This window comes from Danio rerio, chromosome 19 (assembly GCF_049306965.1).
Source record: "Danio rerio strain Tuebingen ecotype United States chromosome 19, GRCz12tu, whole genome shotgun sequence".
Taxonomy (NCBI): domain Eukaryota; kingdom Metazoa; phylum Chordata; class Actinopteri; order Cypriniformes; family Danionidae; genus Danio; species Danio rerio.
Window position 1 is genome coordinate 15,070,781 of NC_133194.1, and position 144,179 is coordinate 15,214,959.

Consider the following 144,179-nt stretch of genomic DNA (forward strand, 5'->3'; position numbering starts at 1 on the left):
CTGCCGCTTGCACGGCTGACAGCATCGTGAGGGTTAAATGAAGGATTATACAGTACCTCTCATGCTTAAAATGTGTAGATTCAGTGGCAAACGCTGTTACCTGCAAAACCCGTCCCACAGACTTTACAGTGAATGGCTTTAGTCATTGTCATAGGGGACTTGAAGCCACTGGAAGTCTTTTTCCACTCTTGGAAAAGTGTAAATGGTGGATTAACATTCAGCACATGATCACTAACAAAATGTGCCATTATTAGTAACTGTAGGTATTTCTATCAGTGTTATTTTCATTCTCTCATCTTCAGTGCTTCACATTTCGCTGTTGTAGCTCCTGTCATCTGACGGCAGAAGGCATTGACAGGGTGATTTATGGCTAATATTAACCAATCACTTGAGTTCAGTTCCAGAGCAGTGAGCCAATAAGAAGAGCACAAACACAGGGCAAGCATTGCAGGCTTTTTTACTTCAGCAAATTTACATAACAACTTTTTTTAATCTGTACCCGAGTGCTGTGTTTGGCGTTTTTAGGTGCAAAGATGCATTCTGCATAAATGTCTCCTATATGTGCGCACGCGGTGAAGATTTTACAGTGAAAACAATGAAAATGTATGCACTACAGTGAACTCCAACCGAACTCTCGTCTCCTCCACCAGCAGTGGGAAAAGCTATTCGAACAACACAGATCACTGTGCCTATTCCTGCCAGAGTCCCGCGGAAAAAAAGTGGTTGACAGGTGGTCATTTGTTTGTAACTTTATTTATTTATGGTTTGGTTATGGGTAAAGACCATGTGGGTCAGGTAGTGAAAACGGTAAGCTACAATTAATTAATTAGTAATTAATATTTAACAACCACCCCCCGTCTACGACGAAGATGGCATCGTCCATCGCAATGTTTCACATTAGACATCGTGCGATGCCAAATTGGTCAACATCGCCCAACCCTACTCTTTAGATACAGCAATTTTCCATCAGTCAAATACTCACACTCTACTTGAAGCCAAGCTGAGGCGTAAAGCTTTCTTCCCGAGTCCAGTAGCCCCTTGGAGATCAACCAGAGCCCGTTTTTGCTCCCTCTCACTTTCAAAGCTCACGAAGCCACAGCACCTACAAACAACAGCAATCAGCAGAAAGCAAACATATGAAGAAGAAAACATCAGAGAAGAGCTTCTTCATAAGTTCTCACTTTGAGTGTCCATTGGCGTCCAAAACAATCTTCCCACTGCAGCAGGACGAAAAATGATAATGAAAGAACTCATATAACATGCCATCGTCCACATCCGGTGTGAGATCCGACACGAAGAGGGAGAATGTAGAGCTGAACGAAACAGCAGAAAGACGAAGTAAAGAGATGAACAATTACTACACTAACAGTAGAGCAGTTCATGAACTCAATGATTTCTTATAAGTATCTAAGAGTGAAAATAAAAAATTTCAAGATTAATCAGGGGTGATTTAATCTATTACATAGCAATTACTATGCTTTGGATTTGCTAATATATATACACATTCAGAACATCTACATAGAAAAAGTCCAAAACGGACTAAAACTTAAAACCTGTGACTCTATGTAGGATTTTTATAATTTAATAACAGTAATAATTCTCATTGTAGCAGGTTTTTAACACTTTTATATCCATTCAAATACAGCCTGTATTTGCTTATTTATATATATATATATATATATATATATATATATATATATAAAATATAGCTTTACTAATTTCTAAAACCCGATAGTAAACTTTATCAAATAAAATGAGTGTAGATAACTCAAAATTTCCTGAAAGTTTATTCTACTCATTTGAAACATTTTGCACTCAGTGTTAAAGGTAATGGGTTAAATACCTCATTATAGGCCCACACAGAATCATAACTAAAACATATTAAGGTTTTAGTTATGATACTCCCAAAATAATTAACAGAAATCCGCAGATTTTTACAAAAATTCTCTGCAGAAATAGCAAAAAACGTCTGCAGATTCCATCTGGCCCAACATTACTTCAACTTAAATGGAGTAAGTTAACAGTACTCATATAGATTAGTTTTTTAACTCAAATAGTTTGTAGCAATCGGTTTTCTCAAATGGTTTGAGTTGCCTTAACTTAATGGGGTTTACAGTACTCAATTGGTTTGAGTTCTCTTCATTTATATAGTTTTACTGTGCTCAAATTGTTTTCTTTACTTAAATGGATTAAGTTCACAGTACTCATTAGGATTAGCTTTTGAACTGAAAGGGTTTGTTGCAATCAGTATCCTTTAACGGTTTCAGTTACCTTAACGTTTTGGGTTTTACAGTGTACTTTCTGTCCACACAGAAGGTTTTTTTGAATACTTGGTTGTTGCAACACTACATCTCGCTAGTTATATGTAAACACATAGTAAAGAACATAGTTATTACTCACCTTTCACCCTGTTTCCCATAATTAGAACGACTCAGCTTGAATCTCTTTGGCTGTAAACGGCATTGAAATGTAAGTTCATGTCTTAAAAGTAAAGTTATTTCATATTTTGCGTATGAATCTGTCACTTCAATAGAGAATATAGTGCATGATTACAGGAGTGGCACCAGGTAAAGGTTTTCCATTCACTTTGCGGAGGCATCTTTCCACTGCTGTATCATCTGCCAGCTCCACAAAGCCATATCCTGCATTTTTCCTTAAGAAATCAAAAACAAACTGAAACTAACCGACAGACAGACGATGGACAGACAGACCGATGATTCCTCACCCTGTTATTTTGTCTCTGATCAGTCTGATTTTCACAACTGTTTCTCCCATTTGAGCAAAAGCTCTGCAGATGAAATCTTCATCCATGTAGGGCTCCAGCTTTCAACACAAACATTACAAACTTACATTATGTTACTGTTTGATCTAAGTGTTCATTTATTTATACTTCATTTACTCTTTCTCCAAAACATACGCACGTCTATCTTTATATCGGGAAGTAATACTCACGTTGCCCATCCAGAGGCTGTTCATGTTTCGTTTGTGTGTCCGAGTTCATTCGAAAGTCTTTGTTAGTTTTCTAAAGTGCTGTTTCTTTAGTAATGTCGAATTGTAAGATTATTAATTTCAAACCCGCGCTTCTCGTACTTTTTCTTTGAGGAAGCAAAAACAGGTTGAGAGACTCGCGGCACGTGCGAGTGTTTAAAAAGTCCTATTGTCCGACAGCGCCACCTACAGCACTGACGCAGCATCAATGGGTTTAACCTTTTAATCAAGTTTTCTTTTTATAAAATTACTCTTTTATTACAGTTTTCAACCTTAACTTGGCAAACCTGAACTTAATAAAATATTGTTTAACTTCTGCTGTGTTGAATATATCGATATAAGAATACATTGAAGCTGTGTTTTATTTAGAATGCTTTACCCTCAACTCAACAGGACTTTGTAAACAAAACCTTTGGCCTGAGAACGTTCTATTATTTATCAGTGAAATAATGGCCATTGGAACACTTAATACTCCATTTCCTCTGCAAATAAACCCCTTCACTAAGATTTAAAATAATAGGTCACCCAAATATTGTAAATTATACACCACTCAGCACTCACCCATGGTTCTAAACCTTTATGAGATTTGTATTCTGTTGAACAAAAATCTTTGACCATAGTAAGAAAAACAAAGAGAACCCAGGTAGCAAAGAATTCTGGCCCAGATTTGGCATAAAGCTGGCACAGCAGGCATTCATCTGCCACACTGTCATACAGCATGTGGGCCAAACATTATCCGGGTTTGGCAGAGGTGGCGCTGTCTTTAAGGCGGTACACAATACTTGGGCCAGATATCAAATGTAGTATTTGGCCCAGATAGTAATAATGAATATGTGGGCCATGTAAGTTTAAATTTTCCCTCATTCAATTCAGAAGAGTGCCCTGGTCACATACATCGAGGTAGATTGATGAACATGGTCTTCTTTTACAGAAAACCCACCCAATTTTAAGATGCATGTCGGATATGGCACATTTTTTTGTTCAATGCATTTTAAGGTTTCCTATGTGTTATCTATGATCTGTTTGCTCCATATTCTTTCTGAAGGTTTCATTTGATTCCACTAGGTGGCAGTGCAGTATTTATTTGCTCTCCATATATATGGGTCATTATCACTATAAAGTGCCTTTGAGAATTCAGAGATTTTTTATTTAAACACATAGTTGTTTATAAATAAACTGCAAGCAGACACACAGTAAAAAAAACTCAAACTGTGTCAACCCTATCATGGACAAATTCAAAGTAGTATATTTTCATTGCAGTGTGATTATAAATTGTCTCTTTTCAGAAAGGTAATGCGCTATAGGTGAACTGGGTAAGCTAAAACTGACCATAGTGTAGGTGTGTGAGTATGTTTCCCGGTGATGGGTTGCCACTGGAAAGGCATCCGCTGCGTAAAACATATGCTGGATAAGTTGGCGGTTCATTCTGCTGTGGCAACCCCTGATCAATAAAGGGACTAAGCCGAAAAGAAAATCAATGCATCTATCCATAAATCCCTACATAAATAAAACAATAATTAAATACACAAATAATTAAATGAGTACATAAATCAACAAATCCCGGCATAAATAAATACATGATTAATAAGTCAATAGTGCAGGCTGATAAATGATGAAATAAATTACACCGCTATCGGGGAATAAGAAAATGCTGAACTGCAATGATTAGAAGATGCTTATACCATCATTGATTGATGTTTTTTTTTTTTTGGCTCTTTCCTCTTTTTTTTTCTTTATATATTTTCCTATTTCTTCAACATTGGTGTACTTTATTTCATTATTTATCAGCCCGCACTATTAATTGTTTCTGTATTCTGAGTTCTTTGAGATAACTTATCACCTGTATCTCAATATCACGGAGGAGCCCCTCAAAAATGAAAATCCTAAAATCGCTAAAGTAAAAGGGGGGTTTTTTTCCCCAGTTTTGGGTGAACTGTCCCTTTAAAAAAGATGATATTCTGTTGGAAAATCTGATCCAAAGAGCAAAAAATAAAAAGAGATCTTTTTATATTACAGCATTGCAGAATCGGGACCTGGCTCGAGGATGATCCTGTAAGTCCATCTATGGCATCTAAAAGATTAAAATCCATGAATGATGAGTAATTAAATAACTTACGCAGCTGCTGGGAAATTGTTGTTCTTTCTTTTACAGCCACGCGAGGGAGACAAATTTCACTATGAGTGAAAATTAAAGGTTCTTTAAATTTAACAGTTCTTTTTTTTTCTTTTTTTTTTTGTTAAACATAAAAGAGGATACGCTATTAAAAACAATCAGGGTTCCACACAGTTCAATAATGTTGTCTCAACCCAAATCGATTAGGTTAACTTAAGTTTAAGTGGATTGAACATAAAACATTTAAGTTGCCCTAAAAAAATCTCAAGAATTGTGTTGTTGCAGCTCATTTAAACAAGCAGTTTAAACAAACACTTTGGAAAATGGCAACAAATGACATCCATACTTGTTCTTCTTATAGAAGTCAATGCCAGTGGTGGAAAGAGTACTAAAAAATCCTACTTAAGTAAATGTACCATTACTTGCCTAAAAATGTAGTGCAAGTACAGTAAAAGTATCTGTTGTAAATATAACTCAAAGTATGAGTACAAAGTAGCCCTTTCAAAAGTACTCAGGAGCAGTGAGTATTTAGCTTTAAAAAGCTGATGCAGCATGTAATCTGTGGATGTGTGTAAACGGAATATTCTGTAGTGCATTTAGTTATTGCCCAGCAGGCACAAAATGTCATAAATATTAGAGACATTAGTGTTAGGTTAGATTTAGGTCGTAACATCAGGTGACCAAATTCAATGTCTAGCCAGCGTCTAAGGACAACGTTATTTTTGATGTCCAATAACAATGTCAAATTATGTTGATATTAGGTTGATTTTAGGTTTTGTCAAGGGACCAAAATTCAATGTCGAGCCAACATCGTAAAAGAACATCATATTGACATCAAGTATTGACATTTATCCGTCAGGTATGGCAACCAAAATCCAACGTCTGATAGACGTCATAGTGGTCCATACAACGTCAAGCTTTAACCTCATTAGACGTTGATATTAGGTTGATTTTAGGTTGAACATTAGACACTGTATGAAATCCCAAGGTTTAAATTCTTAATCACCTGTATCTTAATGGTCTGTCTTTAAAAGTCCGGTGGACGTATCCCCCTGTCCCCCCTGATTGCTACGCCCCTAGGTACAATGTTAATCTGACGTCATGTTGATGTCTTGTGCCTGCTGGGTGTTTAAGGCCATTTCAGTCATCATACAGTAAACATCCGTCTTCTTCTCATTATTGACCTGCATCTAAACAATCTCTGGGTAAAGTGGAGCTAAAATCTACTGAACATCGGCCCTCCAGGACTGTGTTTAGGCATCCTTGGTCTAAACAGTCTCTGGGTCATTGCGTGTAAATATTTTGGACATCTTCTTGGACACTTTTAATGCTTCCAATAAGTTTGCTGCAATTATAAATCGCACATGTCTTCAAGTAGTACATTATGAAGCAAATTACCTTCTATGTGCAATTTGATTGGACAGAAATCACAGGATTAATTTTTCTAATCCCCATAGACAAGAAAAAATTAAGTAGCGACTGCAGGTTGTAGGAAAGTACTGGAGTAAAAGTACCAATACTGCACTAAAAATATCCTCAAGGGAAAGTAAAAGTGCACGTTTTTAATAATACTCAGTCAATTACAATTTAAAAGAAAAACTATTCAATTGCAGTAATTTGAGCTTTTGTAATTTGTTACTTTACACCACTGCTCAATGCTAAGAATCTTCAAAATATATGTTTAACAGAAAAACAAAATGCCTGAGGTTTGGAACTATTTGATGTAAATAGTCAACAAACTTTCATTTTTGAGGTGAACTATGCCTTCAATACTAAAATTATTTTAATATATGGGCTTTTTTTTTTGATCAAACCATACTGTGAATAGTCCTCAATTTTTAAAATAATTCAGTAGCTTTTGGCTATAAACTAACACTGCATGTGCTGCTTTTGACTATTCTTATTATAGATTAAAAAACAACAGACCTGAAGATTCAATCTGGCATATAGTAGGCCCACATTGAAATAGTAAAATATTGGAGACATATTTTCAAATTCTGGTATAATTTTGCATTGGATAAAGCATTTACCATTCACAAATGTGTAATTAAGACAAGTTGAAATTAATCTAATCCTGCTGGCCTGTGTCAGTCGACTCAAGCTTCAGTGAAAGTTCAGAGCTGATAGTGGAGATGAATAATTAACTTCAGCTTGCAGATCATGTGTCAATATCCTCACTGCAGGTTCAGGTCCAAAGATTATGTGCAAAGCACAAGCAAATCAAGCAGAGTCCAACAGTAAAAGAGCCTTCATTCATAGTCAGTCTCCAATGTAGATCAGTGACGTTACCCCAGCTGATATGTCTTCATCCATATACTTTAATATAAGATATTCTTGTTCCCCAGCATGATTTGAGCTATTTTAACTGCTAACTTTATTTTATATCTTGGAAAACTGTTGGCTAACTTATGGTAGGCTATAGGGGCCAAAAGTCTTCAAACCAGGGGTCACCAACCTTTTGGAAACTGAGAGCTACTTCTTGGGTACCGATTAGTGTGAAGGGCTACCAGTTATTAAATAACACTTTTTTCTTAATTTACTTTTAATTATATGTTATTATTAATAATTAATAATATTCATCTATGTGAAGACATTGATCATGTTAATGATTTCTCACAGTAGTTGTCAACATGATTTAACAAATTGGATAAATATCAATATGCGACACTTCATTTGTCTGAAATTGTTTTTAAAGTTTTTTTTAATATATAACTGAAAGTAATTTTCAAATTTACACCAATGCAAGTGTGATTAAAAAAGAATACCTATAAAAATATTGGATGCAGCTTACTCATATGTGGTGCTACAGTGAGCTATTTTTAGAACAGGCCCGCGGGCAACTCATGTGAACCTGGCGGGTTAACTGGTGCCCACAGGCACCATGTAGGTGACTCCTGCTTTAAACAAAACAGATGATATTTTGACCTTATAAGCAAGCACAATAGCCAATGGGACTGCTGCATTTTGTGACTATATTTGCATATGTGACACAAATGTAATTCTACAAAGCTGATACTATTTAGGAGAAATATTTTGACTTCCAAATTAAAATAAAAAAGTAATAAAGTGCAAAAAAATAAATAACATAAACGATGCAACATTAACATTGTCAAACATTTCAAACACTGTCTAACTGTATTTGTTGACACAATAAAAATTTTTGCATTTTGTTTCAGTCTTTTGAACCCAATACCCTTTTACAATTACGTTTAATTCACAGTGAACTTTCTATATTTTGATAGGATTAGCTTGCAGCTAAGTGATGTTTTGTTTATGAGTAGAGCCTTATTCTTGTTTTGTTTTGGTGTTTTTAGTGACGCTATCTCTGTAAACCTAATGTTTTCCTGAACAGCGACTTATCATTCTGAGTGACTTAAAAAAAAATCAATATATTTTTACATATTTTATCACAAGTTTGGTTGTGCTAGTGGATGTGGTTGATTAAAACTAAATTTAATTTTAAACTAAATTTTTTATTAAATTACTGATAATTCTAAAGTGTGTTGTTGGTACGGTTTGAATAAAAGTGTCTGCCAAACAAATAAGCATAAACATATCAGCAATATAAAAAAAAAAAGGAAAATAAGTTTTTTTTTTCTCTTTTATTCAACCCATACATCACAATTTCACCATCTTCTTGGAAGACAACAGCATTTCATTCACTAATTATCGTTCTTTTATTTTGGCCAAAAAGAGCGTTGGTCCAAAAAGCATTCTAGCCAATGAGACTGCTGCATTTTGTGACTGTATTTGCATATGTGACACAAATGTATTTCTACAAAGCATCTGATACTATTTGGGAAAAATATAATAATGTCCAAAATCAAAATCAAAATTGTCTGTATACTTTGAGGCAAGACTCTATCTGATCGCCAACAAACATCTGCATCCGAACAAACTTCTGGCACATGCGAGTTAAATCTTCATTATTATCCAGTGTCTGCCCCATTTTTGTACAAATGTTTTGTACTAATTAAAAATAGAGAGCGCCCGCACACAAGTACTAATTAGCATAATACATACTGTATCTTTTTTTTTTTTTGTTGCCGTCTTCAGTAGTTTGTTGTTCTTGAGACATCACCTTTTCTGACCTTGTGAGCTAATGAAGTGCAAAAAAAAAAAAAAAACATAATTGTATGCAAATGTTTAACATTTCAAACACTGTCTAACTGTATTTGTTGACACAATAAAAATGTTTGCATTTTGTGTCAAACTTTTGGACCCAATGCCATTTTACAATTACATTTGATTTACAGTGAACTTTCTATATTTTGATAGGATTAGCTTGCAGCTAAGTGATGTTTTGTTTATGAGTAGAGACGATATTCTCGTTTTGTTTTGGTGTTTTTAGTGACGCTATCTCTGTAAACCTAATGTTTTCCTAAACAGTGACTTATCATTCTGAGTGACTTAAAACAAATCCATATATTTTTTTACATTTTATCATAAGTTGCGTTGTGCTAGTGGATGTGGTTGATTGAAACAAAATATAATTTTAAACTAAATTCTAAATTAAAATACTGATAATTCTAAAGTGTGTTGTTGCTACGGTTTGAATAAAAGTGTCTGCCAAATAAATAAGCATAAACATATCAGCAATATAAAAATGAAAAAAAATTAGAAAATAAGTTTTTTTTTTTTCACTTTTATTCAACCCATACATCACAATTTCACCATCTTCTTGGAAGACAACAGCATTTCATTCCTTAATTATAGTTGTTTTATTTTGGCCAAAAAGAGCGTTGGTCCAAAAAGCGAAGCACTACAGCACAAAGAGACCACAAGAAATCGTTACACACAATAACAACAGTGGAAGATTCACAATCATTTCATGAGCTGTTTGTGCGTGCGTGTCCCACATCCTCAATCTTGACTGCAGAGAACAACAGTGGCATTGACTGTAAACGTGACTATAGACTAACTGAAAGCAGCAGACATTACAGAAGCCAGATGAACTGAATCAGAAAGATGTGGGACCACGACTCACATCAGGAATTGTAAGACTGTGCGAAGTTTACAGTATAAAGTACCAATATGACCAACGTGAGAATAACTTGCTGGAAATGTCAATGCTACAACCTCCAATTAACTCAATTTACGGCAGTCGATGCTAGATGGAACAGCTATGCCATATAGAGCAATTCGGCTACTAGACGATGCATTTGTGGTCGCAGCTGAAGTACTGAGCTGCCTAAGAGCTCAAGTGAGGGTCCCACTGATGATCACGAAAACACCATTGTTTAGTGCATTACCAGAATGAAATGAGATGAAATTCTGTGGTTACAGCAGGAATGTGTTGGGAGTATTGCAAACTAATTGGGTAAAGCTATTCAACAGATCTTCGTTTACCTTCTTACTTGATATCCTGGTTTTGGTCAACTATGGTTTAACTCTCAAGGAACTTGAAATCTCAAGAGCCAACGTGTTTAGGTTGTGTTTCAATTAAATTGATATATTTAAGACAATTTTTTTCTTGTATTTTCACATTATTTTTATTACAATTTAGCAGAATAATCATTAGAGCTACACACAATGTAAAGTTTGAATGTGTGTGTGTGTGTATGTATATGTGGTTTATAGTTGTTGTATAATTTTATTACACAACAAATACGCATAAGTACACAAATAGTTAAAAATATATAATGAAACGTAGAATTTAAATATATAATAAACTGTTGAAACAATATCTATAGTCACAACAACATAACTGGAGATAATTGTGAAGACATTAACTATTATGAAAATAATTTGGTCTAAGACATGTTATTTTAGACTTTGGAATAAGTCAGGTGCATGTTAAGTTGTGTCAGAGGATCCCGAAAAATGTTTATATGGAAAAATTCACTCGCACAGAAATCTATTGGCACGGTTTAGCGCAATGGAACATTCACCAATCCCTGAAATTCAGGAATGTAGTATGGAAATTGGTCTTGAAGGTCATACAATATAAAGCAGTGTGCTTAAAGCATCCAACACAGCTGGCTCTCATCAAGCTAAAAGTTAGGGCCTGTGTTTTTAAGGTACCGACACATAATATATTCCAGCCAGTGGATACTTAACCATTTCCAAATGATCCATCAATGCTAAAGATGGGAAGGCCATCTACGCAAATTGGCAATTACTGGATACAAAATGATTCTTGCATTTCTTGGACTGTGGATTAGTTCAATCTGGAATAAACATCAGGTTGCTGCCCAGATTAGTTGACCTAAATACTACATATCCGAGCGCTTTGATCCAAACAAGATTAAGACAAATTAGTGGCGTTCAAGCATTAGAATCTAAGAGGACACGAGAGAGGAATAATTAAGATAATCAAAATAAACAACACAAAAGATTAAATGAGTGAGTGTGTGTTTGATTGAGGGTATGTGTGGTGGTCTAGAGTTGAATATGTGCTTTTCTGTTGATTGTTTTTGGCATGTGGCATGGCATTGAGAAAGAGAAGGCAGGCGCCGCCAGCGGAGCAGAGGGTGACAGGCAGGCCTGCCTTTGGGAATGTGGACATGGACCAGTGAAGGGAAGAGGATGTTGATGCTACCAGGTTTGGCTCTCATGCAATCTTCAGAAACTGTTCCACTGTGTCTGCTTCCACTGCCTCAGTAAACATCTCGTAGTTCTGGAAGACAGTCAAACATGCATTGTATGAGTATTGATGCACAGGGCAGAGCGATATTGCAAAAAAAAAAAAAAAATCACGATATTACGTTTAATATCATTCGATATCGATAATTTTTGAACATTTTAAACAATACATTTAGGATTATTAGGATTTTTGATTTATTTAACACCTTTATTTTCATTTACCAACATTACTAAGGGAAATAGTTTTAATAGTCAAAAACAAAAAAAATATTTAAACTAAATATCTGATCTCTTTATAATAAAATAAACATAAGTTTGAAAGAGACTCTTAAACTTGATCAATAAAATTCTACAAAGTGTGTGCAATGGTAAAGTGTAAACGCTGAAAAATCAAAGCAAATTTTAAGGTAGATCAGCATCTGTAAGGTGTAAATAATAAATGATACAGTAAACCTCAAACTCTGTAAACAAAACTAATTATAATAATCAAATCTGAGCTTTCAAGCAAAGGAACTAAGCATCATTATTCAAATACATTTTGCAATACAAATTGTGAAGTTGAATGACTATATTGACCCCCTATGCTAAAAAAAACTCTTGCAGATGGGGTGCTAGTGGCTGGGATGCACAAGAAAACAAAATAGCCTCTCTGGCGACCGCCTTACATCCTTTATTTACAATCTCCTCACTGCTGCTATACAACACAAATTTTCGCATAAAGTGCTCTGAAGTGACAAGCAGGAGCATGTGGATTCCTTTACCATTTTCTATGGCATCTCTTGTAACCAGACAACCGTTTTCACAGAGGATGACAAATGGACAAACCATTGCTGCAGCTCCGATACAGGCTTATTAGAAAAAAGTAAAAAGCACTGTAGTGTTTGGATGTGCTGTGTTTGTCTGAGGTAATTAGTCTACCAGTATATTCCATACAAAATGTGAAGCAGATTGGTTGGTTTACTTGCATAAATCAGCCTGCAATCACCGCATTCAGTATAGTTCAGATGTTTTTGTTTTTTTTAACTAGGTGTACCTGGAAAATGCAAGCGTCATGTGTGCGCCTCCATTGGAAATGACAAACTTACACCCTAAGCTTATTGGCATTCCTTCCAAGGTGTGCGCTCAGCAGCCACATTTTAATAAAACTATATCGCTTTAAACCGAAACTTCACACCGAATCTTTTTTTTTTTTTTTTAATCGTTATTGACGATGGTGTTTGGTCAATAAATATCAATACCAATTTTATCGCCCAGCCCTACGATGCATTTTCTGTTCATAAAAAACATAATAGGTTAAAAGGAAATCAAATGTTGGCTTGTTGTTGAATAGTTTAGTTTATTCCATGCTCTGCAGAAATACTTAATTCTGGCTGGAAGTTGTGCCAAGTCGTTTAATGCACAGGTAGTTCCAGTCAGTTTCCATCACAGTTTGAAATAAATGTGCTTCTCTTAAACATTAGTAGTTACCATAGCAAATCCACGATTTCACATGAGTATTTTTAAAAACGTAGTTTTCCCCGCTTTCGTTTTTTTTTTTTTTTTTTAGAAAATCTTCATCCATATGACAATGCAAAAACTCCCTGTGATGAATGTTAAGGGCACACCGAACCAACAGGCAGAAATAAGGATACTTATGTTGGGTTCACATCAAATTGCAGAAAAGTCAATGCAAACATAAGAACAGAGGGGGGATACCATCCCAGAATACGCAATGCATTTCCTGCAAATGTGCGGAATTCGCCTCATTCGCATCTTCTTCCAGTTATAGTGTATACCCAGCAGAGTTGGCCAATCAGAAGGAAAAAAAAAAAAATCGCATACATGCTGACATCATAAGGCAAACAACTCTGGTTACAGTGTGCTCATGTGGACACTACAACAAAGTTTCAGAAAATATTCACTATGGCCAGATGGTGGGTCTCATTTTACAGGCTGCATCCTTTAAAGGACGCATTAAAATGGTGCTGTGTCAAAGGACACAACTTTTCGCAATCTTTCACAGCCACGAACATCCCAAGATTCATTGTGGGCTTATAACGGCAGGATGTTTTTAAAAGAAAACTCTGACTTACATTAGTTTTTATTTCACTTAAAAAATATAAACATGTTAAAAACTGTTTATATTTTTGAACTGTCTTCAGATGGCATAGTATAAGTTTTAAAAATCCTTTTGAGAAAGTCATTACAAATTTTATTACAGTTTATTAACGGCAGCAGTTATGATTGCTGAGGTGATGATATATGTCATCTGTAGGCTAGATCGTCTCAATTCAAAACACTTTTAAAGTCTGCATCTTTAAGAGTTTTCAGAAGGTTTTGTTTCAGTCACCCGGTACTCTATTTTTGCGTGGACAAACAGTGAAACAGTGCAGAAACAAAAGTGCTGTTTTGAAAATACCCATGTTTGTGTGGACGGGCCTCAGTGAAACAAATAAATGTAGTCAAAAAAATTAAAACTAACCACCATTGATTTTTGTTATAATCCACTTCACTGCACTCTTCATGCATTAGCTCAGGAGTTCCCAAACTTTTCAGCCCGTGAAATAAAAATGCCAGTCACTCGTGACCCCCAATATTATCTGAGAAGCTAAGAAATATATAAACCTTGCACACACATACTAATAGGCCCAAGTTTATTCATCGATTAATTTTGGAGAACGCCACTTGGAGACCATCCTCCATGTTCAGTTGTGGCCTGTATTTCTTTTAAATGCATGTGAGTGCCGTAAAGGTGTCAGAAAGTTTAATCTGAAGCCATAAAATCAATGTGCTGCATCTGATGCTATTGCTGTGTCTTTAATGAAACATAATCACCCCAGGGGTCGCAAAAATAAATAAATAGAAAGGTTGATTTTTTTTATTTGCATGCTTTTTTCATGTTCATTATTAACAAGTTAACTATGATACTATTAACTACTATTTAGTTTTTTAGTATGTTATGAACAAAATATGGTCATTTTGATAGTTTAATAAAATGAATACGATTTTTGGAAATTGCAAAGCTACACCAAGGGAACCACTGAATTAGATGATTGAAACATGTGCATCCAGTCACACTAGTGGTGCTGCAGACCTGATGAGTTTCTATTTGTCAAGCCGTTTTTACAAAATATATACAATGAATAACTGTAATACATGTAGGTCTAACCTTACATTTACAGTGATTTGAAATAAGCTAAATACAGTTTTTCTATATATTAGTATTCAATTACTCAGCTTGTGATGATTCGTAATGTGGTTTTCTCATCACAACTGTTTGTCTGGAAACCAGACAACTGTCAGTGTATAAAAAAGGTACAAAACATGTATTAAGATTTATACTTGTATTTATACTTGATTGGTATTTTAACACTATCAATTAATAAAATATGGTTACTTTTACGCAGTGGTTTATGAATGTATTATAGCATCTATGAAAAAAATAAGCTGCAATTTGGAATGTTTTAAGGGTTAGTAATGGAGATCATTAGTTTAGGAAACTATTAATAAGCCAATTCAAATTAAAAGACACCATTTTGCAAGCTTACCCCACAGTACTGATCTTCATTGAATATCTGAGGTGGGATTGCTGTAGGGTTTCCTGATTTACTCCTCATCTCATCCCGGATCGCACCGCCCACCGAGATGTCAATCAGCTCATATCGGATGCTCTTACTCTCCAAAATACGCATCACTTCTGCCTGCTGAGACTTGACCTGAGAAAAAAAAAGAGGTTGTCAGGGTAAAGCAGTTGATACTTTTACAAGCAAACCACTATAATTATTCAGAAGAGACCAAAAGATACACAAGACGCATAGTATAAATATTAATATATTCAAATATAATATAAAGACAGTAAAACACATTTATTCAATAAAATAACTGACAATCCCACTGGGACATGAAAAAGCATGCTAAAATTAAAATGCATCTTTATAGTACTTCCTAATAAGTCGCATGATTATGTGTGAACATTAATGGGGAAGTTGATTTACTCATGCAGGAAATGTATTATAAATAGTACAACCAAAGCATTCTTATCTCTTTTAGCTACTAAATTAAATCACAGGCTGCATGAATAGTTGCACTTTTGTGCTTTGAACAGCGAGTGGTTTTATTACAAGCAATAAGTTGATGATTAATAATGGAGCAATGTACGATAAAGGTGTATTCAAGAAGCTGGATCACACTTGCAGAAACCATACCTTAATTGGGCACGTTACAAGTTATAACTTAAACATTACCCTGCTTTAAAATGGAAGAAAATAAACTGCTGAAAAAGAGCAAAAACAAGAAGTGCCTGTTGGCAAGCGCATAATTGAAAGAATTAGAGGGTATCGCAACTATTTTAAATGAATACAACTCAAAACTTTTGTAAAATAGAAAAAAAGTGGACAACAATGAATTGTATTAATGTGCATGTGCTTAACTATATGTACATTAGGCATGGGATGGTTTGGAACATTCAAGGTTTTAAAACCCCCAAAATTGTATGTTATACCATTCCTACAGTACATATAAAATACATATATATTTTTTAACACTTCCTTTTTTTTTTCTTTGTTTTTAGGACAACGGTATCTCCACCAGAAAATGTATCCAAATATGCTGTTTTAAATTCAGGGTATATACAGAACTTAACTTAAGTTGAATTTAATAGCTTTTACTACCTTTTTTAATACCTTCAAAAAATGTTAATTTAATAAGTAATATGTTTGCTACAAAACAAACGAAAGATTATAATAAATCATTCAATTCAAGGCTGAAAGCAGTTATCGTCAGTAATTAAATAGAAAAATAATATACACCTAAAGAAAGAATGGACACAAGAAAGGAAGAAAAGTCTCGCTACAATCACTCTTTAAACGTTTTGGTTTTAGTTTATGTCATATTTAATGCTCAGTCTGGTTATGTGCTGATTTTCATTTGTCTGCGTTTGTGGAAAGCAGGCCAGTCAGCCGACCTAATATAGGAGCAGGCAAAGCAGGATTCTCGCGATGACCACTCACGCGATACCGTTCTTTGTCATGAGCCGTAGTTTCAGTTCAGACTCAGTAAAGGCGAGCTTGTTTGGTGATGATGTGTGTAGTGTTAGATTATACATTTAGCGGACATTTGCGCTGAACACGCAGTAAATAACGCATCAAGATTCGGGCAGCTTCTTCAAAAACACTCGATTGATCTCGGCTGGCGGATCAACATTTACCATATAATCTCTGCATTTGCCGCGATCACAAAAGCTCCCTGTCATCTGACAGCGGAAAGCCTTGAGTGGTTGACAGCTAATAAGAACCAATATAGCGCCAATATAATCGTCTTCTTGCAGACGTGGCTATAAGCCTCACGGCTGTTGCCAACTACAGGCATAGGCCAGTCTTAAAATATTGAGTCCTTCAGCCAGAGATCCGAAAACTTGCATTTCCCTATGTTTAATTTTAATTATTGAACGAAAGCGAGCTCGCCTATATGGTTGGCAGCAAGCCAGCCGGGTACCCAGTTTATTTCCTCTCATGACGGCACCCAGGTCCTACTCTCAACATATAAATAAAGCCATACAAAATTTGGAAGTAAGGCCTGCATTTAACACAAATCGAATATTTATCTAAAAATATTGGGCTCGGAAATGTAATAACAAGTAAATAAACGTCATCTGACGAGTTAATACGTTTTAATGCCCATAATTTTGGCAAATTTTATTTACTACCTTCCACAACCCCGCGGACACCCTGAAACTGTAAAGAAATCTGTGTTTTTAAAACAAATGAAGCCAGCAGAAGTCAATAGCTATGTTTTCATCTAACTATTTTTTTTATTTTGGATAAGCGCATAAAAAATTGGTTGATGGAAAAGGTAAGATGCACATACATTTTGAAAATGTGCATAAAAAAACTTGCGCATAACCAAGTAGAATAAACCTTTTATTAGATAAAAAAAGATGAGCATGAATCATGATGGAAACACTTTTACCAAACAAATTCCAGTATGAGCATTTAAAAAGTCATCCGATTTTGTTATAAAAGATCATCTGATGATAAAAATGTCTGTGAATGGACAAACCAGCAGGCTGAGCACATTGTAAAACATTAGTTAACAGTTGTTTTAGTCATTCTAAAACACCTTAGCTGTTTTAGTATTAGTGTTATTATATTATTTTGTGTAATTATGTGCGTCTCGCACCTTCAAATCCCACCAAACGTCCATTGTGTGTCGGCACTTGTATTCTGAGGTGCAAGTAATTTATTAAATAAGGAAAAGATTCACGCAGCTTCTCTTACTGTAGCAAATTCTATTTTTTTTTCTATTGATATTTGGCACCAGTTAATCAGCCAAAGTGACTATTTTGTTCTCTTTGACTCATTGGATGGAAACGCTGCTTTATTTGCACGACTTTTATGATATTTTCCAGTTTTGCGCATTTTTGGATGCAAACATAGCTAATGTTTCATTTAAATTATTTAGCCTGACACGTTTACTGCCTCAACATATACAGTATTAAATGCTTCTAAACATAAAACGTATTGTGTTCTTAGGGAAGAGTTTTTTTTTTTTTTTTTTTTTTACCCAGACATTTTAAAAGAACTCATATTAGAGCAGTAATCACAATACTGTGAAACCGTGATATTTTTTATCCAAGGTTATCATACCGTAAGAATCTTATACCACCCTATGCCTAATGTATATGAATGCAATCAAATTGATTACATTTTGAAATGCAACCATATATAGAAATCTGATCTGTATGGGGAAATATATGAAAATGACATATTTAAGTGCCTAACACACTTGACATACATTTAAATTACACATTTACAAACAATAAATAAATACTCAAAAGCCACTTTTGCAATAATGTGCAATATATTTTGCATACAAGGGGCGTAGCAAACATTTTAAAATGGGGGGGACAGCTGTATGACATAGAAAAGTTTATGTTCATATAACTATTAATCACCGGTTTCTAAATGGTTCGTCTCTAAAAGTGAGGGGGATGTATCCCCCGCACCCTGGTTGTGTATGTTATATACACAGTAGTATACACACAGTAGTTGAAGTCAGAATTATTAGACCCCCTGAATTATTAGCCCCCCCGTTTATGTTTTTCCCTAATTTCTGGTTAACGGAAAGATTTTTTTAACGTAATTCTAAACATCATAGTTTTAATAACTCATTTCTAATAACTGATTTCATTTATCTTTGCCATAATTATAGTAAATAATATTTTACTAGATATTAACAAGGTTAATTAGGTTAACTAGACAGGTTAGGGTAATTAGGCAAGTTATTGTATAATGATGGTTTGTTCTACAGACTATCGGGAAAAAAAATTGGCTTAAACAGGCTAATAATTTTGACCTTGAAATGGTCTTTAAAAAATTTAAACTGCCTTTATTCGAGCCAAAATAAAACAAATAAGACTTTCTCAAGGAGACAAAAATATTTTCAGACATACTGTGAAAATTTCCTTGCCCTGTTAAATATAATTTGACTTCAACTGTATATATGACATACTTTAAATCCAAATATGAATTTGTATGTCATATGCCATATCTCATATTTTAAGGGTTTGACTGCCCATAAACAAATAAAAAAGTACACTAGTATTTAAATGTAATTTGTCATTTAAAAGTACACTTTATAAAATGACTAGTCATGTGATCTAACATGGTACGTTAGCCTCCATAAAGTGCAACCTGCTTCTCCACTTGGAATAAACAATTTTATAACAAAACTAATATTTAACAAAAGTATACTGCTTGTTTCATAACTTTAATAACCCAACTGAAATAGACAGTCATTTTCGACATTTCCAGCTACTCGCTTGATTTGTAGGCCCACGACTATCCAAATGCAATAAGATGAGTCGTAAATCATAACGCACTCTCTTGCTATTGATAACCGATGTGCAGCAATGCATCATGCAGCAGTTCAATCAATCCGATATTACACTTTATGTGGACAGGATTGAAGCCTGACGTTTCTATTAACCCGCCACATCAAATAGACGTTTGTGCAAAACAAATAGTTCACAAAGGCTACATTTCATGCATCATTAGTGAAAGCCAAACTAACTACATTCAACACAGACATGACTTCCGCTCCAAATACAATTGCAGTGCACACCATCATCGAGTCCACAGCATCTCTACGAATCACAAATCAATAAATAACCGCGTTCTGCACTCGCTTAAAACGTCTGAATGCTACAATAACACATTAATTATGAGTTAATGGACGTTCTTTCCATCGCATTAGCGTTTAAATGTGTCTGGATGTGTGTTAACGTAGCTGCTGGGTGTGTCTACAAGCCTATAATCCTCCATTTCATATGCATTTAACTCTGCATTCCTCGGAAGCGTCGCGTACTTTCTAAATCCACACGGTCACAGGTTTATTCTCACCTCTCGAGATGCAGTGACGGTGGTGTAATACAGTTTGATGCTCATAGTGCTGGATGGCGACGTCCCTTTGTGTTTCTGAGGCGATCAGTTCCCGTTCTCTTTTGGTCAACAGTCAGCCGCCGTTTCGCCACTGACACCCGCTTTTCACTCATTTAAAGAGACAGCGCTTCATTTCTGACACAGGGGGAAGAGGATTAAGTGTAGTTCACCCCGCCAAAAAAAAATAAATAAATAATATAAAAAAATTATATATATATATATATATATATATATATATATATATATATATATATATATATATATATATATATATATATATATATCATTATCATTTACTCATCCTCAAGAAATATGAGTCTTTCTTTTATCTGTCGAATTCAATTAGATTATATAAAAAAAATTATATATATATATATATATATATATATATATATATATATATATATATATATATATATATATATATATATATATTTTTATATATATATTTTTATATATATATATATATATATATATATATATATATATATATATATATATATATATATATATATATATATATATATATATAATGACCTTTGAAGGCATGAAACGTGGCGCAGAGGTGCTCTTGATAATTCTGGAGGTCATTAATAATATAATAACATCAATACTGAAATGGTTAAGGCGTTTTAGAATATCAAAAACAACATTTCAGATGTTTTACAGTGTGATCTGTATAACCACAAGATCTCTTATAACAAAATCACATGATTTTTTTAATGCACACACTCAAATTTGTTTGGTAAGTTTTTTCATTGTAGTTTATGCACTTTTTTCTTATCAAATACAAAGTTTATCATACTCAGTTAAGTACATACGTTTTTTATGTTTTACGTTTTTTTTATATATATATATCCAAAATGCGCATAGAAATCGGTGGGTGGAAACATAACAACTGTTCCATGTTTTTGTCATGTGTAGACACTGTGTAGATACCTGTGTAGATATTATGTTTTGATGCAGTCCCAACACTATAAAAGTGGCTTTATATCCTTTTTCCAAACTGCTATCTAAATAATTTTGTCTCATTTGTTTTTGAATTTTGCATGATGTCTAGCTTTTGAGGATCTTTTGGTCTACTTCACTTTAGCTGCGGTCACACTAGAATTTTCGCCCCATAGACTTCTATTCATGTGCATGTAAATGAGGTAATGCAGAAATGTAAGCAACAAGTTTCACAGTTCAATTCATCGCAAAGCTCAAGTTTAGTGAACTCTGTCGTCACTTCATGTGACTTTGTGAGACCAATAGAAGTCAAGAACATGATCTATTACATGGAGCAATCGCTTGCTTAAAAAAAAAAAAAAAAAAAAAAAAAATATATATATATATATATATATATATATATATATATATATATATATATATATATATATATAAATTTATTTATTTATTATAATTTTTTTTACTTTCTGCAGTGCCATCCGACAGAATATCACGTGCTTAAACTCTAGACCCTAGCATGATGCCGCAGTCACACTAGAGTTAGAGTTTGCAAAATTCTGTTGTATGGTGTTGCGAAAAGGGCCGGTATTACAGTTTTTCTAGTTTGCTTTGACCTGGTTAAAGAAACTAGGTTCCACTTCAGTTTCATTTTCTCTATCCCAGCAGAGCAAAAGACCGGTCTTGCAAATGTGTAAACTCTTTCTCATTGGGTATGCTTGCAAAAAGCACATATTGTGTCAAAACATTTAAAATATGAAACAAAAGCTAGTTTTACCTTCAAACAACACAACTTGCAAACAGGTATATGAGCTCTTTCAATTAATCATTACACAATAGACAACAAAATACAAAATATAGAAGTCAGTGCACCACAATTGCTTGTCATTGTAGCCTATTGCCGATGCCATTTGTTGTCTTTCAAACTGTGGCTGAAAACTGAAATACCTAAAAAAAATAAATAAATAAAATAAAATATTTTTTTAAAGCAGAAAAAAGAAAAAAGTAAAAAAATACTGTAAATATTAGAGAAAACACATGTAAACCAATATACAGTCAAATCTATAAGGAGTATAGGACATAGCCACTATTGACCTCCTCAATCCATGCTGGCACAGAACAACACAGACCTTCCACCATTTTTAATGTGAGCAGACTGATTGCTAAGTGCAGGGCCGGAGTGGGACTCTTTTTCAGCCCTGGAGTTTCAAGCCTTAGACCGGCCCACCTCAGTTCACGACTGACTATATTAAAATAAGGTCATTTCCAATTCAGTTTCTAATTACACTATTACGTCTTTTTTTTTTTTTTGAGAAAACAGCTGCTTTAGAACTTTAAATGTTCAAAAACCCTTACAGTGTTATATGTCTTAAGAATAAAACTATAATTTAAAAAAAAAAAAAAAAATACTCAGACAAGAATCAAACCCAGATCGGCGGTGTCGTAATCTAACGTGCTAACCACTGGACCACAACATGTACATAACGGACTGATTCATCTGACTAATATCATCATTAACCTGTAGGCTCGTTATATATAAAAAGAGCAGAGCTGCGGTAAAATAATGAATAAGAAGACTGTAGTCAAGTAAGTAAATAAATTAATTTAAAAAGTGTGACTGCTGAAAGCAGCAGATTCTGGAGCTAGGGACACTGGCCCTCGCGGCCAAAAAACGGACCGGCCCACCGGGAATTCTCCCGGTCCTCCCGATTAGCCAATCCGGTCCTGGCTAAGTGAAGATTTGTGTGAAGGAGTGTCAAACCGGTGCTTCAGTGAATTCATACTGATCTTGGTAGTTTCTAATAGTTAGGAATAGACAGTTTCTGTTTGGTTACCATAGCTAAAACAATGAAGTTTGGACTGCTTGAATGACATCTGTGCTTACTATTTTGAAAAATGGTGGGGAAAATGTGTCAACCCAATGAGAAAGGGTTAACACATTTGCAAGACCTGTCTTCTGCTCTGCTGGGATAGTGATAATGAAAATAAATTGGAGCCTAATTTCTTTAACCAGGTCAAAGCAAACAAGAAAAACTGTAATAGACATTTAAAAAACTGAGTGATTGGTCCATATTTTAAATTTCTGTCCAGAAAGGTCATGTTTTGATCCTCGATTGATTTCACGCAAGCCAAGATCACCAAGCTTGAACTTGAACAACACTGCGAACTGTGAAACTTGTCACACAAGGCCTGGCTGTGGATAGAGAAATTAAAGGTGTGATAAACTAGAGTTGTTTTACAGTTTTTTTTTTTTTTTTTCTATTGGTTTGGCTCATTTCTTGAAACAGGAATTACATTCTCAAAACAACATGACAAACCTCCAAACCACTTGCCAATTGTTCACAACAGACTTGATTTTCTCATTCATTTCATCAAATTGCTAGTACATCTTTGCAAATGATTAATTACAGGGACATTTACCACAATTTCCAAGTGAATAGATCTAGTTGATCTAAACTGATTGTTGATTCTCAGTGTAATATTTGTTCGCTCCAAAATAGGTCAGCGTCATTTCATGGTATATGTCTTACACAATAGTCTGTTCAATTGTCAAAATTAGTCAAGACCATAATACCATGAACACCATACAGTAGGTGAATCCTTGGAACATTTGATTACAATTTATAACAGCTATTTATTCTTTTTGCTCTGATATATGGAAGTTACTTTGTGTTTGGTTGATCATTACAATAATAAAAAAGGAGTTATTATTTCATTGGCAGTATGAGTGCAATGTGTGACGTAAAAACTTTGAGGCTACTCTTAACCCTAAAATCCTATTTCTTTTTGTTCAGTTTTATACACAATTGTATTCTGTTAGCTAGACAAACAGTAAAGTAACCATTGTCAATAAAGGACTGGGCTAAGACTGTAAGGTGGACATGAGGGATATTTTAGTGGTCCTTTGCCATAATGACAAAACATCTAAACATTTTTTGCTTGCAGTGCTTGCATAATGCTAAAAGGACGAAGCTTTTGGGGGGCACTGAGTGTTTAAATGAGAAGGAAATTTAGTTTTGACACATGAGTGAACTGTTTTGGGAAAGGGATGAGCTTTTGCAAGTGAGCTATAGTGTTGTGCTAAACTTTAACACTGTTTTGCCAAATGATCTTAGCATTTTCAGAATGTACTTTCTGTTTCAAGAAATGAGTCAAACCAATGAAGAAAACGGTAAAATGTGAGTTTCTTTACTGAAAATAACGCACTGTTAATCCTACAACAATTATACAATGACCCAAATACCCAAAAAAACTGTGGTGGAGGAATTTCCTCTCTCAGATAAAGTTTATCAGAGTTTTGTCAGTGGAGAATTTTGCTCAGAGCCCTTCATCAGAACGTTTTCCAGGAAACTGTCAACGGTTTCCTGCTGGGACACATGGGACATTCATGTTCTGCCTGTTTTCTGACCTTTTCTCATTTGTGCTAGCAAAACTATTTATGAAGCTGACCAATGATTGATCATTCCAAAGAAAACACAAGAGGGCAGTGTAGCGTTGCTTAATGTGTTTAATCAAACCACATGACCGCCGTCTCCAAACAAGGTGGCCTTTCTTTCACAGAACTTTCTAGCTGTGTTATTTGTTGGGACATTGTGAAATTTGGAGTACATTTGGACAGAAAAGATGATGACTTAACTGTAAATTGTTTACTCATTTCACTTAAATTCTTCATCCACAAATGCAAAACTTTGAAAACAGCTCCTCGATTGTGTTTAAAAAGGAGTTTGCCACCTGAAGAAGCTTTAAAAAGAATGAAGGGTGAGAAGGCTAAACAATTGTATGATTTGTTTCTTGCAGGGGCGGACTGGGACTAAAAATCAGCCCTGGCACTGTAGCCACATCAGCAAACAATATCAAACCGACACAGCCCCACCCTCGGACACGCACATTCAATACTTTTATTGGTGTACAGATGGTAAAATAATATAAGCAGTAACATATTTAATATATATTTAATAGATATTTATTTTGTGTTTGGACTTGTGAGGAAAACCGGGAGCAAACCCACATGAACATGCAAACTCCACACAGAAACACCAAATGACCCAGCCGAGGCTCGAACCATTGACCTTTTTGCAGTGAGGCTACCCATTGTGCTGCCCCTTTTTGAGACTATTTCAGTAAATTTTATGCATTTGGCAGCGTCTGATTTTAAAGCAATTTTTAAGTTTCTCTGAACTTTTTGGCACAGCCTTTCCTTTTTTTTACGATCCATCTCTGACAATAAGCTTGTGTTGCACCTAATGTTTGTTTGACATTCTTGCCAGATTTTGATTACTGTATGTCCGCGTAACCTCTGATTGGGTCGGCCCATCTCGAAACCAGCTGGCCATTGCCGATTTTGCCAATGCTTAACATTTATTATTATTACTATTATCATCATCATCATTATCATCATCATCATAATATTCACATCTAGCAAGAAACAAAAACTGCCTGTATGTAAAAGCAATACTTAAAAGAATTAATAAAAAATAGCATACCGGCCCACATTTAAAAAAAATGGTCCAGCCCTTCTGGCATTTGCCAGAATTCCCAGATGGGCAGTCCGCCCCTGGTTTCTAGAATATGGTTTTATTTAACCCCTTACAGAGTTTCTGTTTGTTGTCTGCACGGTATGTTGTTCTTTTTTTGTTAAGTTATTTTGTACATTTAAAAAAAATTTGTCTTAATTTTATGGTTTTATTTTTGATTCACTGTATATCTGACATGTCTCAGTCAGTTTGTGCATGATTATGTTTGGATTGAGTTTGGCCTAAATTGTTGTTTTTGAAAGGTAAAAAAAAAAACTTTCTAGCCGTGTAGAGTTTAGAGCAGGGGTCACCCAACTTGCTCCTGGAGGGCCGGTGTCCAGCAGATTTTAGCTCCAACCCTAATCAAACACACCTGAAGAAGCGAATCAAGGTCTTACTAGGTAAACTTGAAACACCCAGGCAGGTGTGTTCAGGCAAGTTGGAGTTAAACCCTGCAGGGACACCGACCCTCCAGGATTGAGACTGGTGACCCCTGCTTTAAAACTGCAAGACACAGATGAAAGCAGAACTTGTGAAAGAAATCAAATGTTGTGCAACATAGGATACGACTGTTGTTTCACAATGCATATATTTTTAAATTAACAGCAAACGTGTGCACATGTACAAGGATAAAACCCAGAGAAAAACAGATGCACGAGCTTGCATACCTTTTACATATTCTCTGCCAGGATATTTGTCATGTTTATGGACATTTCCTACACCCAGAACTTCGAAATGCATCGTGTTTACTTATCTTGGACGTATAATGCCATATGCCTTTTACTTCCTTTTTTTAGGGCTCCAAAAGTAGAAGTTTCATATATCCAGCTTGCACCATTTAGGAAGTAAACAGCGACCAGCATTATGCTTTTAGAAATATGTTGTTTTTTTGTTTTTACAGCAACCATCATTATGTTTTTTTTTTACACAAAGATTAACAGACAAGATCGGATTTGCATGAAATTTAACCTGAATGTGCAATTTCATGCAAATCCTAACTTGAATGTTAATTTATGTGTCCAATAAAGTTCATGAGACTCTAAAATCATGTGCTCTTGTTAACTTGCCCTAAGATAAACACAAGCTGTGAGAAATTTAAGGCAAATAGAAATGCGAATACAGAGAAATACAAGAAATATAAGTTAGCGTTCATCTAACAAATGCTAGTTCGCCTGTAATCTGAGAAAATAACTTGATTTACCAAAATTGTGCACTTGTTGGAGCAAATTGTGGTTCTAGTAAAGTTTCATGAATATATGATTGTGCTGCTTTATTACAGTTGTGTATTTTTGTCATGCGTTATTCATTCATTCATTTTCATTTTGGCTTAGTCCCTTTATTAATCAGAGGTCGCCACAGCAAAATGAACCACCAACTTATCCAGTATATTTTAGGCAGCGGATGCCCTTCCAGTTGCAGCCTATCACTGGGAAACACCCATACACTCTCATTCACACATATACACTATAAAAAATTTAGCTTAACCAATTCACCTATAGTGCATGTCTTTGGAGTTGTGGGGGAAACCGGAGCACCCGGAGGAAACTCACATGGGTAGAACATGCAAACTCACAGAAATGCCAACTGAATCAGCCGAGGCTAAAAACCAGCGACCTTCTTGCTGTGAGGCGACAGGGATATCCACTATGCCACCGCACCACCTGTCGCAGGTCAAATAAATACAATTATGTTTGTTTTTCACCAAACACTTGTGCCATACGGTATGTCAATTGGGATGACTGTTTGTTAGTTCTGTGTCTTATTTAAAATGCTTATAGACATAGTTCACAAATTACTCACAATCAAGTGGTTCCAAGCCTTTATGAGTTTTTGAACACAACAAAAAATGTTTTACAGAATTTTGTAATGATAATCATTGACATTTATAGTAGAAAAAAACTACTATGAGAATCAATGGCTATTAGTTTGGAAAATTCTTAAAAATATATATATTCTTTTGTGTTCATCCGAAAAAAAAGAAACTCAAAGAGATGTGGAACACACTGATAACAATTTGCTGTAGAACCGACAGTAATTTTCCAGCAGACACACAATGTCATAACACATTAATATTAGGTTAGATTTAGGTCTTCGACATCTAAGGACAATGTTATATTGACGTCCAGTGATGACGTCAAATGACATTGATATTTGGTTGATTTTATGTTATGTTGGAAATTGACCAAAAGTCGTCCAATATCTGATGTCGAGCCAACATCTTAAACCACAATCACATTGACATCAAATACAGGCGTCTATTTTTCAGGTATGGCAACCAAAATCCAACGTCTGATAGATGTCATATTGGAAATGTCCACACAATGTCAAGTTGTAACATCATTAGACGTTGATAATTTGCTGTTTTTAGGTTGGGTTGGAAAGTGAACAAAGTCGTCCAACACCTGACGTCGAGCCAACATCTTAACACAATATCATACTGACATCAAATATTGGCGTTTATTTCTAAGGTATGACAACCAAAATCCAACATCTGCCAGACGTCATATTGAGAATGTCCACACAACGTCAAGCTGTAACATTATTAGACGTATTTTGTTGTTAGGTTGCATTGGAAAGTAACCAAAAAGCAATGTTGGACATTAACGTCAGCCTGACGTTGGGTTAACCTGATTTTCATTTCCAAACAAAATGCAACATCCCCACGACGTTGGGGTTGTCAATCTGACATCATGTTGATGTCCTGTGCCTGCTGGGTTACTGGCAGCAGTTTTCCAGTAAATTACTATAAACCAATTACAGCAAAAATACTGTATTTACACTGCCATTTAACTTGCTCTATATAAAATATACAGTAAGTTTGCAACTTGCAACTTTAAGTACTGTAACATACTGCATAACAGTCCTACAGTAAAACAGTTCTCATTACAGTTAAATACTGTGTAATTTGCAAAAACAAAAACAGTCCAAGTAAAAAGAGAGAAAATAATGAAAGAGTTTTTGTTTGCCATTAAAATGTATACTTTTTGGGTTCAAAAAAGAAAGAAAGAAGAGGTGTGTGAAAACAATGAATTTTATTTTTGATGTAAACTAACCCAACATTGTGTAAAGCAACTGTGAAGAAATACATTATTTTAACAATATCACATTGGGCTTTTCTAAAAGTGCAGGGATTCCCCAGTAATTCAATTATTTTTTAAAACATTTGTATGTTCATGTTTTCTTTTCTTTGCAGCTGTAGGCACTACTCATAATATTATATCAGTGCTTCAATTTAGAATCCCAATTGGGAAACTCACTTGCGGTGTCGCCCTTTTACATAAGCATAAGCAGAGCAACACCAAGGAGGATATTTGGAAACGATTAGAAATGCTGACATGTTAAACGCATAAATGTGTTTCTGTATTGCATTTCCCTGTACTATCCTGAAAAAGAAAAGAAGCTTATACTGTACAAGCACTGGTTTGTTCTAGTTAAGTGCAATAATATAATACAACAGATAAGTGCAATAAAGAAAATCAGTGTACTGGTCATTCAAAGTATAATCTCCACAATACTGTGCTCCTGTTTGTTATCTCCTATAGATACGCATGATCCAAATCAATGAGGTTCAAGGACAGAGATACAGAAATTTAAATAAGTTATCATTTTTTACACTGCCTGATAACCAATTTGATGAATGTTGTGTTCATTTCAGCATTTACCAAATCTTCAATTTAGAATTGACATTTTGTAATTGACACAAGTAAAAGTACATCAATATTCTATAGAAATAATCAAATAACAAATAATAGTGATTTTATATACACAGAATCATATTAATTTGCAAGTGTCTACAGTTTCAGAATGTCTTTCTCTTTGAAATTATTGAGATTATTTTGTTAAATATTTGTGAAACCTACTTTCTTAAAACAGTGTTTCTCAACCACGTTCCTGGAGGACCACCAGCTCTGCATATTTTCCATGTCTCCTTAACCAAACACACCTGATTCAGATCATCAGCTCATTAGAGACTCAAAGACCTGTTAATGGGTGTGACGGACAAAGGAGACATACAAAACATGCAGTGATGATGGTCCTCCAGGAACGTGGTTGAGAAACACCGGCTTAAAACATAATGATTTAAAATGACAATTAATTCTATTATTAGAGATTCAAAGTGATACACTTTTAATACATGGTACATTTTAATACATCATTAGATAATTCTTGTTTTAAACATGCCTTAAACCATTGTTACACCGAATGGCATTAGTGGCTGTTTTTGTAAGTCATGGTAAAAACTACACTTTAAAAATGATGTGAGCCTGAACATTGTTTGAATCCAAATTATAGATTTTTTAATGCAAAAAATCACTGGAATATTATCAGATAATATTCCATAAAGATATTTTTACATTTCTAACCATAAATATATATATTTAAAAAAAGGCTTATTTTAAATTAATATTGCGCATTTTGTGCACCCTCAGATAGCGTAAGATACCTCAGATACGTGGATATCTAAGCCAAATATAGTCCGATCCTAACAAAGTCCAATGACAAAACGTGAATCATTAAGTATTAAACAAAAGAAACTTAAATATTTAAGTTATGCAAGCTGTTTTAAGTCAGTGTAATGTAATTTAAGCTTAAGTTTAAATTAATTCCACTTAAATTTTAACCGTGTGTTGTCATTCATTTACAGTGTATAGTCATTCATTTTTGTTAAGAAAATAATAATAATTTACATCTTATTACTTTTTTTAATACTGCATGTTGGCTGCATTATAGTTTACTGGCTGGTGACAATTTCTCAAAAAATAAGACAATAAATGATTATTTTTTTTCTGTAATTATTTTCTTACCCTCATGTTAAGCTGAAACTCTATGAAAGCTTTCTTTTGTGGAAAATGAGTGGTCACCACAATTATTTGATCACCAACATTCTTAAAACCATATACTGCTGAAGCCAAAATTATTAGCCCCCCTTTGATTTTTTTACATTTTATTTTAAATATTTAATAAATCATGTTTAACATTTAATATTTTTTCTTCAGGTGAAAGTCTTATTTGTTTTATGAAGGAATTGTGTTGGTCCAACTAGTTAAGGGATTTGTAATTCCTAGCATGCTTTGCTTGGAATTGAATTAAGTGAGGGAAATGTTGACAATAAAAGTAATCCTAAGTGTTTAAAGTTAATAAACACTTCAGTTTGTTGCTTTGCTCAATGAGCAATAACTATCCTAAATTTAGTTCCGAGATTAGTCTCAATATACGTAACTCATGAAATATGCTTTGAAATAGCTCTTAGTTCATTTAGGATAACTTCAAATAAAACTAAGACACTTTGAAATGTACGACACATAATAGACATACATGATATTATCAGACTTTGAGGTTAAATTAAATCAAAATACAAATTATTTAAACTTTTATGTGATGAAATCATGTTGGACAAACTCAGTTGCATTTAATTGTGTAACTAATTTTTAGTTGGGGGTAAACAAATTTATTAGATCCTGATTGAGGATTGAGGAAATTCTGCCCTCAATTATATTGAGTTCCTCCAATGGGTTACTTTTTTGAGTGCAGGTTTACAACAGAATGAAAAAAAAAAAAAAGTTCTCTTTCCAATAAACTATCCCTTTAAACAAAAGCCCTGAATTCAAAATACTTTCAAGAATAGTAATAGCAAAGACGATGACCAGTTTGAATACTAAGAATATGCTCAAAGTTCAGTGCTTTAACAGCATGTCTGTAAAACAATATCGCTATAACCTGATCCCTAACCATAACACTGTAACTGAATCGTTGATAGGAATGTTATTCCAAGACCAACAAGATTATTGATCTAGAAACATGCAGAATCACTGTTATCTAAAGACTACGTGGTCCTAAATAAACCTAAATGCCCACAACTGTAACACTCAGTGACCAAAGGTTGATCATCCATCATTGCACTGCTGAATATATTACTCTTTCCTTTGCTTTTCGGTATTGCTGACTGCTCTTTTTACTTTTGCAAGTATATAAAAAGCTATTAGAGTAGACATGACAAGGGTCAAAATAAACAGCAAGACGAAGAAGGATGCCTCTCCGTTGGTATGCAGAGTCACGTAGACGTCTCTGCGGTTGAGGTAGTCCAAATATGAAGCTTGAATCTGGCAGACTGTACATAAAAATATCAGAACGTGAAATACTTGATGACCCTGACCTAAAAAGTCACAGTGACCCGGAAACCAGCTCTGGGGAATAGGATGAGTGAAGAAAAACGCGCTGGACAGAAAGAATGCCACCTGGCCAAAGTGAAAAAGCAGAGCAGGACTGCTTCTGAAATCTCCTGTCACCCAGAACGGATACCAGATGACCAAACGATGGAACACAGGACTGGTGTCCCATTCATATGCTAAGGCTGAAGGAACTATTTGGCCTACTTTACGTACCCATGGATGATGGGTGTAATTGCAATACGTCCCATAACAGCAGCCGAAGCAAGACAGACAACACAAAAAGCTAGCAATAGGCATGAAACATCCTCGCACGCTTTCATGCCAACTTTCCTCAATAGCATAGTAGTAGTGCACCACTGCGCTTCCGTATTGATACAGCGCAACACCAACATAATCGAGGAAAAAAAAAGCATAATGGTGGAACACTGATTTGGCTGCCAACAGGTGAGCCACAGTGCTAAAACCCATGTAAGCCATTGATGTCAAGAGAAGGATAAGAAGTGGCCAGGAATGAGCATCATTTATGAAATCTACAGTCTCAGCTAATTGGACAGCTCTCAAAAGCACCACTAGTGCTCCCAGTAGGTGCGTCCAAACATTTATGGATTCGTTGTGCCATTGGAAGAGCGACAGGAAGTAGTAGCGCCACTTCTGGTGGACTGCGCGGTAGCCAGAGTGAATGTAGTGTTTGCGGAAAAAACAAGGTGCCTCTTTGTCGCTCAAGGTCTTGGGCATTGATGATATGGTCTCGGAGAGCATCTGAGGAATTTGCATCATCTTCTGCAGGTTAAAGAATAACCGGCCAATCTTTTTCATAAATTTTGTAGTCACGGTGATCTCTTGAAGTTTGCATGCAAGTTAATCCAGGCCTAAACTGAGGACAGGCTTGTATGTCTGGGAAATCAATAAAAATGTCATATGTGAGTTAGGATTTGTTTACATCTGGTGTTAAGATTTGTGGATCTGGTTACAATTAGATGACAGTAAACAGGAGCTGAAAGCTAAAATTATATATTATTATTTTCCACTTGTCCAAATCTGTTTGATTTTCTTTATTTTGTTGAACACAAAAGACTAAAGAATGTTGCAAAAAAAAAAAAAAAAAGCAGCCATTGACTTCTGTATTTTTTGTTTTAACCTCCTAGGGCTTAGTGGCCACATACGTGGACAGCAAATTTTAGCTCTTAATATTTAAAATACTTTGAATGTTTATATTTTGTTACAGACAGACAGTGTCATCATGCAACTGTTTGGCAGCATATGAGATGTCCCAAACACTATTTTTAACTGTCTAAAATGACAGTCAAAAAATGTCCAATTTTTTTTTCTATGTTAAATTTGCATTATAAAACAGTCAGGAAAAAGTGTTTTATGTAAATTCGGACCACGAGTCCACATATATGGAAATCATTTTTCTCTAAAAGTACATCATATCAAAAGATGATACTCAGGTTTTTATTCTAATTAGGTTCCAATAAGCCCAAATAGCAAAGAGAATTAAAAAATGCATGTAAAAAACACCTTGGGGCTTAAGAGGTTAAATATGATTGCCAACGGTTGCTGGTTTGAAACATCCTTCAGAATATCATTTTGTGTGTTCAGCAGAAGAAAGGAATTAATAAGTTTAAAACTACATGAGTGTGAGTAAATAGTGAGGACATTTTTGGATGAACTTTTCCTTTATAAACACAATTGATTTGACTGTTTTGTAGGTCTAAATGTTCAGTGGCTAAAAAAATATTCAATTATTCGCCTAAAGTGAGCTAAAAACATTACAGGACATTTTGTTGAAGCATACTAGCCAGACAGAACTTAAACTTTGCCATCGGAGAGAAATCCTTTTAAGGAATCCAAAACGTATTTAAAAGTGGACAGGTGTAAATGTGAAAAAACAACAACAACAACATTCTAATACAGGGGTGGGCAACTCGATCCTGGAGGGCCGGTGTCCTGCACAGTTTAGCTCCAACTCTAATCAAACACACCTGCTTATAGATTTCTAGTGATCTTGAAGACACTGATTAGTTTGTTCAGTTGTTTTTGACTAGTGTTGGAACAAAACTCTCCCCTCGAGGATCAAGTTTGCCCATCTCTGTTCTAATACCTGGTGTTAACCAGTGTTGGGGAAAAAAGTAATATATTACAATCACTTCAAGTCACTTTAGTCACTTAAAAAAAAACAAAAAACCAAACTACATGTGTTAGTTACTTTTTAAGGACCCAATGTGAAAATATACGTGCTTTATTATTTCATTGTAATTTGCTTTTTTTTGGTACTTTTTTTAAAGAGATAAAGTAGACAAAAAATTGTAATATATTACTTTTTACCCAACACTGTGTTAACAGGGCTATAGTGAATCTTTTTTTTTTTTTTACAAAGAAGTTATACTTTGTTTAAATGACCACCAAATATTTCATTCACTCATTTTACTTCAGCCTAATACCTTATTTATCAGGGGTCACCACAGTGGAATGCACTGCCAACTATTCTGTCATATGTTTTTCATAGTGGATGCCCTACTAGCCGCAACCCTGTACAGGGAAACACCCATACATTCTCATTTACACACACACTCTTACACTATGGCCAATTTAGTTTACCCAATTCACCTACACCACATGTCTTTGGACTTGTGGGGAAAACCGGAGCACCCGGAGTAAACAAATGCCAACATGACAGAAACGCTTAACCAGCCGAGGCTTAAACCAGCCACCTTCTTGCTGTGAGGTGATTGTGCTACCCACTACGCCGCATGCAGCCAGATTGTGAACTATTTCTAAATAGTTAATTTTGAATATTTTTTCTGATCTTTTCAATGGAGAAAAAATATGTATGATTTAAAGAGATAGCTAACCCAATAATGAAGATTTACTCATCACTTACACACACTTATATGGTTTCATACATTTATATTTATGTCATAAAAGAAGATATTAAGAAAATGTGAAAAGGTCCAATAACTAAATGACAACATTTGTCAGTTTTGGGTGAAATATCCCTTTAATATATTACTAAAATACAGTCATTCTGTCATTTTTGTTACACATTAGGTATCTTAAGCTAACAACGAACTTTTGATATGCGAGTTCACAATACTTAATGCACTTTATGAATGGTATTGTTATTACACCCAGTGACTTTTGCAGCTCTTCGCTTTTTGCTGAGAAAAATCACAAAATGGACTTCAAAACTTTAAGTTTGCATTAATGGATTATTATGCACTTTACTGCAAGATATGAAACAAGTATATGAAACATGGCATGACTCTAGAGACACACAAGAGGTGGTTAATAACGTTTCAGTACTGATGGAAATCATATGGAGTTCTATAAAAAACTTTTGTAATAAAAAACATGTTAATCTAGAGACACACAAGAGGTGGTTAATAAAGTTTCAGTACTGATGGAAATCATATGGAGTTCTATAAAAAAAAAACTTTTGTAATAAAAAACATATTAATCCTTAATTCATGTGTAAACGGCTGATAGTGCTGTAACAAGCGGCGTTACATAATTGACTTTCAATATCCTAAATTACAGTCAAATAAAGAGCCAAATTGGCTCAAACAAGAGCTCATCATCAGATGTCATAACAGTGTAAAAGATGCACCACTTGCTATAGTTTCTATATCTAACCACAATATGAAAAAGCTCGTTTATACCTGTGTGGCGAGCTCCTCAAATCTGACAGCCACAGTAACGTTAAGTTAGTTCCGAGTTGAAACTGGATACTCTGTGACGATTGTTTTCTCCCTCGACTGTTTTTCTGTAGTCACGCCTCTTGAAGGATGCGATAAGAAAGCTGTCGAAGAACTTCAGCGTATCGTCGTGTTGCAGAGGTAATTTCGCTGGTAGCCTACTTTTGTTTCGATACTAATGCTTAATAAGGTTCACAAAGAAAATAAAGCAAACAAAGACGATAATTAGAAATGCCAAATACGATTGTTAGCCTCGATTGTCGTTTCTAGCTAGGTTAGCATGCATGACATATAATAACTATAATCTTAATTTAGAGGCGTTATTCGGGTTTTTGTGCTCTTAGTATAAATCACCTTCCGCCAGGCTAAGAACGTTTTCAACATGTTGGCGTTAACGTTCTGGCAAATAGTTCCCTCAAAGAGATTTGTTTATATTAGCTTATTTGCTTGTCTCAAAATATATAATTCATAAAGCCTTTTATATGTAAAAGTTCAACGTTCTTCATGTAAGTTGTCTGCTGATCTGTTTGTTGTTTTATGTAGTATTTATTTGCAGAAATCTCCTTCTCACACTTACACAGCTGTGAATGTTCTGAACATATATGGCAATGTAACGTAGAGATTCCCTTAAATGGATGTTACAATTAAAAAAAAAATCCGCGTTTTTATATTATCGATTATTTTTGCGAATGTTTGACGTTTTTTTTTAATGTACTGTTGATTGATTTGTGGGTTTATTGTAATAAAATAGTTTTATTATATCGACTATTACACATGTTCTGCAAATAAAACGCTGAGTGAACAGCAGCTGTAAACAGTCTTGCCATGGTTAAATTAAGGCAAACTTTTTTTTTGGTAGTATGGCAAAATAGGCTACGTGTTTTTTGTAATTGTGTGAGTTTTTTTTTTTTGTGGTAAAATTAACATTTTTAATTTTAATTTACAGTCTATGGGTAAAACCATGGTACATTTTCTTTTCGGTTTAGTTCCTTTATTAATCTGGATTCCTGTAGGCTATTTTTGTAAGGGGATTATGACCTGCCAACATATCCAGCATATGTTTTGCACAGTGGATGCCCTTCCAGCTGCAACCCATCCATACTGGGAAACATCCATACACACATCCCTAAATCCATACAAAATGGACTGTTTGGCAGCATATGAAATGTCCCAAACACTATTTTCAACTGTCCAAAATGATAGTCAGAACGTGTTTAAAATTTTCCATGTTGATATGCATTAAATAGTCAGAAAAAAATATTTTATGTAAATTCAGACCACAAATCCATGTAAATGGACATAATTTTTCTCTAAAAGTACATGATATCAAAAGATGATACTTAGGTTTTTATCCTTATGAGGTTCTAATAAGCTCAAATAGCAAAGAGAAATAAAACATGTGTAAAAAAACACCTGGGGTTAAATATGATTATAATATACATACACACTCATACACTACAGCCAATTTAGCTTGCCCAATTCACCTCTATCGCATGTCTCTATGGGGGAAACTGGAGAACCCGCAGGAAACCCATGCGAACACAGTGAGAACATGTCAACTCCACACAGAAATGCTCACTGACCCAACCAAGGCTCGAACCAGCAACCTTCTTTCTGTGAGGCAGTTGTGCTGCCCACTGCTCAACCGAAATGCCCTCATTTTTATTAGGTAAAAACATTAGTCATCCATAATGTTTTCATAATGAGCATGGAAAATGTTTCCTAAACATTCACCAAACCAAAAATATAAACATTTAAATAATGTTTTGTCACAAATGTGCCTCATTTGACTGAAATCTTTCAGTTCTAACATTTTACCTGTAATATTGTAGCAACTTTAGGCCCCTTAAAATATAGTCAGTGTTTTATATGTGCAATATTGACTTCAAATCATGATCTTCAAAAAAAAATAATTAGTTGATACAGCAATGCATTGACTGATATAAAGTTTATGATCATGTAATGACTGTCATGATGTGAAAAGTCTGATTAAGTTGTTCAGATTTTTATACATCTATTCTAAAAAAGGCTAATTGTTGTTTGTGAGTTTGAATCATACGCTGAACAAGTGTGACATTAAGGTGCATTTGTGGTCAATATGTTGTTGGTGGTAGAAAGGGTTGTTTCAGAAATGATACATTATTCCTGGTGATGAATAAGGTTGATATGGACTGTCTGTAATTATTGATTTATTTGTAAATATCATTCATTTGTTCTAAATTAGGGGCAATGCGGTGGCGAAGTGGGTATCGCTTTCACCTCACAGCAAGAAGGTCACTGGTTGAAGCCTCGGCTGGGTCAGTTGGCATTTCTGTTTGCATGTTCTCCCCGTGTTCGCATGGGTTTCCTCCAGGTGCTCGGTTTTCCCCACAAGTCCAAAGACATGCGGTACAGGTGAATTGGGTTGGCTAAATTGTCCATAGTGTATGTGTGTGAATGAGAATGTGTGGGTGTTTGCCAGTGATGGGTTGCGGCTGGAATGGCATCCGCTGTGTAAAAAATATGCTGGATAATTTGGAAGTTTATTCTACAGTTGCAACCCCAGGAAAATAAAGGGACTAAGCCGAAATGAAAATGAATGAATCGTCTAATTTACATGTTACAGGATGTATTTTTTGTATTGTATATTATTTAATAACAGGGATCGCACACGCACTGACACAAGCTTGTTTTGTTTCTTTTACTTTTGGATTTCATCTAAAATGTCTTAATTTGTGTTTCGAAGATGAACGAAAGTCTCGGGGGTGTGGAAAAACATGAGGGTGTACAATTATTAACAGAATTACATATTATTGAAGCTATAGGCCTATGAGTCAAATATGGTAAATTTGTAAATATCTGTTCCTGGCAAATCAGCAGAGCATGAGAAAGATTGTTTTGAAGTGGGCACACAGCTAAACACAATAAACACATTGATTTTGTGCTCATGTGAAGTGAATGCATTACATGACAACAAACTGAACCTAAAACAGCTCTTAGATTTGTTTTTCAAAAAATTACTGGAGCTGGAGAGTCCTTTAAACAATCTTAAACACTATTTATGTGATGGGCAACAAGCCATGCGTTGATTCAATTTAAGCCGTTTCTGATACCTTCTTAAAGGAACTTTTATATAGGAACCAAACCTCGCATATGATTAAAATAAGCAGGCATAAATTTATCAGAAGATGTGACCAAAACATAACTGCTGGTGTGACTGTTAACCCTTTAACCACAAGAACTATGGTAACTTCAATGACTGTGATTACAATATAAAAGTTGGGTGGCACATAGTGGTTTGAATTGTTGCCTCATAACAAGAAGGTTGCTGGTTCGAGTCCTGGCTGGACCAGTAGGCGTTTCTGTGTGGAGTTTGCCTGTTCTTCACATATTCCCTTAAGCTTAAGGGTGCTCTGCTTTCCCAGACACGCAGTATAGGTGAATTGGATAAGCAAAATTGGCCGTACACTCTCAAAAATTAAGGTAGGAGAGCTGTCACTAGGTTGGTACTTTTTCAAAAGGTCCATTTTAATATTTCAAGGGTACCTATTGGTACCTAAAAAGAACAAAAGTGTTCCTCTTAAAATATCTAATATATACATTTGAGGTACCAAGATGGACCCTTTAAGTACAAATGTGTACATTTTGAAAATGTACCACCCCAGTGACAGCTCTCATACCTTTATTTCTGAGAGTTTTTTGTATGAGTGTGTGTGAATGTGAGAGTGTATGAGTGTTTCTCAGTACTGAGTTGCAGCTGGAATGGCATCCGCTGCGTAAAACATATGCCAGAATAGTTGGCGGTTCATTCAGCTGTGGCAATTCTTGACAAATAAGGGACAAAGCTGAAGGAAAATTAATGAATGAATGTTCATTAATTAATATAAATTAAAGACTAAGCTGAATGAAAATAAATTCATTCAAAAGTCTTGTAATAGCCCACTGAGTGCGCTAAACAGGGTTAATGTGAAATCATCCAGAATCCAGGCATTTTGTCATTTTTCTGTGAGCTTCTGCTATTTTGGAAAAGCTCGATCCCAACATTAATCCTTGACACCATAATCATGACAGATTTTCATACATTTCCTTCTGATAAAATGAATATATAAATGGACAAATCTATTAAATCAGGCACTAATGAGATTCTAAAGCTGGGTAATCTGGTTTGGCAATGGTAATAAGGTCACACAGACCTTTATCGATAAGGGCCAAGGAGAAAACTAATAATGATACCATGATACCATGGCTCCAAAATACTGCCGGTGCTACTGTAGTTCGTAAATGGTAGTATCGTCATTAACAGTCTATCTACAATACATAATGTTGCATGTGGAAAAGTCACTAAAATGCTCACGCTTTTGTGCAACAATAGACCATTTTATTTGAATAGTCTGTGGAGCTCTTTAAGGTTGCAAACTAGAATTCACACATCTTATCGTAGCCTATTTAATGTTTTCTAACGCTTCAGTTCGAAGTGAATAGATTCAGTTCTGATTCAGTTTAATTCTCCTGTCAATATGATTTAGTAGCTGCAATAACTGCGACAATCTCTTAAAAAGAGCCACTCACAAAGTTACATTTTAAATTCATTTATTCATTCATTCATTTTCTTGTCGGCTTAGTCCCTTTATTAATCCGGGGTCGCCACAGCGGAATGAACCGCCAATTTATCCAGCAATTTTTTGTGCAGCGGATGCCCTTCCAGCCGCAACCCATCTCTGGGAAACATCCACACACACATTCACACACTACGGACAATTTAGCCTACCCAATTTACCTGTAACCACATGTCTTTGGACTGTGGGGGAAACCAGAACACCTGGAGGAAAACACGCAAACTCCACACAGAAACGCCAACTGAGCCAAGGTTCGAACCAGCAACCCAGCAACCTTCTTGCTTTGAGGCGACAGCACTATCTACTGCGCCACTGCCTCGTCCACATTTTAAATTACTTACCTGATAAGACTGAAAAAAAACAACAACAAAAAACCAATAGATACTGGAAACATTGAAACTGAATTTTTGATTACTTCATAAAGTTTAATTTGGTTGGAAAAATGATCTTTTTGTATCTTTATTTTATCTTTTTATCTTTATTTTAATGTATTTTTTGTTGGTTAGTTATCTACAAAATAAACAAAAAGACCGAATACATTTTAGGTAAAGTAACATGCAAATACTTTTTTAATAATAAGGGAATCGTTAATTCAATTCAAGTAGGCCTATTATAACATAAATATATTGTATTTCTGACAATTTTCTTTATTTCATGGATTTGAGTTATTGGAGAATCGCAATATGCAAAATGTCAATCAACGAACTGTGTTTGTAACGACAGAACTTGCAACATTAGTTGGCTAACGATGGTTTTTGGAAACACACACCAGTAGGTGTCACGTAAAAGAACATACAGTATCAGCCAGCATGCGACAAAAAAGCAGCAGTCAGTGAAATTCAAAAAAAATTTTTTAAACAGCAAATTAGTTTTTTTTTTCACATTTGTAAAGTTTGTTCGGTTTCTCACCTTTATACAGTTATATGGCACTACCTATGACACAATCTCCATAGAACTTTGCTCACTTATGTTGTTATGTTGTGCGCGCTAATACATCTTGGAGTTTTTTTTTTTTTTTTTAATGTTGGGGTTTTGAGCATTTGTATACATTTTTGCCCATGGAGCCTTTTCACAAGACGTTTAACGGTCACCATAATCTTAAATCCTTGAAAGTTTTTAATATTTTGATTAAAATAATGTATGAACATTTATATACAGTATGTATGTATTATATAATCTTTGCGTCAAATTACAAAAAACGAATTACTGCTTCTAATTAGTGTAATGAATTAGTGTTTCTGTAATGCACAGTCTATCGGGCTGAAAGTAAATCTGACATTACTCTCTCTTCTGTCTGCCATTATGAGTTTCACACAGATTTTTTTCTAAAAGTCTTGATAACACCATTGAGGAGTTTTTTTTTATTAGTTAAGCAAATAGGATTGTAAAAAAAAAATATTTGTTGTACTCTCTGATTCACTGTACTTTAAGCTTACCCGATGACGCCTGAGAAACCTGGAAATGTGGAAAAAGGTTTAATGGTATATGTTTACCCTGGCCAATTTTTGTCTTGCAGATCTTTAGGATGCTGATTTGAACATGCACAACCAGTTGCATTCTGATCAGGCCTCCATTAAACCTTGTCTAAAAGTGTTTCAAACTTGATTGACCAATGGTAGCCATACAGTACCTTTCAATACAGAAGTGGTCCCTTGAATAAAGAAAATGATGTTAATTTTGAACGCTAAAAGTTTTATTGTTAAACTTTTTTCTTCTCTTTTTTTGTTCCTGCTGTAGCTTCCCCAAGTGGCTAGACTGCACATTTTCTTGTGCGAGTTCATACATGACTGTAACAAGTTCAATGAAAATATCTTTTTTTTTTTTCAAAAGATTTTAGCAAAAGTTATAGTTAAATTTTTGAGAAAAAAAAAATAAAGATCTTCCCAATTAGATGTTTTCAGCATCCCATTATTAACATCATTCAAAATAACCTGGTTTGGTTTTGATCGGGTGATCAACCTAGAAGACTAGTGGATTTAGTGTGTATTTACAGATACCCATAATTGGACGTCAGTTAAAAAAATATTTTCTTTTCTTTCTACTTAGGCTGGATGGAGCCACAGATCTGATTTGTACACTGCTCACCTCATCTATGAGATCACCAGCAAGTCGTATCACAGAGATTGACACCGGGAAGAAATCTTCAGACTTGAATCTGTTGTTTGCAGAACTAGTTACCCCTTATTGCAAAATTGAGAGAATCAGGTGAGCTGATCCAGAAGCAATTATGTGTGGTTAAAAAGGGACTTTGAACTGAACTGATGTTCATTCCTCCTGCTTAGAAAAAAGGTACAAACGCGGTCACTGGGGCAACTTTTCAAAAGGTGTTTATTGGTAACTAAAATTAATTACTATTTATGGTTTTGTATGTATTAGTATTCCTTTTGAAAAAGTACTCCCTTGGTAACAGTTTTGTATAGTTAATATATAGCAGCTGTAAAACTTACATCATTTAATGTTGTTTGCTGAGTAATGCTGAAGTAGATCTAACAAGTGTCACTTATGAAATGCTACATCAGAATTAGCACGATAAACAACATTGTATTCATGTCAACTTTCTGTAAATATTAGGGTGTCTTACTTCTGGCATCATTTCCTTACAGTTATTTCTGGCTGTTCAATAAACCTTACATTTTGTGGCTTGGTAATGCATACTATTTATTATTTTAACATATTTTCCTAATTATGAACACACCAATAATTGTACTGTTTACTGTACATTGTTATTTTCATTATTTCCCTCACACATTTACAGAAAACAGTTTAAATAGTCCGAGCTAGTATACAGTTAAAGTCAGAATTATTAGCCCCCTGTATTATTATATATATTATAAAATATTATTATTATATTATTATTTATTTTTTTCCCTAATTTCTGTTTAACAGAGAGAAGATTTTTTTCCACACACTTAAACATAATAGTTTTAATAATTCATTTCTAACAACTGATTCATTTTATGTTTGCCATGATGACAGTAAATAATATTTGACTAGATATTTTTCAATACACTTCTATACAGCTTAAAGTGACATTTAAAGGCTTAACTAGGTTAATTAGGTTAACTAGGCAGGTTAGGGTAATTAGGTAAGTTATTGTTTAACGATGGTTTGTTCTGTAGACCACTGAACAAAAAAATTGCTTAAAGGGGCTAATCATTTTTTACCTTAAAATGGTGTTTAAAAAATTAAACTGCTTTTATTCTAGCCGAAATAAAACAATTAAGACTTCTTCTGGAAGAAAAAAATATTATCAGACATACTGTGGAAATTTCCTTGCTCTGTTAAACATCGTTAAATATTTTAAAATATTTTATATATTTAAAAAAGTTAAAAAAAATTAACGGGGAGCTAATAATTTTGGCTTCAACTGTAATTTTTTTTGGTTACACAACATGCACTGATACATCACATGTAAACTGTTCTCTCATATATATATATATATATATATTAGGGATGTGCGGAGCAGCCGGTATTTGTATTTGTATTTGTATTTGTTGAGGGGGGAAAAGTATTTGTATTTGTATTTGTATTCGAGTAAAATTCAAAATGGCGCAAAAATATATATTTTTTCTATTACACTTCTAATTTACGTTATAGTGAAAGTATTGTTTAATTATACCAATTATATAAATTATAGATATGCACTATTGGCTGTTGTTTTTGAACATGTGACAAGAAATGTCATTGAAAAGAAAATAACATAGAAGCCATTATTTCATCCATGGTTAAACCTACAACTAATAAAATACCATTGTGAATATTATGAAACCCACCACCACCGTTCTTGTTAAAGGACACTGAATAGACAGAATAAAAACAAATAATACTTCAAAAAACTGTTCTTCTTCTGAAAGAACTTCTTTCCAATGCACAGAATTCCAAAAACTAATATTAACTAAATAAATCTAAATAAAACCCTGCCTGGGGAATCTGGCAGAACAAAAGTATTCTATATAATACTAAAAGATACAGCCCTGCTATTATCATCTGCCAGCCACAAAACAGACACAAAGTTTGTTTGTTTGTTTATTTAGAGATATCTGCAAATATTTTTCAATGGAAGTCAATGGAGGAATATGACTAGTCTATCATAATATATTTGCAGATATTTCCAATCTGACTAGTCGAATTATAATTATGACAAGTCAAAATATAATTAGAGATATCTCTAAATATATTTATGGATAGTCTGAACAAGGTTTAAATGCTAAAACGGCTTGCCATACGCTTTCACCCAGTAGCACAGTGGAGAGTTCTCTAGTTATATCCTTTCAGTCGTTTGTTATGCATTGACATGCAGTCAAATATTTCGCCAAACAGTCCTTAGGGATGCGGTGACACGCAGTCAGATATTTTACCGGACAGATCCGCCACTTTAGGCGCGCATAAACAATCATAAAGCTCTCGTGCTGCAGGAATGAGGAGGTCTGCTGAAGGTGCAGCTGTCGTGCAGTGAGAGGTTTGCGTCTTTAATAAACTACGGCAGTTTGCGATCACTGAACAGTAAGATTGATTAATAAATCCATATGAAACAACCCCTTAAAAGTCACGTCTTGCTTTCAGTTTCGGGCTTTGGCGCGATTTGCACTGAGCGTGTGTCTCTCTCTCTCTCTCTCTCTCTCTCTCTCTCTCTCTCTCTCACTCTCTCTCTCTCTCTCTCTCTCCCTCTCTCTCTCTCACTCACTCACTCACTCACGCGGGCATGCACTGTGGTCTCACGAGGAGACGCTGCTTTTTGATATAGTGTTTTTCTTGCTCCCGAATACAAATAATTTTTCAAGTATTTGTTCGAATCAAGTATTCGTAAAAACACGCTATTCGTGCCTTTCCGAATACCGTATTCGGGTTCGGCTCCACCCTTAATATATATATATATATATATATATATATATATAGAAGATATGTGCTTGGGTAGGTGCAAAAATAATCTTAAGAAACAGTTTCACCTCCAAGTCCCACGTCAGGGTATATTTAAGCAGAGTCTTAAAATGTCTAAAATCTCAAAAGCTACAATTTAGGCCTTAAAAAGTCTTCAATCTACTGTAATATTGTGTTGTAGGTCTTAAATCTTTTTTAACGGGTCTTTATTTTCCCTTCTTCATGTATAGCTGCCCATTCTGGCCATTAACAATCAACAAACAATTCCAATCTCAATAAAACTTTAACTTTTTATTTAAAAATAGCATTTATTTACTGCTGAGGATACTGACCTGACCTATATATTTTTTATTATTAAATTATTATTCTTGTAAACTGAATTGACAGTTATGTTCTATTCTTGGGTTTTAAGGTTTGTGAATGGGTATATTTAAAAATAACTAAATTATTATTATTATTATTGTGTTATTAAATGTATTAAATTTTGATATTTTTTGAAAGGGCTAATGAAAATATTTTCTAACTGAGATAATCGAAAAAATTCTTTACATTTAGCCGTGTATAAGTCTAAAATTTCATTCATAATGGTCTTAAAATGTCTTTAAAAGTCTTACATTTAACTGTGTTGAGCTTAGAAAATAAGTCAGTGTTTTGTTCTGATTATCCTGTTTTTCAGTGGTCTTTAACATGATAACCAAGAAACAATGGTGTTTGGGGCTCACCATATGTCATTTCCCTGTACTGAACTTTTATCATTGAACTGTGCTATATCCCTTTTTTCATTCTATGTCAAATTTAAATGTCAAAAGAGGTGTACATTTCTGTCTTCTGAGGAGACAGCAGTTGAGCTTTGTTCTTGTCAGAAACAGAAAAAAGCAATGAATTCAGCAATGATAATAATCAGCAATAATTATATAATTATGAGCTGCGTGTTTTCATTATCTCTTTACCAACCTCTAAACCATGCAGAAAATAACCTGAGTACAAGTCATTTAATACCCAGAGGTGCTGTAATATATCTCTTTAATACCTCTCCACTTTTGGGGGGGATTTAACAATGAGATTACAGAAATTAATGCAAGCCATGTATTTGTTCTGTCTGCTTTATATTGCATTTCAGATTAAGCAGTTGAAAATATTATCTAAACCTTACAGACAGTATGGACAACCCCGAAGAGCAACTCGACATGGAAAGTCTACGTCAATGTTAGTGTGATTTCTTTTTCCTATTATGTCTTTTCAGATATTACCTCTTACGTGGTGTATAATGTATAATCGTTTATGAATGTAAATGGTGTGTAAAGTTTCATAGATCAAAGTGATTATTAAATGGAGTTGTCTCCCAAAAGAAAGAACAGATTTTGAACTGTCTGAATCGAGTCATCTGTGAATTTAATTCATACTGTACAAGCCTATCGGTTTAGCTGAATTATTGTTTCTGTCCATTTATGTATTCGTTGGCTGCTAGTGAACAGCTCCTCCTTTTTTAACAGTTCCAAGTCTTTAGTTGAGGCCTAAATCACGTCTTAAAGATGAAAGAGTTGTTTTGAGTTGTCAACATTTTTGAAAAGATGCTGTTTTCTGTGCTGCAAAAGTAAATCTACTTTTCATCCATTTTAAATAAATGAAGATTCTGACTCGGTTTGATTGGGTAATACCAATAACATTGAAACGGTTCTTATGACCATGTATGCATGTGCTGTGGCTAAAATTCAAATATGAGTATTTGGTTTCTAGCACACACTGTAAGGGAACAATCACAACAAACTGAGCCATCTGACCAATCAAAAAGGTTTACTGGAAGAACAAATCTTCAAAAGAATAATTTAAAAAAAGGATATTTAAAAGGTATAGTTCACCCCAAAAATGACTATTACCTTACTTTTACTCTCTCTGGTGTAGTTTTAAACTTTTATAAGATTCTGTTGAATGCAAAAGAACGTATTTTGAAGAATGCTGACAGAGAAAAAGAAAGCAATACTGTGGGTGCCATTAACCAGATATTCATCAAACTACCAGAAGAAACTCAATGGAAGATGAGTAATTGTATAATATGTTTTTTTTTTTTTTTCCCAAATAACAACCGATTAAACTAATAACACAAACTCATAGAATAATCACTCACCAGCCACTTTATTAGGTACACCTTACTAGTAACTGGTTGGACCCCCTTTTGCATTCAGAACTGCCTTAATCTTTTATGGCATAGATTTAACAAGAAACTGGAAATATTCCTCAGAGATTTTGGTCCATGCAGATTTGTTGGCTGCACATTCATCTAATCTGTTGTTCCATCACATCCTAAAGATGCTCTATTAGATTGAGATCTGATGACTGTGGAAGGGCATTTGAGTACAGTGGACTCATTGTCATGTTCAAGAAACCAGTCTGAGATGATTACCAGTCCGGTTATCCTGCTGGAAGTAGCCATTAGAAGATAGGTTCATTGTGGTCATAAAGGGATGGACATAGGCAGCAACAATACTGTTGTAGGCTGTGGCATTGACACAATGCTTAATTGGTACTAAGAAGGCCAAAGTGTGCCAAGAAAATATCCCCCACACCATTACACCACCACCACCAGCAGCCTGAACTGTTGATACAAGGCAGAGATGCTCTTCTGCATACCTCCGTTCAGTTGTAACAAAACGTTATTTCAGTTTCTGTTGCCTTTCTATCAGATCAACCCTTGGCATTAACAAGGCATTTGTGCCCACAGAACTGTCGCTCTCTGGATATTGTACTTTTTAGACTTTTTTTACTTTTTTATTATCTGTACCCTAGAGATCCTTAGAGATGTTTGTGCGTGGAAAATCCCAGTACATCAGCAGATTCTGAAATACTCAGAGCAGCCCGTCTGGCACCAACAACCATGCCACGTTTAAAGTCACTTAAATCACCTTTCTTCCCCATTCTGATGCTCGATCTGAACTGCAGCAGATCGTCTTGACCATTTCTACATGACTAAATGCATTGAGTCGCTGCAATGTGATAGGCGGATAAGAAATTTACATTAATGAGCAGTTGGAGGTGTACCTTATAAAGTGGCCGGTGAGTGTATATGATTATGGCAGCCTGCAGTTCTTTACTATTTGGCACCACCTTGTGACTGAATAATACTAAAAATAAAAATGGTTAGTGTAGACCACATCCAGCCATTTGAAACATTTTTCTTTTTGAAAGATTTCGATTTAACAAAAAATCTGGTAAATTATTACAGCTCAGGTAAAAAATTTTTTTTTAACTGTTTAGTTTTGTAACAAATAGCTGTGTAATAAGCAGCATAATGTACATCTATTAAGGCCTTGTTCAGCAATTCACTTGTTAAGTCAAATTTTGTGTAACTTAAATTTTTTTTGTTGAAGCCTGATTATATATGAACTATATAAAATATTAAATTAATAACTTTTTTATTTTATTTAAATTTTGACATTATTTGACGACTTTTTCTCAGACATTAATCCTTATGCCTGGTTCACACAGCGCGTCAGCGTCAACACTTTCTGTTAACTTTGAACTGGTGACATCAAGTGTTGTTGAACTGAATTGTGAATCCGATGGTGCCATGTCAGCTGCGTTGCTCACTGCAAAAGTTTGGAATTTCTCAACTTTTCAAGTGTTAATTATATATAATAATTAAGGTAAATGGAGAATAAATTTAAAATGGAGGAAAAACGTATTATTGGGGTGGGCAATCACCTGTTTCTTTATGACCAATCTTTATATATAAATATACAGTGCATCCGGAAAGTATTCATAGTGCATGTTACAACCTTATTCCAAAATGGACTAAATATATTTCTTTCCTCAAAATTCTACACACAATACTTCATAATGACAATGTGAAAAAAATTTTTTTTTTTAAATTGTTGCAAATTTATTAAATCTAAAAAACCCGAAAAATCACATGTACAGAAGTATTCACAGCCTTGGCAGTGAAGCTCTAAATTGAGCTCAGGTACATTCTGTTTCCACTGATCATTCTTGACATGCTTCAGCAGCCTAATTGGAGTTCACCTGTGGTAAATTCAGTTGATTGGACCTGATTTGAAAAAGGCATACACCTGTCTATATAAGGTCACAGGGTTGACAGTGCATGTCAAAGCACAAACCAAGCATGAAGACAAAGGAATTGTCTAAAGACCTCTGAGGCAGGATTGTCTCGAGGCACAAGGCTGGAAAAAGTTACATAAACATTTCTACTGTTCTGAAGGTTCCAGTGAGCACAGTGGACTCACATGCGTAAGTGGAAGATGTTTGGAACCACCAGGACTCTTTCCTAGAGCTGGCCGGCCATCTAAGCTGAGTGATCAGGGGAGAAGCAAGACAATGACTCAAAGCACACTGCTAAAATATCAATGGAGGGGCTTCACAACAACTCGGTAAATGTCCTCGAGTGGCCCAGCCAGAGCCCAGACCTAAATTCTGTTGAACATATCTGGAGAGATCTGAAAATGGCTGTACACCGTCGCTTCCCATCCAACCTGATAGAGCTTGAAAAGTACTGCTAAGAGGAATTGGCAAAAATTCTCAGAGACAGATGTGCCAATCTTGTGGCATCATATTAAAAAAGACTTGAGGCTTTAATTGCTGCTGAACAACAAAGTATTGTGTGTAAAATTTTGAGGAAATAAATAAATTTAATCCATTTTGGAATAAGGCTGTAACATAACAAAATGTGGAGAGTGAAGTGCTATGAATACTCTTCTGATGCACTATATATACTGTGATTCACACCGAAGTGACCAGGCCTAGGAAAAAGTGGCAGAGGTGCCTTCCGTCATCGTTGATGCTAACTGTGTGTGAATTGGGCATTACTTATGAGATGTTTAATTTTGACCTTGGACTTAGTTTTGAGTCGACCTTGGATTCATTTAAATATTGCAGGTCTATTGTAATATGTATTTAATCTAATATATTGTAAATCTTCAAAATACTGGCGTGTTAACTGAATTTAGGTTAAACTCAATACTGACAAAATAAATTCTGTAGCCGTAATACTTTTAACTCCTCTTCTTAGATGCATGCAAGATGACTTGGAATCCAAACACGGCTTCTTTAGATGTGAGGTTGAAAGACGAAGCTTATGCGGAACCCCGCAGAAAACATAAACCCGCCCCACACCACCCAGAGAGGTTTCAAGTTCCAGCCCAAATCATGAGTCGGGAGGGACTGAGCAGCCGTCATTTCTTCCAGGTGGAGTGGTTCGGCAGGTGGGCTACCATAGGAATGGCCTATAAACACATCAGTAGAAAGGGAAGTGTAGAAGCTTGTACCATTGGATGTAATGAAAACTCCTGGGGTATTTTCACAAGCGCTCCCTATCCCATCTGTAAAGCTCTTCATGGAGGGCTAGAGACAATTCTGCCTGACTCCTCGCCCTTCAGAGTCGGGGTCTATTTGGACTGGCCAGCAGGAATACTGTCCTTTTACAACACCACAAACAATGAGGCCAAACTAATCCACACGTTCCATGCAAAGTTTACTAGTCCTCTCTTTCTGCTTGTCAGCATAAGTGCTGGAGTTCAGGTGCTTCCAGACAAACCTCCTCCTGTCTGTTTTCATGAGCACGACCCCTGGGGTATAATGATGGTCGAAGTGGCATGCAGCGGCTGTAGGGATTCAAAGAAGGAATCAAAGGTGGTTCCTTCTAGATCATTTAAATGTGCAATTGTTTAAATGTTAAAATTGTTGTATTTTCAAATGAAAAGCCAAAATATTAGATATCTAGTAAATGAAGTAAACCTAAATAAAACTACAATTAAATAGGCTAATAATAACCAATATGTTTTACTATATTTTATATTGTGATTTTTTGCTAAATTGTAGGCTATTACAACAGCAGAGATTTCCAAATATCATCATAATTATAATATTTAATAAATATTAACAAATATAGTTTTATAACATCAGTATTGTTGCCTTTGATTTAATCAGATACTTGTAGGTGAGTAAGATTCTGGTTATATTTTGAACACCAAATAATAAATAAACCTTTAAAGCCTCAGGATTTGGAGGCAAAATCTAAAGTGTGCACATATGGTATGCAGTACACCTTAGGCTTAAAAGGTCTAGCTACTTTTAAAGTGCAAATTGTGCTAAGCTAACATATTTACATGTTTTTTTTTTTTTTTTTTTTTTTTTTTTTTTTTTTTTTCTTCCTTTTATTGACCTCAATAACAAACATACAAAATTCAACAATTTACACAAAAGAACACAATGACAATAACAGATCAGGATAAACAATATAAACTTTAAAAAATTAAATTAAAAAAAAAAAAAAAAAAAAAAAGGGAGAAAAAATAAATAAATAAATAAAATTAAACATACATAACACAAATACAGCAAGAGGAAAGGAGGACTTATGTAACCGTGCTGTTTCCAAAATATTTATCATAAAGAGCTAAAAATCTATCACTTTTCTTATTATTAACTAATCTAAGAGATTTAATAAAAACATCAATTTCTATTAAAAAATGTGAAAAAGAAGGCTGCGAACAGGAGAATTTTTGTTTATGGATAAAATATTTTCCATACAAAATAAAAAAGTCAATAATGTAATTCTCTGATATATCAGCCCCACCTCCATAAAAACAAACGACATCCTGAAGATGAAAGGGTCTGGAAGAAGCAATGTGGTTACCTATATGGAGATATAAGTTTTTCCAAAAGTTTTTTGTACTTTCACATTGAAAAAATATGTGAATCAGCGTTTCGTCTTCACTCTTACAAAATGTGCATAAACTGTCAATCTCCAAATACTTTGCCAAAGTACCGTTTACTGGGTATATTTTATGAAGAATTTTGAAATGAACCTCTTTTGTTTTATTGGAAATGCAGTACTTATGAGGTAATAGCCAGGCTTTTTTCCAGTCTGTTGTGTCAAGGAAGGATGCCCAGTAAAATTTGCCTTTAGGAACATTATATTTTTTATTTTGAAAAATTTGTCAAATATATTTATTATTACATTTGTTGTCAAATAGACTAATTCCATTTAAAATCAGCTCTGGTTCTTTAATAACATTTTCATTAAACATTAAATGAGATTTTATAAGTTGAATTAGGCCTAACGGAATTGCTTTTTGCACAGCATTAAATTCTTTAAAAGGTAATGGAAAATTATTATTAGACATAAATTGTTCATAAGACAAAAAGTTGCCGGACTTATCAAAAATTGAGAGAATTCCAATTATATTTCGGTTAAACCATGTAGATAGAAAAATAGATTTATTTCTAATTCTAATATCAGAGTTGTTCCATAAAAAGCATTTATGTGGTGAGAAATTGTGGGAATAACACAATTTCCAGGAAAGAAGGACCTGCTGGTGAAATTTTGACAGTGCAATTGGCAATTTATTTGGTAGATAATTACATTTTAAAATAAAAGGAAGACCTCCAATTTTTGTGAAAATAGAGTTTGGAATAAAAAACCATATAGAGTTGGGGTCTTTTAAGCATCTTTTAATCCAATTTATTCTAAAAGTGTTTACTATGTCCTCAAAGTCAATCACTTCAAGTCCGCCCTCTTTTCTACTATTTGCTAGAACTGTTTTCTTAAGTTTATGGGATTTATTTTTCCAAATAAAGTTTAAAAATATTTTGTTAACTTCTTTAGCTGTAGGGATATTAACAGAGAGAGAAAGTGAGGGGTATACCAAACGAGACAAACCTTCTGCTTTAGTCAAAAGAACCCTCCCATAAAGGGAAAGGTCTCTTTGTAGCCAAAGATTAAAAATGCTTTGAGTTTTTTTAAGTCTACCAGAAAAGTTAAGCTGTTGTCTAGTGGCAAAATTTTTTGTTAAATAAATACCCAGATACTTTACAGTCTCTTTTACCAAAATACCATTTAATGAGGAATCATTAGTTTCATGAATCATCATAATTTCACATTTGGACATATTCAATTTCAATCCAGAAGCACATGAAAATTCTTCAATTATACTTATAGCCTTGGATAACTGACATTTATCTTTTAAAAATAAGGCAGTGTCATCGGCTAACTGGGAGATTTTAATTTCTCTATCAAAAATAGATATACCTTCTAAGTTACGTTCATATATAATATTTAGCGATAGCAATTCTGTTACTAAAATAAATAAAAAGGGTGAGATAGGGCAACCCTGTCTCACACCGCGGTTAATAAAAAATCTTTTAGAGGTGTTGAAGCTAATTAAAACAGAGCTACTAATATCACTATAAAGCATTTCAATAGCATTGACAAAAAAGTCACCAAAACCAAATAACTTTAAGGTCTGCAAAAGAAATCCGTGTTCAAGTGTGTCAAATGCTTTATAAAAGTCAAGGAAAAGAATCATAGCTTTAGAATGTATGAAGTCAGCATAATCCAAAAGGTCCAAAGCAAGTCTTATATTATTACTGATATGTCTACCTTTTACAAATCCAGACTGTGTCTCAGCAACCAGCTGATTAATTTTCGTTTTTAATCTGTTAGCAAAAATTAAGGCTAAAATTTTGTAATCAACAGTGAGAAGCGTGATTGGACGCCAATTATCTATTAAATTGGTGTCCTTGTCTGGTTTGGGAATAAGGCAGATAACACCTTGTTTCATTGACGTTGTCATGTCCTTTAGATCAATGCATTCATCATACATAGAAAGCAATGGGTCTTTAATTAGTTCCCAAAAGTGCATATAAAACTCGACGGTTAATCCATCATTGCCCGGGGATTTGCCTTTCTTCATGGAATAAAGAGCTACTTGAATTTCCTCCAAGGTCAAATTGGAATCACAAAAGGTTTTGAACTCAGGATCAATAACTGGAACGCAAGTTTTAATTTTATTTACATAATGATCACTACAATGTTTGTCAAAAGCAGAAGTGTAAATGTTTTGGTAAAAATCTGTAACAAAGTTAGATATTAATTTAGGATCAGTGCATTTAACACCATTGATATTGAGAGAAGTCAAAGAATTTCTCTTACAGTTCCTTTTTTCCAATGCAAAAAAATAGCTAGAGTTCGCCTCTCCCTCCTCCAGCCATTTAGCCCTGGACCTAACAAATGCACCTCTCGCAATATCTAGATAAGCTTGATTAATTTGTAGATGCAATTCCCTTAATTCTATTTTCTCTTTTTCAGACAAGTTACCTGTTAGTAAAGTATTTATTCTATTAATCTGTTCTGTTATTTTCTTATTTTTTAAATTTTTCAGTTCTTTACTTCTTTTTATTGCTATCTATCTGACTCTGTACTTAAAAAATTCCCATTTATTCTTGTACCCAATTAGCATTTTATCTAGCAATATATTCTTAATTAACTCTTTTGTATTGTTATTGAAAACGTCATCTTTTAATAGACAGTTATTAAATTTCCAATAACCACGTAACTTTGGATTCTCCTTATAACAACCTAATTTCAATATTATTTGATTGTGATCAGTGAGGGGTGCAAATGAGTGATTTACATCTTTAACAAATTGTAAGGCTGATGAAGATAATAAAAAGAAATCAATTCTAGATTTTAAAGACAAATTACTATTTGACCAAGTAAAGTCTTGCGTGTCAGGGTGAAAAAAGCGCCAAGGATCTGTAAGAGAGAGAGATGAACATATTGATAAGATGTTATTAGAATTCACATGAAGAGCTTCATTGCTTCTAGGAGGAAATCTGTCCAATGTGTTATCCAAACATTCATTAAAATCACCGCCTAACATTAGGAAAGAATCCGGGTATTTAATTTGCATTTCAATAATTTTTTGAGTAATATGAGAAAATAATGTTTTGTTAGCAGAAAAAGAATTATATCCATATAAATTACAAACAACAAATATAGAATTATCCTGCTTTAGTGCCATGATTATCCATCTACCTTCGTTAGATATTGCAGTCTCAAGAATCTGCCCCTTAAATTTATGCAAAAGGATTGAAACTCCAGCTGAGTGATTGGAGCCATGGCTAGAATAAATTAAATTTCCCCACTGATTCTTCCAGAATTTTACATCAGACTCACAAGAATGTGTTTCTTGGAGAAATATTAAATCAGATTCGCAGCTTTTACAAAATAAAAAAATTGCTTTCCTCTTTACCATATCTCGCATTCCTCTAACATTCAAAGACATAACAGAAAATGAATTAAATTTAAAATCCATAACGAATAAACAAAGAATAAATGTATAAACCAACGACTGAAGAAACTGTAGAAACCTTACCTCGAAGGGAGGAACAACAACCAACTAAGTCATAGAATAAACAAAATAACCTCTATGACAATTCTTTAGGACAAAAGAAAACATCTTTTTAAATATAACAAAATTAAAGATCTTTATATAACTCTTTATAAGGATATTCTAGACAGAGCCAAGAAAAATGTCAGAATTTAAATATGGGTAAATTAACGTTTTTTTTTTTTTTTTTTTTTTTTTAATCTTGGCATACCAGTCACAGCAAGCATTTAACATAAATTAGGAATTAAATACTTTGCAAAATCAAACTCTGGCTAAATATGAACCAGATAAATATCTGGCTAAATATCGTTTAACTCCGACCTGATCGCGGGAAAAAACGCAGAATTACCCGGGTTATTTGCCTACTTAACATCGGCATAGTCATATCTCTTCCCGTCAATTAAAGCAAAAGATCCGCGAAAGGAAGCCTTCTTTCCATCTTCTCTGGCCTTCTTTATCAAGGGCCAAAGTTTCTCTCTTGCCACTCTGTCTTCTGGACACAATGCCTCTGTAAATCGCAGCTTGTTATCGCGCAGAAAAGTACATCCTCTAGCTGACTGCCACACAATGTCTCGGAAGCGTCGAAGAGCAAACAAAATAATTATGGATCTCCACGAACCATCTTTTCTCTGCGGGCCGAGACGATGGGCGATATCCACTGCATCATCCATTCTGTCACTGATACCAGGTACCACCTTGCTCAGGATATTGATCACAACACTACGAACATCCTCTCCCGGTTTCTCTTGTACCCCGTGTAGTTTCAGTGTCCACCTCCAACTGTACCGTTTGCACACTCCCACTTCTTCTTTTAAAGTTGCGTTCACCTGTTTTAGCTCGAGAATCTCCGTGTTCACAACCTGAAGGGCTTCCTTGTGAGTGGACACTTCGGCTACAAGCTGATGCACGGTCGAGGACAAGTTTTCAATCTGTTTTGCAGTAACGGCAGTTGTTTGGTCAATTGACGCAATCTTTTCGAACATCTTGTCATATTTACCAGCAAGATCTTGAATGGCGGCCAAAATTGCAGCGGATGTGTTGTCACTATCCATGCCTTCACGTTTTGACTTTTTTGAGCTGGGTTTTATTGGGGTGTCGGGCAACGGAGTTGCTAGGACATCGCTCATTTTGGGCCGAACGTTAAACCATTCGTTCGTTGACTTTTCCCCTGTCGCTAAGTCTTGTTCATCCTCCGAAAGTGCAGGCTTCAGGGTACATTCGCTTTGATCAGGATCCATCCTTGACTTAGATGACACGTGAGCAACTTGTGCTTGCTTGTTTTTTCTTCTGCCCATAAACTCAACTCGAAGTAACGTCTTAAATTACAGTCTTAAATATATGTTTATCCATAAGTATTAATTTGTGCGTTACTGGTTGTTTTATGCTCCAACCTCAAGTTTTCCTGACGAGACTTCAGCAACACCTCCTATCTCTCCGCCATCTTGGCCGGAACCCCACATATTTACATGTAGCATTACAGGCCACAACATTTGTGATGGGGCGCCTGTTTGTTTTCCAATACTAGAGGGCGCCAAATCCTTATAAAATCCCCAGATCTCAAGCCTGAGGAAGTTTTTACAACTTTGGTCCTACAGACTATGAATATTTTAGTGAGTTTTTCTTTAAATTGGAAATTAAACACTATTTAAAAGGATATTAAAGTCAAAAACTTTGGTACAAAAATAGGTTTACACATCAATTCATTAAAATCAATTACTGGAGGGCTGCAGCTCTGCATAGTTTAGCTCCAACTACCTCCAACTCACACCTGCCTAATACTTTCTAGAAGTCTTAAACACATTGATTAGTTGGATCAGCTGTGTTTGATTAGGGTTGGAGCAAAACTGTGCAGAGCTGCGGCCCTCCAAGAATCAAGTTTGAGACCTATGTTCTAGGCTAGGTGAGATTCCGGTTATATTTTGACCACAGAACTACAAATGACCATTTAAAGCTTCAGGATTTGGAGGCAAAATAAAAAGTGTGCACATACAGTGTGCAGTACACTTTGGAATTAAAAGGTGTTGCTACTTTTTAGCACAATTTTTTCTAAGCTAATATATTTACATGTAGCGTTAGGAAGGCCACAGAATTTCTGATAGGGCGCCTGTTCATTTTCTAACGCTAGAGTAATTCTTATAAAATCCCCGGATCTCAAGACTGAGGAAGTTTTTACCTCTTTAGTCCTACAGCATACAAATATTTAAGTGAGTTTTTCTTTAAATTGGAAAGTAAACACTATTTAAAAGGCTATTAAAGTCAAACACAGTGCAACACTTTGGTACAAAGAATAGGTTTACACATAAAAAGGTGTATTGCTTGTTTCTAAAACAGGGGTGTCAAACTTAATTCCTGGAGGGCCGAAGCCCTGCACAGTTTAGTTCCAACCCTGCTCAAACACACTTACCTGTAGGTTTCAAACAAGCCTGAAGGACTCAATTTGTTTGATCAGGTGTGTTTAATTAGGGTTGGAACTAAACTGTGCAGAGCTGCGGCCCTTTTGGAACTGAGCTTGAAACCTGTGTTCTAAAACAATGTTCTCAAACTCAGTTTCTGGAGGGCTGCAGTTCTCCATAGTTTAGCTCCAACTACCTCCAACTCACACCTACTTAATACATTTACATTTTACATTTACATTTAGTCATTTAGCAGACGCTTTTATCCAAAGCGACTTACAAATGAGGACAAGGAAGCAGTTTACACAACCAAGAGCAACAATGAATAAGTGCTATAAGCAAGTTTCAGGCATACTTTCTAGTAGTCTTGAACACCTTGATTAGTTGGATAAACTGTGTTTGATTATGGTTGTAAAAAAACTGTGCAGAACTGCGGCCCTCCAGGAATCGAGTTTGAGACCTATGTTTTAGGCTAAGTGAGATTGTGGTTACATTTTGACCACCAAACTATAAATGACCATTCAAAGCTATAGGATTTGGAGGCAAAATAAAAAGTGTGCACATACAGTGTGCAGTAGACCTTGGGCCTAAAAGGTGTTGCTACTTTTAAATGCAAATTTTTCTAAGCTAACACATTTACATGTAGCATTACAAAGGCCACAAAATTTCTTATGTGGCACCTGTTCATTTTCTGACGCTAGAGTGCGCCAAATCCTTATAAAATCCCAGAATCTCAAAACTAAGGATATTTTTACCACATTGGTCCTACATACCATGAATATTTAACTGAGTTTTTCTTAAAACGGGGAAGTAAACACTATTTAAAAGGCTAATAAAGTCAAAAACTTTGGTACAAAAAATAGGTTTACTCATAAAAAAAGTATATTGCTTGTTTCTAAAACAATGGTCTCAAACTCAATTCCAGCCCTGCATAGTTTAGCTCCAACTACCTCCAACTCACACCTGCTCAAGTCTTTAGTTAGTAGTCTTTAACACCTTGATTAGTTGGATCAGCTGTGTTTGATTAGTGTTAGAGCAAAACTGTGCAGAGCTGTGGCCCTCCAGGAATCGAGTACACTGGAACAGAGTCAGTTACAAAAGTGCTTTCATGCTAAAAGTGATTTTTACATACATAAAGGGGATGTATAAAAACGAAACAACATTCTAATGGACACTTATTAAAATATTTAACACACAATGAGCAATCATAGTACAGTTAATTAATCATATCTTTTTAATTATTAAATACTGACAAATGGGTAAAACTTAGCTGATTAAGGGTGATTGGAAAATAAAGATTTAAAATTACACTTTAGTATTACCTTGGATCTGCACTACATAAATAGTCTTGTAAAATGTTATCAAATATACAATTATATAAACTATTGGCACTGAATGTAATTTTAGTTAATGGCTAATGATCTGTTAATTTTGTTAAAATATACAATAGCTCATATTTTTAAATATATGTAAATAAAATAAACAGGACACAATCTAATATATAGAAGATATAAACTAATATATTTAGTGCATTCAATTGTTTAATTATTGTATGGCAAATCATAGATTACATATTGCTGTATAACGAATTACCAAACTAAAACCCAAATCATCCATTTAATAAAAGAATGAGCCTTTATTACACTGTTGATATGCTGATGGTTTCTGAAAGAATGGGTCTTCCTCCTCCTCAAGAGAATTCAGTTTTGCTTATGCTTGTTTCTCACTGAAGGAATGTAATTATAATAGATCAGCTCACTCATTATGGACATCAGTGTGACCCTGCGAAGCAGCACTGCTCCACGGCCAGCAGGGACACTAAATTAACCAGCCTTACATATGACCGAGGTGTCATCCAGGAGACTCTGGAGCTGAGGCTTGTTATTTTAAGCCATAGAAATATGGATGCTCCCCTTGAGATGTCTGTATGTCGCCCACTAAGGAGGAAATGTTATACAGCACATCAGTCAAAGCAAAGGCCAGCAGCTTCTCCTGGGGCTCGTTCTGCTGGACAGGCCATCACATCAAACACAATCATCCTATTTACAATTACTCTCTACTTTATTATTTGGCAACAAACTGTCATTAAATTATGGCAGATTGTCCAAACTATGATTTTCTATTATATATATATATATATATATATATATATATATATATATATATATATATATATATATATATATATATATATATATATATATATATATAGTTGAAGTCAGAAATATTAGTCCCCCCCCCTTTGAATTTTTTTCTTTTCTTTTTAAATATTTCCCTAGTTATGTTGAACAGGGCAAAAAAAATTGTACAGTATGTCTGACAATATTTTTTTCTTCTGGAGAAAGTCTTATTTGTTTTATTTCGGCTGGGATAAAAGCAGTTCTAAATTTTTGAAACACCATTTTAAGGACAAAATTATTAGCCCCTTTAAGCTATATATTTTTTCGATAGTCTACAGAGCAAACCATCGTTATACAATAACTTACCTAATTACCCTAACCTGCCTAGTTAACCTAATTAACCTAGATAAGCCTTAAAATGTCACTTTAAGCTGTATAGAAGGGTATTGAAAAATATCTAGTAAAATATTATGAACTGTCATCATGGCAAAGATACAATAAATCAGTTATTAGAAATGAGTTATTAAAACTATTATGTTTAGAAATGTGTTGAGAAAATCCTCTATGGTAAACAGAAATTAAGGAAAAAAATAAACAGGGGGGTTAATAATTCAGGGGGGCTAATAATTCTGACTTCAACTGTATATATATATACACCTGTTGAAAAACACACTTTCTTATCACTCTATATCTAAAAAAAAGACATTATGCAAAAATGAAGTGTGCTTTACACAGGTGAGTGGGTTTGACAAACCACCTGTAAAATCTCTTATTTTAAAAACTCCTCCATACTCTAGCACTTAATTCACTGAGCACTAAGAGTTCCTTTGTATAATTAGCACTTGTGTGTATTGCCTCTTCTTGTTGAATCACTGAATATTTCAATTGTAAGTTGCTTTGGATAAAAGTGTCAGCTAAAAGAGTAAATGTGTAATTATATAATGTAAAAGTGTATCCTTTTAAAAGATGCTACAACAGCTTTTTCCATCTTATAATATGTACTATTATGAAAATTAAAGGATGAATAGGCCTAAACTTGTATGTGTGTTTTGTATGAAAATGTTCATTCATTCATTAGTCCCTTAGACGCTTTATTAATCTAGGGTCTCCACAGCGGAATGAACCACCAACTTATCCAGCATATGTTTTACGCAGCGAATGCCCTTCCAGTTGCAACCCATCCCTGGGAAACATCCTTATACACTCATACACTACGGACAATTTAGCCTACCCAATTCACTTGTACCGCATGTCTTTGGAATGTGGGGGAAACTGGAGAACCCAGAAGAAACCCACGAGAACGCAGGGGAGAACATGCCAACTCTACACAGAAATGCCAACTGACCCAGCCGAGGCTCGAACCAGCAACCATCTTGCTGTGAGGCGACAGCGCTATCTACTGCGCCAGTGCGCTTCACTGTTTTACCATAAGTGACAGTAAATCATATGAGCAAACGCTAATAAACTGAATGTATTTCATCATGGTGTATCATGTTCGTCATTAATCAGTGCAATCTGCTGAAGTCTAAATTATTTTTAATCAACAGCTAGACATGGTTAAACCATGTTTATAGTATATATAAAATCTATATTTTAATTAGTTTTTCCAATTTATTTTTCATTTCATAGAATAAGTGTGTTTATATTTAACATTTTTATACATTATTTTTCTGCCAAAAACATCTGGTGTTTTTAATGTAAAAGTCAAATACACTCACCGGCCACTTTATTAGGTACATCTTACTAGTACCGGGTTGGACCCCCTTTTGCCTTCAGAACTGCCTTTATTCTTCACGGCATAGATTCAACAAGGTACTGGAAATATTCCTCAGAAATTTTGGTCCATATTGTCATGATTGCAATCATGATAGCACATCCATGATGCGATTCTCCCATTCCACCACATACCTAAGGTGCTCTATTAGGTAAAGATCTGGTGACTGTGAAGGCCATTTGAGTACAGTAAACTTGTTGTCATGTTTAAGAAACCAGTCTGAGATTATTTGCGCTTTATGAAATGGTGCGTTATCCTGCTGGAAGTATCCATTAGAAGATGGGTATACTGTGGTCATAAAGGGATGGACATGGTCAGCAACAATTATCAGGTAGGCTGTGTCGTTGACACAATGCTCAATTGGTACTAATAGGCCAAAAGTGTGCCAAGAAAATATCCCCAACACCATCACACCACCAACACCAGCCTAAACCGTTGATACAAGGCAGGATGGATCCATACTTTCATGTTGTTGACCCCAAATTCTGACCCTACCATCCGAATGTTGTAGCAAAAATCCAGACACATCAGACCAGGCAACGTTTTTCCAACCTTCTATTGTCCAATTTTGGTAAGCCTGAGCAAATTGTAGCCTCATTTTTCTGTTCTTAGCTCACAGGAGAGGCACTTGGTGTGGTCTTCTGCTGCTGTAGCCCATCCGCCTCAAGGTGTGACGCGCTGTGCTTTAAGAGATGATCTTTTGCATATACCTCGGTTGGAACGAGTGGTTATTTAAGTAACTGTTGTCTTTCTATCAGTATGCAACTGGAAATAAAGTGGCCGGTGAGTGTATATATTCAATGAAGCATAACTTGAATGTGTTGTATTGACATTTAATTACTCCAAGATCTTGATATACAGTGTATTCATTGCTGGATATTAGCAATATTAATTATTTTGAGATGGAATATTTTTAAAGCACGCATAAAAAGCGACCTTGGAAAGGAATAATCCAGAAGGAGAAAACAAACATCTTGGGAGTAGACTTTTGAGACGCTGATGCGTGTTTAAATAGACTATACGTTGTGCATCTCCTGCTTTAATTGGGTTGGAAACTGTGGGCAGAAATTGAAGTGGCATTTTGCGGAAGAACTCCCCACTGTATCTGTGTCACCGTTGCCTTCGTTTATCAATGTCCGCCGACTTTTGCTGAGTAGTTTGTTTTTGCGGTTTGCACCATATATCAGCTGTCAGGTCTAATGGGGGCCAGCGAGGAGGACATATGGCTGCAGATTCCCATGAGCCTCTGCTCTTCTCCTCCTCCTCCGGTACGGATGGATCCTCTTACAGTGCAATCCATACGGCACTGAGGGAAAACTTGAGGTTAATTGATCTATAACTTACAAGAAAGGATCAGACACTGCAAATGCTAAGGTTTAAGTGGACTACTGATATTGGATTGCGTTGTTTAAAGATTCACAGGCTTCTCGGTATAGGAAAACATATTTAATACTTTTAAATTGTGTGGAGCATCATATTTCATTGTAACTCTCCTCATTAAAGTGAATTCATAACAATCAAAGTATCGAGGACAAAAAGGGATACACATTTTCTTGAAAACAATCTGAACTAAAAAGAAATAGCTTTTTAATTTTATTTCAGTTATTTTTATTAAAAACAGATGTTTTTTTGTTTATGGTTTAGATTATTGTTAGCAATTTAGTTGTGCTTTGTCATTTTTATATTTTATTTTTAAATATCTGGAATATTTTTATTCCTAATTTATTATATTTTTAATATAGTAGCCTACATCAAGTTGGATTAAATGAAAATAAATACTATTCATTCATTTTCCTTTAGCTTTGTCTCTATTTCAGAGGTTGCCACAGCAGAATGAACTGCCAACTATTCTGGCATATGTTTTATGAAGTGGATGCCCTTCCAGCCGCAACCCAGCACTGAGAGGAATAAATACTTATTAACTTTTTATATGTTCTTCAGTTATTTTTTTCAAGTAAAGACTATTTAAGGTAAAGGGTGTTAGTAATTTTGTTGTGTTTTTTTGGTTAATTTTTATTTTATAAAATTTAAGAACATCAAGTTAAATTGAAGGAAAACCCCTGCACTTATTTGAAATAAAATAGCTCTTTTGACACTTTTTAATTCAACTGGCTTCAAGTAAAGTTATTATTTATGGTTTTAGTATTTTGATGCATTTTTATATGTCTGTATCATTCATTCATTCATTTCTTTTCAGCTTAGTCCCTTTATTAAACTGCGGTCGCCACAGCGAAATGAACCACCAATTTATCCGGCATATGTTTTACGCAGCAGATGCCTTTCCAGCTGCAACACCCATACATTCTCATTCTCACACTCATACACTACAGACAATTTAGCTTAACAAATTCACCTGTAATGCATGTCTATGCGGAGGACCCCCACATGAACACCCAGAGGAAACCCACGCAAACTCTGGGAGAACGAGCAAACTCCACGCAGAAATGCCAACTGACCCAGCTGAGGCTCGAACCAGTGATCTTCTTGCTGTGAGCCACTGTGCTCCCTACATCTGTATCATTATATTTTTACATTATTTTATTACATTATTAACCAACTTTATATATATATAGCTTAACTAGGTTAAGGCTTAACTAGGTTAATTAGGTTAACTGGGTAGGATAGGATAATCAGGCAAATATTGTATAATGATGGTTTGTTCTGTAGATAATTACAAAAAAATATAATTATTTAAAGGGGCTAATAATTGTGACCTGAAGTGTTTTTTTGTTGTTGTTTTTTTCATTTAAATTCTTTTATTCTAGCCAAAATAAAACAAAGACTTTCTCCGGAAAAAAAAACATTATCAGACATATGTGAAAATTTCTTTGCTGTTAAAAATTATTTGAGAAAATTAAAAAAAAAAAAAGAAATCAAGGGTATCAAAAGATAGAAATCGGGGGGGGGGGGGGGGGGGGGGGTAATAATTCTGACTTTAACTGTATAATATACAGGATAAAGCCTTTAGTTTATTTCTGTTATTAGACTAAATTCTTTCAGTGTGGGGATATGGTGTAATTTTCAGGTTTATAGGTTTTTTGGCAGCCCTATGAGTTATAATTCATTATTGATCATTTATCTTATTTTTATAGGTATACTTTGCAACTGTTTTAATTTTATATTTAATTTGTACTTATGTTGCCAAATATATATATTAATAAAAATCTAAATGTCGTTTACAACGATAGTACTACATATTTTCAGCTTTGTCTCAAATAAATCCTGTCACAATAGTTATTAACGCTGTCAGTTTTATCGCTTGATATTTACCACAGCTGAAGTGTGTGGTCTGCAGCAGTGGCCGAAGGGACCCCGGAAACGCGCCGCTCGTGTCGCCCGCGCGCCGCAGCTTCCAGGAAGCGGAACGAATGAAGTTCATTTCTCACAGCTGGTGATGGCGGATGCTGTCGAAATAGAGACCATGAAGAATTATAACATAGCGTTAGAGAGGATAGACCCGAGCATAAGCCGCTATCCCTACTGTATTGTATGGACGCCAATCCCCGTGCTATCGTGAGTGATTCTCGCCTCTACTGTTGCTTTTTGCTTCATGTTGATGTTTCGAAAGCGATTAAGTCCCGTATAAGAGGTTTGTGTTTATGATGGATGCAATACACCAAACATTAACGTTACACCAGCAAGAGACACGTTGCTTCACGTCACCGAGCGATTACACCGCTTTGTTGATCTGGCAGCGTTATTATGTCGCATCGGTGTACATGAAGTGTTATTAAACATTAACTTACATGGCATTTAAACCGGTTTTACTGACAGGAAAGCGCAGACGTTATTTGATGTAACGTTATTTGAAGAAATAGTTCCCCTATAAACATACAGTTAGCCATTAAATTACTCGTTTTCATGTTACAAACCGTATTCACCGGTACACGAAATTCACATAACGTTACTGAAGAATGTTTGTAAAAAGTATTATCCACACTCGCATAGAGTGAGAGTGAATGGGGACTGGCTGTTATGAACAGATGGTTACTGACTAAGCGGTTATGTTTATTTATTTTTATTTTTTTAATTCCACATAATATAACGTGAACTTTTTATTTTACTCATATTTAAATCATCATTATTTATTATTATTTTTTTAAATTAGGGTCAAACTAAGCTTTGGAAGAGTGCTCTTTGCTAAAATGTGTTTGTAACTTGAAACCTCCATCATTGTGGAAAACCTAAAAATAAGAGGACATTTCCAACCCTCTAGTAATGTCCTAACATTACTAGTAGCCTAATATTATTATCTTTTTGTAGGAAATGTCATTATGTGATCAAACTTTTAGTCTCCGTTCTAAATTTAGTATACACAGTAGAAGTCTGAATTATTATCCCCCCTCAATTATTAGACCCCCTGTTTAACCCCCCCCCCCTCCCAATTTCTGTTTAACGGAGAGAAGATTTGTTCAACACATTTCTAATCATAATAGTTTTAATAACTTATTTCTAATAACTGATTTATTTTATCTTTGCCATAATGACAGTAAATAATATTTCACCAGATTTTTTTAAGACACTTCTATACAGCTTAAACAGACATTTAATAGCTTAACTAGGTTAATTAGGTTATCTAGGCAGGTTAGGGTAATTAGGCAAGTTATTGTATAACAATGGTTTGTTCTGCAGACCTTCAAGAAAAAATATAGCTTAAAGGGGCAAATAAATTTTGTCCCTAAAATGTTTTTTTTTTTTTAATTAAAAACTGCTTTAATTCTAGCTGAAATAAAACAAATAAGACTTTCTCCAAAATAAAAAAAATATTGTCAGACACACTGTGAAAAGTTTTTTGGTCTGTTTAACATAATTTTGGAAATATTTAAAAAAGGAAAAAAAAATCAAAGGGGGCTAATAATTCTGACTTTAACTGTATAAAAACACTTAGAAATTAGTGCAGTCAAAATATTTAAGCATGTTTAGTGTAAACAGTGGTAAGCTACGGAATTTTTTCATATATTCACTACTATGCTATACAGTAAGGCTTTCAGAAGGTTAGAAAGGATCTGTTAAGCCCTGTTTAAGCCAAAAGTCCAAGGGCCAGTATTTAAGTTAAAAATGTTTTTTACAGCATGTGCACAATCTCCCTTCAAGTTAAAAAAAATAAATAAAATTAAAGAACACAACCATTGCATGGGAAGTGGCATAGGGGAGAGCAGGGCAAAAAGGAACACTTTTTTGGTTTTGGCCAAAAAGTGAACAAAGTAATGGGGTTAGACAAACAATATTGTTTTTACCAACAACACACAAGCCTCTTCTACAAATGAGCACTTTATGATCACCTGACCTATGGTTTCTGTGCAGTATTGCCAAATGTGCCAAGAGAAAAAATTGTACTATTTACCCCACCTGCAAGGCAAGTTGTAGTAGTAAAAGTTGTAACACGTGCTATTAAAGTCAGATATCACACAATTAATTTAAATTCAGTTTACTGTAAATGATATATTTCCTCTACTTAACCCAATTTTTTGTATTCTTCATAGCACAACATGTTTATTTATTTATCTATTGGATAACATATTTGGATTTATTTGCATTATTAAAAAATGGATTTATTTTCATTATAAGCAATAATTGTTTTTTTCTATTAAAAATATGACATATATACATTCTTTATATAAAATGTTCTTACACCTTACACATTACGATTAAAATTGAAAAATAATTTTTAGTTTAACTGGTGTCCAACAGTGTGTGGCTTATTTGTAACACCCTGTTACAACCAACCCTACTGTGTGGTGTTTTCCTCCCAACTAGCTAGCAGTCATTGTGTTTCAAAATGATTCCATTTCTTAGCCTAGAAGACGATAATAACAACAATATAATATTTGACATACAGACTTTTTTTTACTTTATTTTTTTATAACAAAAAGACGCTACAATAAAAATACTTTTATGCTGCAAAAATGGTTCCTCCTATGTTTCTCATCCAAATTTCCCCAAACTTTTTCAACAATTGGCAGAAAGTTGTCTGTCGACACTGTAGTAAAAACCTCTGAAGCATGTCATGGTAAATACCTTAGAACTTTGTGTTACATTTTACCCCACGTTACTTTGTGCCCTGCGCTCCCCTACACACATTTCCACCTCAGTTTTTGAGTATGCCAAGTTTATAAATGAGACCCCATAACTGTTAAAGGGATTGTTCATCCTAAAAAGAAATTTAACTGTTAATTTACTCACCCTCTAAAGCACAGGTGTCAAACTCAGTTCCAAAAGGGCCGCAGCTCTGCACACTTTAGTTCCAACCCTAATTAAACACACCTGATCAAACTAATTGAGTCCTGCAGGCTTGTTTGAAACCTACAGGTAAGTGTGTTGGAGCAGGGTTGGAACTAAACTGTGCAGGGCTTTGGCCCTCCAGGAATTGAGTTTGACACCCCTGCTCTAAAGAGTCTAAACATTCAAGATTTAGGTGACTTTTTTTTCTTCAGTAAGATGTCCTTGGTGATTCATAAAATGCTAATCAATGACAATCGGCACTTTGAGATTTTAAAAAACATTTCAGCAGGTGTTTCCCACTGTACTTTATAAACTTTTTTGCAATTTAATTGGACTTAGAGTTTTATCTACTATATTTTATCTACAATATTGACCTAATTCTTCACAGCAGAAGTGCGCTTGTTTATATGCTTGTTTTAGAACTTTTGATTCAGCTGCCTATGGGAGGAATGACTTGGAATAATAAACCACAGAAAACTGTCAAACTACTTGCAAACAAGTGTTTGCATGATTATACAGACAAAGCAGAATCATAAAATAAGAAAATATAGTTTGCAAAATCAAGCTGCAGAACGGGTTGTTTTAACGTCTAAAAATGTGTGGAAGTCAATCGGGATGCTCATAATAACCGTTAACCGAAAAGGGGTGTTTTTAACCGATTAATTGTATCGGTTAAATGGTTGAATATTCAGATTAAATAATCGGTTATATTATTCTAGATATTTTTAAAGTTTTGGCTGCATAAGAAGCCGATCGCAGCGAATTCACTTTTTGCATTGAGAGGGGCATCTTTTGAATGATTTACTAATGGCCGCGAGCGTTTTGTGGCGCCCTGTGCCCCTTGTGATTTTGGCGTTGAGCGATGTGCTCTCGTAGACTATTTATTTTATTGTGTTTATGTAGTTTATTCTGTTATTCTATGCTGTTGGAAACACTGCAGGTGCGTGAAGATGTTCTGTTGTTTTGATGTTCTGTATGCTGTTGTTCACTTGTTAAATTAAATCAGTATATTAAAATGCAATATTTAATGTGTCAGACACAAAATAGACACGTCAATTATTTCTCAATTTAAAATTAATCTAATCAGTTAACTGTTAATCTTCAGTTAACGTGTGGCGGTTGTCGGTTGGCAAAATTAACTTAAATGATCATCCCTAGAAGTCAATGAGACCAGAAGTCTCGAGCCAAAAAAATTCAAATGGCTGAACCTGCTTGTACACGAAGAATAAGACGGTAGTTAGCAGTTCACAAAGTATTTTTGTCATTATTCCTGTTAAATCAATATCATTATAGATAAAAAAAAAGCTTCAGAAAATAATCACAACAAGAACATTTTATACCTCCTTGACAACAAAAACCTGTTATATTTTGGGATGGATTTTAAGTTTACAAACATCAACAAGAGGGCAACCCTTATGTTTTCACGTGGCATCAGAATCCGAACTCCTCCCGATAATCCCATTTGCTGCAATAAATCTGATCACAGCTGGTGTTAGACCAGTCTCCTGGTGTCCTCCTCTCTAGATTGTCTCAGTGTGAGAGTTCCTCGCCCCATGTTTTGTTCATCTCCTGTATTATTTGGGTCAGCGGTTTGCTCTGTAGGACACTTGGTGATAAATATGCCCATGGACAGGAGCGTATCTGGGGTGCCGGCGTATGCCCTACTCCACTTCAGACACTCCACTGGGCCTGTTTTAGCCAGGATATTCATTTTACACCCCGGAGAGCTCTGTTGATAATACTTTTTTAATCACTTTGACAGGAAATTTTGGTCTTGTTTCTAATCCGCTACCTTATCTGGTTGTCCTTTGGATTGCCGGTTCGGTTACCGTGCTTGTTTGAACTCTGAAGCCAAAAAAACATGAATATGAATCAGCAGGGGAAGCAGGATTTTGGCCAGGTGTGTGACATTGACAAAGGGCACTCTCTACTAGCATCAAGCCTTGTGCTCGTATATCTTTCCTCCTAAAAACGCACAAAAGTGCATGCAGATCCATGGATAATGTTAAACAACAGTTTTGTGAGCAATCGTCTCCTCCATATTTTGCTCTCCTCGTGCGGTAAGTGAAGGATAATGTGCAGTCATTACCGTAAAGTAAACCCTGTCCTTGATGCAAAACATAAGGCCTTGTAGCTCCCTGAATGGATTTGTTTTACGTCATTCCTGAGAGTTTAGAATTAGGATAGATATAAACACAATAGGGAAGTGGTAAGTTGATGATTTTTCCCGTTTGTTGTGATAAATGTTTAACCGCCTCTTTGGAGTGAACCCATTTAGACGTGTGTTGACAGCTGCTTATTCAAGACAAGTAAAAGATTTAAACCTTTAGGTTTTTTTTTTTTTTTTGACGGATTGAACATGATTTTTTTTTGCTTGCTTTTGTCAAACACAGACAATAATTGCATATTTAGCTTTATCTTGATATCAGTGTAAATTATATTAGCCCTCATAATGCATTAATCATAAAACTTCTGGTATATTTGAACCCCCATTTTTTTTAATACTTAACCTAATAGTAAAGAATATGATACCAATATATTCATAAGTAACATTTATGTAAAATGGTTATATTAAAAAATCAGAAAGAATGGTGTGTATTTTAACATGATAGTTGAACTAAATATGAAATCATTTTAATTTACTTATCCTCCGCTTGTTCCTGTATTGCCAATTTTCTTTAAGGAGGCTCTCTTAGTGGTAAAGAAGACAAATTCTTACCCAAAGTGTCTTTTAAAGTTTTATTCATTTTAAAGAATTTACAACAACGACCGTTTCTTCAGAGAGTGAGACGCAGAAACAGAGTGTGTTCTCTTTTTATCTAGTTTGTAATACCCACAAGGTCATCAGTGACATACTGGGTGAATCACAGTTACATCAACGCTCAAACTTCATTTTTTGATCATCTACATTTTAGTCTTACCTCCTGTCCGAACATTTAGTTTGGTAAATCACCATGTATTTATCCAGATATTGTCTGATGATAAACAGATGTTCAAGTGGTCCAATGTAAACAGTACATCCATGGAAGAATAAAAGAACAGACCTTTATAATGTATATAAATGAGTATATAAACTAATATAAGATGAGTAAAATGAACGTCCACCACATTCCAAACCTGTCTTTCTTCTATGGAAGAAAAAGATGTATAATTTGAAAAATGTTAAAAAAAAAAAAATAAAAAAAAAAAACAGCGATTGACATCTGTAGTATTTTGCAACCCAAGCTCTTTGGAGATATGTGCATACCTTTCTGAGAACCAAGACATACAGTGCTTCCGGAAAGGATTCATAGTGCTTCACTTTTTCCACAGTTTTTTTAATGTTACAGCCTTATTCCAAAACTGATTAATTCATTTATTTCCTCTTTTTCACAATGTGAAAAAAAGGTTTTTTGAAATTGTTGCAAATTTATAAAAAATAAAAAAACCTGAAAAATCACATGTACAGAAGTGTTTACAGTCTTCGCAGTGAAGCTCTAAATTGACCTTGGGTGCATGATGATTCCACTGATCATTCTTCAGATGTTTCAGCAGCTTGATTGGAGTTCACCTGTGGTAAATTCAGTTGATTGAACATGATTTGAAGAAGGCATACACCTGTCTATATGCCAGGGTTGACAGTGCATGTCAAAGCACAAACCAAGCATGAAGACAAAGGAATTGTCTGTAGACCTCCGAGACAGGATTGTCTTGAGGCACAAGGCTGGAGAAGGTTGCAGAAGAATTTCTGCCGCTCTGAAAGTTCCAATGAGCACAGTGGCCACTAGCATCCGTAAGTGAAAGTTGTTTGGAACTACAGAACTCATCCTAGAGCTGGTCTGCCATCTAAGCTGAGTGATCAGGGGAGAAGGGCCTTAGTCAGAGAGGTGAATAATAACCCGATGACCACTCTGTCTGAGCTCTAGCGTTCTTCTGTGGAGTGAGGAGAACCTTACAAAAGGACAACCATCAGAGTGGCCAGACGGAAGACACTCCCCACCTGGAATTTGCCAAATGGCATCTAAAGGACTCTCAGACCATAAGAAACAAAATTTTCTGGTCTAATAAGACTAAAATCAGACCACATATTTCTCGGTTCTAAAAAATGTAGCCGTAGGCACACATTCACAATGAGCCTGTGTTTGTATGTTTTGTTATGGATATCAATGGCTACTGCTTTATTCCAAGATTTTTCTGACGAAAGAATTTCAGAAATGTTTAGAAGCACTTGGTTGTAAGAAAATGGTGAGGAAATTTGGGTGAACTGTCCCTTTAAACCATCTGTATTGTTTTGTTCACTTATTAAGATTTACCGTTTGGACTTTTTAGATATTTTTATGTATCCTTCTGGGTCAGGATGGACCCAAATGCATAATGATGATTAAAACTACGTATTTAAAATGCAAATAAATATTAGCATAAAAATATTTTCTTCCATACAAATGAATAAACATAATGATCAGAGCTTTTTTAGGTAGCAAAAACGTATGTTTAGAAATAAAACTTCATATTTGTTGCTTTTGTTTCTACTAATTGTTTGTTTCTGCTTTTTCAGATGGCTTTTTCCATTTATTGGCCACATGGGCATCTGCACCTCCACTGGAGTGATCCGAGATTTTGCAGGTCCATACTTTGTCTCAGTAAGTATGATTACATACATGATTATAGTCAAGCTAAATGGGTTGTGGTCTAGTCAAACTACAGTCTTTGTTTGTCTTTCCAAGAATACATGACACAGTGCATTATCGGGCATTGTAAGGCATTTAAAAGCACATTGCATGTCAGTTCTGTATTTTGGAGGATGCTCATATGGTCAGTTATGTTGTACATTTAAGTTGTAGATGCAGGAAATTGGCAAAATAAAACGCATTGTTTAGGTCTAGGCGTAAGTCAGCCGGAAAGTAAAATTATTCTTAATTACTTTGTTTATAATATCTGATTTATCATTTTAAATATCATGATCTTTATGCGCAGTGAAATATTGCACTAGCTTTCACTTTTCATTGTCATCACTTCTCAAGATCATTGTCATAATCTTAGCCAATACAATACTGTAGCTGTTTAGACCAATGACTGTAAAAAATATGGACGACGCGACAGCCCTTTTTCCCATTGAACGCCTTGAGGGCAAAACGCCTGCTTGACGGGCACAAACTGTCGCAAAAGACTGCTGAAATTGGAGCCAGACATGCGCAGAAGGATTGTCTGATGGAGCCAGAGGAGGAGCCGCGAAAATGAGCAGAGTCGAGCTTCCAATCAAACGGTTTATGCAAAATCAACTACGCCCCCCGAACTTCTCAGCATGCGTTTGCTGTTATATCAACACAAATGGATGTAATAACGTTAACAAATATGAGGGTTTTATATATTCAATCGCGCCAGCTCCGGGCCACAGCGCATAACTTACTCGCGGCGTCACGGGCTGATTCCGGCTCGCATGCGGCAGCGCCGGCTCGCTCGGCCACTGCATCTGGCTCGATTGACTCAGACTGGAATCGGCCAGTGAGTCCAGGCATCCGGAGTAGGTCCAGCAGAGGTAACATTAGTCAGTCTGAGCTCTAAGAGATAAGTCTCCGGCAGGCGAGAATCTAGCCGGAACTGTGTTTTGCTATCTGGGTGGCTAGGCGTGTATCAGCAAACTAATAAAGCCCGAAAAAAGCCCTGAACTTAGCGAATAAACAGTGTTCCACCAGGATCATGTATGTCAGAAACTATAGTTTACTGCTGAACTCATTTTGTCATGGTAAAATAACACAGAAATCGAATAATAACATTTCAGTCTACTTCAGTCTCCTGCCGAAGCTCAGATGCCGCGCTTTGAGAAACTGTCAATCACAGCTGTCAATCACGATGACACGCCCAGCATTAAATTACTGCTAAAAACAAACTGTTTACAAAAATGAAGATCTGCACCTATTTCAGCACAATAACCAGTGCCTTAATCGACCAGAACTATCTTTCGGGACATTTTATTGCAAGTGTAATATTTTTTTTTATTTGGGCTCAAGTCTCCTTCATTAACACGGAGGAGGCGGGCTTTATGACTTGTACTGCAGCCAGCCCCCAGGGGGCGATCTAACAGCCGAAACCTTCACTCAAACGTAGGCTTGCGGCACACTTGGTTTAGACACTGTTTTAGCAACTCGCATACAGCCTGGTTCTGTTTTTATGATCCTGTGAATTCCCAGTATTTTTTAATCCACTGATTATTCTGTGTTAGTCAAAAATATGACATATAAAGTGCAAAGAAACAAGCACTTCTCCAACTTCCTTGTAAAAGAGTTTCCTGGGAAAATGCAAATTTTGTGTGCATTTATATAAGCAAGGACTTTTTTAAAGGTGGAGTTCAGTTCTGTCATCATTTACTTTTTATGTTTAAAACCCATATGATTTCTCTTCCGAAGATAAATGTTTAAAATATTCTTCTAATATGTTTGTGAAAGTCCAAACAACTAATATTTTTGATGACAAACTAATGTACCTTTATTAATTATGTACAGATTTTTAAATAAGTCAACATGGAGTATTTAATATAAAGCATTGAATAAAAAATACAGATTGAGTAAATTTGCATATTTATATAAAATGAAATAAATATTAATCACAATGGTAATAGTTTATTTAATTTTTCACTCTCAATTGTAGGAAACCTATTTTAGAGAATGTTGGTAACCAGTAGTCATTATTTCTTTAATACCGTAGTCAATGGCTACCAACCTTCTTCAAAACCACTTAAGGGTAAATAAATGAGTAAATTTTCATGCGTGAACAATCCCTGTAAGTCGAAGTTCAAACTTGCAAATGTATGAAGGTAAATCAGTAGCAAATCTCGAGAGCTTGCAAATCTAAATGTGAAAACTTGTGCTAATAATATTTGTACGTGTAGGTTTAAATTTACAGTCACAGCTCTGATGCTCATCCTCCAGTGGCGTAAGCTGCCCTGTGTGCTGACATACACAAACCTCCCATTTTATTGGCTGGCTCTAGCCAATAAGCTGTCTGTGCTGCTCTTTTCTGGTATACACATTTCTATAGAATTAATGATATTTAAAAAATATATATTTTCAGAAAATTGTTTAAAAAAATGAGGGATGCTGTGGCGCAGTAGGTAGTGCTGTCGACTCACAGCAAGAAGGTCGCTGGTTTGAGCCTCAACGGGGTCAGTTGGCGCTTCTGTGTGGAGTTTGCATGTTCGTCCAGTGTTTGCGTGGGTTTCCTCCGGGTGCTCGGGTTTCCTCCACAGTCCAAAGACATGCGGGACACGTGAATTGGGTAGGCTAAATTGGCCGTAGTGTATGTGTGTGAATGAGTGTGTATAGATGTTTCCCAGTGATGGGTTGCAATGAGTTGAAAGTGAATGAGTTAAAATGAACGAAATAATCAAATAATCATAGAAATTATTCTTTTGCACCCCAGTCCTGTTGGCTGCTGGCATTGTTCATTGGTCAGGCATCAGCCAATAAAACAGCTTTACCCTGCCCTGCCCTGCACTGCTTGTGCCTCTGCATTTACAAATGCACAAATGAATTCTGCTACAGAAATTGTGCAAAATGAGTAGCAAAAGTCAGAGCACGAGAGATTTGGTTGTCGAATTGGCAAATCTGGGAGGTTGTGAGAGCCGACGTGTGGTTGTACAGCGAAGCTGCAATAAAATTTGCTGTACACATTTGTTTCACGATTCGCCCTCCTGTGAATTTTTTAATAAATATTTCCCAAATGATTTTTAAGGAATTATCCGCAGTATTTCCTATAATATTTTTTCTTCTGGAGAAAGTCTTATTTGTTTTATTTCGGCTAGAATAAAAGCAGGTTTATTTTTTTAAGCTATTTTAAGACCAATATTATTAGCCTCCTTAAGCAAAACATTTTTTTGATTGTCTACAGTAGAAGTTACTGTTATATGACTTGCCTAATTACCCTAACTTGCTTATTAACCTAATTAAGCCTTTAAATTGCACTTTAAGCTGAATGCTTGTATTTTGAAAAGTATGTAGTAAAATATTATCTACTGGCATCATAGCAAAGATAAAATAAATTATTGGAAACGAGTTATTAAAACTATTATGTTTCAGTAATGGATAAAAAAAAAAATCATTCCGTTAATTAACAATTGGTGGAAAAAGGGCGCTAATAATTCAGGAGGGCTAATAATTCTGATCTCAACTGTATATATACATTTATTTTCCTCCTTGTAAATAAGGAAAGGGAAATAAATAAAATAGAATAAAAGCATTAAATAAACTGTGCTTTAAGCATTTTCATTGTAAGAAAAAAAAATTTATTATAGCTACAAAAGTCATTGTGTCGAGCAGTGAGTGATTTTGTTCTTTTGTAGTTTTGATTAATAATGATAAAAACAGTCGGCAGCAGGAATATTGTGCGCTGTCACTTTAAGAGCTGTACGGGTCTGATTTATGCTTTCACTTTCACATGTCTTTTTGTTCTTAACTCTCGTTTTGACACAAATTTGTGTGTAATTAACCATTAAAGCACTCACATTAAGGGTGCTTTCACACCTAGACTTTTGTTTCGGAACCTGTCTTATTTGCCCAGTTTGCCCGGTTCATTTGGCATATGTGAATCCACCAATCGCTCTAGGATCTGCGCCAAAACAGTCACTTCAAGATCGCTTGAATGAGGTGGTCTCGGCTCAATTGAAACAAACTCTGGAGCGGATCGATTGTAGTGAGAAAGTGATTTGATCAGAGCCCGGTTATATCACAGTGTTTTATGGGTATGTAATAGGCATACGGCAATATGAAGAGAGAATTTTGAATAGGACGGGAGGTCGTTCAACAGACATACCGAGTCTCCCACAAATGCACAGAGGCTCCTGGATGCCCGCAACACGTCATGCGCACCCTGTCAAACACCACCAAACCACCACCTTCCCTGACAGCTGAGCGGAAACTCTGCAAAATAACTCATGAAACTCTGACCAATGTGAGGAGAGTTTACTCACACGTGACTCGTTTTAGCTCTTTTGGTCCGTTTAGAAACTTTGCAGTGTGAAAGCGAACCACACCAAGAACAAAGAGCAACAATGTAACAATTTTAATCCCTGATTCGGAACAACTGAATCGATTCACAGGTGTGAAAGCACCCTTAGATGACTTTAGATGTGTGTGCTCTGCTCATCTCTGAGGCTGAGCGCATACACACAACAGCGTGTGATCTCTTTCACGCTTTTAAAAACATGAATGATTCGAATGTACACCAATGAATGATGCACATCCCATACTGCAAAAGTTACAGTACATGCTTTTAGGCCCCGTTTACACTAATGCGTTTTAGTTTGAAAACGCATAAGTTTTGCTACGGTTACGCCAACCGTCCACACTACGCCGGAGTTCTCGAGCGCCGAAAACGGAGCGTTTCAAAAACGCTGGAGAGGCCGTTTTCATTCTGAAACGCTGCTGCTCCGTCTCAGTGTGGATGATGGAAAACGGAGACATCTGAAAACGGAGGCGGGGCTGCAGACATTCGCCTCTCTGATTGGGGCTTTTCCTGAATATTAAGTAGCCTAACACACACAGTTCAGTCCTGCATTCTCTCCGTGTAAGTTTAGACTTCGCAAGTTTAATCAAGGCTGCAGTCTCTTCTTCTCAGTTTGATATGGACAACAGACTATACCGAGGACACGGGTAAATCTTTAAAGGGAACAGTGTACTTTATAACTTCATTCACATCACCTTGGCTACGTTGTTTCACTTTCTCAACAATAAAATGTAAACATGATTTAAGGAACTGCCTATTTTCATTTTAATATTAGCAACTTAGACAGCAGAAATGTTGAGGCATCGTGCTGCATGAGCGTCATCTTCACTGTGTGGATATTTATAACAAAACGGAGCCGATAACAACTGCCTCCTTTCAATTTCAGTGAAAATACGAAACACACCCTCTCTTTGCTGAATACCAGTTTTAATAATCGATAATGGCCATTATAAAAGTATAACATACAATAAGTTTACACATTAGAGGAAATAAAGGCAAGCGATCAGTCAATATACAGAATAGGCTACGTGATTACATTAATCATTAACTTATCTTTGCGCTTAGCCAAAACACGTTACCTAAGAACAAGTAATAGATTCCAATGACCAAAGTCAGGGAATATGTCGTTAAATAAAGACAACAAGATGAATGAAATATTCCATTTAATAAATATAGTGAGGTTAGGTCCAGCGGGAGATGCTTGATGAGAAGTCCGACTAGCACAGCTCTCATCTGGATAGATGGGCTGCAGCGCTTGCCCGAGTGTCTGTGTGGTCACGTGATGTGCGTTTTCAGCGTTTTGATGTGGACGGAGAGCAGTTCAGAAACGCTGGGTAAAACGCGAGTGTGGACGCGGATCGTTTTCATTCTAAAACGCCGTTTTAAAATTAGAACGCACTAGTGTAAACAGGGCCTTAGTCATTTTCACATGAAACTTAGCTTTGCAGAACAACAAATGTGTACAACTGGAAAGGGGGCGTTATATTATGCAATAATCTTGATTATCTCGATTGTTTTTTTTTTCAGTCGTTAGAAGCCAAAATTGAAATCGTAACTGAATTTCAATTAATTGCACAGCCCTACACATTTGTGTCTGTCATTTTGTATTTGTGAACTACTTTTTACAAATACATAACTAAAAATGTCTGCAACTTCGAATTCAAAACACAAGTGTGAGTGTAAATTTCAACCTACACACACACATTTTCACATTTAGATTTGTAAGCTCTCGAGATTTGCTACTAATTTACCTTCATACAAATGATTGCTCTAGACAGGCTGGATTAAAATCTGAGCATCACTAAACATGTTTGCCAACACTTTTTCTCAGTGGAGAGAAAACGCATAACATTGGGAATATTTCCAAACTCTGCAGGTTTCAATTTCTCATTGGATGGTTTGGATCTCCTTCAATCTGGCAACAATGTGCTTGTTAGAAGCCCATAGAGGCTTGTTACTGCAAGAGGCCTGAACTATGTTATAAATGACCGGCGCAGACCGGGCTCTACTTTGCTCCTGTCTGACCTCAACAATGTCAGGCAACCCTGTGTTGGCATATAAAGGCTTTAAAAAGTTTGCGTCTGATTTAAGAGAAGAGCGTTCATCCAGATAAAGGTCTCTATAAGTTCTGTTCATAAGCTGTGGATCATTTTAGCTTTCACTAGAAATCACTGGAGAGTTCAATATTTTGCCATCAGCTTCCTCAGTGACCCTGTTACAACCACATCCTGTTATTTCCAAAAGGAAAATCTATAGCTGTGCAAAAAGGTGCAGAGCAGAGGAGGATTCTTGCCTGTAATAGGACATGTGGTGAAAGCTACACCTACATCCTTCTGCTTTGTGAGCTTTCTGTGCTGCTAATTGCAATGTTTTTAGCCATTTCTAAAGTTTTAGACACTGAACGTCCAGATGTAAGGCCAGTTTTTACCTGGTATTTGCATGAATTATTGTCAGCCTGATCTCAACTGGATATGCGGTGCTAAGAATAGGTGAAAACAAGGTCTAAAATGTTTAGCACTTTTCCCTATTATGAGTTTACAAGTGGATTTAATTGGATCACAGCCGCAGGGCAAATGCTCATTAGGGCTGGGTGACTATTCCAAATTGAAATTGCAAATAGGGATGCAACAGTTATAGATTTTGGTTGGACAATTATAGCCAATCACGGTTTCATGGTTATCACGATTATATGTTGAAAATCTTAATCACTTATCTGGCTTTTTGAAAATACCTCTGATATTTTCTCAGACTACATAAACAGCTTGTTTTTAAATATTGTTATTAGGCTTTAACCTTGTTCACTGCAATATAAATAACAGTGAATTAAAATAAAGTTTGGTGCTAGTCTAGAAACAATAACAATCTGTCATGCCTATGAATTAATTATTAAACATACAACGAGTCCCATTTATTTCTGCAATTCCTTGCTGCATTTTTTTTTTTTTTTGGCTTGGTGACTTTTCATAAAATGTTCTTTTCTTAGACACTTAAGATAACAAACAATCATTCTTCTTCTGTATTTCTGTGGAACTGTATAGTGGTCTTGCTAATTTGTGCAACTGATTGAAACTCAATCCTAAACGGGTGGCATATTTCATTGCATCTTATCACACATTGATGGGCCATTGGATTCCAATCAGGAAGATATTTACATATTCAAAATACTACATATTCTAAACGTCACTTAAAAGCAGTATGGGAGGCACTGCAAGGTTTGTTGAGAGTAACTTAGGGTGCTTTCACACCTACACTTTTGTTTCGGAACCTGTCTCGTTTGCCCAGTTAGCGCGGTTCGTTTGGCATATGTGAACAGGTCAATCGCGCTCTGTTCCGTGCCAAAGTAATCGATCCGAGACCGCCTGAATGAGGTGGTCTCGGCTCGATTGAAACGAACCCTGGAGCGGTTCGATTGCAGTGAGAAAGCGATCCGATTCGAGCACGGTTATATCACTGTGTTTTATAGATATGTAATAGGCATACGGCCATATGAAGAGAGAAGGCTGGAAGTTTCGTGAGTCTCATGATGCCCGCAAATGAGTAATGATCTCCCGGTAATCTCGCGTCTCCCTCCCGGTCCACAAATAGGCATCGTCGTGCACCCTTCTCATCCCTCCCCACCGCATCTCTCCTCAGACACATTGCGCGCACGCACCTTGTCATTCACCACCAAACCAACACCTCTCCTGACAGCTGAGCGAGACTCTGCAAGATAAACCCTGACACTCTGACCAATGTGAGGAGAGTTTACTCGCACGTGACTTGTTTTAGCTCTTTTGGTCCGATTAGAAACTTTGCAGTGTGAAAGCAAACATCTCCAAGAGCAAAGAGCAACAATGTAACATTTGTAATCTCTGTTTCGGAACAACTGAATCGATTCACAGGTGTTAAATCACCCTAAAAGTTACACTTAACAAAAAAAAAGTCCCCTCTCCGCTGTCGCCTCTAGCTTGCATGGTTTGGGGTCGATAGAGCTACCCATCGATGAATTTCCTCTTCAGTGTTTGGACTCTCAGTGATGATTTTAAACCACACTGAACTGAGCTGAACTGAACTTAAACACTAAAAACTGAACTTCTCTGTTCCAATTTACTATGACCATTTATGTGAAGCTGCTTTGACACAATCTACATTGTAAAGCACTATACAAATAAAGCTGAATTGAATTGAACTAACTTCTGCAATCGCATTTAGAAAGTAGTTTTACCTTATAAAGAATGAAAAAGAACTCGGCTGTGAGCATATCTTGGTCTTTCTTGTTAAAAATACATGGTAGTATCCTCGAGTTCACCTTCAGGGCAACACTATCTCATAACGCACTTGCCATTAAAAGAACCACAACACAAATCCATCGCTTGTTCATAAGAATCCTGTACAAATTCAGACAAGCTGTTCAAACAAAAGCAAAGTCATCATAGTACAGAAGATCCACGGCAGTTCTCATCAGGTTAGGACATTATCCTTTTATCAGACAGGAGCAAAAAGTGAAATGTCTTGGGTAGAATGAGGCCAGTAACGTGAGAGGATGTGGTTATTTGACCTGCGGTGATACGGACCAGCACACTTTGAAGTGCACTCAATCTGCTGCACTTAACTCCGCTTGTGGCTGACAGTGACTAAAACACGTCTTGCATGTGGAATGAGCAGGTGATGAGGCTTTTGAGGTTACTTGATGCTTTAAAGGGAAAGGTAACCCAAAAATGACAATTCTACCAAGGGTGTCACGGAGTGGCATTTGTAATGACATAAAAATACCATATACCTGTACTACATGAAACTAAATATTGTAGTCTGAACAAATAACTCTTATAAACTGCTTTATTTTAATGACTCGTGTAGTTGCCGCCATTCAAAGTCAGCTTATTTTGTTAAATTTGCAACATGTACAGACATACAGACTATTTAAATTACATTACTGTCAGACCTAAGTGCATACAGATAATGAAAACACAAGAGGAATGTAAATATACAATAAAATCCACATCATTTGAGTAAAATTTAAGAGAGAAAAAATAAGGGCACATTGTAGGTAGAGTGTGAATAAGTGAAAGGTCCAGTACGATGAGATTTTGAAGGTTAAAGTGACAAAGCACCCCTCCATGTTGCCAGATGTATCCATAATAAATAATGTCCCCCTTGATTTGCTTTTACTGACAGTGTCAGTTTAGTGATTTGGGCTTAATGAATTGAAAGCCGAAGTTTGGGGTTAACAATTTCATTAGGGATTTATTGGCAGCCATATCGTTATCAGCCGATAAATGCTATTTTTAAGATTGTCTTTATTGATTCGATGTCTAAATTAGGTCGATATTTTAAGGTCGATAAAAATGGAGCTCTCCTCACATTGTTTATTCCTTCAAAGTTCGTCCTTACTTCATGTGGTATTGCTGTCCGTTAATAACTCAGTAAGTAACCATGTTCCTTATCATTGTAGATATTTTTGATCGAGTGACATTGTGTATTTTGATTTAAATTGCCTAAGGAAAAAATATTACATGTGTAAACATAACAGCAAAAGCAGCAAGTCACACGTGCTAAACAACTTGGTGGGTTATTTGTAATCTACTATGACTATTTGTTATTATCATTGCATTGCTTGCCATGTGTTGTTGATGTAAGATTGTATTCAGTTTGATTGGAATGTTCATATTGATTATAACGAGCGCGAGTGAGGGTTGTTATTGCACTCACACACAGACAGACACACACACACACACACACACACACACACACACACACACACACACACACACACACACACACACACACACACACACACACACACACACAGACACAAACTGATCTGATAGCCTTCACAGCTGCATGTGGGGAGATGTGCGCCGGTCACTAAATCCAGCATAGGGGCTCTCAACTCACCGTCACAGTCTGTCTTTATATTATGCTCTGTGTTTGTCATAAAGTCATCTGTACTCAATGATCTGGTGTTAGATCAAAATCTGACTCCGTGGGCAAATCTGCACCTCTAGTTGAGTGAAATCCCGAAATAACTTTTCATCGATCATTTTTCCTGCAATTGACTGCAAGAACGAACACAAAAGCGTTGTCTGATTGATAAGCAGCACACACGTGTTCAAAAGAATCTAAAACGCCAAATAAAATTAATCTGTGCCGCATTTTCTAAAGTAAAACGTACTATCTGTATCTAGCTTTTCGCTTGTACGGTGGCTCTGAACTGTCAGAACACCTCTAAAAAAGGCTTTTTTGGACATGACATATCTGTACATGTGTACATTACTGTAACACATTTTATTCAAGAACATTTGAGCTGGTTTCAGTCTTTAGCTCTTTCATTTTAATTTTATTTAAATATATATTTAACTTGCTTGTTGAATAAATCCCATTTTGTTATTTAACCTATTATTTTTATGCAACAGTCAAGTTGCATGTTAATTTGCTATGAAGTAAAGGAAAATGTATTTTTTGCATGGTGATTAATGTAAAATCGTGAATATAGGTCTATATAATCCCCATGCAATTTTGAAATTATAGTTTTTTTTCTGTAATAGACTATTCAGTTCATAAGAGCAGTTCAATCTTTTATAAAGTTTGCTGTATAAAAATATAACATTTAGAAATATTTATAATTATCAGTCTATATATATCAGCTATCAGCCTCCAAGTCTGAAGAGTTATCAGTTATCGATATCGGCCAAAAAATCCATATCGGTGCTTCATTTTAAAATAATTAAAGTTGGTTGAATTTCGCATATTTTGCATAGCTAAAAGCAAGACAATTTGTTCCATCGTGGCAAGTGTGGGTCAGATGCTAGAACCCATCTTTACGCATGCCATTTACAACGTCGCACCAGTGTAAATGCATGAATCGGATATAGGTCACAATTTATAGAACGTGTAAATGGACAGGCAAAATCGGAATTGGGCACCTGACAGTGTAAACCGGGCCCAAGAGCCCTCTGAACCTCCATATACAGCAAGGGTCATGAAACTTTCAAATCCCTGAAAGTTATCAAGAATTTCATTAGTGTTTCAAAAAAAAAAAAAAAAAAACTGACTTCATTCAAAAGTTTTTTTCTCTTCAGCATCAGTTCAACATCATAATATATTAGACATATAACACAACTTCCTCTGCTGGGCACATCTGGGGTATACTACATTATCTTGAGTATATGTCTTTAAATAAAAAAAATTATAAATAATGCCCTTACTTATAATTGCAGAAATAATAAGAAATATTCTATGTTTCAGACTTTAAATATAAAGAAAAACTATGTATATAAATATTTTATATTTAAACGGATATATAGGATTCAATGCATTTAACCTATTATTTAAGATTTAAAAACATGTTTTGTATTGACATGTTATCAATAATTTATACACAAAAAATTAAGAAAAAAAATGCCATGCTTTTCAGACTTTTAATATTAAAAAAACATTCCTTTTTTGACATGTTATCAGTAATTTATAAACTAAAACACAAATGAATAGTTTTACTCAAAATACAGTTTTTGACAAATTCAAAGAAACCATAGTAAGTGTGATTTTTATTTTTTATTTTATTTTACTTAAGCTGACATGGATGAGTTGTGTTCATCAAGATTTTTTACTTTAAAAAAGTACTACTAAATACAAGATAAATTTAAACACTGTAAAATTATTTTTTTTAATTAAAATAAAAATTTTAATTTAACACTGTAAAATAATAAGTCTTACACAGTTATACATGTTATTGTTTCAAATCAATATGAAATAAGCACAAAGTCTAAAATATCCATCAATTATGACAAAAAATAATTTTACATTATAGTAGATTGGTTTGATAGGTAAGTGCTTTTTAAAGCGTGAAATAGACTTGAATGGACTGAAATAGACTTTGTCACAGTTGCTATTAAAGGGGCTTTTTGTTGCTTTTGTTCTTGTGGTGCTGTCAGGCAATTAGTGTTGTCATAATGATGTCAGCTGCACTAGTCATTAGTCACATGGCCTGGCAGCAGAACTGAGTGCCACGGGCAAAGATGCCTCATTTCAGTTCACATACTGGAGATGAGTGACATGCTTTCACAGGCAGCTCAAGGTAATACAAACCTCACAGGAGCACCATATCCCAACAGATTGTAAAGTTCAAATTTAAAATCTAATGTGACAAATAAGGGATATGTGTCATTTGTAAAATAAGTGTATTAATTGCAATAATCAATTGGAGGTGTCAGTGTCTATGGTTAAAAAAAACACACTCACGATAGTACATTTTCATTTGGAATCTGTACATTTTTTTAGTTCTACCTTGCACTTTTTTTGTTAACATTTATCATTACTATTGTTTATTTCTTTGGGATGTACATTTTCACATTCGGATCTCGACGCCTAATTATTAAATTGTTAAAATGACTATAATTAAATGAAATATTCTTAAGAATAAAATATTGTGTTCCTTGTGAAAGTGAACTTTCATAATGATGCTGTTATATTGTCATTCTGGCATTATATAATGAGTGCCATAAAATGGTCTTAAAATGACAAAATATCATTTATTGCTCTTAATATATTTTGGTACTATATAATGTATGACAAAAAAAATTATATTGTGACAGGCCTAGTAATAATTAATAATAAAAAGGGCTTAGGTCATAGGGCGTACTCACGCTATGTACAGTTGCCTCGAACTGGGCCAAAGCACGTTTGTCCCCCGACAGCCCGCACTCGCATTACTATCGGCCCTGGGCACGCTTACGTCATCGATGCTGCGCTGTTCAGTAGAGAAATGCTCTCGCTCGGCACAGTGGAGATTTCTCTTGTTATATCGTCCTTAGGGATGCAATGACACGCAGTAAGATATTTTGCCGAACAGATCAGCCACTTTTGACGCTTATAAACAACAATCACGTCTCGCTTTCAGTTTTGGGCTTTGGCGCGTTTTGCAAGCGTACACAAGCGTACCGCACCAAAGCCCTAGTGAACCGCGCACACCTCTTCCAACCGGGCCAGGGCCGGCCAAGTGAACCGTGCCTGAGCCCGATTCAGTGCACTCACACTTCTCAAATGATCCGGGAAACGGGCCTGGGCACGGTAAGAATAGCTTAGTTTGAGTAGGCCCTTAGTTAATGTTAGCTGTCGATTTGTTCACATACAAAGTTTAACTGTGTTTTCCCACTCTTGCAGGAGGATAACATGGCATTCGGAAGACCAACAAAGTAAGTCAGTGTTTCAATACTCAAAACATGTTTACTTTTTGTAAATATGTTACAATCAGTGGATTATTTGTAGTTGTCTTTTGTATATAAGCTAGTATTTAATAAGTATGAACACCCAAAAATTACAGACATTGAATAAAAACATCTATGCCTTTTTTTTCAACAATGTCATGTTTGGTATTTCAGGCATTTAGGGTTCATATAGCATAATGTTTAAGAATATGAAGCAAAAATACTAACTTTTTGGCCCTTTCACACTGAAATAAGGTTTTCGTAGTTCCTAGAACTACACTACCTGACAAAAGTCTTGTTTTTGATCCCTGTTGTTAGAGCAACAAATAATAACTTGAATTAAAGTGGCAGAAGGTCGATTTTTCTGATGAATCATCTGTTGAACTGGATCCTAATCATCACAAATACTGCAGAATACCTATTGGAACCCGCATGAACCCAAGATCAAGTCAAGTTTGTTGAAGGAAAATCATGGTTTGGGCTTACAATCACTGGGGGGGGGGGACTTAATTAATAAGTTATTTGAGTCATTGAAGAGAAAAATGAATGCAGTCCTCCATGCTCATGGGAGTCATACACAATATTAAATGTTTTTCCGCTGCCCTATGACTTTATATTCTGTACTGTAGATTATTTCTGTTACGTGACAGGACTTTTGTCTAAGCAAAGTCAGAACTTACTGTCCTATTGAAATGATCATGATCATATATTTTTTCTAAAACTTGAATAACTTGAAAGACTTTTGTCAGGCAGTGTATTCGTGGAAGTACCAGTCTTTTGGTTTGTCGCACTCTAGGAATAGGCAATGATTTTAATTCTGATTACACAACTTAAGTGAACTAAATTTTCTCCTCGTTTAGAGTAGGGTCTAATCAAGCATAATAGGAACTAGTGCAAATGTTCATTGACTGTCAGGATTACATATGACATGTGTTCATCCAAAGTTCTACAACACATACACAAACTGAAAGCTAATGTCAACATTTACCTGTCACCTTTTGTTGATGTTGTTTTTTTTGTCAGTCTTGATGATATGCAGCACTACACATTGTAAGGACTTTTTTAGACTGTTTTATGATGAAAGTTCTGTATAATTCCTTATAAGCCTGGTATCCCATTTGATACATTTTTAAGAGCTCCTATTTTGGGGGACTCCAACAACAGGCTGATATGCATGCAAGGTAAAAACAAAATTTGTTCATTGTCTTATAATATGCATTTATTTTTACCTAATTGTCCCAATGACTCCCATATGATTTGATTAGCGATTCATTTGTTCCCTTCATTGCGTGAGGCTAATCTGTTGAGATTGATCGAGTAGGTTCAGCACCTTTATTCCCCACAGCCGAATCTCCATCTGTCAGTAATTGTCATCTTTATGTTATGATCAGTTCCCTGATCTCCAGCGCTTTGCTAGTGTCTGAAGAGAAAGGCACGTTCACGTTTTACCCCATCCGGCATTTCATATTTGGTACCGTATCGACGTTGATGCGTTCAAGCAAAAGATTCAAACCCGACACGATTCATTTATTTAATTCTGAGTCGACTATATTGTTAAAGAATCAATAGTTTTATACAGTGTACTTTCAGATTTAAACCTCAGCTGGATGTTTTCATTCATTTAAGCCGAGTTCAGACTGCATGATTTTTAAAGTAGTCATGCCACAGATGTTTTCAAACTGCATGACTATCTGGGCTAGTGTTCCATCAGTGCTGTGTTTACACTGCAAGATGTATCGGCAACAGGTAGTGGAAAGAGTACTGAAAAATCATATTCAAGTAAAAGTACCACTACTTGCCTAAAAATGTAATGCGAGTAGAGTAAAAGTATCTGTTGTAAATATTACTCAGACTATGAGTAAAAAGTAGCCCTTTCATAAGTACTCATGAGTAGTATTACGCTGTATAAAGCTGATGCAATTACATGTAATTTGTGCATGCGTGTGTAAACATAACATTCTGTAGTGCATTTAGTTATTGCCCAGCAGGCACACAACTTCATAAGACATCAATATTAGGTTAGAATTAGGCTGTGATGTCAGGTGACCAAAATTCAATGGCTAAACAGCATCTAAGGCAGGGCTATTCAATTAGTTTGTCATGGGGGCCGGTTCATGAAAAGCATCCCAAACTAAGGGCCGGAGAGATATGACTTGCTACAGTATATGAGTGATGACACAACAGCATATAAGAGCCCATATGCTGTATATTTTTGCTACTTAAGACACCCATGTTGGCTTTTTCTACATTAAAATGTTAATATATTGTATTTTGAAACTACATAATATTACTGCATTGTGCAATAGACTTTTTTTAAATTTTTTTTTTACAAACATTGAAATGATGTATTTCAGAGCACAACAAAAGCAGTGCATTGCTGAAGTAGGCTTCTTCTACAATCAGACACATTCATATGTCTGAACTGCATAACAATTAGGGATGCAACAATTATAGATTTTGGTTGTACGATTATATAGTCTGAAGAATAATCATGGTTTCAATGTCATCACGTCTAATGTAAATTCAAGCTTTATATTAGGTAAGTAGCTATTTAGATTAACTGTTGTTGCCATCTGCATTCATGCATACATAATCATTTTAATAATTTTTTGTCTAACCTATCTTTTGTTGACATTGCACTGAAAGGCATGCACAACCGTGGGATGTTTTCTACTGCGTGCGCCCAGAAAGACACAGGCGCGTCGCTCTGCTGGGACCCGCATATTGACATGTATTCTTACATTAGAGTAACAAACTTGCAAGCAGAAAAGACGTGATATGGGAACGGCCGCTATAGTTAATCCTGTGTGCGTGCGTATTAGCCTCGGTGTACTTCAAACTTAAAACTAGCGCACAGGCAACTTGGCATTTTGCAGCGGTTTCGTTTTGTTCCGTGCAACAGAAATGCGGTTTAGAGAAGACTTTACGATTAATAAACTGTGATGAATTAAAGCGCTTTTAATAATGAAATCGGCTAATCGTTGCATCCCTATTAACGATATCAGTGCATTGTACAAATAGCCTTTTCTACAAACATATTTTCGGCTGCCCGCACCACTCGCTTATGATGACTCGTGCTCTGTGCAGCCTTTATCTGCAGCTCGTGCTGTTATTGAACAGACGCACTAAATTTCAAAACTTTAGCGGCCGTTTTTCGACTGAACTAAATTTATTTTTGATGTCTTGGTCACACTGTTTGGAGGGCCGAAACAAAGTGCCTCGGGGGCCGCCAATTGAATAGCGCTGGTCTAAGGACAATGTTATTTTGATGTCCAATAATGGCGTCAAATGACGTTAATATTTGGTTGATTTTAGGTTGTGGTAGAAAGTGACCAAAATCCAACGTCGAGCCAACATGTCATATTGACGTCAAATACTGACATTTATTCCTTGGGTATGGCAACCAAAATCCAACATCTGATAGACATCATAGTGGTAACATCCACACAATTTCAAGCTGTGACATCATTAGATGTTGATATTTGGTTGGTTTTAGGTTGGACATTGACTTTGGTCTGACATTAAGTTCTGTCGTCAACCCGATTTTCATGTCCAAAATGCAACATCCCCATGAGGCTATGATACAACGTCATCTGATGTTTAAGGCCATTTCGGTCATCATACAGTAAACATCCATCATCTTCACATCAGTGACGTGCATCTAAACAGTCTCTGGGTCAATGCGTGTAAAGATTTTGGACATCATCTTGGAGACTTTTAATGCATCCAAACAGTTTGCTTCAATTATAAAGCACACATGTCTTGGCGTAGATCATTATGATGCAATTTACCTTCTGTGCGCGATTTGATTGGACAGGAATGGACTGATTTTTCTAATCCCCATAGACAAGAAAAAATAAAGTAGAGACTGCAGGTTGAAGGAAAGTAGTGAAGTTAAAGTACAGATACTGCACTGAAAATGTACTGTAAGTGAGAGTAAAAGCACACAATTTTAAACTACTTAGTAAATTACAATTCCTGAGAAAAACTACTCAATTACAGTAATTTGAGTATTTGTAATTACTTTACACCACTGTCTGCAACAGAAGAGTTCACACTGCATGACTTTAAAATAAGAAGGATTGTTGACAACTTTTTTTTCAAACTACATTTCACAGCCAAACACACGTGAGAAGACATGAAAACAACGCGAGGTCACATAATATATCTTTTGTTATTAAGTACATAATGAGAAAGAAACCTTTAGTGGGGTAGAAAATGTATTTATTTTGCTCACCTGGCTTTGTAGGGAGCAATTACTCTTAAACGTAATTTTTATTTTTCGACCCAGTTGTGCGTATTGCTCGGATGACATGTCAAACAGACGGTGCTCCCGCCAAATTTCCAGTAGTTTTTCCTCAATTTCTTGGGTCAAAATAAACTGAAAAGGAGTGTTTTTAACTTCTCCCACAACCTCCCGCTGGCTTGCAGCCAGGTACCCAAAAGTGGATGCTGCTTTCTCATTGGCTGTAGGTGATTGTTGATTTTATGTTCAATCAGAGCTCATTTCACACGGCATGATTTCAGTCGCTGACAGCTCCAGATATTTAGCATGCCAAATATCTCACAGATGTTGGCGATTTATCTGTGACTTTCTTAGATTGCGTCTTTGATAGTTCATACTGTGCGATTGTCACTCACATAAACAAGCACCGCTTTGCTTGTGATTTCAGGCATTTGTCTGCGATTTTTAAAAATCTGGGCTAAAATCATGCAGTCTGAACTCGGTATTACACACTGCATGGAAGCTCATTTTCAAAAACTCACAATAGGAGCTCTTTAATGATTCAGACTACACAATATTTTTGTCTGTTGTGATACTCGTTAATGTTACTTTGACTACTACATTATTATTATGCTATGGACAAGAAACCTGTTAGACTACATGTTACTTTCTAACAAATTATTGCTTGCCAACTATAACAACGTGTGATATGTCATTAACAAGGCTGGACCAGTGACTGATTTCTGGAAAAAAAAAAGAGTGTAAACAAAAGATTCAAAGTGTTTTGTGTTGCACCAGCTGACTTGACTTGTCTTTATAAAATAAAAGAAAAGCTGATAGTATCACTGTTTCATCCTGTTTGAAAGCTGTGCACTGAAAAGATTCTTGCTTTTATTTGTCAGTACAACAGATTTGACTAAACTCATTGTGAAGGACACAAAAAAAATCAAACATGCTAGTCTTTTTGTCTTGAACTTGTCAGGCATCCTTCACGTGTTATTGGTTGTTGTCTGCTATCAAAAAAATAAACAAGATGATATTTAAATCTCAAAAGCTTTTTTGGTTTACAAAATGCCATGATGCCCTATATCAAATGGATAATGGCAAAATGATGCAGATGTAATGCAGAACAAACAGCATAAATATACTCTGTAATAATGTATAGATAATTCTTAGGTTTACTTTTTAAGAATTAATAAAAATCTTCAACCCAGGCTCATTGGAAATACGTGCCTCAGTTTACATACTTGTGAAACTTAAAATATGCTACTACGTCAATGCTTTGTTGCATGCTTCAGATCCACAAGAGGGTGCTGTCTACAGTTTTGCAAATCTGAAATACATTACTAAAGGTTCGATTTGCTTTACATTTCAGATACACGTCTTTTTAGTACATGTTCATGAGAAGGCAGGGCTTGTAGTTCAGATCACCTTGCAAAACAACTAACCTCAACCCAGCCGATAGTGTTTTCCCATACTTGCACGGCTGCCACTTAGGCCCCATTTACACTAGTACGTTTTAGTTTTAAAATGGCGTTTTAGATCAAAAATGATCCGCGCCCACATTAGCGTTTCACCTAGCGTTTCTGAACATATCTCCATCCACACTACGCCACCAAAAACGCATATCACACGTTCTAGTATAAACAGGAAGCATGTGTCACGCTTGGCATTTGGTTATTGTTATTCAACAAACGCCGGTTGAACAATGAACGGGATGACAAAGAAAGCAAGAGAGGTATTTTTGTGGACAGACCACGAGGTCGAGTTGTTACTAAACGTAACAACTGAATAACTGCACAATGGCGCCTAAAACAGACAATAAGTGCAAACAACGCTCCCATTTCTGTGTCCATGTTGTTGTTTACAGTGAAGGCTGGTCTGCTGTCTTCCGGTAGCATTAAAGCCATTTGTTATAGTCATGTGACAGTGGCTTGACGAATAAGGGATGGATACGCAATGACACAAAAGCCCCAATCAGGTAGCGAATCTCAGCAGCCCCGCCTCCGTTTTTAGATGTGTCCAATTTCCCTCATCCACACTGAAAAGGAGCACCAGCGTTTAAGAATGAAAACGGCCTCTCCAGCATTTCCAAAACGCTCCGTTTTCGGCGCTCGAAAACTCCAGGGTAGTGTGGATGGATGGCGTAACCATAGCAAAACTTATGCGCTTTCATACTAAAACGCATTAGTGTAAACAGGGCTTTAGTTTTATTTTGATTTTACATTGCTTTTTTTGCATTACATTTGTGGAAACGTGCTTCATTGGACTCCTAAGCACTTTGCATACATCACAAACACAATATTGTACAAAGTGAGCTACCAAGCAAACTGACCACAGAAAAGCTGTTTATATGATGATAGAAAAGTGAGGCAATCATATTTCCTAGGAGCCTGTGTTGAAAAAAAAAAATAGGGGTCTTCAAAATTTGTGTATCAGTTAGTTTTATATCATTTCCTTCAAAGTGGTGTCCTGTTAAACTAACTGCATTGTAGGATTAAATGTTTGATGGTAAATAAATACTGACCAAAGCATGTACTTGCTGTAAGTGTATATCTGTTTTATTCTCAGGTACTGGATGTTAGATGTAAGTAAAGTGTATACCAGTGGGTCTAATGCGTGGGACACAGCAGTTCACAACGCATCAGAAGAGTATAAACAGAGAATGGTAATGTGTGTTTCTTCTGCTCTAACTTTTGGAAAAGCAATAAGAGTTTAAGTTCATACTGTTAAACAATAAAAAATTTTATTTGAACCATACAACACTTTTCCCTCTGGTTGTTATTGAATGATTGATGTGAAAATAAAAGAATAATTCTTTGAGCATTTAATAAACTGTTGCTTATATCCTGACAATTATCTCCATTTTTCCCTCCAGCACAACCTTTGTTGTGACAATTGTCACTCTCATGTGGCCATGGCACTGAACTTGATGCGCTATGACAACAGCACCTCATGGAATATGGTGAACCTCTGCCTCCTCTCACTTATCCATGGCAAACACGTCAGGTGAGAGCAAGTGAGCTGACTAATTCACACTGTTCTTTTCAAGTAAGATTGTGCGTGTTTGAAGTATACATCTTTTGTAGGCATGGTTTTACAAGTAGTAATAGTATTTTTTTTTCACATTTCTGTTGTCTGCATCAGGTTATTTAAGCATATACATGTAGCTTGCCAAGATACAAGCTTCACACAATTGAAAGTAATTTGGCTACACTCAGGTTACCCTTTTAAAAGGTAATGGGATAGAGAGCAAGCTATAAGTACACTATCAAACACATTTTTGAGGTCAGTGAGAATTTTTTCCACATTTATATACAATTGAATTCAGAATCGTATAGGTGTTTCCCAGTCAAGGGTTGCAACTGGAACGGCATCCGCTTCATGGAAAACATATGCTGAATAAGTTGTCAGTTAAAGGTACTAAGCCGAAAAGAAAATTAATGAAGTCAGAATTATTAGCCCCCCTGAATTATTAGCCCCCTGTTTATGTTTTTCCCCAATTTTTGTTTAACGGAGAGAAGATTTGTTCAACAAATTCCTAATCATAATAGTTATAATAACTAATTTCTAATAACTGATTTATTTTATATTTGCTATGATGACATTAAATAATATTTTATTAGATATTTTTCAAGACACTTCTATACAACGTAAAGTGACATTTAAAGGCTTAACTAGGTTAATTAGGTTAACTAGGCAGGATAGGGTAATTAGGCACGTTATTGTATTGCTTTGTGCTGTATCTGGAAAAATATAGCTTAAAGGGGCTAATAATTTTGACCTTAAAATTCCCTTGCTCTGTTAAACATTATTTAATTTGAAATTTTTTTTTCAAATTTTAAAAAGAAAAAAAAAATGTTATGGGGGCTAATACTTCTGACTTCAACTGTATATCAAGGATGCTTTATTTGATCAAAGGTAACAGTAAAGACATTACATAATATTTCTGCTTTTAAAGAACGGCATTCTGTTCTTTAAAAAATTCACAAATGTTTTAAATGATAAATGTTAAAAGCTTAAAAATTTTCAACATTTAATTTATTTTTAAAATTAAAATCAAAAAAGGTTTGGATGAATGGCTACAAACCTTTGAGTTTCTTCTTTTGTAGTCTTCATCGTGAAAGCAAATTTAGATTTAGTTTTAGAATTTAAATAATTTATTTTTTTTTTTAGAAAGTCTTCTGAATTGATTGTAGATTTATTCTATGCAATTTAATATAAATTTTATCGGGTAAATATACTTTTGGTTTAGGCGACTAAAATCAAACCAGTTAAATTCAGCTGTCAGTTTAAAAAAAGAATGCACAGATTTTGTAACAGAGTCTAAAGCTAAAGATCCTGTCCACCCTGGATAACCCTTTGAGATGCTGACAGTAATATATGTGTCCCACGTTGCTAAAAACACTCTTAAAACACATATATTTTACTAAAAAGTGAAAATTGGTTGTTTTTGCGTTATTTTGTGCAAATTAGTTCCTAGAACCAGTTTAGTTTAGCTGTCAGTTTAAAAAAGAATGCACAGATAACCGGCTTTACTAATACTATTTGTACAAGTAAATCTTGGAGTAGTTTAAGGGGAAAAATCACAGATGTCACAGCAAGAGATTTTTAAACTAGTTTATTTTATAGAACAGAGGCTTTCAGTTTAGAAGTGTAATCAATACCACACATATACATATTTTATGTACACATATTAATGGCATTTTTTGATAGCATGTGTACTCAAATGAAGTCTTTTGTGTTGTCTCAGAAGTCAATTTCAAGTGTGCTTCAGATTTTTTTATACCTCCTTTTAGATTTTCTACTCTGCATATTGACATTTTTGGACATTTAATGAGGTATGAAGCAAATGATTGCAGTTCAAATGTGACACACAGATTTGTTCAGACAGGAGTCTTTTAACAAATTTGTCTCTCCATAAACACTTTCATTTATTCTTTTTTGTTGATGAAAATGTCATTGTCAAATTTAAAATAAGATCAGTTGTAGACTATATTTGATTGCTGTTTGCTTTAGTAATCAGGCTCATTCACCTATCAAGCTACATAAATCTTCTAAGCTACCAAATACATTCAAATGTATTGTTATCAGCCAGAATTCCTAGATCAGCGACTCTCCTAATAACTATCAGCCATATTAATCTGCCTTTAAAAAAATTGTGGATCTTACTGACAGCAATATTAGATGTTTAGATTAAAGATCACTAATAAAAAATTTAAAAAATCAGTAATTGAACATCCACTGTCATCATGTCATATCTCATGAAAATCACACAGGATGTGCCTCTGCCAAAGCAAACATTTTTAATCCATTTATCTTATTGCTGGATATAATGCAAACAGATGGAGTATGGCTGCAACAGAGGGGTTTACTGTAGCTGATTCAGCTTGTTCACTGCCACCATGCGTGCTTTAAATGTTTTATCACAGATTATTTGCTTCTGATGCAGTGCAGTCTGGATCTAAGCTCAAAATGTGTATCTTGTAATGTGTATTCTATTGAGAAAATTGTTAATTAAGTGAAAAGATTCATTTTTGCTGCATATTTTGTAAATCCATCCATGCTTTATGTACTCTATCCAGTAAAGCAGAGCTGTTGTAAATGCGTCCTTGTGATGCTTCTTCATGAAGGTTTCCTGAACCCGCAGACCTAAAGTGGAGCACCACTGCAGTGCATTCTATCATTTCAGTTCTAAGTTTAGATGTAGCATGTTTTAATATAGGTGCAGCTCATACTGCATTGAATAAGCAACAAACATATATTATCAGTATTTTCATTCAATAGAAAGCAGAGATTCTTGGAATAAAAATAATAATAATCAGATCTTTAGATTTGCTGGAATTTGCTTTGTGGTCTTAAAGGTTGGTGATTTCAGAGAGGCTAGCTGTTGCTAAAGCTAAAGATCCTGTCCACCCTGGATAATAACTGTTTAAAGCAGGGGTCACCAGTCCAGTTTCTAGAGGGCCAATGTCCCTGCAGTGTTTAGCTCCAACTTGCCTCAACACACCTGCCTGGGTGCTTCAAGTATACCTAGTAAGACCATGATAAGCTAGTTCAGGTGTGGTTGATTAGGTTTGGAACTAAAATCTGCTGGACACCGGCCCTCCAGGAACAAGTTTGATGACCCCTGGTTTCAGGGTCACGAAACACCAAAACATGTTTTTTGAAATGCTGACAGTAATATATGTGTCCCACCTTTCTAAAAACACGATTAGGACACATATTTTACTAAATAGTGAAAATTAGTTGTTTTTGCGTTACTTCGTGCAAATTTCTTCTTCCGATTTGAAAATAAATTTTGAAGCTGCATCACTGTGATGAGATCATTGTGTAAATTCCAGCGTGGAGACTGGATGTCTGTACCAGCGGGTACAACATGACGTCTTTGAGTTTTCATCATTAATTTACGAGAAAGACTTGGTTCGAACCAATCAGCACACTCTATCGTGAATGAGATGCAACTTCATTAATATGCATTATATAGCTTCGAAGATCCGTTTACCCGTTACAGTGTTCAGAGAGATGCCACTTTGTGTTGCCAACTGTTATTCAAACAAGTGGAAGAGGAAGAATCGGTCGTCAGTGTTGCTTTTATAAATGTCCCCTGTGATGAGGGGATTACAGTGGTCTGCTCACATGTGACAAAAATATGTTTGTAAGGAACATTTTTACCCAAGATCTTTTCGAATCTGAAAATGGTGAAATCCGGTTTTGCCACTAGTGTTCTTTAAAAAAAAGATGCAGTTCCAGTTTGTGTTGATCTCCCTGTCTACAGATTTGGTAAGTGTGTAATCAATTTTCTTTGATTTTCACCACATTTTGTGACAGGATAGTCTATACACACATGGCTGTTTGACACTATTCTCTGCACCTACCGAGTCTCTGCATCTACCGAGAAATGCTGTTTTTTTTCTAATATGGCATGCATATCAAATTCCATTAAAACAATAGATGGTTTGTCAGGGGGGGCTTGCATTAAATGTTTCTGAATGAAAGCACCAAACTGCACTTAAAGTCGACAAATTAAGAAAGAAACACCCAAAATTACACGAAACTCTTGAGGAAATGTCAATATCGTGGTAACGCAATGACATTAATCGATCTTTGTGCTAAAACATGTAAACATCCAAAAAGCAACTCGTGTAAACACTTTTATTAATGTCTTATTCAGATTAAGGCACATACTGAAACTCCCCTTTTTATACCAACCCTTCCCTCTTTCGCCACTGCCACGTAAACAAAGCTGGACTCAAGCTGAATTTATACTTTCGCCTGGCGCCACATCGCACACGTCTGCTGACTGCATGCGCACCTCACGAAATGGACGAAGCTTTTATACTTGGTGCATTCACCGTTGTGATATTCTTTAAAACAACAGGGGGTGGTAAAATAAACTGACCGTAAAGTCAGACGGATAAACCAGAACTGTCATATTATTAATATCATTCAATATATTAAAATGATTTTTTTAAAATAAATTATTTTAATAGTTATAAAGATTTTTTATTATCATTCAAGTTTTTTTTTTCTTTTTCAATCAAACTTGATGCATCACTTGCTTTTGTTTGCTTATGGCCCTTTAAAGCAAAATCTCCTCCAAAGCACACAAGCAGATAACTTCATGTATCATTCACTAGTGAGAAATCTTTACAGTTCAAAGAGAATGTTTTTATTCAAGACATTTTTTAAGGGTAATGTAAAAAAAGATGTCTTCTGGAGAAATCTTAAATGATTTAACATTGATCAAACATCATTTGTCAATTTGCAAGATCTAATATGACTTTTGAATTGTAAATTATATATTGAATACTTTGTACAAGTGCCATGAGTGTAGCCAATGCTGCTGATATGGCATTAAATCGTAAATAAATTAAACATTACAGTTCAAAGCGCATAATATTACTACATAATGCGGTTGCATGTCCGCCAAAGTGTTTTATCCCAAGTCCCAAGTTACTTTCAATAAAGAGAGCCGTGATTTTAGAGTGTCTGCAGCATGACGAGACGATGAATGTTTCTCAGTATGCACTCTTAGCATTCTTACATCCTCGTGTTCTCATGTAACATCATTATCAACAGTCAAATTTTTGTTCCAAATCTCAAGATCACAAGAATGGAGGACACGTGAAAGTTCCTGGATGTGTCTTGATATCGAGGATGCGTGGATGCAGACTTGAGTGCAAAACTTGCTCGAGTCCAAGTCGTCATTGTGGCTGAATAAAAGACGTGGGAAGCACAGCATGCTATACCTGTTTATTATAAGTTCAGAGATGTAACTTATTTATCTCAGGAGTTTCCCTTAATGAGACTGTGAAAGTACACACTAATATGAAAATCTTAATGCATAAACACATTAAGGGCGTTTTATTTGCATTATGCAAAGTATATTTGTAAGGTTTTTGTCCGTATTATATGTATAGAAAAGGGGAAAATCTAAAAATCATTGTATGAGATCTGTAATGTTTGAATAATTTTCATGTGGTCGTGTGACCATCAGGAGGAGTGCAGCATCTCATTTCTCAGAGGACATATTCTGTGTTTTCGTGGTCTCCCGAGTTTGTTCTTCCGAGAGAATCTGGCAAAAATGGTCTCCACAAAAACGCAAGTCTGCTCTCACATTCATTCATTTTATTTTCTGTGGTTGCCACAGTGGAATGAACCGCCAACTTATCTAGCATGTTTTTACGCAGCAGATGCCCTTCCAGTTGCAACCCATCACTGGGAAACATCCATTCACACACATACACTCCGGTCAATTCAGCTTACCCAATTCACCTGTATTGCATGTCTTTGGACTTGTGGGTGAAACCAGAGCACCTGGAGGAAACCCACGCAAACACAGGGAGAACATCAAACTCCACAGAGAAATGCCAACTGACCCAGCTGAGGCTCAAACCAGTGAACTTCTTGCTGTGAGGCGACATCACTACCTACTGCGGCACCGCGTTGCCAATTCCGCTCTCTGTGTTGTTAGAACTGAGAAACAGCCACTGTTTGTGTTGTGTATTTTAATTGTGCACTCAAAAAAAAATTGTTGAATGAACATGATTTAATCGTGGCACCCTTTATGCATCTAATCCAATCAAGTAAACCTGAACTGCTTTGAACATGTTGTATGAACACAAAGCACATTTGTAGATAAAACATGGTTTCAATATGTCAGTCTAACTTCTTTGCAACTAATTGACTCAAAATGTTTGTATTGTGTTATTCTAATTAAAATGATTCTAATTTACTCAATGTAACACTAAAGCTTTACTTTAACAAAATTATGTCTTGTTAAATCAGCTAGTAAATTTCTTGTTCAAAATTGTTGTTTAAATTACATTTTTTAAATGACAATACTATGAAGCAAGATTTAAAATTAAGTAATTCAACACAAAAAGGACAGAAAACATGTTTTATATATATATATATATATATATATATATATATATATATATATATATATATATATATATATATATATATATATGTATATGTATATATGTATATTTCTTTCTTTTATTATAGCCTTTAGCAGGCACCAATCACATTTAAACAAATTTCTTCTTTAATATTCTGATACAAAATGTTATATAATATCCAAAATTGTAATATAAAATGTATAAGAAACATTTAGCCAACAAAATAACCTTGGCTCTTAAGAAAACTGATCCCCAAGCAATACCTATAGGACGTTAACATCATTTTTTTTTTACCAATTGAGTTTAAACAGCTTTCTTCACTTTGGTACTCCTATTCAAAATGTAAAAGTATAAAATGTTTAGGAAACATATAGCCAACAACATAACATGCATAACATTCAAGCTCTTGGGAAAACCAATTCCCAAACTGTGCCGAAAACACGCGGTGATACTTCTTCCTGTTGTTTTCGTATGGTGACATCCAAACACACTACTGCTACCTACTGATATGCGCGAAGTGACTCTCCAGAGTGAGAGTTGTCGATTTGAAGCATCTCAGTCTCATTGAATCAACATGTTCTGATCAAATTCATTTGATTGTTTCTTGATTCAGTTTCAAATAACATGAATTAATCATTTAACATACGTAAACTTTATTTGTTCTTTTCAATCTGACAAATTTTTATTTTGTAAATCCAATACATGCCTAGTTGATTTTGAGTGTGCTGGCAGTTGGAGAATGTTCAAAGCAGCATTGAAAAAAAAATAAAAAATCTCAAATTCTCAACAAAGCATTTTTAGAAGAGTGCAGGCAATTTCTGCTTTATCGGTGGACCTGTGCCCTGTCAGACTGCATTGTGAACTTGCTGCACATACAAAATGCAGTTATGCAAATCCACATCTTGACAGGCATGTTCAACAACCTATCATAATGTTCACACGGACATTTTCATTGAACAAAGAACTGTTTATCTTCTGAACGCAAATTAATATATTTTAGGTGAGACCCAGGAGATCCTCTCATAGTCAGCAAAGGTTACAATACATTCAACGTCCAGAAAAGAATGGAGAAATGACACTCCAAGAAGACTTTTGTGCACCAAACAAAACTGTAAAAATAACGTTATTTGCCAATGTCTTCAGTATCAGTTCATGGTGCTCATTTTCTATGTGCAATATGACTCTATTGTGTTTATTTGCTGACTCTAATGGTAATAAATCATACCTCCCATAGTAAATGTGCACCCTGACTACCTGACACAAGAGAGAACACGGGCAAACAGATTCCCATACAGTGTTTTGGCACACAAAAGTGTATTTGGAGCTTTGTATGATTACAGTTAAACCACTGAAGTGAATGTTCTGACAATGTTAGCTTTCTGGATTTTTAAACAAGGGTAAATAAAGCCTGACAGAATTATCCTGATCTATTCATTTGAAATAAAATAAGCTGTAGGTTATATTTATTTGCCAATTGCTTTAGTAATCGGTGGTTAATTCACCCATCAAACAGTTCTAAGCTGCTAACCAACTGTATAACTAACTATATAACTATCTAACCAACTATATAAAAAGTTATAGGCATCAACCAGAATTCCCATATCAGCGCATCCCCCTAATAACTGTCAGCCTTATTAATCTGCCATTAAAAAAGTTAATTGTGGATCTTACCGACTTCATTATGTGTTAAGAGTTGTTTAAACTAAAGATCTCTAATAGAAAATCAGTAATCGAGCAAACAAATGCAGACTACACTAGATGTGAATGTTTGTTTTCTGAATTTTGTATGTCTTTGGACCTTTGGTAGTTAGATTTCATCTAAAATATTGTCTTTTAATGCTCTGAAGATAAACAAACGTCTCTGGCAATAAGAACTACGCAATGAATTAATCAAACAGTATATTGTTCAACCTTAATCCAAGCAAAAATTGATTAAAGCATCGAAATCACAATTTGTTTATCTACAATAGTCAATAGTAGATATTATATAAAGAAAAATTTTATGGCCATGTTAATTTGTTTGATTGTTACATTTCTGTACTTGAATGCTTTTAGACTCACCAGTAAACCATAAAGCACAGTTTATTTCACTTTTTTTTTTTTTTTTTGCTCTGTTGCTCTTTTATGTTTGCTCAGTATTATAAATGCTTGCAATTTATTATATTTAATCCAGTTGATCTAAATGAATGAAATCTTTCCAAATAGAGCTATTAAAATCATCTGGTTAAAATCACTTATGTAATATCACAACAAAATAAAATATCGCAATGTCAGATTTTTTCAATATCGTGCAGCCATAGTGTGGAATAACCCTGATAAATCAATGGATGAAATTCTTTTCAGTTTTTTACTTCGGGCCCAAAATATGTTTGAAAAACCTTAGCAACATGAACATAGCAAAGCACATAGTATCATTTAGATAAATATGTTTATATCTGCTTTACAACTTGTCAATGAATAACACACAACAAAAATGGCAGTCGTGAGAAAAATGCGTTTGATAATGATTTGAATATGTTTGTTCCAACTACACTGAAAAAAGGTCTCCAAAGTTGTTAAAAACAATTTATATGGGTTGAATAAGAATGAACAAGTTAAATTGAGTAATGTTCAACTTAATTTGTTCGATTAAATTCAGCCCAAACTAATTGTTTACATACACTTAACTGAAATTTTGTAAATCCAAGGATTCATTTTGGATAATTTCTTTTTCAGTGTATGTAATTTGGCATTCATTCATATGTTTGCATCCATATCATATCTAAAATCCCACTGCAAAATTGCATGATTATAGGACTTGGAAATCGACCCAGTGCTCAGTTTTGGGTGTCAGCTAAAAATGCCTCTACATGGCACCTAAAGCTATCCACTCAAGTCTAACAATGAATTGCTCCAGACACTATTTATTTTTTTTATTTCCCCCACACTACCGAACACAATGCATGTGCATTGGCCCCAAGAGACTGAGGGACTCTCACCAGCACTGACTGTCATGGCGTCTCTCAGTGGTACCCATGTGTAATTGAAAGTGTTGCATTGAGTGCATGTTTCTCCTGGCCCAAAGTGTTGAGTGTGCATCCATCACTGTTTATTGTGAGAATCCTACTGTCAGTCACTAAAAAAAGAACTGCAGGTATGAAATGATGATGCAGCTATTTGGTCTCCAGCACATTGTTGTAGTTGCATCAGAATTTAAAGTAATTGGATGTCTCATAGAGCCAGAGGTTTTTACCACTAGGATGAAGTCTGGTGCGCTTTGCAATGTGTTATAATTTTGCAGCATATCCTGATGTAATTCTGTGAAGTAGACACGGAACGTGATGTTTAGAAAAGGGCAGTGTGTTATCATAATAATAATTTGTCTTGTTTTTCACCTTTTGTTTGCTTTCTGTTTGATTAATGAGGTTTGCTTAAGTAAGCATCACCAACCTTGGGGGAGAAGGAGTGTGCTTTATTATGTTGAATGTGCACTTGTAGTGAACTTCAAATCTTAAGGGGATACGTAAAATCAAAGGGCATTTTTATTTCATGTTCTGGAAATGTATGTTTTTTTCACACTTTAAAAAAGCATAATTTTATAATAACAACATCAAATTTAAGGTGAATTAACCTACATTTGAAATATCTGACCACACTGAGTCCCAAAACACATGTTTATATCCAAACAGTTGTAAGGGACGTGTCTACAGGGTTTCAACAGGTCATGGAATTTTAAAAAGGGTGGGAATTTACGTTACATTTCTTTGACTCCATTACAAAAGATTATCAAAGTCAAAGTTTAAAATCAGTCCCACTGAATTTAGGAATGAGCTTAGTAGTAGCAACAAGCTCTTTATTTTCCCCTCAAAGAACAAACAAAAACCAGCACTGAGCTGCTGGGATGCATAAAATCAAAGGGCATTTTTATTTCATGTTCTGTAAATGTTTATTTGCTTGACTAATTTAAAAAGTATAATTTTGTAATAACAACAATATCAAATCAAAGGCGAATTAAACTAAATTTGAAATATCGAACCCCACTGTCGAACCAAGTCCCAAAACACACGTTTGCAAACAGCTGTAAGGGGAGTGTCTACAGGGTTCCAACAGGTCATGGAATTTACATTACTTTTTTTTTTTTTTTTACCCCAGTACAAAATATTATCAAAGACAAAGTTCAAATCAGTCCCACTTAGTTTGTGAATAAGCTTAATAGTAGGGAGAAGCTCTTAAGTTTTACCCTTAAATTAGAAACAAAAGCCAGCACTAAGCTGCTCAGTTACATGTAACAATTTTATTATTATTTTTTTTTTTTTTTTATCAAGACACAAAACACTTGTTGGTTAAGGAATCTAATGTGGTGCATTCTTTTAAGCTGATGTTGTGAGCCAAATATGCTTGGCCATGTTGGTCATGACTAGGGTTTGACAGAATCTGCTGACATTTGATTGTTATTTCTGTGCAAAATTTTCTAAAAAAAATTTAAGATTTTTTCTGGATTGATTTTGGGAGTGTAGGAACTAAACACCTAAAACGCAAAGCAAAAAAAAAAATCACTAATTTTTAATTTAGGGTTTACAATGCAAATCAAATTAGATCTATTGTGTGCTAAACAAAGCGAATAAATAAATCAAATAAACATTTACATATTTATTGATAATATTACTGAAATTAATATAAACATGTAATAAATACATATTTACACGTATACATATAGTACAATAGTTCCACATACTGTACAAACATGCATACATACATACAATATCTACATACATACAATTGTTTATTTACATTCACAAAATAAAAGTTAAAATTTTTATGCGCATATACGGAGATGAACCATAAATCGGTTAATGGAAACTGTAAGATGTGCATAAGTTTTGAAAATGCACATAAAAAAACATGCGCATAACTGAGTAGAATTATCTTCTTATCCAATAAGAAAAGGTGCACATAAACTACAATGGAAACACTTAGTGAACAAATTCCAGTTTTCACATTAAAAAAGGTCATGTGGTTTTGTTATAAGAGATCATGTGATGGTAAAAAATATGTGTAAATGGACAAACCAGCCAGCTGAGCACATTGTAACCTATCTGAAATGTTTTAGTAATTTTTAATATTATTAATTACCTTTTGAACTGTCAATAGCGTCTGTACTTCGTCTCATGCCTTAAAACCCCACCACAAGTCAGCATCGTCTTCTGAGGTGCAAGTCGTTTATTAAATAAGGAAAAGATTCACGCAGCTTCTCCTACCGCAACAAATTCAATTTTAACTGTTGATATTTGGCACCAGTTTATCAGGAAGTGACGATTTTGTTCTCTTTGTCTTACAGTATTGGATGGAAAGGCTGCTTTATTTGCACGTCTTTTATGCGATATTCCAGTTTTGCGCATAAAGATAATTTGCATTTTTGGATGGAAACATAGCTTGTTACATGAGAGAACAGACAGAGCTGCCAGATTTGCATGGTTATTGATGGTTAAATAGATGAAAGTATGTGGCTATTTAGCTGGCTATTTAATAATCACTTTGTATCTTACATGAAAAAAAGCAAATTGTCTAGTTATATTTAAAAATAACCATCTCCATAGACATGCTAGTACATTTTACAAAATTGTAATGTTATATTTTGCTAGTAGTAATGTGCATTTGAATGTTTGAAACAAATAACATTTGACAAGCAATTGACTAGTGATTTGACTCCCTTTTTTAATTTCTTAGTGCGAGTTTTAATCACACCGGTGTGATTGCATGCGTGAAAGGGTTCAACTTTTGTTATGTGGCTTCTGTTATGTGGTTTGTACAAGAAACAGCACATGCAGAAGTGTAAATGATGCCCTATAGTTTGATAGATTTGTCGTCTGAAAAGTTCTATAAAATTTACCCAGAGCAATGTTTTTTTTTTTTTTTTTAAGTTTTGCAAAAATTTAAGCTGAGGCAGGTATTTTCAATGAGCCTGGCTTGGACGTTTTCATGCATATGGTCAATTGTTTTACGCAACCAGTGGATAATGTTTCTGTAATGTATTAGAACTTCTATGTTAAGCTTCTTTGATACAATCTACATTGTAAAAGTGCTATAGAAAAAAATTGAATTGAAGTATCAATCATCATGTGCTGCATAAATCATTGGAAGTGAGTCATTTCAATTTCAACTCACCTGTTTGAATGATGTTCGGTATGCAGTTTATATAAATGGCCTCTAACAGATTATTGTTTTTTTGTTTGTTTCTCTTTTTCTGCAGTTGCATAGGCTTCCTGAAGACCTGGCTTCCATTCTGCATCTTAACCAGCGTCATTATGGCTGTTGCTCTTTCTCTAAACCTGCGATGACCAAGCAGGTATTAACAAAAGCGGGTGCTCAGGGTGAGTGGGCACAAGGTTGTCAGTGCCCATCGGAGACCCATTTCTCCAGCTTAAGGGGAACTCCAATGAACGTCAACTTGAAGTCCAGCTCTTCAAAGCGTAGAGGAGCACAACATCAAAAATCAAACGCTAGACCTCTTTGTCGTAGGGTAGAGACAGCAAATACACCATGGCTTCAATGTCTTGTGGTGATGTAAAGAAACGCTATTTTCACAAAACAAAACAAACAAAAAAATAACCTGTCTTCCAAAGGCATGACTTTGGTGTGTGTCTTGAGGGTTATGGTGCTCATTTATCGTTTGGCTAGATTTTGATCTATATCCAAACTATAACTGCTGTTTAGGAAAAGTAACACTATAACTTCTATAAATATATATATATATTGTCTTATATTTTAAACACAACTTGAATATAAATTTCTAACAATGCTCTTTCCGAGAACATATAGTTTATTGTAGAATCAGTGCATTATATATATTGAGATAAACACGACGATGGATATCCTTTTCAAATTTGTAAAGTAAATATGAACGCTTAATTCTAATTACGTTTAGTGTTTCATTTTATTTAAAGGTATCCTTTCAGTGTCTTTTGGCAAGGCTAACTATCAGCAAATATAGCTTTTGCTTTGATTATTGCAGCTTGGCATGCTTTTAAGTGTAATGGGTTTTATATATAAATTCAATTAGATATGAAGATTATTAGCACTAAAAATGTGATCAATAAATGAGAAAATCTTGTTTGCAATATATATTTAAAAGCATTTGTTGCCTGACCAGCTGTTATCATATTGCGGATTTGACTGCTATTTTTTAATGATTATATTGCATATTTCTGGAAAATCTTCTACTTCAAGTAGACTGAAATTCCAAAGTGAACAGGATATATGGTGATTTTTTTTTTTTAATCCGTTGGGAGTAGATTGGATCAGGAAAAAAGCGGGTGTTTCATGGCCGAAAAAAGCCAGGCCTGAATGTAAATGGGTGAAATTTAAGTGTCCTTGGTGACTTCAGTTGAAATAGAGGGTTTATTCAGGGACCAAGCCAGATCATTTAAGGAAAGATGAAAATCAGATGTTTAGTTTTCTAAAATGCAATGATGATGAATCCTGCACAGTAAGACCAGGAATAAAGGAAGTAAAAGAGCTCATGATGTTGATGTCATGTTGCCTTTAATAAATCTCTGTTGTCCTGAGATTCACATTGCAGCGGTTTTGGTGGTCGTGTTTGAACACTTGACTCTCACATTTTGTTTTCAAAAGGCATATCAAATGTTGTTTTTGTTTTTTGTGTCGTGCAACAATCATTGCAAAAAGTATAACAAAAATAAAATATAATAATTCTGATATACAGGTTTGGAAAAAAAAAATTCCACTTATTAATTCTCTGGATTTGCCTTTAATAAGTATGTTTGTACAGTTTTTTAAACTGGTAACATCTTAAAAATGTCAAAAAGGAATGTTATTTAAAGTAACTTGTAATTACTGACCTTAAATATTGGGGAAAATATTGATATTATTAGATTTAATTATTAAATAATATAAATATTACTGACACACTGGTGTTGGACAAAGAAACTGAAACACCTGGTATGGTGTAGGGCCTTTTGCTTAGTAGCCAGAGGCATTGTGAGTAATTCGTCTTGCAGAGCAGTGGCCAGGTTACTACATGATGCTGGTGGAGGAAAACGTTTCCTTACCATGGGAGATGTTCAAACTTACTTTCATGTTCATCAAACCACTCTGTCACCGGTCTTGCTGTGTGCATTATCATCCTAATGCATGGAACAGCTTTCAGGATACAATGTTTGAACTATTGGGTGCACGTTGGTATGATTTGGTAAACCTTGGCAGTGACACAAAAATCTAGCACAATATTGAGACTAGGGAATCCCATAATATTGCAGCCCAGTCCATCACTGATCCATCCACATGCTTCGTTCTGGGTAGTACGCTTCTTTGGGGCATCTCCACACTATAACTCTCCCAGATGTGGGAAAGATGTTGAAGGTGGAATTATCAAAACAATACATGTGCACTTTTTCTTATCGGATAAGAAGATTATTCTGCTCAGTTACACTGAAAAAAATTATTCAAAGATGATTCCTTGGATTTACTCAATTTTTTTACGTAAAGTGGTTGTAAACAATTTAATTATGTTAAATTTAAACAAACAAATTAAGTTGAACATTATTCAATTCAATTTGATTGTTTAAATTTAACACAAATAAATTGTTTGCAACAGTTCTCCATGCAACACTTTTTTCAGTGTATGCGCATGTTTTTTATGCGCATTTTCAAAACTTCTTACCATTTCCATCAACTGATTTATGGTTTATCTCCAATATGCGCATGTTTCACATTCTCCACATTCTCCTCTGGCACCATTGGAACTGACATTTGGCACTGTTACAAGTGACTAAAGGTTTGGCTATAGCATCACATCCATGTATATTGACCCTGTGGAGCTCCAAACGAACAACCTGTTGGTGGAAACAAGAGTTGAGTAGCACATTTAATTCTGAAGTGATTTTGGGAGCTGTGGTTTTATGTTTTTTTTTTTGGGATATAATCCAGGTTCGCAACCGGACATTTATTTCAGATAGCTTGCTCTCAAATCCACTGTTACTCCTGTTAGATGTGGTTTGTCCTACTTGGGGGTATGTAGACATTAGCATGGATATTTTAGCTCTTGAAACATCACAAAGACTTGCTGTCTTGGTCAAAGATTTGCCAGCGAGACAAACACCAACAATATGTCTTCTTTTGAACTCTGATATGTCAGCCATAATGTTGTGTGCATTGCAGTATTTTAAACAAAACTTTATTATTACTCTGCTCATAAAAACTCTGCTCTTACTGGTGGAATGCAGGAAGTTTGGACTCCAGGCTGGTCAAATTTAGCTATGAAACCTCCAACACTAAACTACTTGTTTTAGTTTCATTGTCCAACCCCTGTATGGTTTTTATTTATTTATTTTTTTTCTCCATTAGCATTACATTTCAAAATAAATCCAGGGAAGAAATCATAACTTTATAGTGGTTTCTTATAAGTTCTGTTTGGATAATGCTAGAAATGATCAAATTGAAGGAAACATTTAGACGATTTAAGGACAAAATATTGGACATTTCGGCAAATGTCCCTTTTTGAGTCTAAAATCCAAAAGAAAGATTGACAAAATTGCATTGTGTAAAGAAAATGATTATATATGTGTAATTTAAGTATAAATGTATAACAACAGTGCTTTAATTTTTTGTATTAATATAATAATGCATGAATAATGCATTATTATGTTGGGGATAATTGTATTCCTATATTATTTTAAGACAAATATTTATAGTAAATTGTAAATAGATCATTTTAAATATTACAGTGGCAATTTTCATTTAATATATTATTTAAATTGAACTGATACATTTTTTTTACATCAATGGAACATTTACCTAATGAAACTTGTAAATCTTGAAACTTTATGTGCTAAATGTATTTTAGTTCCTTTTCTTAAACTTTTTTTTTTTTTTACTTCATTTTCTGTACACAAATTATATTTTGCATCTTTCTGATTTTGGGGTGTAAAAAAATCCCTCAGACATCCTTATCAGACGTCTTTGTTAGCATACGGAAAACAAAGCAGGGATTAAAATAGGTTTTAGATGCAATCAAACCTCCATTACTGTAATCCCAAACATGGATTGCTTGCTCACATTCTTTAGGATTGTTTGCTTTCCTGCACTGTATCCATAAACTGCCTCCTTCCAGTTTCAAATACAGATCAAACCCTCCTGTAATCCTAGACCACAACTAGGCACCAAACACTTTTCCAAGGCTCCTGTGTGTAAAAGAAATCCCCTCTTTGTTTGGAGAATCTCTTCCTCCATTTCACACTCTCTCCTTCTTTGGAAGTTCTGCCAGGAGCAGCAGGTAGCGGAGTGTCCTGAGCTCTTTGGAGACTCTTGATTCAGGCCCCTGTGTGGCCCCTGCTGGTCCCGGCTGGAGCTGATCAGATTAGAGAGTTTTCAAAGACCCCGAACTAGTGGATCAGAAGCACATTTGACTGCTCTGGGAGTCACGCAGCCCACTGCTTCACATTTCCTGTTTGTAATCCCAAAAATCTGATGGACATTCCATGGGTTTATACTTTTATAAAAAAGCCCTTCATTCACTGAAACCTCTCAAAGGTTACAAAATGTAAAATGGGGCACAGGGCCTGAAACTATTTATAAACCTTTTTCAGCATTACTAAACATTTTAATCATGACATATTTGTGTATATTACGTACAGTGCTCAGCATAAATGAGAACACCCCGTTTGAAAACGAATATTTTTAGCCATTTAATATACACTACCTGAAAAAAAGTCTTGTTGCCTTTTCAAGTTTTAAGAGCAACAAAAAATAACTTGACTTCTAGTAGATCAGAAGTGGCATATATGACAGGCAAAGGCCTCTAGATTACACTTATTTACCAAAATAATATGATCATGACTTGATTTTTAATGATTTAATTAGGACAGTAAGGTCTGACTTTGCTGAGAAAAAAGTCTTGTCACTTAACAGAAATAATGTGCAGTATAGAATATAAAGTCATGCTGCAGTGGAAAAAGGATTAATAATGTGTATGACTCCCATGAGCTTGGACAACTGCATTCATACATCTCTGCAATAACTCAAATAACTTATTAATAAAGTCATCTGGAATGGCAGAGTTCATCAAGATTCTTTTAATTTATCTTTAATGCCTCTTTCATCTTACCCCAGTCATTCTCAATTATGTTCATATCTAGTGGCTGGGCTGGCCAATCCTAGAGCACCTTCACCTTCTTTGCTTTCAGGAACTTTGATGTGGAGGCTTTAGCATGAGAAGGAGTGCTATCCTGCTGAAGAATTTTCTTCTCCAGTAGTTTGTAATGTAATGTGCAGCACAAATGTCTTGATACTTCAGGGTGTTGATGTTGCCATCCACACTGCAGATCTCATTAGCATGCCCCCATACTGAATGTAACCCAAACCATGATTTTCCTTTATCAATCTGGACTTATTTCTGTGAGAATCTTGTGTCCATGTGGGTTCCAATAGGTCTTCTGCAGTATTTGTGATGATTAGGATGCAGTTCAACAGTTGATTCATTGGAAAAATCTACCTTCTGCCACTTTTCCAAACGATAAACTAAAAGTCGTTATTATTTGTTGCTTTTACAACTGGGATTGATGACTAGGCAAAATTTAAACAAATTTTTTGCTGCTTTTGGTTTTAATACTCTTTTTAAAAAATGTATTTAAAATTTGCCCTAAACATTTGGGTGTACTAATTTTTGGACCATTATCGTACATTATTTTGTTACATTAGCTCCAGATTTGGCTTCAGTACTGACTAATCCAATGTATATTCACAAACTTAATATTGTATGGCATAATAATAATGAAAAAGTTAAAGTAATGTTAAAAAATACTAGTTAACTTGTGAGGGGTGTGCTTGTATATATGCTGAGCACTGTATAGAACTAAATGTGTAAGGGAACCAATTTTCAGTCTGCATTTTTTTTTCTCATTTATTTAAGTTTAATTTGTTTTTAAATATGTTTATTATAATTTGTATTTCATTTTATAATATTTATGTATTTTGCAATCATGTCACTAAAATTAAATTTCTTATTAATGAAAGCTAAAATCATTTATGAAATGTATGGCATAATAATGTGTAACAGGCGCACAGTTTTAACAGTTTTAATTTATTTTATTTTATGCAAAAAAAAAATTTAATCAAAGTTTTGTGTAAGTAATTATTAGGGCTGCACAATATATCATTTAGCATCGATATCACAATGCGCCCATCTGCAATAGTCATATCACAAAGATATGCAATGTTGAGTCTGGATTATAGTTGACCAGAAGCTACAGACATGTATTCAATCTCTGTATTTATGTGAAATTTATATGATTTATGCACACACACAAAAAAAATCTTTCTTAGAATTTTTTGCCTTTTATAGTATAAATATCTAAATTTCAAAGCAAAAACCAGATTATTTTACTTACCCCACTGGTAGATCATTTAGCTTGTTTTAAGGAAAAACTTTTAATTTAAGTTGAAAACCAAACAATATTTTTACTTGCTCTAAGAATGTTTTGGAGACAAAACATAGTAAGAAAATAATGTTGCATTGTGTTTAATTATTTCTGTATCTGAATAATGTTAGACTCAAGAAATTCATCAAATAGAGCTATTCAAACTATCTTGTAATATATGTCGCAGAAAATATTGCAAAATCAGATTTTTACAATATCCTGCTGTCCTAATAGATATCAATTAAAGCTACACAAATTTTGTCATTTTCAACACCATGTTATCTGTGTACAATAGTCAACATTTTAAGTGGATCAAAAATCTTTGTTCTAAAAAAAATACTGCCCTATTGAACCTCCCCATTTTTGTTTTTGAACGATGTTAAAAAGCTCTTTTTTTTCTTTTTTTTTTGACTCACTTCAATTGTTAATCACTGTAAATTGAGGACATGGATTTGGTGTTTTCCAAATGATTTCCACAACCATGGGTAGGTTTTTATTTCATTTGTTTCCTGTGCAATAGATTGGATTTGTGCTCTTACACTTTTCCCGTAAAATTTTTAATACATTTTTGAAACAATTACAAAGAGATTGTAGACACAGTGCTAAGCATAATTGAGTACACCCCATTTTAAAAATTAAGATTTTTCTCCATTTCTCAATGAATATAGACTTTATATTTATTTTATGTTTAAAGATTTAATTTAAACTGACTTACTAAATACATATTTATTGAAATAATATTTTAAGCACCAAACATATTTACAAATTGAAAGATATTATAATTAAATTCAAGCAAAATATTGAGAAAAAAAAATCATTTTTTCAATTTGTATTTTTTATTTTATTTTTTGCTTCTTGTTTTTTTTTCTTTTTTTTAAATTTATTATTTTTCTATACTTAATAAATTTGGGTGTGATAGTTTTTGGACCGTTATCATAAGTCATTTTGTTAGATATGCTCCATATTTGGCTTCAGTACTGACTAATCTAATGTATATGCACATATAATATAGCTTCCTATTAAAATTCGTATTTAAAAGATTTATTAGGAGTGAGTACTTGTAGTATATGTAGTACAGTTGAAATGCAGTACAGTAATGTGTTAATTACAAATTCTAAAAATATTTTTAACAAAGCAATAAGATGTAACAGATTACAGATTTATTAATTATTTTAATTAATTATTATATATATATATTAATTTTTTTGACATTGGAACATCTTAATAAGCATTACTGCTTTTGACATTTTTTATTTATTTTCCTTCATGCTTTTTTCCCCACTTTTTTTATTCACAAAACCATCACCTCAAACCTTAAGCAGCTGCATTAGTGTGTTTGAGCCTGTGTGTTTGCTTATTAGCATGTTCTGCTCCATGCGTGCGCATGTGTCTGATATGCTGAGAATGTGGTTTGTATCTGACAGTCATTATGTTTTGGGCTCTTTGCGATTGCTAAAATCAAATGCATATTTTGATTTTTCTTTGTGTGATTAAATACGTTGCCTTCTAGAGAAGTGGACGCATGTATTTTGCCTTCTGACCATATAAATGTGTGATTTGCCTTCTTGAGTAGTTGCATTGTTTACAGCGGCTCTTGAGTGTTGTAAATAAGAGTATAATACCTATTTTTTAATGCTAAATACAATTAATCGTTCAGTAGAGCACATGGAAAAAACAGAAACAGGGTGAAAGAAAACACGTAACACAAACTTTTTTACTTCAAATAAGTTAGTTTTATATTCATAACGCAATAATGTTTTTACATTGTTGTACTGAAATCAATAGATGGCTATGTGTTTTACTATAGTGTGCAGTTTCTCAGTTTAAATTGCTCTTGGTCTTTTTTTTTTTTGACGCTTCTTATTTCTTCTTCTTTTTAACACTGTAAAAAGCAATTAGTTGGCTTTGCTTTAAAAGTGAGCAAATGTGTTGCTTTTAAATGCTTGGTTGCCCTTACTTAAAAATGGTGAGTAAAATAATTTTACTAATAAAATACATTGTATTAATTTAAATTTAATATTGACTATTATTAATTATTAAGTAAACAGTGGTTAGCACTGTCAGTGGTTAGCACTGTTGCCTCACAGCGAGAAGGTCTGCACCAGTTGGCATTTCTGTGTGGAGTTAGCATGTTCTCCCGTGTTGGTGTGAGTTTCCCCCCAGTGCTCTGGTTTCCCCCCACTGTCCAAAGACATGCGCTATAAGTTAATTGGATAAACTAAATTGGCCAGTGTGTGAATGTGAGAGTGTATGGCTCAGATAGCAAAGAATTCTGGCCCAGATTTAGTGTAAAGCTGGCACAGCAGGCATTCATCCGCCACTGCCATGCAGCATGTGGGCCAAACAAGGCTTGGGTTTGGGAGAGGTGGCACCATCTTTAGGGCGTCACTCAAGATTTAGGCCAGACGTAAAACGTAGTATTTGGCCCAGATGTTAAAAATGTGGGCCATGTAAGGGTGCTTTCACACTGGCACTTTTGGTCCGCACCCAGGTTCATTTGACGTCAGAGTACAGTATGTTTAGCTAGTGTGAACGTATCTTCTGAACTCAGGTGCGCTCCTGTAAATTGTACCAGAGTCCGCCTGAAAGAGGTGGTCTGGGGTACAGTTCGTTAAAACTCTGGTACGGTTCACTTCTGATATAAATGCAATCGTACCAAATAACGGAAGTGAACCACCAACTGCACAACTCACTGTAGTTTTATAATGTTTATTCGTGTGTGTATGTCTGCAGCTATGTTTCCATCCACCCATTTGTATGCATGTTTTGCATATGCGCATAAAAAAACGGTTGATGGAAACGTCATGATGCAAAACAATTATGAAAATGTGCATAAAAAACGTATGCGCATAACTGAGTAGGATCAACTTTTTATTCGATAAGAAAAGATGCGCATAAACTACGTTGGAAACACTTTTACCGCACAAATTTCAGTATGCGCATTAAAAAAAGGTCATGTGATTTTGTAATAAGAGATCATGTGATGATGAAAATTTGTGCGAATGAATAAACCAGCAGGCTGACCACATTCTAAAACATCGGAAATGTTGTTTTGGTCATTCTGAAATGCCTTACCGTTTAAGTATTTGTGTTATTATTTTATTAATGAACTCCAGAATCAAGAGCACCTGTGCTCCACGCAGTGGCGTAGCACAAAGTGTGGGGACCGCCCTGGCTCCGCGTGTTCACTGTGTGTTTGGAGTTCCTTTTGAGACTCAAGTCATTTATTAGATGAAGAAAAAATTGATGCAGCTTCTCCATTGCTGCAAATTTCATTTTTATTGTTAATATTTGACGGCAGTTAATCAGGAAGTGACGATTTTATTCGCTTTGACTCATTGGATGGAAACGCTGCTTTATTCACATGTCTTTTATGCGATAATCTAGTTTTGTGCATGAAGTTCATTCGCATTTTTGGATGGAAACATAGCTTGTGAATCACCTACCTTGGTGACAAGCAGGGCTGACTCTTATAATGTCTGCTTGTCTCCTGCAAAAACAACTTCTGCAGACATCGTGTGACGTTCTGAACATTACTACGATTCAATTAAAGATTCATTAAAAGCAGAATGACTGTGAAATGCAGATGTCTCCATTTTGGCGCTTTGCTTTCGTGGCCAACACTTAGCAACAGCTATACACAAAGCAGCAAGCGCACCGGGGTTCAGAAGGAAAAAAGACGGCGTAAACACAAACCAGCTGAGAAGGTGGCAAGGGGGGACCATCGAACTTGTGTTCAGTCCAGGCAATTGAACCAAGTGTGAAAGCACCCTAAGTTTGGCCTGTCTTGACCCACATTTAAAATACATAAAAATTAACTTTTAAGAAAGAAAAAATTCTTCCAATCAGGTCTCATTGGCAACATGTCATTGTCAACATGTCAAGTCAACAGTTGCTATTAAGGCTACAAGTTTACTCACTTGTTGTAAGTAAAGTAACTAATCTTTATTATTGAGTTTGACCAATGTATTTTACTACAAAACCACCGAAAGCAAAAGCCAAGATTCCGTCATCAAACACAACTGGAAGCCATTTTCTTATTCATTCACAGTTTCCAGTGTTGGATAATTATCAACGAAACAAACAAAATAATTGATGGTGTTTAATGTTCATGCAATATTAATATCAATAAAATATGTTTATTTACACTATACTGTGTTTTTTTCCTATTGTTTTAGGTGTGTTTAATAAATCATCTTTTTTCCGAGATGCTGTTGTTTCAGTCTGATATTAACATGTGATTGAACCAATCAATCACAAGGAGACTATAAAGACATGTCTTACAATTTCCAGCTCAACATGTGGATAAAAAAGCACAACAGATTTCACTGAATAATTTTATTTCATCGCTTGATCTATTGCTTTTCTGTGTTGCTCCAGAACAAATTTCACATATTTGTTTATGAAATAATAAAATGTTTAGTGCGGATAATTTTTTTTTTACATTACTTAACTTTTTTTCATTTTGAGCATTATAAACTCTTGATGATGGATAACAAAGCCCAGAATGTCTTCTTTCCAAAGATATATAAACTTTGAATGTAGACCAAATTATTCAGCAACTGTAAATGTTTAAACTTGGGAAGATGATTTTTAAGAAAGTGCCTCTGACAATGAGGGACAGAAGGACATCGACATAGCCTCAGAAAACTTTTTACAGTAATCTCATTTTGCATGCAATCATCATCAAATTTAAAATGTAAACATATGAAATACTTGGCTTTCAAGTCATATTTTTTCTAGGACATTACATTAATGTTTTCCTGTGTTTCTATATGGAAAACTAAAATTAAACACAATAAAAATGTTTTCCCCATGACTTCATAATGTATAACTTTTTATATATTTTAACATACAACTTCTCCGTTTACCACAGTAAAGCTCAAAGTGTCTTCTTTCCAATGATACATAATTTGTGTTTGTAGCTTTCTGGAGTCAGGAACTGTTACTATTTAAAGTTAGGTAGGTGTAAATCCCCAAAATTGAGTGCTGGCTAAAAGGTTAAAACCGTTTACATCTCTAATATTGAGGCTGGATTTACATTGCCAATAATAATATTCCAACACAATCTCATGGCAATTCGTAACTCTGATTTTGTGGCTAATTTATATGAATGCGTATAATGTCATTTATACAATTTAGTATGACTTGCTTATCCACCAATGACGGTTGGGTTTAGTGTTGGGGTTTGGTGCCACGCCTTCATTTTAAAATCATACATTTTTTGTATGAAAAGTTTTTTTTATGTGACATCATTTACGTGCGAAATTCAGATGGTTGGCAGGAAGTGATTCTTCTACCTAGGAATCGCTGTCAGAACATCAAAATGTTTCTGTTTTATGTTGTCATTCATTTCCTTTTCGGCTTAGTGCCTATATTAATCTGGGGTCGCCACAGCAGAATGAGCCGCGAATTTATCCATGCGAACACGGGGAGAACATGCAAACTCCACACAGAAATGCCAACTGACCTAGCCAAGGCTCAAACCAATGGCCTTCTTGCTGTGAGGCGAACGTGCTACCCACTGCGCCACCGTGCAGCCAAACAATTGTTTAAGTTGGCAAAAATTTAAAAAATTCCGAACGGCTTTTATAGAACTCCAAAAGTTTTTTATGTAATGGGTAGAAAGTTAAAAAACTGGTTGAAAAACGGAAAAAAATGCAGCATGGAGTAAACATTTTTATACAAGCTTTTTTAAACATGCTAATTCGTTTGACAGCACCAGTAAAGATTGTATACAGGCCTAACCATGTGAATAAATATGTTTGTGTTATATAAAAATCAGATACAAACGCCACCACACTTTTAAAAAAAGCAGGAGAATGTAAATAACGTAACGTTACCCTGCCATGTAATCGTTGTAATAAAATGTCCGTCTTGTTTTGCAATAATCCAAGTCATTTCGACAGAATAAACAACTGTAACGTTAACATCGAGATGCGCAGCATCGGTGAATGTTTCTTGATGGTAAGTTCATCGACAGAACAAAAAAGAAATGCAACCCTTGCAACGAAACTAGAGGGTTTTTATTGTAAAGCACTTTCCCCCCTTACAAAAATAAATAAATAGTAATGTAAACTATGTGTCCACGCTTTTGTATGCTTCCATCTGTTATTTTGTGATGTCTGGAAGATATCCTCATGGGGAAAAAACTATAGTAATTTATAATAAGCATTTTTTCAAACCACATAGTCAAGTGTATAATGTGTACAACTCTGGTAATGAATGCTACAGAATACTACAGTATAGTAAACTGATAAACAGTAATAAATACAGTAACATTAGTGTAAACTCTGCTGCATTGTGATGGTGTATTATTATAGTGAAGAAACCTGAAGCCTGTTGAATAATTTGTTTATTACTACAGTTGTGTCCATCACAACAATATAATCACTACAACTCAAGTGATTATCCATAGTATGCTTCCAAACTGTATTTATTATGGAGTATCTACCACCTCAATGACTCAAATATATTTGAGTTCAGTAGAAAACTTGCCCTCTTCATGATATAAGGAACATGCCCAACATACGTGGTTATATTCTATTTATATCTTCTTCAAAATATGGTATAAATTCAGAAAATATCATCACCAGAACCACGTGATTCAGAACAACCCATTAGAAACTGACAAAATGTAAAATACTGACGTTTCCTTGTGAGATCAGGCTGAATATTCATACACAGATCTGATTGTTTGACCATAATGTGACTCTGTGGGCATAAAACAGCTTCTAATATTGTGATGTGACATGGTAAATAAGGATTTTTCACAAATTTGTATTAGAAATGGAAGTCTTATCCTGTAAAATGTTAAAGCAACAAACACTTTGCAAGCTGCTAATGAGTTTAAACAAAACCCCTGTAATGTAATGCTTTGTTGTGGTCTATAATGCTTGTTACAGTTTCTGTGCTAACTGCAATATCCAGCCAGATCTCATGAGGAAGCGTAATTACTTTAAGTATTTTCAGAAAACTGGCAAACCTCACCCCTAAACCTACTCCACACTGGGGTACGAGTATCATTCTGTTGTACAGGAGATTGTACCAAATTATCTACTAAATCAAAACGTTACAAAAAAGATTGTGTTGGTAATATCATATTGTGCAGCAGTCTGTGATCACCAAAATGTAACACATCTTCAGGGTCCTCAAAGAGTCTTTCTTTCATTAAACATTTGCGTTCTTCATTTTCAGTTTTGTCGGTTCATTCCGCTGTGGTGACCTCTGATAAACCAGCTAGGCTGGTATCCGCTTGTTAAGTGTGACTTCATACAAAGGGGCTTCCGCGTCCAAGCGATCTATTCTACTGAATGGGGAGACTCGTGAAATGTTAATAATAAACGTTTACGAATCGATTTAATACTTTAGAAAATCACGATCGCAATATATATGTCCATGCCAAATATCCAATGGGCAGAAAGTGATTCATTTTTTTATAAATTGTTAAAATGTTGGTATTTGTGATGCAGCAAGCCCAGAGATTGTTGTGTACACTATGACTTTACATAAAATGAACTTTAATGTGTGATATGAATAAAAAGTGATCATTAACTGATGATTTCTCAACTCAAATGAGTGGCGGCTTGGACCCGGAAACAGTATTACAAATGTCACCAACATGTCACCACTTAACAAGCGGATACTATTTGAAAATCTGCAATCTGAGGGTTCAAAAAATGCTTAAACACTGACAAAATCAATGTCCAAATTAACAGCAAAGTTAGGTTTTGCTAAAATTTGCCAGTTTCTGTGCCTGACGATTGGGTTGTTGTGGTGCTAACCTTCGACAACCACCCATCCACAATGAACCGGCCCCTTACGGCTCCCCCTGCAGGTGGTGGACCTGCGGGAGGATGGTCCCATGTCGCTCCACGCAACTGGGATGAGAATCAGGAGCTCTAAGTCCGAGGCCATGGCTGTCTCCAGGTTGGGTGAAAGTCCTTACCCCAGGTGGAGGAGTTTAAGTATCTTGGGGATTTGTTCACAAGTGAGGGAAGAATGGAACGTGAGATTGACAGGCGGATTGGTACAGCAGCAGCAGTAATGCGCTCGATGTAGCGGTCCGTTGTGGTAAAGAAGGAGCAGAGCTAAAAGGCAAAACTCGATTTACCAGTCAATCCGTGTTCCTACTCTTACCTATGGTCATGAGCTTTAGGTCTCGGATACAAGCGGCCGAAATGAGTTTCCTTCGAAGGGTGGCAGGGCGCACTCTTATGGATAGAGTAAAGAGCTCTGACACCCGGGAGGAACTCGGAGTAGAGCTGCTGCTCCTTCACATCAAGAGAAGTCAGCTGAGGTGGCTCGGGCATCTGTTTCAGATGCCTCCTGGATGCATACCTAGGGAGGTGTTCCAGGCATGTCCCATCGGGAGGAGGCCTCGGGGAAGACCCAGGACAGGCTGGAGGAACTATGTCTCTCAGCTGGCCTGGGAACGCCTCGGGATGTCACCGGAAGAGCTGGCGGAAGTGTCTGGGGAGAGGGCAGTCTGGAGTTCTCTCCTAAGACTGCTGCCCCTGCAACCCAGCCCTGGAAAAGTGACAGAAAATGAATGAATGAATGAATGAATAAAATTGGCCATACTGAATGAGTGTGAATGCAAGAGTATGGGTGTTTCCCAGTGTTAGGTTGTGGTTGGAAGGGCAACAATTGTGTAAAACATTTGCTGGATAAGTTGCGCTTAACATAATACACACACTTATTAATGATTCCTACTTGTCTTCCTCGTGAGAAGAGGAGGCAAAATCTGATAGTGATGGAAAGGTCAGATCATTTTACTGATTTGGATCTTTAAGTCTTGTCCATCGAGATGAACAAATCTTTTTTTGAGTCATATCGTTCATTTGGTTCAATTTGCCAAAATATTGTTAAAAAATTTTACAAATTGCTTCCAAACACTTCTACAAGTAGCCCAAAAGGTTGATCACACGACAAATAAGTCATAAATATGATACTATAAGAAGGAGAAAATAATAATTCAATGTTTACCTGCTGTTTTGTCTATGCAGGTATTTTTATCTCTTTGCTCAACTCACCTCTTCGTGTCTTTAAATGTCAGTGGTTCATTCACGTTACACTGACAGTCACATATAATCTTAACCAATGTACACAGTCTGAGCCGATAGAAGCCATGATAATTAGTTCATCTTTCGAGTCGTCTGGTTCTTGAGTCGTTTATTCATCGTGTGAAAGAATGACTCAAACCCGAGGACTCGAGAGATGAACGGTTCAATTCTTTTTCCGGCTCTAAACGCATATGATTGGCTTTTGCCTTTCCGCAATGAACGACTCAAAAGACTTGAAATGAACCATACCACCTGCACAAATGTGCACACGCGTGAATGAACGAATCACACCCTGAGAGGACTCGTAGTTCCTGAGTCATATTGAAGATTCGTTCAAAATGAACAAATCGTTCACGAACGACCCATCACTAAAATCTGATATGTAGTGGGGGAAAGAAGAATGAGTTCATCAAAGGCTGGATTCAAACAGTGATGGGTGGTCCTCACTCAACTAGCTCAATTCAATGAGGTGTGCTATTTGCACTTAGCCTAAATAGACACTACAAAATTTTGCACCTTTACATCGAACCATTCCTTTTTCAATTCACTCACAGTGCGATGTTTAGTCCCAACCGCGTTAACCGTGTCAGCTAAACTCTCCCACTCTATTTTTTTTTCTTTTGTTATTAATTCCGGAGGACAAACTTGCAAATAACCCTGTTTTTCTCTAGTCTACCTCCGAAAGGATCTCCTCCAATTCACATTCTGTTCAAAGTTTTTCTTTTTGCTTGCTTTTGCCATTGCTTTTTTATTTGGTTTTGCCAAAGTAGAGTCATTACCACACTCGTACGGGGAGGAGGCAGGAAGAAGTTTTGTGCTTGTGCGCTCAGTTTCACGTTAAGTCGAATGTACAAAGAGATTATGCGTGGGACTCCACGTACGCAGTGTTTCATGCATCAGTACTTTTTAATGCGTACGCACATTTACAGCATTGTCTGTATGCAAAGTTTTAGAATTCAACGCAAGTCTTCGTACATGAGGCCCCAGAAGCGTTAGACCCAGGTTACTGACACATTCAAAGACTTTTTCTGCACATACCCTATTACAGAAAAGTATTTGGCTGGCCCTGGCCCGCTTGGAAGAGGGGTGCTAGAGCGTGGTTCACTTGGGCTTTGGCGCGATACACTTGTGTGTGAGTGCAAAACGCACCTGAGCCCGAAATTAAAAGTGAGACGCGACTTTTAAGGGGTGTTTCATATGGATTAAATAATCATTCGTACTGTTCAATGAACATAAACTATCTTTGTTTGTTAAAGACGCAAACCCCGCACTGCACCACAGCTGCACCTTCAGCAAACCTCCTAAATCCTTCAGCATGAGGACTTTATGACTGTTTATGAGCATCAAAAGTGGCTGATCTGTTCGGTCACTGCATATTGAACGACTAAACCGAGATAACTAAAGAAATCTCCACTGTGCTGAGCAAAAGTGCTTACTGAACAGCGCATCTGAGAAAATGTTTACTGACTAGTCGTAATTCTTACCATTTTGGTTAGATTTTGTTACAACTATAGATCATTTCAGTGTGGTCTCATTCGCCCATGAATATTTTCTGCTTGTTTACAAACTATTTCATAACTGTAACAAGAGCCATGTCAAACATAACTTAATGTTAAAACAGCTTTTATAACATTAATCATCAATATGTGGCTCTTTTTGGATTCTGGGAAACTAAAGAAAGTAAAAATTTTAACAGGAAATAAGTTGGGACAATTGTTTTTGTTTACATCTCTCAAAATGGTTGGTAGCAAAAATTATTTTCAACAAAACAATAAAAAAAAAGTTTATTTCTTTGATTTGTGAATGTTTTATTTCATATTAATGTGCTATTGTGCCAATTATTTTCTTTAGGCAGCATAAAGGGGCAATATTTCCATCATCAAAACAAGTATTCCATGATCAGTCATTTCAGGCTATTTAAAATACAGATACACTGCATAAAATAAATGATGTTTTTCCTCTAAAGACACTCAATCTACTTTTAATGTTGGAATTAGTTTGTCTACTAAGTTGAAATGTAGGTTAACACTGTTGACTCACAGCAAGAAGGTCGCTGGTTTGAGTTCCTGCTGGGCCAGTTGACATTTCTGTGGTGAGTTTGCATGTTCTCCCGTGTTCGCGCAGGTTGCTCCGGTTTCCCCGACAGTCCAAAGACATGCGCATTTGCATTAACTAAATTGGCCGTAGTGAATGAGAGAGTGTAATTTTGCTGCGGCAACCCCTGATAAATAAGCGACTAAACCGGAGGAAAATGAACGAATGAAGTTTAAATGTACAGTATAAATGATGTATTACGAACTCATCAGAAATAAAGAAAACTAAATCAAAGAAATTATATTTTTACTTAAATTACTTAATTTATGAAGTTAACTAATGGATTTTGTTGCTTTAAAATGTTCTCAGTAGTTCATTTAAACTGAATTTCAAAGTTTTAGAATGGAAATCAGAACAGGTCTACAAACATATTTGCAGTAAACCATCCCTCACTAGAAAAAAAAGTGTCCAAAAGTGGATGAAAGTGATGGAATAAAACACCAGGTGTAAACAGGAATGTGTAATCCAGCCAACCAAAATGCATCTTAATGCCAGGTGTAAACAGGACCTTAGACCCATTTACACCTCTATTCAAAACTGGCCTGCTGGCACTGTGTTAACAAGACTGCAGCTTAATACCAGGTGTAAATGGGCCTAAGAAATCCAGAAAGGGATGAAAAAAAGGGAAAGGTGTCAACACAATCTGAACACAGGTGGTAAGTGGAATCAGGCATATCTGAACAGCCCTCTAAAATATATTAGTTTGATATATGTATGTTTGAAGAAACACGTGTTATAACAATCTGATATAGTGCAAGAATACACTGTAAAAAGCGATTAGTTGCCTTTAGTTAAAAAGTGAGTAAACCTGCTGCCCTAAAATCGGCATGTTGACTTAAAAAAAGTAAGTAAACCTGTTTTAACTTGAACTGTTGACTTCATTTTTATAATTATGCTCATTGTCCATTCTATAAGTGAACTCATTGCCTTAATATTAAGTATTTTTAATTATTCTTATTAAGTCAAAAAATGATCAATGTTTGCTTTTTTAATTTATAAAGCACTTGTTAATACAACAATAACTTGACTACAAACAATACACATTTAAAAGATAAGTAAAGGTAAAATTATAATTCTTGTCTTTACCTACAATAAAACTTCATATTGCTTTTAAAGCGATGAGTTTATTCATTTATTTATTTAAGTCAAGTCAAATAAATTGTTAAAAAGCAAAAAGTTCACTTAATCGGTTTAAAAGCACCTGGTTTACACACTTATTTAGGTAAAGTTAACTAACCGCTCTAAAAGCACCTGGTTTACACATTTATTTAAGTAAAGTCAACTAATCGCTTTAAAAGCACTTGGTTTGCACACTTATTTAAGTAAAGTCAACTAACCGCTCTAAAAGCAATTGGTTTACTCACTTATTTAAGAAAAGTCAACTAATTGCTTTAAAAGCAACAGGTTTACTCACTTACTTAAGTAAAGTCAACTAATCGCTTTAAAAGCACTTGGTTTACTTTCTTATTTCAGTAAAGTCAACTAATCGCTTTAAAAAAACAACAGGTTTACTCACGTTTTAAATCGGTAAATTAATTGCTCATAAAGTAAAGGGTTAACATTCTTTTTTCATATAAAGTCAACTAATCGCTTTAAAAGCACTGGGTTTACTCACTAAATTAAGTAAAGTCAACTAATCGCTTTAAAAGCACTGGGTTTACTCACTAAATTAAGTAAAGTCAACTAATTGCTTTAAAAGCACTGGGTTTACTCACTAAATTAAGTAAAGTCAACTAATCGCTTTAAAAGCACCTGGTGTACTCACTTATTTAAGTAAAGTCAAGTAATGACTTTAAAAGCACTTGGTTTACTCACTTATTTAAGTAAAGTCAACTAATCGCTTTAAAATCACTTGGTTTGCACCATAAATTAAGGTAAAGTCAACTAATCGCTTTAAAAGCAACAGGTTTAATCACTTACTTAAGTAAAGTCAACTAATCGCTTTAAAAGCACTTGGTTTACTTACTTATTTCAGTTAAGTCAACTAATCACTTTAAAAGCACCTGGTGTACTCATTTATTTAAGTAAAGTCAACTAATCGCTTTAAAAGCACTTGGTTTACTTACTTATTTCAGTTAAGTCAACTAATCACTTTAAAAGCACCTGGTGTACTCATTTATTTAAGTAAAGTCAACTAATCGCTTTAAAAGCACTTGGTTTGCACACTAATTAAGGTAAAGTCAACTAATCACTTTAAAAGCACTGGGTTTACTCACTAAATTAAGTAAAGTCAACTAATCGCTTTAAAAGCACTGGGTTTACTCACTAAATTAAGTAAAGTCAACCAATCGCTTTAAAAACACTGGGTTTACTCACTAAATTAAGTAAAGTCAACTAATCGCTTTAAAAGCACCTGGTGTACTCACTTATTTAAGTAAAGTCAATTAATCACTTTTAAAGCACCTGGTGTACTCCCTTATTTAAGTAAAGTCAAGTAATCACTTTAAAAGCACTTGGTTTACTCACTTATTTAAGTAAAGTCAACTAATCGCTTTAAAATCACTTGGTTTGCACCATAAATTAAGGTAAAGTCAACTAATCGCTTTAAAAGCAACAGGTTTACTCACTTACTTAAGTAAATTCAACTAATTGCTTTAAAAGCACTTGGTTTACTTACATATTTCAGTAAAGTCAACTAATCACTTTAAAAACACCTGGTTTACTCACTTATTTAAGTAAAGTCAACTAATCGATTTAAAAGCAACAGGTTTACTCACTTACTTAAGTAAAGTCAACTAATCGCTTTAAAAGCACTTGGTTTACTTACTTATTTCAGTAAAGTCAACTAATCGCTTTAAAAGCACCTGGTTTACTCACTTAAGTAAAGTCAACTAATTACTTTAAAAGCACTTGGTTTACTCACTTATTTAAGTAAAAATGTCTACTTTTTTTAACTGGAAACCTTTAACCATTTACTTCCATTTACCTTTAACCATTTTCTTAATATTTGTTTTTTCAGACTATGGAAGTAAATAGCTATCGCTTTTCAGCTTTCTACAGAAGAAACATAAAGATTTGGAGCCACTTTTGGTTGAGTAAATATTGAGTATATTTTCAATTTCGTGTGAACTAACCCTTTAAGTAAAGTCAACTTTTTCTTAAATCAAAAATGAAACTTTACTTAAGTATTTATGGCCAAACACTCAAAATTGACAGGTTTATTAAAAAAGGCAAAAAAAAAAAAAAAAAAGTGAATTTGCTCAAAGTGTCTCATCTTAAAAAATATTGATATTTAGTATGACTTGTAGAAAACAAGCGTGCATTTTTTGAATGTTTTTCTCCATTGATCCCTTGAACAGTTCCCTTGGAAACATTTAATCGCACTAGAGAACAAATGACTGACTCAGCAGGCAAAAGAACAACGTGTTGAATTCTTAGCTTATTGTCCTTCTTCACTTCAACAAACCCCCGCCGAGTTCAAAGCAGGAGGAATCCTGTGGAGTGTGGGATATCAGATCAATGTTCCCCACCTCTCCATGCAAAAACACAGAGCTAGATTAATCTCCAGAAAGCCTGTTAAGAACTCAAAGCCAATAACACTGATCTGAAGAAGCTGTATAATGCTGTGCTTTTTGTCTTTTGGAACTTGTGTTGACAATCGAAAGGCCCACACAAAAGCTAAATAAAAGAAAAAAGTTTTTATTTTTGAAAGACAAAGATTTAACAAAAAAATAATAAATATTTCCCCCTCAATACTTATACATCATATTTTAGCAAACATTATTTTATGCAATTTCTTTATTTCTCACAAAATTTTACTTTCATTTTTGAGAATTATAAGAGTATGTCTTGTGGTTCTTTATTTTTCATAATTTTGTTTAGAACTGCTATTTTATTTCTTGCTTTTGTGAGTTTTTAGGCTTTCTTGCCATTCTTTATTTCTCATGATTCTGAGTTTACATCCTGCACTCATAACAGTGAAACTTTTGATCGCAAGTTTAAATGTCAGTATTTTGAAATGCAAAGTCTTAACTACAAAGTAAAACAGATAGTTGGTATTTTCAGATGTAACATTGGATTTTTTCCAAACTGGGAAAAAGACTTTAATGGATTGATAACATCTAGTTTATTTAGTTTTCTGTGGTTGTTACAGTTTTATTTTATCTTTTAAATAAGTCTAGTCTTCAAGTCTGCATTTATTTAATCAAAAGGTAAAAATGTAATGCTGTGATAAAACTGGATACAATTACTGTATAATTAAAATAGCAATTTCTAATGTGATACATTTAAATACATATATTTTTTTCTGTGATACAAATCTTCAAATTTTCAGCAGCTTCTGCATACTTCAGTATTCATTGTCACACAACCCTTAAGAAATCATTCTAATAGGTGGATTTGATTTATGCTGATTTATTAATTACAATTTGTATTATTCTTATTAACATCTAAATCATATTTAGCATTTAGAAAATATTTTTCTTTGCATTGTGACAATTCAAGGTATAGTTCACCCAAAAATTGTGATTTTTTTTACTCGTCATTTACTCCTCCATAGCTCTAAAGTTGTATTTTCAAAAACATTTTGAACGTTTGAATGTTTGTGAAAACCAACATTTTTTTTCAGGATTTCTTTAGAATGAGTGTGATTTGAAATATGTTTACAAAGTGACAGTAAGGGGTCTATTTTGACGATACATGCGCAAAGTGCAAATCGCAGGGTGCAAACGCATTAAAGGCGTGTCAGAATCCACTTTTGCCATTTTAAGGACGGAAAAATCTGCTTTGCGCCGTGGCTCATGGGCGAAAGGAGTTGAGTATTCTCCTAATGAATTATAGGTGTGTTTTGAGAATAAACCAATCAGAGTCTTATCTCCCATTCCCTTTAAGCCATTTGCTTTACATGGCGGACAGGAAAAACTGAACACTTCACTAGAGAGAAAACAGTTAGAGCATCTACAACACGAGAATGAGAGATGAGCCTCCTCATTGTTTACTTTCGCTTTCACTCTTGTGTATAGGGAAACGTGTTGTATGCACAGACATCCAGTAGCCTATACATAATTAATTTCATTTTTAAGCGCAAAGATTTGTTTCAAAACTATTTCTAAATTCAGTTCTAATTTCCAGCAAACAAATAAATGAACAATATTAACGAAGTGTGTTCAAAAAGTTATATCCAAATACCCATGCTGTGCCCCATATGGTCTAAATCCTGACAGGTGGGCAAATCTAAGCTTGTTTTTAATAAAACAAATATAAATATGCAAATAATAAATATTACTACTAATAATAATAATATTAAACAAAAGCAAATTGTTATGAATAAACTAAAAAAGCCCCCGAGATGAAGAAGGCATAAAAGTATGTTTTTTTATATTCATGTACGCTAGAAAATAATATTTTTAAAATTATTTTAATTATTTAATTCTTTTTCAGTTGTAAATATATTTGCATATTGCTGTACATCCTGTGTGTATTAAGCAGTGTGTAAGTGAGGGGTACAACTAACACGCTCTGGGCTGGACAATAGACCAGCTTCGATCTGATCTATTGAAACGTCTATTAGAGTCGCCTAAAATAGCAACGAGCCAGCAATGCACCTCAACACGCCTCCTTTTTTAGACTAGAACGCCTATGGGCGCACATATGAGCGCAAATGCATTTGCTATTTAAACAGTGTGGCGCAAAACGTCAAAACTACTCTTGCGCCGAGCTGGAACTAGCAAACAACATTTGCATCGTGCCTTGCGCCACATTGCGTCAGCTGTATGATAGGGCCCTATGTGTTAACAAATGTTACTTTAGCAACAAAAACATTTTCAACATAATAGGCCTATTTATTATGGAGCGAATCAGAATGATTTTCAGAACAAACAATAATGCCAATGATTTGCTGAGAAATCAGCTTTACTATCACAGGAACGTTTTTATTTACACAGATGTTTAAATAGATGCTGATATGTAAATTGTAATAATATATTTAACATGCTTATGCAATAAGATTTAGCATCAAAATTAGTCAATTACTGAAAATGATTATTCTTTTAAATATACTTAAATATTGCTGAGGCTCCCTACCTTCCATTCCTAAACAATGAATCAGTGTAACATCGATTCCTTTGCAGAAAACTTTTTGAACCAGCATTTCTAAGTGTGTATTGGCACAGGCAAATTGAGACCTTGAGCTACTAAAAGATTAACAAAACAGAGATATCTTGATTTTCGCATCTTTTGATGAGCTTTAATCGCTATTAATGAAGCCAATCAATCATTGCAAGGATAGCGAGATGTAAGTGATCCTGGTATCGGTGTGTGTGTGTGTGTGTGTGTGTGTGTGTGTGTGTGTGTGTGTGGAGTAGAGAGGGAGAGGTGTGAGTCCAGAGCTCCTCCCTGCTGATTGTGGAGAGCAGCGCTCATTCAGGCGCATTGTTTGAGAGGAGCGGTTCAAACGCCCCACACAGAGAACCTCCTTTTCTCATGGAAATAAAGTGTCTGCTTCTCATTCACACATGAGTTTCTGTAATGCAAAGAAGTCGAGCGCGCAGGAAGAAAACACATCACTGAGTGAAGTTAAGAGGGAGGAGCACGCGGGACCGGAGTCTTGGAGAGACACTTTGGATCTCCGGACGCGCACGCCAGCCTAATGAGGGCATTTATTCAGTGAAGTTGATGCTTTATTGCTGATATTTCACCATGTTTGCCCGTGGACGTTGTGCGGTTGTGTTGGGGCTGCTGTGTGCCGCCGCGGTCTCCGCTGGCGCATTGGTGTGTCCGACTGGTTGTGAATGTTCGGAAGCAGCCCTGACGGTCAAATGCGTCTCCAAAGATCTGCGGGACATACCGAGCGGCATTCCGGGTTACACCAGAAACCTCTTCATCACCGGCAACCACATCAGTCAGATCGGACCCGAGTCTTTCCAGGGGCTGGAGAATGTGACGAATTTGTCTCTGTCTAACAACAGGTAGCGTATCTGAAATCTTAAGATGTAAATCATGTGGAATCAATATAGCATTTCTTTAAAACTGTGAGCTTTCTGTTATTTTAATGAATAAAATCAAGTTATTAATTTAAGTGTGTCTTCGGTATTAAATATCCCAGATAGCCTTTTTTAACTTGGTGTTTGTTTCAAATGAGTTAAATTATATACACTTAGCGGCACAATTTATGACTATGTAAGACTTATATGAAAAAAAAGTGGAGTAGGAATCTATTAATCGAGGATGTGACTACATAATTAAGGACCAGATGTGAAACTGCTATCCGTAATATTGAGTCAATGCATCTTTGTCAGTGAAGATTCCTAACTCAGATATTATTCAATTTAGAAAGTTTCTGTAAAAAAGGTTAGGCAAAGTAAAATCATTCTGTAAATATACAGTTTTTCAAAATGTTATATAACCTTACATCATAAGATGCCCCCTCATTTTTCGTGGTAGTTCTGAACCTGCAACATGACTTTAAAAACTGTTTTACTGGAAAGTAGAAATGTTACTTGCGCAAAAATTAAAAATATATATATTATAATATTGTAGCAAAGAATTCTTACAGAACTGTTCACTGAAAGACTCTGATTAACAAAACATGGTTCTTCTATATCATTGTGAAAACCCCATTTTGGAACCTTTTTTTCTTAAAGTGTACAAGGAAAGGTTCTTTATTGGCATGTATGGTTCCACCAAGAACCTAGAACATCATGGAAACTTTCCATTGCACAAAATATTCTTTATTAAAATTCTCTTTTAGGAACTGTTGACTACATAGTTCGTTGGAGGACCAAAATAGTTTTTCTGCACTGCTATAAAACACACTATTCTAAAACATTTGTAGTATCATGTAAAATAATTTTTTCTCTCCTTCAAGGATCTCTGAGGTGAAGTCTCACACATTTTCCAGCTTGCGGAGCCTCAGATCGCTGGACCTCAGCAACAACCAGCTGGCTGTCATCCATCCTGAGGCATTCACTGTCCAGAGCCGTATGCTGAGGGAGCTCAACCTCAGCCGGGCTCTCTACAACCACTCATCTGTCATGGATTTAGCCACTTCTCTTCGCTGGAGCAGCTTGAGTGACCTGCTGGTGCTGGACCTGTCCAGTAATGGCCTTGTCTTCTTGCCCTCTGGCATTTTTTGCCATCTTGTCGGCCTGCGGCGCCTTCAGCTTGGCAACAACTCTATAGTGTCTATACATAACGGCACATTCACAGGACTGGATCACCTCCAGGAGCTCGATCTCACCCACAATGCCCTCAGGACCTTGCGTGAGGAGGCTCTAAAAGAGTTGGAGCAATTGCATTCGGCAAGGCTTCATTTGGCGGACAATCCGTTCACCTGCACATGTGACATTGAACCATTTGCCGCCTGGCTCAATGGCTCTCGAGGGCAAGTAGTGGACATCGAGGGCTTGACTTGTGCGTTTCCTGTCGCCTTGCACAACACATCGCTCTTGACGGTGGGCGACCTGGAGTTGGGTTGCCATAAAGCAGGAGACAGCGACAACCTTGCGCTACAGACCTCTTACGTGTTCCTGGGTCTGGTGCTGGGATTTGTTGGTCTCATGTTTCTATTTGTCCTTTACCTGAACCGCAAAGACATTAAGAAGCGGATTTACGACATGCGGGATGCATGCCGGGAAGTCTGGGAAGGGTACCACTACCGATACGAGATTGACTCAGATCCTAGATTGTCGCAAGTGTCTTCAACAGCCGATGTGTGATCAGACACAAGCTCTTCCTAAACCAAGCTCCTTATATAAACTTTTTTCTAGCACTTTACTTGAAAGGGTGTTCAGAAGACTGTCATGAAAACTTTACAATCATGACACAACACATGCCTAGAATGTAAATGAGACTTTATGGATGGTTATGACAACTGTCATTAAGCGTCATTCGCTCAGTCATTTTAAATGCAACGATGACACTGTTTAAGGTGTCTTTATCACAACTTGACATTAACAAATATATCAAGTCTGTGTTGTGACGACATTACCAAGATAACAGACCTTGTCATAAACCTATCATAAACATGATTGTTATGAAGCCATTGTTTCATATATTTTATTACACCATCATTAATATTTTTTTTATGTTAGCTACTGTGAAACTAGTTGAATTTGTCATAAAAATGTTATTAAATGCTATTAAATATTAAGGACGCTGTTATGAAAATATTTGACAGAGTATTGGCACTTTTACTAATTTCAATGACTAAAGGTTGATTTATACTACTGTGGCTAACACCAATGCTCTGCGATTGGTCGGCTTGGTAGCTGTGACCAATGAGGTTGGGGCCAAGAGCTGCACGAACCCGTAGGAGCGAGTGTTTACAAGTGTTGAGTGCTGTGAATAAGCTCTACTGGTTTTGGTTTTTCTTATGATTAAAGTAGACGCCTGTCCATGAGTTTCCACCTCAGAATGAGCGAGTTTTAGCTACTTGTACACCCTCAAAAATAAAGGTACATAAGCTGTCACTAGGGTGGTACTTTTTCAAAAGGTACACATTTGTACACAAAGGGTCCATATTGGTACCTCAAAAGTATATATTAGAACCTAAACATTTTAGGAGGAGCACTTTTGTGCTTTCTAAGTACTAATATGTACCATTGACATATTAATATGGACCTTTTAAGGTACAAATTGGTAGCTTTTGAAAAGGTACCATCCTAGTGACAGCTCACATACCTTTGTTTATTGAAAGTGTACATTAAGGTAGTGTTCAGGAAAAATAAAACACCCTCAAATAAACACAACACAGAGGAACAAAAAAACCTACTGCCAGCTAGCATTTCGGAAGTGTTATTGCAAAGCAACTCAAACAGCACGCATATATATATATATATACATTAAATATATATATAATAATACACGGCTATGTGTAAGTGAGGTGCCATGGGTCACACCAATCACTCAATGCAGAAGTATAAACCAGCCTTAATTTAACTTGTTCCACTAAAAAAAATATAAAATATATATTCCTGACGCATCATTAATGGCCTCATGACATTCATGTTTATGACAGGTTTATGACAAGTTAGTAATGTCAAGTTATGACTTGGTAATATCAAGTTGTCATGGCAAAGACAGGTTAAGAGGTATAAGTTTATGTCAAATTGTGATAACAAAGGCATCTTTGCCTTTGACACCCAATGACACCCAGTGACAGTCATAACCATGCATAAAACCTCCATATATTCTTATAAAGCTGTCTTGACAGTCTTATGAACACCCCGTTCAAGTATAGTGTCACCAACTTGTTTTCTGTTGCATTTTTACTTGGGGTGGGAAAAGAACACCCGTTTGTTCTAAACATGTAGAGATATTTAAATAGCCCCATTTCTTATGAAAAGCATGTCATGTTGCAGTGTTTAACAAGCACACCTCCCCCTCGAGTCCGCACAGAATTGGCCCCAAGATGCATTTGCTTCTCAATCATCATGGGATGTTTGAGGATTAGCCCAATAAAAGGGCAGAAGCCATAAAATAACTCTGACCACCACCACCACCACCACACCCCCCACCAATCTCCATTGTCCTGTACTGGAATATTGCCCACCTCTCTGGTGCTTAAGTGCCTTGTTTATTGGATTTAAGAGGCCAACCGGCTTCAAAAAGGGACGACTCATATATATAAATATAAACATACATGTGTACTGTGCTGTTTGTGAAGTTTTAAGGAGCGTTTTATTGCATGCTTTTGCAACCCTGTTTTTATGGAAGTGTATGCAATTCTAGCGTCGGACCCTGAGCAACAGAATTAGCAGCCTTCTATGGTCCTTTCTGTCCCTCTATCCACAGGGAGTCTGCAAAGAATGTGCCGGATTTTCTCTCCAAAAGCATTCCAGCAGGAGGATAACCTCCTCTAAGCTCCAGAAGGAGGATCTTTTGAAGAAAGAGACCCCGTTTGCAGAAATCTCTGGCTGCATTTTTTTTTTTTCGTTCAAAAGAGACGTTTTGCTTTGTTTTTATTCCACTCATTTTTATTGTCAGAATGATGAGAACCAGCCCTTGCGAGGGCCGCTGAGTGAGACCCCTCCTCCATGAAGTCTGCTCGCTCTTTGAAGACTCAGCCTGGCTCAGTTCCTCATATGTTCCCCAGCTTTTTCTGTTTAAGGGACTTTACGGTGATAAGATACAGATGAAGCTGGGGCCGTTGTGTGCTGAAGGGTCCCTTGCTCTGTTTTTTGAGTACTGCTTCCAAATGTGAAAGACTGAAAAGAAATATCCTTGATGTCGTGTGCCAATGTGCTGGACTTTACTTGTGTTTGGATGACACACATTTATGCAGCATATGTTTGTCAAAAGACTAGGCTCGTCGTCATTTGAGTGAATCTCACAAAGTGGAGAATTTTCTAGTATAAATCATTTTTACCTTCTAATCAAATTAAAAAAATAATTCATTTATTGCGTTTAAAAAAAGTTTTTTCTCTGCATTGTGACAATTCAAGTAATTGTTCACCCAAAAATTGTGATTGTTTACTCATCATTTGCTCCTTCTCCATAGCTCTAAAGTTGTATTTTTCAAAAGCATTTTGAAGAATGTTGGTAACCAAGTAGATAGACTGCAAAAGCTGATTTATACTTCTGAGTCAAGCGCACGCATAGGGCTCTGATGCAGCCTGCGTGTGGTCGCATAGCCCTTAACGTGGCTTTCGCCGACGCTGATGAGCACCTCTCAAAAAATGTAACTACACATAGTGCAAGCTCTGTGATTGGTCAGCTTGGTAGTGGTGACGAGAGTATGGGCAGTGATAAGAGCCACAAGCCTGATGGAGTGAGTGTTTACAAGTGTGGAGTCCTGTAAAGGAGCTTCAGGTGGAATCTTTGTTTTGTGTTTACCTTATGTAAGTTGTTACACGTCTGCCGGTTCCTGCCTCTGAATGAGCGAGTTTGAGCCACTTGTAATGTTCAGGAAAAACAAAACACCAGCGATGAACTTGACACAGAATATAAACACCTACTGCCAGCTAGCGTTTCAGAAGTATTATTGCAGAGCTGTAGGTAACGCCCTTCATATGACACAGAAGTATAAACCAGCCTTAACCCAGCTATTACTTTGTCTGAAAAGTAACTTAATAAATTTAATTACATGACTCAATACTAAAGATCTACATAAATATCAATGTGTACAGAATTTAAACTCATTCATTTTTCTTCGGCTTAGTCTCTATTTTAGCGGTCGTCACTGCGGAATGAACTGACAACTATTACAGCATATGTTTTTGGGAAATACCAACTCACTATTGCGAAACACCAACGTAATCATACAGCAATTCGTAACTTTTTGATTTAGTGGCTTATTCGTATGAATTCGTACGATCTAATTCGTACAATTTGCTCATCACCCAATGAGTTGAGGTTAGGGGAGGGGTTAGGTGCCACGCCCTCTTTTTTAAAATCTTAAATTTTCATACAACTGAACTCGCACAAATTAGCCATGTAAACTGACAAAACGTAAAATACTTATGTTTCCTCGTGAGATCAGGCTGGAAACACCCATATACACACACACACACACACACTACAAACAATTTAGCTTACCCAATTTACCTATAGCACATGTCTCCGGAAAAACTAAAGCACCCAGAGGAAACCCACGCCAACACAAGGGGGAACATGCAAACTCCACACAGAGTGCCAACTTGCCTAGCTTGCCAACTTATCTAGCTGGTACTCAAACCAGCAACCTTCTTGCTGTGAGGCAACAACCACTGAGCCACCATGCTGCCCCGAATTGAAACTCTTAATTCTTTACATTTGAGTCTTTTTTTTAAGGAGCTTTTAGTTAAACACAAAAGGCTTCAAATTGATATCATATTTAAATCAAATCGTGTTGTTTTCTAAGCATGTGCTGTTGTCAGACAAATAAAACCATGTGTCAATAACAGAAAAATATGTTTACTTTTTCTCTGCTTCTCTAAATCTGTATATCCCTTACATTGTCAGCAATTCATTTCTCATTTTTTTTAATTCTGAAAAATTTGCTTTGTTTTCTTGATAAATTATAAACGTTCTTTAGTTGAAAAATAATATTAATCTGCAAAATATCTTATATATTACACTTAGCAATGCTGTAACCATTGAGTTCTATGGCATTTATTTTCCCTACAAGGAAGTCAACTATTTGGTTACTGACATTCTTCAAAATCTCTTCTTTTGTGTTCATCATAATAAAGAAACGGAGCAACAATAGGATGAGTACATAGTAAGTAAATGTATTTTTGGGTGCACCTAATAAATCCAGACAAAAAGCTCTATATTAACTTTTACATAGTGCATATGATTGTATTATTTGTGTAACATATTTACATGCATTTATTTTTATGTAAAATTGAATATTTCTTTGTGAGATTCACCCATTTGGCAGCACTGTTTTTGAATCATTATCTATAAAACAACGTCACATCTTAGCCTAGAGAATCTTGGTGCCTGATGAACTATTCACATTAATGAAATTTGCAACATAGAAAATCTGGTCTTCCATTGTGATTTATAGCTTCATACTCATGCGTTATTCATTATATTCAAATGAATCTTTCTATAAAGAGGTAAGGAAAACCTTTTAAGTTGAATGCCAAACACAAAATGTTTACTTCTGAATTGATCAGGTATGCAGTGCAAAACAACACTTTTTGTGGATGTGTCATGCATCGCATGGGCAAATAAATTGTCTTTCTTCAGGGGAGAGTTTATTTTGCATGCTACAAAAATAAAAGTTTTTCAATTTGAAATTTAAACAAGTCTCCATTTCGCTTCTTTCTGGTCTGATGGACGTTTAAAGTGTGTCTTTTGTTGCCTGTAGTAATTATATTGAGGAGGATTTATTTAGTTTCTTGTTAACAGGACAGCTTGTAGATATTTTTTTTGGGATTTGTTGAACACAAAGTCTTACTTCATTTAAATGTTTTGTACTTTAAGAAAAAAGAAATGTATTGACCTCATATTCAGTTTCTCTTAGCGTTTCTCCTTCAAATCCAAAATTAAATCACACACACACACACAGTGCAGTATGAACACAGTGACAGTGCATTAACATAATAATCTTGATGCTGTGACATTATTCTCGCACATAAAGAGCCTTTACCAAGAGCTTGCAGAGGTGTTTCATAACTGATAATAACTATGAGCAGGCTTAGTCACATTTTTACGGCTGCAAATCTCCACATGCAACACGTTATTGGAAACACATGAGTTCAGCATATGTATGATAATCGGCTGCATAAAGTTGAATGTAATGCCTCATTGAAAATCATATGTGGTTCAGAGCAAGGCTCTCTGCAATTTAAAACTGTTTCAAAATGTTTTAATGAAGGTTTTTTTTGATGAAGTCAACCTTCTGCCATATTAAATCAGACTAGGTGGTCAAAACGGTTCACGATGACAGGGATTTGCAACAGAAATGTGTCTCAATGTCTCATTATGAGGAGACGTGAGAAAACGCAACCATTGGCCATATGAAAAAATGTGTAGAGTTGAAGTTCACTGTAAAAAAAGACTAGTTACTTACTAAAAAAAGTAAGAGTTAATCTGTTGCCTTAAAAGCGACAAGTTGACTACAAAAAATAGGTGATTAAACTAGTACTAACTTGTAACTATTAAATTGACTTAGCATCATTTTTGTAATTATGTAATTATGCACATAATTCTTTAATAATCATTTTAATGCAACTGATTTACTCACTTATTAAAATCCTGGATTTACTCATTAATCGCTTTAAAATTACAGATTTACTCACTATAAGTAGTCAACTAATGACTGTAAAATCCAGGATTTACTCACATTTTTAAAGGTGCAGTAGGTGATTGTCTTCAGAAACATTTTTTAATGTGCTGGTTGAAAATCTCTTAACATTCCAACAGTACTGATTAAAGTAAATGATCTAAATGTATTTATATGTATTTTTATATTCTGGACAAGGCATAAAACTAAAAAATGTTTGTCCAATTAAAAACTGTCAGGCCGATCAGCTGCCCAAGTTCACTACTCAAGTTCCACTACTCAAGACCGCAAGAACAGAGGACGCGTGAAATTTCCCGAATGTGTTCTTGATATCGACAACACACCGATGGAGACTTGAGCACTGAACTCACTCTGGAAGTCCCAGAAGTCATTGCGACTGGAGAAGCGCAGCATTTTATATCTATTTATTATTAAAGTTCAGAGATATCACTTATTTACCTCAGAAGTTTCCCTAAATGAAACGGTGAATATAAACATTACCATGGGCATCTTAATAAAGGAATAAACACATTAAGGATGTTTGTTTGCTGAAATTCGTAATAAAATTTGTTTTATTTATATTGTGCAGTGTATATTTATAGTGTTTTATGCACAGTATATGTTTTGAAAAGGAGGAAAACAATAAATCGTTTTATGGATGCTGTAATGTTTAAATGATTTTCAGTTAAAAACGTGTGAATGTCATGTGACCATCAGGAAAAACGCAGCCTCTCATTTCTCACAGGATGTGTTCTCTGTCCTCGCAGTCTCCCGAGTTCGTTCTTCCAAGGACACCTGGCAAGACCAGTCTCCACAAAAACACAAGTCTGTTCTCTGCATTCTTGGAATTGAGAAACAGCCCATGTTTCAAAGAAATTATGCCTTCTGGTTAGCATTTTGACAGATCACCTACTGCACCTTTAAGTAAAATCAACTAATAGCTGTAAAATCCTGGATTAACTTATTTGTTTAAGTCAACTAGTTGCTTTAGTGTGTGTGGATGTTTCCCAGAGATGGGTGACAGCTGTAAGGGCATCCGCTGCGTAAAAATTTGCTGGATAAGTTGGTGGTTTATTCCGCTGTAGCAACCCTGGATTTATAAAGGGACAAAGCTGACAAGAAAATGAATGAATAAATGAAATGTCTTTCATATCTCGGATTTACAGACATTTTTAAGTAAAGTCAACTTTAAGTTAAGTGCTTCAAATTACGGTTTTACTCACTTTTTTTAAAAGTTATCAAATCAACTTTTTACAGTGTTAATGACTTGTAACTTTAAGACCAACCAATTATAACACTTCAAAACTCTCTGTCATTAGCATTTCCAAACATTTCTTCAACAACAAAACATCAGATAATTAGAAAATAATCATAATGGGCATGAATACAAAATGAAAAATTCCACTGAAAAGGATGATTAACTAGATGATGAAGTTCTCACTTTATTATGTGATCTTTTTATTAGTAAAATATCTCATCACCTGCATGTGCATCCATGTCACTCTCAGTTGTCATTCCATATTTAGTCTAAAGGCCATTATATACTCGCAACAAATTTCTTTTAGTGTTTTTGTTTAGGCTGTATGTCCACCCAAGTCAAAGTGTCTAAAAAGCCTGCGCTCTTCAAAAAACACAAAGCTGGGGGTGTGCCAAAGCACTTCTGTGGCTCAGCTCTTTACTGTTTTTGTTTTTACTGGTAGACGTTTGTCCTTGACAGACTGAACAGAGAAAACACACTGGTGTAGATTTCCAAGTGTAAAAAGGTAATGACCTACTGGCCTGTTTCCACTGAGTGGTACGGTTCGGTTTGGTACGCTTTTATGGCTGTTTCCACGGTCAAAAAGTGTACCGAACCGTACCGTACCAATTTTTTGGCACCCTTTCGAAAGGGTACCAAACACGAGAAAGGGTACTAAAAGGCGAAGCTAGACACGCAGCTGAACACTATTGGTTTACAGAGAAACGTCATTCGCTTACGCCAAAACCAGAATGAAAACAAAGCATCCCCCATGATTAAAATACACAGCCGAGAGATCTTTTACAGTGTAAATATACATAATAACGAGCCATGGTCGACCTGGGCTCAAACTAACCTTGTCGTCTTGATGAACATCCACAAAGCCAAAAAGAAGAGCAGATTTAGCCTACCTCTTAGTTTTTTACGAGCCAGTCTGACGCGCAAGCGGTTTTGCTTTCTTGCTTGTGCTCACCACGCGTCTATATCTGAAATAACAAACTTCTTGAGCTGGTGATAATAACATGTGCTTGATTATTGACGTGCTTTTAAACCCGATCCTGTCAGAAACAGACAAACGCGAGAGTGAAGCGCGAAAAAAGGAGAAGCCGGAAAAAAGGAGCACATTATTTTTTCAGAAAACGTGAACAAACTGCCATGTTTAACTATTATCATCCCCTTTTGGACTAGTATGAAATTAGATTGATGGAATTACTATCTAACAGAGGTTACATGCGCTGCTGAAGATTAAAGACAGAGAAAAGCTTTTTACTGACTGTAGTCTATATTTTGTGTTGTTTTTGAACCTAAATAAGGACGAAATGTCTGCTGTATGTAGTTCTTCTGTAGTTGGTAACATATCAGAGACTGTAAGGAACTGTATGTGTTCATATATGCTTATTTATTTATTTATTTATTAATATAATTACAGATGTTAAAGTAGGCTATTTCCCACTGTCATTGATCTGCAGTTATAATGAAATCCTGTTCATGGAAAAGTTAGTAATAAACATTTATACACAAGTATTTATGTGTGTAAAGCCTCTGTTTTGTGAGAAGTGCTTCTCATATGATATGTGAGCGACCTTTACAAGCTTTATTGTAGACATTTTCTCGAGCGAGAATGATGCTGACTGAATCTTTCTGTACACCACACCTACCAAAATGGTACCTTTGGTAGTGGAAACGCAAGCCTGATAAAGGTGACCCGTACTGACCCGAACCGTACCGTACTGTACCAGTCAGTGGAAACGAGCCAATATGGCAACCAATGGTAGTTTACCAGCTAAAATGAACACTTTTTAAACTTCCGAAATTTCCTTGAAATGGCATCAAACAGTGCTATCCAGTTCAGTTGATTAATCTTTTGATACAAGATAGCAACTGTATGTCAATTTAATTAAAAAAATTAAGACTGTAAAAGTGAAATACACTTTTAACAACAATGCAAAAGAGGACGTGTTCTATCATTATTTAGGCTTTCAAGCACAGTGTGTTTTTTTTTTCTTCTTTAAAATACCCAAAAGTAGTACAGCATTTAAAATTTTGGACATTATGGATCATGTAGCCATGCTAATGACATCATACACTCTCAGTTTTTGATTTGGCTTTATAGATGAAGACGACAATAAACAATGAAGACGACAATGAACAATAAAGACGACAACTCCCATCACTCCACACGCATCATCAAAATACGTTATTGTTTGTTGTCAATATGTGCCCTCCAGTAGCAAAAATTACTTGTAGATTGTATAAGAAATAATATAAATTAAATAAATCTGTAAAATTACAAAAAAGCACTGACAGCAACCCAATATATAGTTTCAAACTGCTAAACCCAAAGGTTCCCTTTTTAAACTTCAAAAATGAGTTGCTTGTACAGAGATCAAGGCTAATGCATTGGGCTAGATGCGCCAGTGGGCTTCCAAGACTATAAAATTATGAAGGAATTTTCATTACCAAAATGGTGTTTAAAAAATAAACAAAAACAAAAAAGTTTATCAGCGACAGGACATCCTCACCACATTGCTGCATACCTCAGTGCACTAATTGGCTTTCACTCTTTGCTGTTGATGCTGAAGTTCGTGCTCATTGGTTACTCAAATTTCATTGGGATCATGTCTTTTTTGTAGCGATTGTTTCTCTGCATTGTGTTATATTTATAATTTTTTTTATTATTAAAAAGAAGCTCCACACAAATATGGTCATGCTGAGGTGATTTTATTTTGCATCTGCATAACACACACAATTTGGCAGAGATCTCTCTCTGCTCTTGCGTCTCCTCTCAACAGATATAGCATTCACTAAGGTACGCAGAAATGTGGCAAGGAGTCCTCTCCTGTCGCGGGTAAACTACCTTGTTTTTTTTTATTTTAAACATGCTCACTTTTGGTAACGATAATTTGAAATCTACCTCTTTTCCTTCATGGTTCTCAGCGACTGGAAGTAAACACATGCACACTTGCATCTCGAAATCTCACCGGCGCCGGTCTGGATGCAGACCTGGTGCAGTGCAATCAAAGCTGAATCCAATGCTTTTTAATGCGCTCACCGAACCACACCCCTAACCCTACCCGTCACATTGACATCACTCACTCACTGAGTGATGCAATCTCAGCTTGCATCATAAAGGCTGCATCCAGATACTGCTGCAATTTTGTGCAACAAGCCCATTCAAAGCAATACATAAATAGGACAGTTTATTAAAATCTGTGTGAACTTGAAGTTGCTAAGACTATTATTCAGTATGTTAATGTGCTTACAACTGTAATCGAATTTGAGTAGAGGGGCAGGGCTTTATTTTTGCATATCATTGCAAATTAAAGGTAAGAGAGGCATGGTTAAGAATGTTGTGGCAGAAGCTGTCAAACTAAAGCAAAAGCAGAAGCAAATGGTTGGACTTTGGTTTAAGATTACCAAAACATACTTTTTTTCAGTGGCTTAACTTGCCCACACTGTTAACCCTTACTGTAGATTATGCAGTAAATAACTGTAAAATAGCCAGTGTTTAGCTGTAATGAAAAGAAACAGTATTTTACTGTAAAAGGAGCAGGATTTGTATGAAATTCTGTAGTGCAAAGAATAAATTACAATAATTTACTCTATGTACCATTACAGATATTTACTGTGATAATAAATGGTAAATTACTGTTCAACCATTACTGCCCCATCTACTCTAATGCTTTATGTTGCTATTTTATATTTATTTTATCTCTGTGTTTTCTTTGGTTCCTTTTATGTTTTTAACATTGAGTATCAGGAGTCAACCAATGCCACAGAGCTTATTAAAAGGTAAGTGTAAGATATGGACGAAATGCATTTAAAGGCAAAAATATTCACACAGAGCAAAGAAATTGTCACAACAATTTTTATAACTTTGTTTACTTTTTCTATAATTAATCTAATTTAATTGCCTAGTTTGGCCTATAATTAGGATTTTAAATCACACTTTCAACTGAATATTAGTATTTTGCTAAATAACTAGTAAAAATGTGTTATTTAAAAAAAAAAAATATCTTAAACAACACGCACATACATTTTTGCAGAGACTCAATGAATTTGCCTGTAAAACTGGCAAGTAAAAGTGCCATTAACAGTTTAAAGGCTTTCCAAAATAAATGTATAAATCATGATATTTGTTGTGTTTTTTATTATTACTACAGGTTTGGAACAACATGAGAATTAGAATATTTATTTATTTATTTTTTTTCTATGGATGAAGTTTATATTAAAGTATATTTTTATTGTTTTTATTAAACAATATGTGCATAACTGTGATAAATGTAGGCAGTTGCTTTGAAAATATGCTATGTACCAGAGTTGTCAAACTCCTGGAAGGCCACAGCCTAGTAGAATTTAGTTCCAGCCCTGCTTCAACACACTACCTTTACATTTAGTTTGATCAGGTGTGTTTAATTAGAGCCAGGTGTTTGATTTGTTTACTGCTGAGTGTGCTCTATTCTCTGTCCATCAATTCAGATGTAGAGTCTGATATGTTTTAGGCTTTAAATAAGAATCTAAAATGAGTAAGTAAAATGTGTTCAAATGTTTTTGAGGCTTTATAAAATAAGGCTGTGTTTTAAGTTATATTGTTGTTATCTTGAACTGTGTACTTAAAAGCTACTTTTTGAGCTAGTTAGCCTCTCCTCATATAACTTCTTACATTACTTTTGTTTAAGTTTATGTATTGGATATTGCATACTGCCATAATGTACAGATGCTAACAGTTGTATGTATCTTTCTGGCAACTAAGCCAAAATTAAATTCCATCATCTCAGTAAGGTAACATGTGCACATCATCACAGGGAATCACAAAAACATGATACACATAGCCATCCACACTCAAAAGCTTCACTGTCAGGTCCCAGGTTGTGAGTTTGTTGCTAAGTATTTTTCAGAGCTGTGTTTCCATCTATGAATTTATATTTGAAACAATAAAAAAGTTTGTTGTCATGAGATAATTATAACAATAAAAGATTGGATCCTTTGGTTTTTCGGTGTTGCCAACTTTATTTTTGTTTTCTATAATTATTTTAAACTTTTTGAGATTTGACAGAGCTTTTAATTATTACAAACTTTAAAATTTAAAATAATTATTTTGTGTTTTTTGCTGTTCAGTTTTTATTTTTAAAATTTTTTTTGCATGGTCCGCATTGAGGAGAGAGTAACACATTTTACTGCAGCACTTTGTGTGTGTGTGTTTATTGGATATGTGATTGTGATAAATGTTAGCAGTTGCTTTAAAAGTATGCTATACATCAGGGGTGCTTAATCCTGTTCCTGGAGATCTACCTTCCTGCAGATTTCAGTTGCTATCCATATCAAACACAC

The 144,179-nt window shown here is 35.3% G+C and overlaps 5 protein-coding genes and 1 long non-coding RNA gene across 9 annotated transcripts in view; 2 read left to right on the plus strand and 4 right to left on the minus strand.

The window, feature by feature from the left end:
* Positions 1-3,138, minus strand: part of trnau1apa (tRNA selenocysteine 1 associated protein 1a) — an 8,241-nt gene extending 5,103 nt beyond the window's left edge. The window contains exons 1-6 of the mRNA NM_001020609.1: positions 2,953-3,138; positions 2,726-2,823; positions 2,554-2,653; positions 2,401-2,450; positions 1,182-1,313; positions 983-1,102 (exon numbers count right to left, since the gene is read on the minus strand). Coding sequence (NP_001018445.1) covers positions 983-1,102; positions 1,182-1,313; positions 2,401-2,450; positions 2,554-2,653; positions 2,726-2,823; positions 2,953-2,976 — 524 coding nt within the window. The 5' untranslated portion in view covers positions 2,977-3,138. The remainder of the gene's footprint in view (positions 1-982; positions 1,103-1,181; positions 1,314-2,400; positions 2,451-2,553; positions 2,654-2,725; positions 2,824-2,952) is intronic.
* Positions 3,139-9,730: 6,592 nt separating this feature from the next.
* sh3bgrl3 (SH3 domain binding glutamate-rich protein like 3) lies at positions 9,731-20,214 on the minus strand. Its single transcript, NM_200278.2, has 3 exons — positions 20,065-20,214; positions 15,214-15,381; positions 9,731-11,720 (listed from the first exon to the last, which is right to left on the minus strand). Exons 1-3 carry the CDS (start codon positions 20,107-20,109, stop codon positions 11,655-11,657), a joined length of 279 nt encoding a protein of 92 aa, NP_956572.1. The 5' UTR covers positions 20,110-20,214; the 3' UTR covers positions 9,731-11,654.
* An 8,361-nt stretch (positions 20,215-28,575) lies between these two features.
* Positions 28,576-35,469, minus strand: paqr7a (progestin and adipoQ receptor family member VII, a). 3 transcript variants are annotated; one of them, XR_012394755.1, is made up of 3 exons: positions 35,395-35,469; positions 29,609-32,626; positions 28,576-29,453 (listed from the first exon to the last, which is right to left on the minus strand). XR_012394755.1 is itself a non-coding variant. In XM_005173773.5 (2 exons), exon 2 carries the CDS (start codon positions 32,546-32,548, stop codon positions 31,475-31,477), a length of 1,074 nt encoding a protein of 357 aa, XP_005173830.1. In that variant the 5' UTR covers positions 32,549-32,626; positions 35,395-35,469; the 3' UTR covers positions 28,576-31,474. The 3 variants fall into 3 exon arrangements, 2 of the variants coding, with proteins under 2 accessions (XP_005173830.1, NP_001093530.1); XM_005173773.5 differs by having other exon boundaries at positions 28,576-32,626; NM_001100060.1 differs by lacking the exons at positions 28,576-29,453; positions 35,395-35,469 and having other exon boundaries at positions 31,475-32,548.
* A 19-nt stretch (positions 35,470-35,488) lies between these two features.
* tmem222b (transmembrane protein 222b) lies at positions 35,489-106,936 on the plus strand. 2 transcript variants are annotated; one of them, XM_073931603.1, is made up of 8 exons: positions 35,489-35,571; positions 42,072-42,230; positions 46,024-46,109; positions 72,128-72,212; positions 85,708-85,739; positions 92,548-92,644; positions 92,855-92,985; positions 105,616-106,936. In XM_073931603.1, the coding sequence occupies exons 4-8, from the start codon at positions 72,153-72,155 to the stop codon at positions 105,701-105,703; spliced, it is 408 nt and encodes a 135-aa protein (XP_073787704.1). In that variant the 5' UTR covers positions 35,489-35,571; positions 42,072-42,230; positions 46,024-46,109; positions 72,128-72,152; the 3' UTR covers positions 105,704-106,936. The 2 variants fall into 2 exon arrangements, with proteins under 2 accessions (XP_073787704.1, XP_002665563.2); XM_002665517.7 differs by lacking the exons at positions 35,489-35,571; positions 42,072-42,230; positions 46,024-46,109 and adding an exon at positions 64,663-64,884.
* LOC141379043 (uncharacterized) lies at positions 59,645-64,862 on the minus strand. The gene is made up of 2 exons (XR_012394969.1): positions 64,642-64,862; positions 59,645-62,677 (listed from the first exon to the last, which is right to left on the minus strand). It is a non-coding gene; the product is annotated as an uncharacterized lncRNA (long non-coding RNA).
* A 22,490-nt stretch (positions 106,937-129,426) lies between the features above and the next one.
* Positions 129,427-132,065, plus strand: tpbg1b (trophoblast glycoprotein 1b). Its single transcript, NM_194392.2, has 2 exons — positions 129,427-129,863; positions 130,763-132,065. Exons 1-2 carry the CDS (start codon positions 129,595-129,597, stop codon positions 131,610-131,612), a joined length of 1,119 nt encoding a protein of 372 aa, NP_919373.2. The 5' UTR covers positions 129,427-129,594; the 3' UTR covers positions 131,613-132,065.
* Positions 132,066-144,179: the final 12,114 nt, after the last annotated feature.

Excerpts from the sequence above, each read along its gene's own strand:
- sh3bgrl3 (NM_200278.2), bottom strand. The coding sequence starts at position 20,109 with ATGAGCATCAAACTGTATTACACCACCGTCACTGCATCTCGAGAG. Across the intron at positions 15,382-20,064 it reads CCGTCACTGCATCTCGAGAG|GTCAAGTCTCAGCAGGCAGA; the intron begins GTGAGAATAAAC and ends TTTTTTTCTCAG. Across the intron at positions 11,721-15,213 it reads ATGAAGATCAGTACTGTGGG|AACTACGAGATGTTTACTGA; the intron begins GTAAGCTTGCAA and ends ACTGTCTTCCAG.
- tmem222b (XM_002665517.7), top strand. The coding sequence starts at position 64,766 with ATGGCGGATGCTGTCGAAATAGAGACCATGAAGAATTATAACATAGCG. Across the intron at positions 64,885-72,127 it reads ACGCCAATCCCCGTGCTATC|ATGGCTTTTTCCATTTATTG; the intron begins GTGAGTGATTCT and ends CTGCTTTTTCAG. Across the intron at positions 72,213-85,707 it reads CAGGTCCATACTTTGTCTCA|GAGGATAACATGGCATTCGG; the intron begins GTAAGTATGATT and ends CCACTCTTGCAG.
- tpbg1b (NM_194392.2), top strand. The coding sequence starts at position 129,595 with ATGTTTGCCCGTGGACGTTGTGCGGTTGTGTTGGGGCTGCTGTGTGCC. Across the intron at positions 129,864-130,762 it reads TTGTCTCTGTCTAACAACAG|GATCTCTGAGGTGAAGTCTC; the intron begins GTAGCGTATCTG and ends CTCTCCTTCAAG.
- paqr7a (XM_005173773.5), bottom strand. The coding sequence starts at position 32,548 with ATGAAAAAGATTGGCCGGTTATTCTTTAACCTGCAGAAGATGATGCAA.